At 35.2% G+C, this 120,467-nt stretch overlaps 14 protein-coding genes, 5 long non-coding RNA genes and 2 other non-coding genes across 30 annotated transcripts; 8 read left to right on the top strand and 13 right to left on the bottom strand.

Moving 5' to 3' along the window:
- Positions 1-1,079: 1,079 nt before the first annotated feature.
- On the bottom strand, positions 1,080-3,853 carry LOC106363875 (meiosis-specific protein ASY2-like). The gene is made up of 6 exons (XM_048753376.1): positions 2,893-3,853; positions 2,693-2,827; positions 1,987-2,612; positions 1,753-1,839; positions 1,614-1,673; positions 1,080-1,535 (listed from the first exon to the last, which is right to left on the bottom strand). Exons 1-6 carry the CDS (start codon positions 3,851-3,853, stop codon positions 1,080-1,082), a joined length of 2,325 nt encoding a protein of 774 aa, XP_048609333.1.
- Positions 3,854-24,163: 20,310 nt separating this feature from the next.
- Positions 24,164-30,047, top strand: LOC106414461. Its single transcript, XM_048744678.1, has 5 exons — positions 24,164-27,424; positions 27,510-27,570; positions 27,782-28,359; positions 28,457-28,643; positions 28,734-30,047. The coding sequence occupies exons 1-5, from the start codon at positions 27,419-27,421 to the stop codon at positions 28,751-28,753; spliced, it is 852 nt and encodes a 283-aa protein (XP_048600635.1). The 5' UTR covers positions 24,164-27,418; the 3' UTR covers positions 28,754-30,047.
- LOC106424756 lies at positions 29,731-30,047 on the top strand. Its single transcript, XM_013865503.3, has one exon. The coding sequence runs from the start codon at positions 29,731-29,733 to the stop codon at positions 29,938-29,940; it is 210 nt and encodes a 69-aa protein (XP_013720957.1). The 3' UTR covers positions 29,941-30,047.
- A 30-nt stretch (positions 30,048-30,077) lies between these two features.
- LOC125580334 lies at positions 30,078-34,290 on the bottom strand. Its single transcript, XM_048744683.1, has one exon. It carries the CDS (start codon positions 33,879-33,881, stop codon positions 33,672-33,674), a length of 210 nt encoding a protein of 69 aa, XP_048600640.1. The 5' UTR covers positions 33,882-34,290; the 3' UTR covers positions 30,078-33,671.
- Positions 34,291-35,741: 1,451 nt separating this feature from the next.
- Positions 35,742-36,970, top strand: LOC125580336. Its single transcript, XR_007318083.1, has 2 exons — positions 35,742-36,361; positions 36,621-36,970. It is a non-coding gene; the product is annotated as an uncharacterized LOC125580336 (long non-coding RNA).
- Positions 36,971-37,102: 132 nt separating this feature from the next.
- On the bottom strand, positions 37,103-37,183 carry TRNAL-AAG. Its single transcript has one exon. It is a non-coding gene; the product is annotated as a tRNA-Leu (tRNA).
- A 2,134-nt stretch (positions 37,184-39,317) lies between these two features.
- On the bottom strand, positions 39,318-39,398 carry TRNAL-AAG. The gene has a single exon. It is a non-coding gene; the product is annotated as a tRNA-Leu (tRNA).
- A 263-nt stretch (positions 39,399-39,661) lies between these two features.
- LOC106390064 (ribonucleoside-diphosphate reductase small chain C) lies at positions 39,662-41,174 on the bottom strand. The gene has a single exon (XM_013830452.3). It carries the CDS (start codon positions 40,757-40,759, stop codon positions 39,761-39,763), a length of 999 nt encoding a protein of 332 aa, XP_013685906.1. The 5' UTR covers positions 40,760-41,174; the 3' UTR covers positions 39,662-39,760.
- Positions 41,175-46,557: 5,383 nt separating this feature from the next.
- LOC106424745 (mitochondrial import receptor subunit TOM20-3) lies at positions 46,558-48,172 on the bottom strand. The gene is made up of 6 exons (XM_013865495.3): positions 47,921-48,172; positions 47,755-47,830; positions 47,461-47,630; positions 47,312-47,359; positions 46,917-47,006; positions 46,558-46,817 (listed from the first exon to the last, which is right to left on the bottom strand). Exons 1-6 carry the CDS (start codon positions 48,017-48,019, stop codon positions 46,701-46,703), a joined length of 600 nt encoding a protein of 199 aa, XP_013720949.1. The 5' UTR covers positions 48,020-48,172; the 3' UTR covers positions 46,558-46,700.
- A 3,692-nt stretch (positions 48,173-51,864) lies between these two features.
- LOC106414450 lies at positions 51,865-56,234 on the top strand. 8 transcript variants are annotated; one of them, XR_002659409.2, is made up of 7 exons: positions 51,865-54,017; positions 54,152-54,265; positions 54,360-54,512; positions 54,608-54,714; positions 54,787-55,109; positions 55,208-55,421; positions 55,630-56,234. It is a non-coding gene; the product is annotated as an uncharacterized LOC106414450 (long non-coding RNA). The 8 variants fall into 8 exon arrangements; XR_007318091.1 differs by having other exon boundaries at positions 53,198-54,017; positions 54,787-55,421; positions 55,630-55,754; positions 55,834-56,234; XR_002659404.2 differs by having other exon boundaries at positions 53,213-54,017; positions 54,787-54,915; positions 55,020-55,421.
- A 2,946-nt stretch (positions 56,235-59,180) lies between these two features.
- Positions 59,181-62,576, top strand: LOC125580346. 2 transcript variants are annotated; one of them, XM_048744700.1, is made up of 11 exons: positions 59,181-59,387; positions 59,574-60,039; positions 60,105-60,205; positions 60,284-60,367; positions 60,459-60,569; positions 60,709-60,835; positions 61,019-61,480; positions 61,548-61,648; positions 61,732-61,815; positions 61,907-62,017; positions 62,120-62,576. In XM_048744700.1, the coding sequence occupies exons 2-11, from the start codon at positions 59,586-59,588 to the stop codon at positions 62,162-62,164; spliced, it is 1,680 nt and encodes a 559-aa protein (XP_048600657.1). In that variant the 5' UTR covers positions 59,181-59,387; positions 59,574-59,585; the 3' UTR covers positions 62,165-62,576. The 2 variants fall into 2 exon arrangements, with proteins under 2 accessions (XP_048600657.1, XP_048600659.1); XM_048744702.1 differs by having other exon boundaries at positions 59,258-59,387; positions 59,536-60,039.
- LOC125580348 lies at positions 60,458-62,153 on the bottom strand. Its single transcript, XR_007318094.1, has 2 exons — positions 62,052-62,153; positions 60,458-60,603 (listed from the first exon to the last, which is right to left on the bottom strand). It is a non-coding gene; the product is annotated as an uncharacterized LOC125580348 (long non-coding RNA).
- On the bottom strand, positions 62,351-64,398 carry LOC111207165. Its single transcript, XR_002659400.2, has 4 exons — positions 64,239-64,398; positions 63,880-64,151; positions 63,068-63,205; positions 62,351-62,884 (listed from the first exon to the last, which is right to left on the bottom strand). It is a non-coding gene; the product is annotated as an uncharacterized LOC111207165 (long non-coding RNA).
- Positions 64,399-65,980: 1,582 nt separating this feature from the next.
- Positions 65,981-67,832, top strand: LOC125580349 (RNA polymerase II C-terminal domain phosphatase-like 5). Its single transcript, XM_048744713.1, has one exon. The coding sequence runs from the start codon at positions 67,037-67,039 to the stop codon at positions 67,781-67,783; it is 747 nt and encodes a 248-aa protein (XP_048600670.1). The 5' UTR covers positions 65,981-67,036; the 3' UTR covers positions 67,784-67,832.
- Positions 67,833-67,892: 60 nt separating this feature from the next.
- LOC106402100 (ATPase family AAA domain-containing protein FIGL1) lies at positions 67,893-72,192 on the bottom strand. Its single transcript, XM_013842754.3, has 14 exons — positions 71,825-72,192; positions 71,443-71,581; positions 70,989-71,273; positions 70,529-70,767; positions 70,123-70,250; positions 69,911-70,029; positions 69,736-69,828; positions 69,531-69,632; positions 69,269-69,371; positions 69,106-69,189; positions 68,922-69,017; positions 68,638-68,765; positions 68,380-68,492; positions 67,893-68,126 (listed from the first exon to the last, which is right to left on the bottom strand). Exons 1-13 carry the CDS (start codon positions 72,151-72,153, stop codon positions 68,391-68,393), a joined length of 1,947 nt encoding a protein of 648 aa, XP_013698208.1. The 5' UTR covers positions 72,154-72,192; the 3' UTR covers positions 67,893-68,126; positions 68,380-68,390.
- A 1,169-nt stretch (positions 72,193-73,361) lies between these two features.
- Positions 73,362-77,018, bottom strand: LOC106424736 (F-box/kelch-repeat protein At3g27150). Its single transcript, XM_013865485.3, has 2 exons — positions 76,316-77,018; positions 73,362-75,885 (listed from the first exon to the last, which is right to left on the bottom strand). The coding sequence occupies exon 2, from the start codon at positions 75,825-75,827 to the stop codon at positions 74,592-74,594; it is 1,236 nt and encodes a 411-aa protein (XP_013720939.1). The 5' UTR covers positions 75,828-75,885; positions 76,316-77,018; the 3' UTR covers positions 73,362-74,591.
- A 9,686-nt stretch (positions 77,019-86,704) lies between these two features.
- BNAA02G28660D (30S ribosomal protein S21, chloroplastic) lies at positions 86,705-87,740 on the top strand. Its single transcript, XM_048744720.1, has 2 exons — positions 86,705-87,231; positions 87,463-87,740. Exons 1-2 carry the CDS (start codon positions 86,804-86,806, stop codon positions 87,584-87,586), a joined length of 552 nt encoding a protein of 183 aa, XP_048600677.1. The 5' UTR covers positions 86,705-86,803; the 3' UTR covers positions 87,587-87,740.
- A 4,031-nt stretch (positions 87,741-91,771) lies between these two features.
- LOC125580363 lies at positions 91,772-94,464 on the bottom strand. Its single transcript, XR_007318111.1, has 2 exons — positions 94,326-94,464; positions 91,772-94,206 (listed from the first exon to the last, which is right to left on the bottom strand). It is a non-coding gene; the product is annotated as an uncharacterized LOC125580363 (long non-coding RNA).
- LOC106402038 (chloride channel protein CLC-b-like) lies at positions 94,073-97,454 on the top strand. Of its 2 annotated transcripts, none has more exons than XM_048744722.1 (6): positions 94,073-94,413; positions 94,490-94,690; positions 94,922-95,099; positions 95,174-95,706; positions 95,960-97,111; positions 97,192-97,454. In XM_048744722.1, the coding sequence occupies exons 1-6, from the start codon at positions 94,232-94,234 to the stop codon at positions 97,295-97,297; spliced, it is 2,352 nt and encodes a 783-aa protein (XP_048600679.1). In that variant the 5' UTR covers positions 94,073-94,231; the 3' UTR covers positions 97,298-97,454. The 2 variants fall into 2 exon arrangements, with proteins under 2 accessions (XP_048600679.1, XP_013698140.1); XM_013842686.3 differs by having other exon boundaries at positions 95,960-97,060; positions 97,193-97,454.
- A 1,197-nt stretch (positions 97,455-98,651) lies between these two features.
- LOC106402052 (uridine/cytidine kinase UKL1, chloroplastic) lies at positions 98,652-102,468 on the bottom strand. The gene is made up of 14 exons (XM_013842695.3): positions 102,114-102,468; positions 101,656-101,747; positions 101,500-101,569; positions 101,297-101,415; positions 101,018-101,114; positions 100,682-100,761; positions 100,220-100,414; positions 100,059-100,142; positions 99,916-99,976; positions 99,750-99,810; positions 99,441-99,534; positions 99,268-99,340; positions 99,106-99,188; positions 98,652-99,026 (listed from the first exon to the last, which is right to left on the bottom strand). Exons 1-14 carry the CDS (start codon positions 102,307-102,309, stop codon positions 98,880-98,882), a joined length of 1,452 nt encoding a protein of 483 aa, XP_013698149.1. The 5' UTR covers positions 102,310-102,468; the 3' UTR covers positions 98,652-98,879.
- Positions 102,469-105,841: 3,373 nt separating this feature from the next.
- On the bottom strand, positions 105,842-107,908 carry BNAA02G28700D (uncharacterized protein At3g27210). Its single transcript, XM_013842665.2, has 4 exons — positions 107,638-107,908; positions 107,349-107,441; positions 106,534-106,614; positions 105,842-106,435 (listed from the first exon to the last, which is right to left on the bottom strand). The coding sequence occupies exons 1-4, from the start codon at positions 107,792-107,794 to the stop codon at positions 106,038-106,040; spliced, it is 729 nt and encodes a 242-aa protein (XP_013698119.1). The 5' UTR covers positions 107,795-107,908; the 3' UTR covers positions 105,842-106,037.
- Positions 107,909-120,467: the final 12,559 nt, after the last annotated feature.

A 120,467-nucleotide genomic window follows, 5' to 3' on the forward strand; every position in this document is an offset into this window, starting at 1 on the left:
CCGTGCCTCCAGCAGAGGACACGCGGACACTCACGCTCCTTTGCTTACAGCTATGTCCTGATCAGACACTTGGCTCCAGTACCTTAATAGTCGCGATTCACCTATGCCTAAGCATTGAACCGACTAAACAGAGTGAATCTTTGCCTTTTCTCGACTAAAATGTAACGGCTTAGCTACCCGGTTACTTAATTGTCACTGAGGAAACGGACAGAAGAACCTTCCACTCTTATACTCAACTCTTTGTTATCAAAATTGGATAACTTGCTCGGGTAAAACTCCAAATCGAAACATGATGACAGCCGAGTAAAACCAATTACCGGTTCATCACTTGTCTATTTGCAAAAGATTAAGGATAAAAATCTGATATTTTCCAAACACAACAGATAACCGAAATCGCTTAAAAGAGTTGCAAATAAATAATGAGAAACACAAAGGAAAAAGAGTCTTAAAATACAACAACAAGGTCTAAAAAGACCACCGATGAAAGCATCCTAATATTACATGCAACAAGATCAAACGACAGTGTCTTGGTCGTCCCTGCTCGGGTCAAGCGGTTCGACCACTTCTTCTTCAACGGCTTGAGCGTCAAGGCCTTCGACCTGAGCAGGAGGGTCTGAAACTGACGGGATCGGGACCGTCTCTTCGATAAGTGCCGGCGACGACCTGTTCTCCTCCTCACCCACCTCGTCCTCTTCTCGCTCCTCAGACCAAGAAACCAGGACCGGATCTTCGGTGGCTACATCCCCCGTGTCTTCTTGAATCGCGTCCCCGGCCTCCTCGGGATCGTTTCCGTCGGGACGCTCCTCGATGGCAGTTCCTTCGGGAACGACAATATGCTCCGACAGAGCGGAAGTAATGTCTACCATCGGCTCATCGACTGGATCTTCGGTCGCCTCGCGGGAAGTGATCAACTGGGAAGCCGATTCGTGGCCAATCAAACCAACATTCGACCCGTACGGGTCGAGTACCCCCATGAGCTCTTCACTTACAAATCGAGAAGGGAGGTTGAGAGGAGAGAGAGCAAAGTCATCCTCGGAGAATGGCTCGAGGCGGAGTTTGGCGACTTCAGCCTCATGCACCTACTCCTGCTCCGAAAAGATGTCGATCATACTCTGCGGGATCTCGGTCCCGCTATCTCTTATCATCTCAAGGCACTTTTTCGTCCCTGAAGCCTGCCCGTATAGATTCTTGGCCTTCACTAGCGCGTTAAGGCGATCCAGATAGCCCTTCATCTTACCTACACAGCGAGTAGACTTGTCCGCCATAGCCGTTTGAACCTTGATCCTCTCGCGGGTGACCTCCTGAACTCTAGAGTCCCTCAGACGTTGCCTCTCTTTGACCAGCGTTCCAACGACAGCGTCCCTCTCTTCCTCGAGCTCGGCCTTCTCTTTCTCGAGGGAAGCGACCAACCGCTCTAAGCGAGTTTTCTCGCGTAAAGCGTCCTTCTTCGCGAGACGGTCAGACCTCAGCTTGTCTTCCAACTCCTCAAATTTGACTCGGAGGACCTCTTTCTCTTTGGCCGCTTTGTCGCCGGCCTTTTTGTTTTCAGCACGTAACCTCTCGATCACGCCCAACCTGGTTCATGCGAGCTTCTCCGAGGCGCCCAGCTGAACCATCGTCTGCTTCAAGGTGCTGTCGTACTTCTCAACGAGATAATTCATGCTCCCGTCACTCTGCATAAAGCAATAAAGACTTAGGAAATTTTTAAGAAAGAAAAAGGGAAATAAGGGAAATAAGGGAAAGCAAGTTTACCCGTTTGCTCGCCATAGCCGCGTCAATGTACTCCTTTTTGAAGTACAAGTCGTCGATCGGCGGCAACTCTTTGGTCCCACCACGGATCTGACGGGTCAGTTCAGCACACTGAAGTGGATTCAGAACCAACGGAGTCGCCTCGTCGTAAAGGAACTCTACGCGATCCGGAAAGCGAGTTCCTCCTCCCGCCTTCCGCGGAAGCGAACCTCAGCTTTCCACACCCGTCTTCCTCACAGAAGAAGAAGGGGCTCCCCTACTCAACGGAGATTCATCCCGTGAGCCATCTCCGGTTTCGGTAGCCGGTCCCCCGCAACTAGAAGGGATTCCGGGAGGAGAAGTCCCATCGTCTTCCGCGGTCGTTTTCTTCAATCTCTTCTTGGGATGTTCCTCAGGTGATCCCCGAGTAGAATCGGTTGGATCGTTTCTTTCCGCATCATCGTTCCCCGCGGCAGTTGAGGTCTCCAAAACCTCAACAGAAGCCTCCTCACGAGACCTTTTCTTGCTCTCCTTTTTCTTCTTCCTCTTCTTAGCCGCGACTTCAGAGACATCAGCAGAGGATGGTGCCTCCTCCAAAGGGACACTCTTTTTCTTGGCCTTATTGGCCTTCTTCTTTGGGGAACTCTGAGCTGGCGGTTCAGAGCTCACGCCTCCATCTGCGGGAACAGGCCTAACCTCTGAGGCACCGGCAGAAGACGACTTCGTTGAGAGCATTTGAAGCTTCCCTTTCAACAGGGCACTAAAGTCGGGAACTCCCTCCATCTTTCTAGCTTGGTTAAGGAGCTTTTGTTGTTCCCGAGTAAATAGGGAGAGACGTGACTTGCGGGGACCGAGTACACAAGGAAGTCTCGATTCCCAATCAACTGTAAAAGCAAAAGAAATCAGACACGAAGACTACGAAAAAGATTCAAGAGCATCTCCCTAAGGTGAACAGCAACTTTACCTCTAGCGATCCTAGCTTGCTGCCGACGTATCCACTCTCGACTAAGATCCGGCCACCTGAGATGACTATGCGTCGCGATCAGTTGGGCAGTTTCGAAGAATTTCTCGGGATAGGCAATCGTATTGGGATGACGAACTGCAAAAGAAATAGGGAGCATCAGAACCATCGACCGGAATACGAGTAAAAAGACAAATCTCTACCAAGTTGCTGATTCCATAAAACGCGATAGTCGTCCCCCGGCGGCTCCTCGAAGGCATGCTCGTCGGACTTAATGAAGAAGTATGCGCGTTGCCAATCCTGCGTCTTGTTGGGATGACCCGTCAAAACGTTGTAACTCGCTCGCATCTTTATTGAAAAGATCCCGTTTGGCTCCGCCTTCGTGAAAGTCAGCTCCTCGAACACCCTCACGCTCATCGAAACATCCATCTCCGCGGCCATAACCATCAACATGACGGCTATGCGCAGCGACTCGTTCAGCAGCTGAGAAATGGCAATGTCCCGACGAAACGCGTAAGACGTGATCAATCTGGGGATTGGGAACCAGAGCTTCGTCTGATCCTTGAAGTAGGATTCGTACACGCATTGGTAACCAACTGGTGGCGACCACGGCTGCTGATCGGTTGACGGAATAAGGAAGGTGACTCCAGCGCCACCATTCTCCCTTAGCAAATTCTTCACGGTCTCGTTGGAAGAACAGGAACTGAAAACGTTTCCCCACGATTGAACTCGTGGGTCGCGTAACGCTTCGGGAGGCAGCGAAGGTAATTCTTCGAAAATCCCACCGGGGTGGTATATCACAGGGCGGTAGTCTACTTCGTCGAACGGAACACTTCTCGGTGCGGGAAGACGGTCTGACTGGTCGATATGAGCCCTCCGATGAGCCCGTCTCCTGGGTCTTACGACAAGGCTAGGCGCTTCGGAACCACTCGCCTCTCTATCCTCGTCCTCAACGTTTCCTTCGATTTCTTCGCGAAACTGCCTATGGGCGTCAGCGACCAAAAGATGCTGGGAAAGGCTCATGTTCTCCGTATCCCGCAGAGCGTCACGATGGATTATGTCAAAATCCTCCAACGGACCCCCGTCCGCATCCCTAGCCGGGCTCGGCGAGGTAGCTATATCTTTTCCTTTTTCCTCACGCGATAACCGATTCCCTGAAGCCATATCCTTTCTACTCGGGGGGACGACTAAACCAGCTAGATCGCTAGCGGAAAACCCTATGCTACAGAAGGCTTATCTAGAGAGAGAAAATAAAAGTAGAGAGAAGGGAGAGAAAGTGGAATACCTGAGTCTGCAGAGAAGAATGACGAAAGCAAAGGAGAGACGCCTATTTATAGCAAAAACGAAGGCACACTCTCCGAAGTGTAATCATTAGGTCTACAAAGGCCTAAATGGGCTTCAAAGGCCGCCTAAATGCCCAAAATCTTACTCGCGACGGTTCAGTTTCTCGCTCAAACCGATTCCAATCGAGAAATTCAACCAGAACCAATACCCGGTTTCGATCTAAACCGGTTTGAGAGCTGAACCGGCTTGCCGAAGTTAACCGGTTTGTGTCGATCCCCGAACTCTTAGTTCGAGAAGTTCGCCTCCCGAGTAAAACACGACACATCGTGGGAGTCGCAGCTTGGAGCGACTAGACATACTGCGCGACTAAAACCACATACTGGCAAAGCGAGAGCTATCACTGGCACTAGGACCTGTTATATGAATGAACCTGACCCACAAATTAACTGAGACCGACAAGCCGCTCACAAGTGAACTGGGGGGAGACTTATTATAGGAGATGGATTACATCCCTCCACAAGGCCCATCAAATAACAGGCCCTAGCCCGGCAAGTTCGGCTGAGTTTAGTCGGCTTAGCGGCTAAAGACGTCGGCTCGACTCTAGAGTACTTTAAGCTGATCGGCTAAGCTGATCAATTATACTCGGCTTAGAGGGAACAGTACTAAGGCCCGCATACTCGGCCTTTGGCGACAAGGCCCAAAGGACAGTACGATTAGGGCATCATGGACAAGGGGACTATAAGAAGGAAGGAAGAGGCAACGAAGAGAGGACTTTTGGACAACTCACACACTAAGCGGCTAGATTTAGGGTTTCCTAATCATCTCTTTGATCTTGTCGTTTAAACCTCTGATCTTGTCTCCTTACCTTTCATCAGTCTTGTAACCCATTGTCTTGATTCTAACTAAAAAACGTCTTTAGTTACCCCATTTCCTAAGTTCATCATTTTAATCAACCGAATCCTGTACAAACATTGGCCTTAATGTCATATTGCTGATTGATAGATTGCTAAGGTTATTTATTATATTCTACACCAGGATTGTTAATCGTACTTGAATGTAGAGTAATTAACTAGAACCTAGAATCATATGATTGTTGTAAGACACCAGAGTGTAATCAATTACCTTAACCTAATCATGTTGGACTAATTATTTAGTTGCAACGGTGTTGGTATAAGAATTTAGTTAACATAATCGAATCTGATATAATGCTTGTCTGAGTCACTGATTCTGCAAGATAATTGGTTTTTAATAGAATTAGGCTCTAATATTTTTCTACAGAAGAGATCTGGGTGACTTACAATTGAATTTGAATTCTAGCATTGTTCTTAACAAATCATTGGAACCTATTGATTGCAGTTTTGAATCATTTGTCTGATTTCCCTAAATCTAGCGCCTTCTCATCTGTTACACAACTGTTTAGATTTACTGTTTTGTTTTATTGTTTTATACTTCTGGCTTATCTTGTCATGAAACTATAAATCTATTATGTGATCTCAAGTTCATGTAGATTTGATCCTTAAGTATTACAGAGATCCTTTTGTTTGAGAAAATAGCTTAAAGGTTAATCTGAGCGTATCACATATTCAACTACAGCCTTGAACTGAACAACTAAACAAAGAACCACATAATCACATTTCCGATAAACAAACTGAATACATAGATACCACTAAAAATATATGTCAGGCTAAGACATATTAAAGATCAAATACCTTTTTCATTAACAAACTTATGGTCTTTGAAAAATGCCTCGAACACAAACATCTTCTGCTACCTGAAACCAAAGTAGGCCCGTGAATAATGCTGATTTTTATAGCTGTGGGAGGGGAACAAAAGAAAGAAATACACACATCCCTTTAAGTGCAGATACCGCTAAAACCAACTATGTAGACGGAAAATGTCATCATCTACTGTTTTCGGAAGCCAGTTACTACCCGCTTTCTCATGAATAATGGAACCAAGCAAAACAAATGTCAAAAATATGAAATAAGTATTGTTTAATGTTTGTTATATGAAATCGGAATTGTTGAGAGTGATACTGAATGAGGAAAGAACACTTGAGATGATTAAAATTGACACAAAACTAATAGAAAATCCTTGAATGATGATGCGTAGACAGAGGTCAAGAACAGTAGATGATGTTGCCAAAAAGCTCAACTAAAGACCTCCTGAATCAAACGAAGAACAAATGGTTTTTAGAGATTATGGAGTTTATTGGTAAGTGATTTATTAGCCGCCTAAGCATTGTGATGTGGGTAGTGATGTGAAATCTATCAAAAAAAATTCTGAAGTTTTATATTTAGGCTATAGCTTTATTTTTATTTATTTTTGCTATAGAATACAGGCTGTAAGATTTCTGTTGTATCTATAAATTCTATTGCTATAGATTTATATCAATAACTTTCAAAACACTAAATATAACACTTTAGGAAAATGAATTTTCAAACCCAAGTGGGTGTCGAGGCTGTTTATCTTGTGAGCAAAGTGGGTGTACTGAAATTTTTCATTTTTGGGTATATCAGCCACATGCCACACCTGAAGTAAGCAATACAATACACAAAAGGGCCATAAGCAACACTAAAGAGCAAACAATGTTGGTTAAAATCATGTTACAATGTGGTAAAAGTGAAACGGAAACAAGTTTGCCTGGAAGGGGTTCTCTCTCATCATCACAAAGTTGGTAGCTGATTTTCTCATTCGAGGATTAAATATTGGAAGCAGGGAATATGAAGAGAGTATCAAAAACAATAAGATTAAGAAATGTGTTGTCATTTTATTAAGAACCAAACACGTGGCAGGAAATAAAGAACAACTTTGTCTCCAGGGTTAAATTTATTCTAACATGGCAAGAAATAATGATCGATCATAAATAAGAACATCTCATTCCCAACAGGGTAAACATCAACAGAGTTACCCAAAAAGCTTAGTTTTCACTATATATGGTGGTAGCAATGAAGTGGATACCAGCTGCCTACACCTGCTCATAAAGAAAAGTAGTCCCACCATGGTTGGTCATCTTAATTACATGTCTCTCCACAGAATAGGATTGAAAGGCTTCCAACTTCGTTGGTAGGCAAAGTATATATATAGCCCATGATGCTGAACGAATTATTAACATTCAGCGTGGGATTGATGTGTGGATTGTTATAGGGCTATGTTCCTCTTGTTGGATCCTTGTGGCAGTCTTAACATCTTGTTTCACCTTTGTTTCTTTCTTTCTATGAGTCTCTTTGATATACTTTCAGTATCATTACTATTAAACATAAAGTGTCTCATATCGGATGTTGGAAGGGATCCTTAGTAATATACAAGATAAATAGGCCACTCCACTTTGTTGGGTTCCTCCTAATGGGGAAACCCAATGGTGTGATTGTGGTGAAAATGAGCAATAATCTAAAGGATCAAAGTGACCACTTCAGGAAAGAGCAATGGATCAAAGTGTCCACTTCAGAAGTTGAGCAGTTGATCTAGGAGATGATATTTATCCATCACTTTGATGCTCTAGGTAACACAATCACATATTTGAGTTATGGGCCAATGATATTTATCCATGAGATGGTATTGAGCCTTGGGGGTTAGTGAGATACTATATAATTCTCTTGACCTAATTTTTGGAGAGATAGACTTACAAGAATCAAAAAGGCAAAAAAGAGAAAAGAGAGAAGAAGGCAGAATTCGTCTGGGTTTGTAAAGGCAGATTTGGAGGGTCAAACGGATTCTGATCGGGCTGATATTTGGTGGGAAGCTTCTTCAGTAAGTGAGTTAAAGGTTCACCGAAGGGGTTTGGATTTCAACGGTTGGATCTTTTGTTGTCTGGGTTTTAGTGAAGCTGGTCGTCACAGTTTCTTCAGAAGTGATGTCTTGAGAGTTTGGTAAATCCGACGGTGAGATCTTCTCTGATTAAGCTTAAATTCGGCAGAGGTGTTGTTGACTGGTTTATCTTGGATTTGTACGGTGGGATTAGTCTCTGGTTGCCGGAATCCTTGTGAGATGAGGTCGTTTGGTTGCTGCTGGTTTTGAAGCTTTGTGTTGCTCTCTTGTTGTTGTTGTTCTTGTGTTGGAGATAGCTCTTTATAGCTTGAGTCTCTGTTCTGTTCAGGTTGTTGAACAGGGAGGACGTAGTTGTACTCACATACATTTATATAGTAGATTGTTGAGTAGACTACGGTCCCGTGGTTTTTCCTTTTCACATCGAGGAGGTTTTCCACGTAAAAAGTGCTTGTCTCATTTAGTTTCTGCTTATACTATATCCTGCTATCGTCGAAGTATTTTCCTCACAGGTTCTCACAAGGTCGGGGCGAACACGATCGCTACATTCCGCTGCGCCTCGTGCCCGCTTTTTCCAACACACTTATCACCAATTGCTTTTAGGTTGGAAGTTCATCTAGCTTAACAATTACAACAAAAATAATTCCGGTTAGAGCATTTGACAAGGGAGAGATAGAGAGTGTTCCTTTGAAATTTTTCATCATACTTGCTTTAATTAATACCTCCCTCCCACCCTGGTTTTATATGACGCATGGTGGGTGTCCCATGATAGTTTAGCTTAGTTTGCTTTAAGTAAGGTTAGTTCTGTTTGTAATGATGTGTTCTATTTGTGATGTTTTATTATTACTCATGATTTTTTTCTTCCATATGGTTATTTTGTGGTGTTATTTCCATGGAAATTGGCGATGATTAATCCCAACTGTTTTTGTTCCATTTTTCGTGCGCGTGAATGTTTTATTTCAAAGAGAATTCGAGTAGAGATGTCTTTTGAAGAAAAAAATTATATACAAGTACAAGAAAAAAAGTAATGCGATATAATTTAGAAGATTGATACAATATTAGTTATATACATCAAGTAAACCCATACTTATTTTATTCTTTTGAAGATTGATACAATGTTTTATTATTTTTAGAATATTATAACCCCAAATTTAAACTTCAATAATTAGTATCCTTCCAAAGGAAAAAATTACATTATTTAGAAACTGTCCAAGGATAAAATTCTTTGGTCGGTTTTTTATTTTTCACTAAGGATAGACCTTTAGGATCAGCAATATATTCGCGTATCTGACCACATCGAGCGTTGTAGGCTCCTCTATATGCTCTCCATAACATAACAAAATTCCTATTCTTCTGATCAGTTATTCTACATTTCCATACTATTCTCCTTGATGATTCCACAACCGGGAAGCTGTATATACCATTGAATTTTACATAAGTGATACCTTTGCTTTCGTCTCTGTTGGACGTGCAACCGATAGAGATCGTATGATCAGGTGCAACTTGGTTTTTAAATTGTAAAGTGTTCGGAGCGCATCCAGAACTTTCTTTAAAACCAAAACACATAACAATAACTAACATAAAAATAATGAGATAATTCATTTTTGGATGTAAAGATTTTTTTTTTTTTTGGACAAGGATCTAAAGACTCAAAGGTCCCAACTGTAAAACTTATAATTTCTTTTGTGATAAATAAGGTAATATGCTAAATATAAACGCAAAATATTAACCAAGCATATGGTGGGAGGAGAATTCAGTGTCGAAAAGTAAGGTAATTCCATACAATCAGATCAAATAAATTAATACTGCAAATTAATGTTGACCAATATATCTTTTTTTTTGTCAACAACATTACAGACTCATATTGACCACGTAAACCCAACTGGGAGATGTTGATCCATGTGAACGACGAAAGACGGCTGTATCCTGACACTGCGTGCTAGTTTATCCGCCTTCGTATTTTGCGTTCTTGGCACATGAATAATCTCTGATCGTATGAAACTCTCTTTCAGATTCTTAATATCTTCCAAATAACTTGCAAAAGCTGGTCATTCTTCTGGTTCCGAAACCATCTTCACCAATTGAAAACAATCCGTTGCAAACGTAACCTGAAATTGTCGTAACTTTCTCATACATTCCATAGCCCATAGTAGCGCCTCCATCTCTGCATGCAAGGGAGTTAGAGTAGCCCGTACATTCCTTACTCCCAACAGTCCCTCAAATCCTTCTAAAGTACTGAACCAACCCTGACCAGAGAAAATATTCCCCTTTTTCCATGCTCCATCTGTAAAACACCATCAACCGGGAATTGACGGAAGAGACGTAACCTATACCTGTGTTCCCGTTTTCTGTTCATTCAAAAGTTGTGCCTCTGCTCAGAGTGTAGATTTCGTTTTTGCCAACTTAAGAATATCCTTAGGATCCATATCCAAATTACTAAAAACCTTATTATTTCTTTCTTTCCAAATATACCATAGTATATAAGCAAATTGATGATCCTCCATAGGTGTTGACCAATATATCTAAAGAAACAAAATTCTAAGATTGTAGAAAAAATATCACTACAAAAAGGTATTGATAGCATATTACGAAAGTGTTGTTTTCTGAAGTGCTATAAAAGATTGATTTTTATTTGGTTTATATTAAGGGTTAATTTGCCAAATAGCCAATCTTGGAAGCATAATTAAGAATATGACAATGATTTTGACATTATTAAGTCAATAACATTTAGCTCAAGTTTAGTCGGTTATACCCTCTTCTGCTACAAGTAACCGGTGAATAAGTCACGTAGATGACGTTGAAGAAAATAAGGTATGGTCAATATTTACTGCGCACTGTTGAAAATGAAGATACCACATCCATCCACGTCATTTACATAACTACTTCATATGTTTCTGTGCTCGGTAAATCTGTTCATGAAAATAAATTACTCTTACAATAAATAGTATATTCCATTTATTTCTCACAATTAAATCGGACTGTTATATTTCATATCATCCAAATAGTATAAAAAATTTAACTATATCATAATCCCTAAATAATAAATTTGATCTCAAATCCACAAACATCTAAATAATAAATCCTAAACAATAATCACTAAACCCTAAACCCTAATCAGTAAACCCTAAAACCAAATATAATCCATAAACTCATATATAAACTCTAAATCTAAATCTAAATTTTGAATACTAAAATTTAAACTGTTATCACTAAATCTAAAACTCAACCCCCACTTTCCAAATACTAAACCCTAAATCATAATCACTAAACCTTAAACCCAATTATAGATCAAAAACCCAAGTATATACCCCAAACCCAAATAGAATGTAACAAAATACATAGTATAGTATATATTGGTGAACAAAATAGAACACTTTTTTTAATCGTCAAATGAAACGATACATGATAGGGTCACTAAACCCAAACCTTAACCACCACCTTTCAAATACTAAATCCTACTCATTAAACCCTAAATCCAAGTAGATCCCAAACCTAAATAGAATGGAACAAAATATATAGTATAGTACATATCGAGAACGAAATAGTATATTATTTATTAATCGTCAAATGGATACATGATAGAGTCACTAAACCCAAACTTCAACCCCCACCTTCCAAATACTAAACCCTAAATCCAAGTATAAACCCTAAATCCAAGTATAAACCCTAAACCCAAATAGAATGGTTAGTACAGATTGGAGAACAAAATAATACATTCTTTATGAATGCTCAAATAAAAAGATACATGGTAAAAAAAAATAGTAACAGACTAATTCACATTATATAACATGAACATAACACTTATAATACATATTGGTTTATATTTCTATTCCTTATGCATATAAATAGAATAGAACATAATGTTAGAAAAAATGTTTATCTTCTCCGATCAACTAAAGCAGTATAACTACCAGCTCCAAAATCGAAATTTACAAGCGTTTAAGTATGGTCTTCACGAACTGTTGAATCTCGAAGTGAGAAATTACTCACAGAGACGTTACGATTGTCGCGACTTTCGAGTTCAGAAGCCGTGAATCCTTTGTCTCCCATCTCCAACAAAGGCGTCACAATCGGGCTGGTACTCCACAAACGTCGCCGGTAATATACTCGGTGATTTCAGTGGCGGACAAAATGGAGAAGAAAGCATTGAGCTTTCACAATTATTATCATTTACAATTTGTGTCAAAAGAAAAGACACGTTTACTTCTCTAGAATAAATAAAAAATAATTTATATTTATTTTTTTTCAGCAGGTTACACCGGTTGTATACAAGGGTAAAAATGCATTATTACATAATAGACATAAAGTATATTGGTATAATAGGACAATTGGTCACTGAGTTAATTATAATTTTTTTGGACGTCATACAGTGCAATTTTCCTTATATTAATAGCAGTTAATTAACGCTATTGAGCGGCAATAAAAAATCAATGTACCGCCAAAAAATTTCAGGACTTGAGGATAAAAATTAAACAAGCGCTAAATATATGAACATATAAAAGAAAGAAGTTAATCTTACTTAACCAAAACTTTTTATTGGTTGCTTTATCATTACACGGATCACACTTTTAAACCATTGATTAAATGAATTCAATGGCCCAGGTTTCTTGTTCAACATTCTTCTCCATTATTTCAGTCATATATGCATTTCTTCTCCATTAAAAAATATATAATTTAAAAATGCTATAATAGAAAAGAGACTTATTATTGTTTGGGCAGAGATAACGGTTTCAATAACACTAATACTAATATGTAATAGTTTTTTTCTTATGCTAAGAAAGACAATTTTTTCTGTAGTCGATGCAAGTGTAATACCAAGAGGATATCTTGGCATCACTTACTCTCTTCTCAGTAAATTTTGTTTTCGTTACTTAAACAATACCAAACTCTTTGCTTCAACTGTGGTATTAAAGGCTTAACATAATGTACTGCATATGTTGGTCTGCAGCTTGTACGGATTCTTGTCTATAGCTTGACACACTTCAGAAATAGCTGGCCAGACATTCTTCGTACTGAGCATCAAATGCTACTTTTCCGCTAACTTGGGATCCCTGAACAAATCTCTATTTTCTGTTAACTGTCGGAGGAAATACTTTAAAAGAGGTATGCCGATGAGCATTCGAGTGAGATATTCCCTGAACAAATCTGGTTTTTCTCTCCACTTCGCACTGCTCTCTGGTATTCCTTGGTTGATACTTGGTGAGTTTAATCAAGTGAAGTGCGCCGATTAGCATTCGACATCAGATAGGTTCTCTTCGACTCGGGGTATGCGTGACTTCAATAACTGCCTTGCCACAACATTTATCTCAGACCTTCCCTTCTGTGGTAACTCGTTTACTTGGACAAATAATCAAAGGTCTTCTATAATCTCTAAGAAGTTGGACAGGGGTCTTGTTAATTATGACTGGCTCAGTGCCTTTCCAATTTCGATAGGAGTGTTTGGCAATTCAGGAATATCTGACCATAGTCTGTGCTGTGTCTTCTTAGATAGTCATAAGCCTAAGCAGAAAAAAGCCTTTCAAGTTCTTTACCATGCTGAATGACAACCCCGAATTCTCAGTCTTGCTTAAGGAGTGCTGGAACGCTTTTCAATTCCATGGTTCATCGATGTTCAAAGTTTCCAGAAAGCTAAAAGAGTTGAAGAGTATTATTCGTACTTTCAGTAAAGATAACTACTCATGCATTGAAAATTTGGTCAGGGAATCTTTTGAGGAATTTCTTCAGCACAAAAATGTCTTGTTTAACTCTCCTACTACTCATGCTGCTGCTGAGGAATGGAAAGCTCATACTAAGTGGCTGCTACTAGCAAAAGCTGACGAGTCTTTTCTCTATCAACGCTCTCGCGTTAACTGGCTTGACAAAGGTGATTCGGACGATAATGATGTTATTTTGGAGACAAGAGAGGAGATCATGAACCACACTGTGGACTTTTATGAAAATCTTCTTGGTGGTACCAGTTATCAGTCTTCTCGGCCTCTGTGGAAGAAATAGCTTCTCTTGTCAGCTACCAATGCCCGACTTCAAGATTTGATATTCTAGCAGCTCCTTTCTCTAACGAAGAGATCCAAAAGGCTTTCTTTTCCCTCCCTACAGATAAATCTCCAGGTCCAGCTGGGTACCAAGCTGAGTTCTTCACGGCTAACTGGAAGATTGTGGGATCATATATGATTAGTGCAGTGGCTGAATTCTTCACCTCGGGTAAGCCTCTCCAGCAATAGAACTCAACTAGCCTAACTCTTATCCCTAAAAAGCAAAATGTAGTCAAGATTTCGGATTTCCGTCCAATCTCTTGCTGCAACACTGCTTATAAAGTTATTGCAAAGCTGCTACCTCTGAGGTTGAATCAGATCCTACCAGATTTTATTTCCAATACCCAATCAGCCTTCATACAGGGCATATTGCTTCTTAAGATTGTTTTAATGGACAGAGTTAGTTCAGGGGTATAACAGCAAGAGTATATCGAAGCGTTCAATGCTAAAAGTGGATCTTAAGAAGGCTTTTGATTCTTTAAATTGGAGTTTTATTATCTGCATACTTCAAGCTCTGCGTCTTCCTCCATCTTTTATCAACTTGATTTCTCAATGCATCACCACTACCAGATTCTCGGTGGCTGTGAATGGAGAGTTGGCGGTTATTTCAGGGAAGCTAAAACTCTAATATGACATCTAAAATTTCATATTACTTAGAAAATTCTATAAAAATAATAATGAAGATTGCAAACAAAAGAAAACATTGCAACAAATCATCAATTAAATATAGAAAATAGAACACATAGAGTCATAGTTTCGAATTTTTATATTTTCAGATCGGATATGAATCAGTTTTTACCATTCGGACCTATTTGAGTTGGTTCTTTTGGGATCCGGATCGTTCGGATCAATTCTTTTTTTGTGAAATTTTGAATCTAGTTAGACCATCTCCAGTGATACTCTATTTTCTCTTCTCTAATTTCCTCTAAAATAGAGTAGCTCTATTATAGAGTAATTTTTGCTCCAATGGTGTTACTTTATAATAGAGTTACTCTATTTTAAAGTAAAATATAGAGACACATAATTATTTTACTCCATATGTTAGCCCTCAAAATCAAATTTGTATACAGCTTTTATTAAGTTCTTTGAAATAAATTTACAGTAAAAAAAATGAAGGCCAAAGAAAAAAAACTCTCAGCCTATTTCTAAAGCAAAAAATCTAAAGATACAACACCAACCAATCAACCCCAACATCCCTATATATTCTATTCTATAATAGATTAATTTTATTATAGAGTAACACCATTGGAGAAAAAAATTATTCTATAACAAAGTTACTCTATTTTATAAGAAATTATAGAAGAGAACATAGAGCACCATTGTAGATGCTTTAGGTAGTTGTAAATTTTCAGTTCATTTCTGATCATTTATTTTTGGGTAGGTTCTGGTTTAGATTTTTGAGTCCATGTAAAAGTTTAATGTCTAATATTCAACATAGTGCAAAGAGGATCACGGTTAGATATAGATCTCATTGGACGGTTCATGATAATCTTTACAAAACATATAAAATGATCAGCTGTAAAATTATTTTTGCAATGTTTTTCATAATTTGAGACCAACTTAAAATCTTTTTATGTGAAAGAAAAAATAAATACAAACCATATAATGTATTTTGTTCTTTTCATTACTAGCATGGCACAATAATTTTTTTGTTTGTTTATAACTGTCGTTTTATACTAGTTTGTTTATTGGGCTTGTGTTTAATTTTGGACCGGGTCATGCTCTCAATATTCCAAGCTACAGTTTTGTTTTATTTGGTTATTTTTTTTTCTTATCCAAGGTATACTTCAAGTAATATGAATGAATATTGACTGATAACAAATGAAAGAATAGGACAGTAAGATGTTTATCTACTTCGATAAGATTTTATTTAAAAAAAAAAACTCGAAATATTGGTATGTGTATCAAGATGATTACTTTCTTAAATCATAATTTTGGATTGAATCTGTTTGGATTTGTTGGATATTCGTTGGAAGTTTGTAAAATGTAACCAAGAAAAATGTTCTTCAAGTTATTGTCTAGTTATTTATTAATAATATAGTGGTCCATGCTATTTTCAAAATACTATTTTTATATTTCTCATTTGTGATTTTTTAAATTTCAAACTAATCGTACTTATTTATCATGTCACATTAATACTATATATGTTGAAATCATATTTTCTGCTCGGAACCGATTGAAATCATATTTTCTGCATTCTCTGCACGGAACCGATTGAAACAAGAGACCATCTCTTTTTCCAATGCCCGTTTTTCAGATGGTATTTGGAGAGAACTAACTCAGAAACTATCAGGGAGTCGACATACTACAACTTGGATAGATATAGTAGCTATGATTTCGGATGCAAGCTGGGAAAAAAAAATTATGTTTCTCCTCAGGTATGCTTTCCAGTCTGCTGTCCATTCTATATGGCGTGAAAGAAACCGCAGGAGACATGGGGAGCCAGCTCAAACCATGACTCAACTGCTCCACTATATTGACAAAGGAGTCCTCAACCGCATCGACACTCTTAGAGGCTGTGGAAAAGGAAAATATTCTAAAGCTATGAGGGTATGGCTAAGCATGAGATGAAGGAAGAGGCAGATTCTTGATTCTTTGTTTTTCTTTTAAACTGATTTAAACAAGTCACATTCTTTGTAAAAAAATAAATTTAACATTCATTCAAAAAAAAATTATATTTTCATATTGAATAATATACCGACCCAAATACTGAATAAAATAGCATCTGAAGATATCATTTTATATATTATATCTAGTCCAGTGTAAATTCAAAATGTGATACAGACCGTTTAGTCTCCTATATGAAGAACTCCAATTACTCAAAACCCATAAGATCAAATTCTATGACAAGCGGATATTATACGTGGAACGTGTTGAGCGTTTCATAAAATATCAACGCGTTACTCAAAATATCTAACTCCACTCTTGTGTTATGATATATGAGCAATATGAATGAGTATAACCGATATGTTTTCACTCATCCAAACATATGTTTGTGTCGATTCTATACGTCTGGTTGTGGACGTACGTTAATTTATTTACGATCAAGCGAAGTGATTGAGAAGGTGTAGCACAATCCGCGATCAAAAGTCGTGGTGGTGCCCAATACTTGCAAAGTTGCAACTACAAGAAATGTAAAAAATAATAATAAAAGATAAAGATTGAACCAAGAAGAAATCTACGACGCACATTTCTGATCATATATGTCATTTGTCGGTTTTCGCATGTGCAACAGTGAGATGATAATTGAGTGTACGGAACAAAACAATCCCCATGCATGTGTATCGATCAGAAAGATATAAGAAGAAGAAAGATCTTAAAAGCCTGCATTGAAATAGCTCTTTCTTCTTTTGTTTACTTTGGGACACCACAAATACAACGTTGTATATTTGCTTCTTGTTTCTTTGTTCAATTATAAAGATACCTTGTAACATCATAATGGATATTTTTATCTATTTCCTTTAGAAACTGATGAATGAAAGCTGAACGGAGCCGTTTATCTTTTTGAGAAATATATCATGAGATTAGATTATCAGAGGTCTAAGCATTCCAGTGCAGTATGATTCAGCATGTTTTTTCATTGTTCAGTTTCAACATGTTTGGCCATGTTAAATGCCTAAGAGCAATCTCATTGGGGGTTCCTTGCTCCTAGGTTCTTAAAATACATGTATGTATATGTATATATTATATATGCGTATGTAATTGCAGGGTTCTAAGTTTTACAGAAAATCCAACCGAAAATTTTTTACTTAAGAAACTTTCAGTTGGATTTCTTGTAAAACTTAGAACCCCGCAATTACATACATATATATAATATATACATACACATACATGTATTTTAAGAACCTAGGAGCAAGAAATCCCAATAAAGTTGCTCGAGCAGCATTAACACTCGTATCTTAACACGAGTTTCTAGAAATTAAATAATTAAAATAAATAAAAATTAGGAAAAAGAAAATTGAGAGGCTCTTAATTAAGAGCATTAAAAACAGTGTTAGTCATGACACATACAGTGAAACCTCTATAAATTAATAATGTTAGAATTACACCAAAAATATAATTTTTTATTAATTTATAGAGATATTAATTTATACTAATTGAACTAAAAACTCAATTTGGGACTATAAAATTATATTATTTTATATATATTTTTAGTGTATATTAATTTATAAAGTATTAATTTGGATTTTCTGCAAAAGAACCCTCAATGTGGTTTTGTTTTGCAAATTAATCCGCAAACTCAAAAACCTACAGGTCAACCCTCCAAGTGCCGGTTAAACCGGCCGTATATATGTGTATTTGACTATGTATAATTTTAACATTTTTCAATACTATGTCGTTTTGGCACTACAATCTCACATGTTTTGAACAACAATCGGAATGGGATTCGCGTTTCCGCCTCATCTCCGCATTCTTCTTCGAGTGTTATCGTGGCCAGAGCAAAAAACAAAGACCCGGTCGCAAATGGGACTCTCTTGAGGAACTAGATACTTCTATTTCTTGCTTGAGATAGAAACACAACATCTCCTTTTGAAGATTTACATCACTTTCCGTTTGTGGGGAAAAAAGCATGCAAGAATGAACAGTGTTGTGTCAACTGTTCATGAACGATAACTCATTAGTTACAACTGTGTTGTGTCACTGTCATGTTATGTTTAGGTCCTACGGTCATAAACGTGGTGGTAAAGCGGACCTAGTATATTTTGTACCGGTCTTTATATTTAAAACCGTTTTTCCTACCAATTATCTAAAGCACAATCATATTGTCCTTTTTAACTTAACATGTCATTTTCTTTAATAACACTACATGTTTCATTAAAGGTAATCAAGTAATATTAATAACACATCTATATTGGGTCATTTTTTTGAATCCAGCCCACATCAGATATCTCTTGGGCCATTTGGACCGATTAAGAAATCAGATCCAATTCTCACATTTTTTTTTCCATTGGGCCATTGAGTCCAAGTTCAAATATTTTTTTTTCAACTATTCTTAATTATTATTTTTTTCTTTTCTTAATATAATATAAGCATTCATAAAAAAAATTGAATTTTTTCATTGAAAAGTATAAATCTTTATTAAAAGTATATAAACTTTTTATTAAAATATTAACCACATAATAAAAATAATTTATCAGAGTTATACCAACTTAATTCATTAAAGAAATAAATTTAAGTATGAAACAATTCTTTCAAGTATTAAGATTTTGAATTTTAAAATTAGGCACGGTTTTGATATTATGAATTTATGAGCGAAGTCCGAGACAAATCCACCTAGATTCGGTCAGTTAGTGGAAGCCTCCTTAGTCCAATGGTTTGACTAAGGATTCATTAATGCTTCTATATTAGCAGGTCCAGGTTTCAATTCCCAGAGAAAGCGATTTATTAAACAATTATACAGGCTACGGAGGACAGGCATACAAGGGATCTTCAACATGGTGCAAGTAAACTTGTTCAGGCGTGATCTTCGTAGGATGTCTCAGGTGATGCAGTTAGACGTAGATTTTTATAAGGCATGTAGTATTGTCGGTTGTCAGATCGTCTATGTAATCTTTTTCATAATTGTAATATCATAATAAATCAGCGTTAAAAAAAAGATTCAGTCAGTTCAGTTATGATATTTAGAAATCTAAAAAATATCCAAATAACCTATGTATTTAGAAATATTATTAAACAATTTATTAAAAGATAAACATATTACCCGCGCAGGCGCGTGAGTCAAGATCTAGTTTATATTTAAAACAGTGAAAAAAGAATAAAGGATGGGGCAGGGAGCTTTTTCTATAACATGAGCTTTTTATCATTAATTTTTTATATATATTTTGGTGCATTAAAATAAAAATATAACAGGGGCTACAAACTTACAATAAGGTGAACATAGCTTTTTGTCATTAGTTAGATAATATTATATTATTTTTCATATAATTGAAAATATACTTCCTCGTATATTTTTTCTCTTGCACCATTAAAAATAATTTTCATAAACTATTATAATAGAATAACCAAACATGAATGTTAGTTTTCAAGTAAATGCAAAAATTGAATGGGTGTAAACATATTACGTATACTAGTCTCATACACGTGTACATATACTGAGATTATATCAGCATATGTATCATGTACATACACGTGAATGGCTGGCAAAGGAAACGTTTCTAAATCCCTCTGGATTCTATCAGCATCAGCACATCATGTATGAGACTTCTGCCCGACTCCGGCACCTACAAGACTGGAGTTTCCATCATTGTGTGCAGGAGAGGAATATTGTGGCTCAAGAGGTAGCGCAGAGTGTTACTAACGAGCATCGTTATCACTCCTACATTGCAGCAGGTGGTCCCTCATGGCTGCAACATAGCATTGAGCGTGAAGCTCGGATGTGATCTGCAGGAACGAGTCACCTATCTCTGAATTTTTCTCAGGCTCGGGAATATCTACTGACATTTATCCTCTGTTGAGCTCAGTTTCTTTTGGTTGTTTCAATTTCTTCTTTTCTTTGGGTGATACACCATTGGCCTTTATGGTCTGTTTTTGTTGTTAGAACCTTATGGTCTCTTTGAAAGTTAATTTAATCAGTGTTAAAAAAAAATACTGAGATTATGTATACGGTTTTATATACTCGTATTCTTGTATATAAACAAAACACCTTGTACATAATTCATTAATTTATTGAGTACAATTTTAAGTTCTTGAACTCTACTTTCTCTTTCTTAATATGGTATCAAAGTAACAAATTTTTCCACCATCTTTTTTTTCAAGCTTCATTTCCTCATAATGAGTGCTTCGATTTGTTGTTCGATCTTCGATTCATTTGTTTCTTGGTTGATTAGAGTTCTTGATGTGATTGCAATTTTCTATTTCGTCTTCATTGTTCATTTCATTTCTCTATGAGCTGCGATTTCATTCTCTGAGCTTGAATTCATCACTTTATGTCATGTCCCCGATCCTAGATAGGATCGTCCGGATGGACCATGGTGCAAGGAGACGCTCCAGTCAGGTTGTAAGACCTTGAGACAAGCGTATCATGGTCTAAATTGATGGTTAAGGAAGTCAGGCAGCTGAAACTTAACCTGGATACGATGGAGACAAGTTAAAGAGAGCTGGACGAGTGATCCGGAAGTTGGACAAGGTCCGGGTCAAGCTCAATCAGCTAGGTGTAGCTTGCAGCTAGCTCACCTAAACTTAGTCAGCTCACTGGACATGATGGACTAGCTCACTCAGCTAAGGCAGCTGGTGGTCAGCTCATCTCAACTTGGCAGAGTGTTCCGGTCCGACTAGTGTGATCGGTCCGAGCGGTTACCGGACCGTGTCGGCGGCCCGTGTGGGATGATGGGTCCGTGTGCAACCACGATCAGACCAGGGAAACTGTCAAGAGAGCAGTTGGGTGGTTATGGGGCCGTTTATGGGAAGTTATAGGTGAAAGGGTGCAAGAGGACAAGTGGCACCCATTCGGTCAATCCCTTGCAACCGATCGACCAAGGCAGTTACCGGTTCCTCTCTCTATAAATATAAGGCTTTGGGGTCGATTTTGGGCATCATATTTCTTAGGGAAAGCTCTGAAGAAATCGTGAGAGAGAAAGCAAGAGAGAGAGACCGGCGGTGGAAGAAGAAACCGTGAGTGGTGGTGCTTGTTCTGTTCCGGCGAGGACTAGACCATGAGAGACAAGGCTTGTGGAGATGGATACCATACAGAAGGAGAAAGAGAAGGAGAAGGAGGCGGCGCAAGGAGACCGCTCGCCTAAGGTCAGTGGTGTGAACCGCGGACCATCGGCCTTAGCCGATAGATGATCCGATTGTGCCTTGGGGTCGATCGTGTACTGGTTGCATCCTTTCTACCCCTTTCTCTTCAAATCGCCTTCTCTCTGTATATTTTGTTGATTTATACTTGATCTGATATGGAGAGACTGAACCAAGGCCTTTGGCCGGTTCAGAATCAAAGTCCTTGGCCTTTGGCCGGACTTAGGCATGTCCGGATACACCAAGGGATTATCGGATGATCTAAATCGCCTTGTGTGTAATCAGCTTGAGGCCTTGCTTGGGCGCGCTTGATTCTCTTATGAATCTAAGTGTGGCCAGTTGATATATGTACTGATTGAATAGGCTTTGAGTAGAGAACTCTAGGAACCGAACCATGCAACGATAGATCCGTGTGTTAGGTTATCTGATCATATGCTTGTGTGTTGTGATGTGTTGGTTTCAGGTACGGGCTTGGCCCGTGGTAAAGGAAAGGAACTGTAAGGACTCCAGCCGTGGGAAGATGTATGGTGAATGGGTCATTCCTAGTAGATGTGAAGTATTGATATCCTATTGTGCAAACTGTGAACTTATGATAGACTAGTGTGCAACTTGTTTAGTATGAACGATTGAATGATGTATGAATCTCAGTTATTATTTATGAAATGTCGATTTGCCATACTTAATTCTGATTGTTTAAGTGTGATTAAATAAACCTCAAAACTCTGATAAATACTTAAAAAAATTTTACACTTGAAATTGGAAGTAAAAGAATCAACCTGGGTAGAAATGGTTAGGTAAGTTGCGGTCTGGTTGGAATGAGAATTCCAGGATCGGGTCTTACACTTTCGATCTCCGATTTCAACTTCATTCACCTCAGATTCAACTTTATTGACCTCAGATTCAACTTCATTCCTCCGATTCAACTCTGTTCTTCCTCGATTCAACTCCGTTCTTCCCCGATTCAACTCTGTTCTTCCTAGATTCAACTATTCTTGCTTGTTGTCATCATCAACATCGTTCGTTTCTTGCTCATGGTGACTTTGGCTTCTACGAATGTTCCTCTGGTTGCTCCTTCTGCGATGGTTGATCACTATGACAATTTGTACTTCCTCCAGAACTCTGATCACGCTGGATTGGTTCTTGTAACTGATCGATTGGCTCTGGTGCTGATTTTCATGTGTGGTGTCGTTCTGTTCGTATGGTGATCAACGTCAGAAATAAACTTGAATTCAATAACGGTACAATCTTGAAACCTCCTCCTCATTATAGAGATTCAAGTGCTTAGTCTAGGTACAATGATATGGTCTCGACTTGGTTAATGAACTCGGTGTCAAAGAAGATAGGACAGAGTTTACTTTTCATGTCAAGTGCTGAGAGTATATGGAAGAATCTCATGTCTAGGTTTAAACAATATGATGTGCCTCGAATCAATGAGATAGAGCAACGTCTTAGTACCATTCAACAGGGCTATCTTGACATTAGCACTTACTACACTGAAATTGTTACACTATGGGAATATCAGAACTATGTCGACCTCCCAGTTTGTACGTATGGTAAGTGTGAATGCAATGCCGTTTTTTCTTGGGAGAATCTTCAACAACGAAGTCATGTGATGAAGTTCTTGATGGGATTGAATGAAGCATATGAAGCAACTCGTCGTCACATCCTTATGTTGAAGCCTATTCCAGCGATTGAAGAAGTGTTTAATATGGTGACTCAAGATGAAAGACAGAAGAACATCAAACCTCCTACACGGGTTGAGAATGTTGTTTTCCAGAATTCTACATCATATTCAGAACAACATGAGTACTCTGGATCTTCTGAGCATACCGCTTATGATGTCAACAACAACAATTATCGTTCTAAACCTCGACCTATATGCACACATTGCGGCGTTGCTGGTCATATTGTGCAAAAAGTGCTTCAAGCTACATGGCTATCCGCTGGGTCATAGGTTTTATAACAATTCTCAAAGGAATAATAATCAAGTTGGTTCTTCTACTCATAGGAATTCTCAGGCTAAGCCGAATCAGTCTCTTTCCAAGCAGAACAATGTTGTCAATGTCACCGTTGTTGCTTCTACAAGTTCTTCTATGATTGCCTTGGATCTTAGTTCTTTTCATCATGAGCAAGTTTAAAAACTCATTCAACAACTTCAGTTTCATGTTCATATGCCAGACCCTGTTGCTTCACGTTCATTGCAGCATTCTTCTGTAACTGGTCAAGATTATCTGGCTGCTCAATTTTCCAGTGATACTTTTTCTTTTCTTTCTGTTAGCCTACGTTTTGATAATCATTATTTTACTTTTCAACATCAAACTCTTTCTTCTTTATCCACTAAACTCCATTTGGGCTCTTGGATCATTGAAAGTGGTGCAACTACCCATGTTTGTTCTAACTTGGCTTTGTTTATAGTAACGTATTTCTTGTTACAGGAGTCACAGTCTCACTTCCTAATGGAACTAAAGAACCTATTACTCATACTGGAACTGTTCATTTGACTGATACATTAGTGCTTTCTAATGTTTTACATGTTCTATCTTTTCGTTTTAATCTCATTAGTGTGAGTAGTTTACTACATCATGATCATCATTCAGCTCATTTCTATTCTGATCATTGTTATATTCAGGAGCTTACTCGGGGATTGATGATTGGTAGAGGTTCATTGCTTCACAATCTTTACATTCTTGATCAACCGTTTGCAACTCCATCATTGAACTTCTGTGGATCCTTTAAAGTCGATGGTTCTCTTTCGCATCAAAGCCTTGGGCATCCATATTCTGCCAAGTTACAACACTCTCTGATGCAATATCCTTAGATAAGTTTTCTTTACTAGATATTTCTCGTTGTCTTGTGTTTCCCTTAGCTAAGCTACGTAGACTTCCGTTTCCACAACTTAATAAAATGTCTACAAAACCATTTGATCTTGTTCATATGGATATATGGGGTCCTTTCTCTGTCGAGTCTGTTGAAGGTTATAAGTACTTTCTTACAATTGTAGATGATCTCACCGGTGTAACTTGGATTTATATGTTGAAATACAAAAGTGATGTTTCTGTTATTTTACCATCGTTTGTTAAACTTGTGCGCATTCAATATAATAAAAAACATAAAGATGATTCATAGAGATAATGCTCAGGAACTTGCTTTCTCAAACTTGATTAGAGAACATGGTATTATGCATAAATTTTTTTGTGCTTATACACCTCAACAAAATTCTGTTGTGGAACTTTAACATCAACATCTCTTAAATGTTACTAGGGCTTTAATGTTTTAATCTAGTGTTCCTTTATAATACTGGAGTGATTGTATCTTTACTGTTGTGTTTTCAATCAATCGAACAGCGTCCTTGTTTTTGAACAAAATGCCATGAGAAACATACAGATAAGAAACCTGATTATCATTTTTCAAAGCTTTTGGGTGTTTGTGTTATGTGTCAATATTGCCTAAAGATCGACACAAATTTACTCCGAGAGCTGAGTCATGCGTTTTCTTAGGCTGTCCATCTGGTATTAAAGGATATAAGGTTCTCAACATTGATACACAAGTTGTTTCTGTATCTCGCAATGTTATCTTTCATGGCCATGACTTTCCTTACAAACATGTTAATACAGATTCACAACTTGACAATCTTTTTTCTAAGTCTATATTACCTTTATCTAATCCTATTGAGATTGATTCTGTCATTCCTGTGCATTCTCATGCATCTACATCATCATCATCTCATGTTCTGAATGTTCCGGTGGTGAGTGAGACTCATGCATGTGAAGTTGCTTCTTGGTCTTGCTGCGATTAATGGCTGGTCGTTAGACCAAATGGATGTCACTTATGCTTTTCTGCATAGTGACCTTGACGAGGAGATCTATATGAGTCTTCCTTTGGGATATACTCCTCCTCTAGGCGTAATTCTTCCACCCAACCCAGTCTGTCGCTTGAATAAGTCCATTTATGTAGACTGGATCTTCCTTTATTGGTATAAATGCTGCTCGTCAGTTCTTATGTAGACTGGATCTTAAACAAGCTTCCAAAAAATGGTATAAATGCTGCTCGTCAGTTCTTATTGTGGATGGTTTCTCTTCTTCACTAGGTGGTCATTCTCTCTTTGTCAAGAAGACTGGATCTTCCTTTATTGCCTTGTTGGTTTATGTAGATGACATCCTTATTGCGAGCAATGATGTTGAGGTTGTTTGTTCTGTGAAGACACTTCTACATAAATCTTTCAAGATCAAGGATTTAGGGAATGCGAGATTCTTTTTGGGCTTGGAGATAGCTTGGAATGCTACTGGTATTGCTCTCTCACATAAAGTATGCTCTGGATTTATTGGTTGACACATGATTCTTGGCATCTAAGCCTTTTGCAGTTCCAATGGATCCCTCAATCCCACTGAGCAAAACCATTGGTGTTCCTCTTCCTGATGCTTCTTCGTATCGTGAATTAATTGGATGTCCTTTTTATCTGACCATCACGAGACCTAACATCATGTATGTGGTTCATCGGTTGAGTCAGTTTCTCTCTGCTCCTACAGACATACATTTTCAGTCAGCTCAATGTATTTTTCTCTACTTAAAATCGAATCCATGGCAAGGCTTGTTCTATTCAGCTGATTCAGATGCTTGTCTCAATGTGTATGTCGATGCTGATTGAGCTACATGACATGATATAAGACGCTTTGTCACAGGCTTCTGTGTGTATCTTGGAAAGTCTTTGATTAGCTGGAAATGCAAGAAGCAGCAGACGGTCAGTAGAAGTAGTACTGAAGCAGAGTACAAGAGTATGGCATTGGCTGCTTGTGAGCTTATTTGGTTGCAGCAAATCCTTACAAACTTTAAGATCACGGTAACTAATACTGCAAAGCTGTTATGTGATAATAAGTTAGCTATCCATATTGCCACCAACCTTGTGTTTCATGAATGCACGAAACACATCGAGATTGACTGTCGTACCATTCGAGATCAGGTGAAGAATGGTTTCATTTGTCGCATACAAGTGGTTAGTGCTAATAATCATGCTGACATTTTCACCAAACCGCTCCACATCCTTCTCCTTTTCATTTTATCCTTTCGCACATGTCAATTTCAAGCCTCTTCTCACCGTCATTACCTTCCACTTCAAAGGCTTGAGAGGGGCATATTACATATACTAATTTCATACACGTGTATAGATATTGAGACTATGTATACGAATCTTTATACTCGTATACTTGTATATAAACAAAACCCCTTGTACATAATTCATTAATCTATTGAGTACAGTTTTAAGTTCTTGAGCTGTACTCTCTCTCTCTCTATAAAACAACATATTAAAACGTGTCATTCATTGATTTTATTAATTATCATTACTATAAAGTTACAAAAATAAAAATTATCGGGTTCATGAGGGTCAGCTGACACCTACCTATCATATGTTTCCTCCCTTGCGTGGTGGTTTGTGAATTGTGAGAGAAATTTCACATACATGTCTGAACAAAAGAGAGAAGAAGTGGGAGACTCTCTGTAGTCTCTACCTGGCCAGAGACTTTCGTATTAACAATACCTTTTAGCTCGAAAGCAATCTTTCCTTTATTTCTGTAACGTCCCATCTTACGTGCTTTAGTAAAATACATTGCAGACGTTTCCCACGTAAAGAAATTCCTACGAATGCAAATCACACAATCATTGTTATGGTCCTTATCGATGCTCAAATCATATCGTACGCTTGGTTGGAGTTGTGTCGGTTAATATAAGATCCCCAACCCCCAACGCATTACGACATGAGAGTACGGACAATAACAACCTAACGCATACACTGTTCTAAGCTCCATCACAAACCTCGGATCCTTCTAGCTCAAAACTTGACCTACTAGTTATATCTACGCCTATAAATGGTAAACAAACCCTAACGAAAACTAAAAGAAAAACAAAAGGAAGCGAGGACAACATGAAGGTGAGTTCAAATTAAATTCTAAATCCATTCTTTTCTTTTTGATAATTAATGAGATTTTAATTTACCTAATATTATATCTTTGCAGCTGCTAGGTTGGATGCGAACTATAAACCTAAGTGGCTTTGATCCATCAAATGAGTTCAAAGGTTTAATAATTACTATAGTATATACATAACTTAGATTTTTTTTTTTTAAACTATGTCTCTCTCCCATGAAACCTTTCAAATAACCTAATTATTTTTTTTCTTTTTCAGATAACCTTTTTTTTTTCTTTTTCATATAACCTAATTCTTCATCTTCATAAAATGTTACACATATATGTTTTTGGTTTACTTATATAGTCAAGCTATCTTTCAGGTGGTTTCAGTTGTCTAAGAGCTCAGGTTTCCTCTGAAGTCCTAGACATCCGAACAAACTCCTTCTCCTTCTCCAGAGCATCTCATCATGACTCCAATCCACCGAAAACTGATGAGGAACTTTGGTTTGATGAAGGCGGGTTCGGCGGCTTTCTGGCGATCGGTACGCTTGGTAGAGATCCTGAAACACCAAAATTCACATCTTCCATTGCTGAAGATGATGTAACCGTGGCAAAGCTCGTTACTGAGAAACTAGACAAGTTTCTTGAGGAATATCCAGATAAGGATAGTAGCAGTAAGCAGGGAGAAATATCGAAGGCAGAATATGGTCTCTTTGGATCATCCACTGAGCTTACGAAGAGAGGCAATGAAGTAAAGAAGATGAAGGGTTTACTTAAAAACCTCTTCAAGAGAAGAAAGGCAGTAGAAGGAGAGTGTAACTCAATGGAGAAACAAGGAACCAGAGATTTGATTAAAAGGATATCTAAAAAGCTCCACGTCTCTCCTTCAAAGACGAGAAATGATGATGACTATGATGACTACGATTATTCCATGCACAAGAAGAAAGATATAAGAAAGGTTTGAGTCTTTTTAGCTTTAAGCATTTTCAGATCTTATCCAAAGAGATTGGTCGGAAGAATTCTGAAAGTTAATATGGTTTTGGTTTTGGTTATAGAGTGGTCAAATCTTCCAAAGTAAAGTCCATCCTGTTATGTGTACACCTCCAAGAGACGATAACAAGGTAGATGACAGAAGAAGCTGCAAACTCAAGATCCCGAGTCTTAATGGAGGGTTTCTCGTTCCAAGTTCCATCTCCAAAGTGAACAAGAAAAGAGAAAATTGGATCAGGACTGACACAGAGTGTAAGTCAAGATGTTATTCAGAACTTATCTATTCGATTTTATTTCTCTCTCTCTCTCAAGAGTTTTCATATCGTTTGCTTGCTTTTGCAGATCATGTTCTGGAACTGTGAAGATCAACACATTGCAACAAACCTCCATTGATCCAGCCAAAGTTCTCTCGTATCGAACACACATATATATACACATATCTACAAAATCATTGTCTAGTAATGTGTAGTGAGATTGTACGACTTTCAGGTCCAGAACTTCCTAGTTATTCAAAAAGAAAACATATATGTATAATTATACACACATATCTACAAAATCATTGTCTCAAATGTGTAGTCCGAAGGTTATGTATTCTACTTTAAGGTAATGAATAAGAAACTTCAATTTTATAAAAGTATAGTACCATAATTTAAACACATTCGCAGTAGTGATTTTAGCCACAATTATTGACCGCTCACAAAGAGTCACATCTCAGCTCCAAACGAGTAACAACTGCACACAAAATGTGTAACATATACGACCATCTTTGACTCTTGAGCTTGCATTCTTAACACCATTCGTGCAAGACTCATAAGATAAGAATATTAACTCCTCCGGAACTCCATGGGGCTAGTTATAAAAATAGAGAACAAACAGAGTTACTATTATGCTTCTTAGATTATATTTAATTAATTTACAGAAAATCAGGTCCAGCGTTACTGATCAAAGAGTGAAACAAACAAAAAGGAAACCCAAACCACTAAGAAAATTATCAAGTAGACACATATCTTGATATCCTCTTTCAGGAATAGTAATCTACTTTATATCAAGTTCTTTAACAAAAAGCAAACACTATCAAAGAGCACAGAAACAATTGATTGAACAATCACCAAAGCTCAAAAGAAAAGCTAAAGCGAATATAGAATACAGTGCCCTCCTTGTAATCTACCACTAAGCTTTAGTATCTTAACGTCTTATTCCTTCTACTTAGCCACCAAGAAAAGCCAAAAAGACTCGTCAATATCCTTCTACATAATACATCATTTGTCTCCATCTTCATCTGCAAAAGAACAAACACTCTATAGTCTATTCACACACACACACACTTGAGCCGTCTTCAATGAGCACGGACTGGGGAACGGTGATTGTAGCGGTGTCTCTGTTCATCCTACTATCACCAGGACTACTGTTTCAGATTCCAGCGAGAACGAGAGTGATGGAGTTCGGGAACATGAGCACGAGCGGTATAGCCATTTTGGTTCACGCAGTTATATACTTCTGTATTTTCACGATCTTGGTGGTAGCTATACAAGTTCACATCCATTTCTGATCTCTACTCTTCTTATATCATGTATAAATGTAACAAAATGAAGGGAGGTTTATTGCAAACTCTAATGTAATGTACAAATTTCTCTGATATTCCTCCTTTCCGACAAAGTTTATAGCAGGACCACAAAACTTAGCAACTTTTGTCTGAATTTGAGCTGATTTGATTAACAGAGTGAAAGAGTACAAAATATATTAAAAAGAGGCAAACTGAAGTAACAATACAAGTACAACATAACCCTTTTCACCAAATCTATTTGTTACAACGTCAGAAGAAAAACTATAGATTTAAGGTATATAAAGAACCCTTATTACAGAGTTTCTAGACCTGTTTTTAAAATGAGTTACACATTTATTCATTTAAGCAACAAAAAAGAGAGAGAGAGAGGCCTAGAACAGATCAACCGGCGTAGATGTGGAGATTAACGGCGAGGATCAAAATGGAGTAAATGGCGAAGAAGATGAGAGTGTGAACAGCTATGGCTTTTCCATTGGTTTTAAGGTTACCGAAGTCTACCCCTCGGTTGTTTCCGGGTATTGAGAAGAGAAGTCCCGGAGAGAGGATTACGAAAAGGACAACTCCAACGAGAACCGGAGCCCAATCCGCCATTGGTTGCCGTTAAAAGTGAAAAAGGTTACGCCTTTAGAAAAGGACCGGAGGAGACTGAAGAGAAGCTGGAGAGGAGATAAGAGAATGGGATGGTTTGTTTAATTGTTTTATTTAAATAATAATCTCGTGGTTATCAGTAATTTAAAGAACAAAGACTATGATTAATTTAGGTTCTTAGTGTAGGACTATTTTTTAATATTTAATTAAAAAAATGTTTTTTAAATAAAAGATAAGAGCCAGTTCTCAGCCGAAAAATATAAAACAAAAATCAAATCCATGAGTTAAGAACCAAATTAGGAGAGCACGAAAAATGCTTAGTTTAATCGTCTTTTTTTTTTCTTAAAGTAAAAGACTGAAAAAGGGGCGTTATTTTAAAAATATACTGTATAATACACCTTTTTAAATCGAATATATTTGGTCTCTGACTGGTAGATGTAGTGGACCGACTTCACACTCCTCCACGTAATGACTCTTTTCTAATTTATAAGTTACTTGGTAGTTAAGTTATTAATTATATAGTACCATCAAAGCAATAAAAATGTTATCATATTCTTATTCCAAATTTGTAAAGATGAATACCCTTATTTATTTAAATATGAACTTTTATATTTGATAACTAATGAGAATTAAATCGAATCAAGCAAGTATTTGCTTGGTCATAAGAACTACACGAATATGGATTATCATCTTCTGTTAGTATTCACCATAAATCTGATGTATTATTTCTCAACCTAATCTCCACTTTCTTTTTCTTAGAGCTATTTTCTACTAACTATGGTTTGTATGATTGATTAAATTAAACTGCAGACCAGTAATTCATAATTATCATCTTTGTAATCTGATTGGGTAAATAATAAATGCAGGGTGTTCAATCAATTTGCTGTCGGTTGGAAAATGTTGCTTTACTATACAAAATATCAAAATCCAAGTCGAATCATTTTTTTTTTTTTGAAAAAAATCCAAGTCGAATCATTTTCTTGAGATTTTAGTCTTTGCCTCCGTTTGATAAAAAAAATATAACCTCCTAACAGTGACCAATTTAGTTTGATATTTTTAAATCCTACTATATAAAAAAAGCTAAATCATTGCTTCCTAAACATATCCACATGTGCACAAATATTTAGGACCAATCAATATGTCAAGTCATCACGAAGTGGGCTTGCAATTAAAAAAAAATTCAACAATTCGGAGCCCATTAGACCCATCTCCTAGCCTACTCCCGAGCCACTCTCTCATAAGCATAATCTCGTGTTAAATTTTTTAAAACACTCATATCTTAGAAATAGTATAGAAAATATATTTATATAAATATTTTTTTCTTGAATAATATTTAATTATAATTTTTTGTATCTTTTTAACTTTTATCACGATTATGGAGGATAGCTCAACGTATAGATAAGATTATGGAGATTGATATGGGAGTTGAGGTAACGGACACAACTGTTCCTCCGTAAAGAAACGCTCCTGCTAGACATCCTGGATAAATGAAAGAGACATATCTGGACTTGGCTTTGTGTTAATGGATGGTGACTTTCCAATGCTGTTTGGAGCAAGGACCGATATACACACACCAAATCACCACTGCAAGCGGAAGCTGAAGGTTTACTATGGGCAATGCAAGTGATACTGAAGTTTGGACACATAGAGATGGTTTTTCAATCGACTGTGAACAACTGGTTATAATCATTCAAAAGGAGGAAGATTAGCCTGCGTTGGACTCGGAGCTCGACGAAATACAGGCTGTATCCAAAGAATTTTCTGAACTTTCTATTGCTTATATTCCTAGATCTTTAAAATTCCGTACAAATAGCCTAGCAAAAGGTGTCTGATCACGCGCATCTCGATATGCTTTTGTAAATCCTTTTGCACCAAGTTGGCTAGCCCCACAAGCTAGCATGAGGGTGCCAAAAAAGAGAATAAGGTTGAAAGTGAAACTAAATATCACAATGAACAAATTTATCAGAAGTCCATATTTATGTGGATGTCTATATGGGACAAAAAAAAAATTTTAGACAATTATAGAATATAGTCACGAAAATTAATCATAAAATATATAATTTAAAAAAAACTATTTAAACAAACTATCAAAAATTTTAATATTACACCAAATAAGAATATAAAGACCAATTATTTTCTTCGTGTATAATGTGTTGTGGTAAGATTAAAAAAAAAATAACTTACTTTACAGTAAGGAAAAATTAGATTTTTAATTCCAAATTTACAGTAAAAACATAACATTTTATAAAAATAAACAATTGACATAATAGTACAAAAATATGAAAAAAATCAATATACTATCTGCGCGTAGCGCGGACAAGGACCTAGTACTAGTAATCATAAATGCTTGAATGTTGGAAGAAGATAAAAGGGAGAGATATTAGAGAAGAAACGGAACTACAGTAGAAAAAAATAGTATGAAACTGTGATGACTATTTTGTGTGTTTTTTTTAACAAAAATCACTATAAAAAGATTTTCCACCCACTTAAAATAATTTTTAGGTTGATCAGTGAATAATTTCTTATGGGTGAGCCCCACATGCATAGCTAGATCAAATTGAATTATCCAGTAATTTTTGTTTAAATTTCTATCAATAATTCATACAAAAATGGAAACCGTAATGAAAATGAAGAATCAGATGGAACGATGTATACTCCCTCCGTTCCTATAAGATGTATGTTCTGGAAAAAAAAATTGTTTCAAAAAGATACATTTTTTATCTTTTTAATGTATGATTTTATGAAAAATTGTAAGTTTCAAAAAAATAATGGTGTTTATTGAATTTCTATTGGCTAAAAATTATGAAAAATTGTTATTCACAAAAAACAATGCATATTTAATGAATTTTCTTAATATATGTGAAAAGTTTAAAATATGTATGTTTTAAAAACAGAGGGAGTATCATATAACTTTAACATTTCTACATACATATGTCGATATGAATTACATACACTCCCATTTGAAAAAAAAATATTACACGCAAGTCAAGTAAAATAATACTCTAGTAGCTTTGAGACCACTTAGTTACTTGTACCAAACAAAACAGTTAACGCCACACAATTCAAATGAAATAATTCTAAAGTAACGCTAGAACAAAAATGGAGATGTTTTATTTTATTTTATTCGATTAGGCAATATACATGTGAACTTGGATAGCAATCAAGAGAATACAAACAAGAGTGAAGTAGACTAGGGTATGAACAATAACCGAAACACCACTTGTCTGAAATGTTCCAAATTCAACTACTCGGTTTCTCCCTGGAATTTGAATCAGCAGCCCCGGAGTTAGCAACACGAAAAGCGTCACCGCGACAAAAACTGGTCCCCAATCAGACATGTTCCCGATGTCCTCTTTCTCTCTTTTTTTCTCCTCTTTGTCTTGTTATGTATGTATATACAGATCTTAGAGAGATATATAGTTGATCGAAGAAAATGCGTAAGTGTGTGTATTTATATGAGGGGAAAATGTATAATGGGGTTGATAATGGGAGCTGAGAATAGAGTTGATCCATTGGTTAATGTCGGAAGAAAGAGTGCTTTAGGAGGTAAGGACAAAGTTTCGTGACTCGGAAGGATTAAAAGTGGTTTCAAGAAAAGAAGATGAGATTATGATCAAGTTGTGAAGTATTGAATGGATTCACATTTGTCTTTGGAATGTGATGTCACGTGGGGATTTTCTTTGGTTCAAAGGAAACAGATATACAAAGTGGTCGTTGGTACTTATTTTATAGTTTGCTTTACTATCAATTATTCAATTATTTAAGCCTTTATTTGAAATTTAAAAAAAAACTTTATTTCCTCTATCCGGGAGCATCTTTATAACACCAACTAGATTTTGACCCGCGCAGGCGCGCGAGTGTATATTTTGAAAAATATGTTGATATTTGTTTTTCATGTAATTATTAGGGTTTTACAAAATGAATCCAAGGAACAGAACCGATACCGATCCAAAAATATAGTACCAAACTCGAACATAAATTGATTAAATATTTGAATTATTCAAAATTTTGTTATTTAGAGAATCAAATCTGATCCGAACTGAAGTAATCGGGTACCCGAATTTATCTAAAAATAGATTTATATACTTATATATATTAATTATTTTTAGATTTAACGTATATAAAACATTAAGAATGATACTTTTAAATTGGTTTAAATACTTGAAAATATATATATATAGATAGTCAAAAGTAAATATCTGCAATAGTTAAAGTATATTCAAATCACCAAAAATACTTAAAATAATTATTGATTCCGTATCCAAAAGTTTAAATCAAGCCAATTGATATGTTAAGCTTAGGTATTCTGACATATGTTATTCAAATTTATAGGTAATATATTATTTTATTTATAGATTTTGAGAAATTTAAAATAGATAATGATTTAAAACTTAAAAAATAATTTAAATGGGTTATCCAAACGTGAACCAAACCCGCAAAGATCTGAATCAAACTCAAACCAAAATTTAGAAACATCCTAACATGGCTTAAATCTTTGATTCCGAAAACCCGAAACACAAACCGATCAGAACCAAACCCGTATGGGTGTCCGAAATCCCATCCCTATTCATTATTATATATTGTATACTGTCATCATATAATTAATCATATTTTATACGTACCATCATATAAGTAATCATATAATTAATAGTATTTTATACGTACCATCATATAAATAATTACATATATTATATTTTTACAACTTAATATGAAATATAAAAACCATAATTTGAGTTGGTATTTCAAATTGGGTTTTGTATTGTATTTTTATTATATATATTGACAACATTTGTTTATAATGGTTATTGAAAAATAGTTTAGTAAAAATCTATTTTTGAATATATGTATTATTTTTTAATCAATTTTTGATATAAATTAACTTTAAATTATTATTTTGATTTGAAATATGTGTATAAAATTTAAATTTTGTTTTATGGTTTGTTTAGAAAAGAAAAAGTTTTAGGCAATTAGATTGACCCGTTTTCGTATATTTTAAATCTGATCTAGATAGATAGTTTCTTATAATATGATGAACTTTTAATTTTTTCTTAATAACCAAGCCCATTACTTTTTTTCTTAATAATACTATCATTGTTTCCAAACAAAATTAATTTTTTTTAAAAGACTACAATTCATTTTTCCAAACACTCCAAATTTTTTTAATAGTCCTATTCAAGTCTCCAAACACTCCAATTTTGTACTTGAGTTTTAATAAGATAGATGAATTAGTGCGGATGCTAAGAATATTATTCTTTTTCAATTTTTTTGTATCAAAGTTTAAATATAAGAATTGCTAAGTGCAACCGTTTTAAAAGAATGCAACCATATTTTTTTAACCCTTTTGGTAAATGCAACCATTTTTTTCTTTTGGATTATCTTAAACACCTGTTTGTGTTACAATCCCATACGTGAACAAAGTTCTGTTTTGTATTCTCCTAGCCTATATGACCGAAACAATGTCTAGGAACTTTACAAGTGGTTATTAATATTTTCCTATATTGTTTTTGACATATTTTGATCACATTTGTAATAAAAGTATGGATGTAAAAATCCATTAGTTTGCAATTTCAAAAAAAGATCCCTAGATTTAAGTGAATTGGTTAGAGTGCTAACTTGTAACCTAATGGAACAAACAAGTTCCGACATTTAATTCTGCATCTTCAGATCATGCTCGATCCATCATCCATCTCCCAGGGTCGAGTAGATGTGCCTTCATTGGACATTCCCCACCTCCGCCGATGGATTTTCCTAGAGTTTTGATGTTATGCTGTTGTGCAATAAGATATTGATATATCACACAAGAATAATTCTGTTTCAGGTAATCGTTTATCAAATTGTTTGGTTGTGTCCTTTACCTTTGTACCATGTCTCTAGTCCATCCCAAATTTCCATTATAGATGCTTCTATTGGAAGTGTGTGTGAAAAAAAAAAAATTAATGATCCTTTGGTTACTTCATTGTGTTTTTTTACTTTTGTATTTTGAAATGAAATTTGTTTGCCTGACCTAGGTAGTCCTCTTTGGAAGTAATTCTTTGAATCTAATGCTGAAAGAGTTAGAAAGTTTGAAATATTTGCAGCTTATTGGAACTGACCAACAACATCCAGACAATACTGTAGGCGCTGAAAAACTCAGAAGTTGTGGAGATTAAGGTATATAATAAGATGAGCATCTTTCTCTCTGGTTCATGAATGCATATAAAATAAAATGAGATGTTGTAAGATGAAACATTAAGGAGGCAAGGAGATTGGTACATGTAATTGTACTGCCTCGTTGCAAGCGGCCAAGGTCCGTACCAGCATCGTCGGTCTACCACAATGCCACAGCTTGAGAGCATGACTCTTTTCATACGCAAAACAACTCTCATATCTACTCTCTATCTTTGTTTTTGTTGATAATCGTATAGTACCTACAGATCCTTCCAAGCAACTTCCAACTGCGCCAACTAGAAATTCTCCCAAAGAAAAAGGGGAAATCACAAATCGAACCTGAGAATCCTAAATTTATAAGCAGGGCCCATAGCGTCACATCATTACATGAACACAGGAAAAAAAGGCAAATTTTTGACAGTGGGATTTGAACCCACGCCCTTTCGGACAGGAACCTTAATCCTGCGCCTTAGACCAACTCGGCCATATCAACATTTCGTTGGCTGTGAATACTTTTTTCTTAATAATTTTATAAAATATACTCCACGTGCCACATGACTTCTGATGTAACTGGGAAAACATAAGAGGAGCTAGAGATTGTCGAAAGTAAAAGAACAGTGGTTGGAGCGTCCATTGTGTGTGGTCTCCGTGGAAATTGTCCATCTTCTCTATTAAAAAAAAAGTACCATTTTTATCTACTACAAAATAGTCATACTAAAAATCTAGGTCCAAATATTCAAATAATATTTTTATTGTTTACTTTAGTTTATTTAATGTATAACATTTCTAAATAATTATAAAGATATTAATAATAAATCCTTTTTAACTATACATTTAAATTTTAGTTTTAGGAATAACAAAATCTGTTGAGAAAAAAACTAACAAAATCTTTTTAAAATTTTAAATATTTTTTTAATTAATGCACTGCTTAATTTTGAAATTCGTAGTATAATGTTATTATAAATTAATTTTAATTATATTTTTATTATAAATAAAATAATGAAATTATTTTCTAATTTAATAAATTTTATAATGAAATTATTTGCTAATTTTATAATATAAGTATATTCTACATTATATTAAAATAGAAGTAATTAATGAATTGCATATTAAAATTATGTTTTTTGTGCAAACATATTAAAATTATGTTGAATTGATAAACCAATATATTTTGAAAAAAATCTTTCATTAAGATAAATAAATAAAATATCATTCACTGTTTTAAAGTGACTAAAATATCATTCACCTTTTAAAATAATTAATATTCATTAAATTTTAATATTTAAAACTACATATCATCTATTTAATTATTTTTAAAATGACAGCAATATATTATCATAAATTATTATATATAAAATAATATAAAATTTTATATTTATAAATGAAATGTTACCCGTATGGGTGTGCGGATTAAAATCTAGTGGCTATTAAGAGGTAAGACGTTTGCATAAGAAACCACACACTGATCACCTTGACCTGGTCGTAATACCATCCCATGGAATGGTCACAAATGATTGGTTGTCTCTCTAGGCCTAGCTTATCGACCATGTACGAGCTAGCAACATGAATGCATGATGCTTACATACTTTGCTCTTGATGGTGGTGCGCTTCGTCATTATCAATTTAAGTTAAAGCTTAACTCTAACAAGTATAAATGAATGGCATAACACCCTTAATCATGGATTTTAAGCAGGTATAAAGTAGAGAAAGTTTATACTATTCCATTAATTAAAAATACAATAATAGACGGAATATTACAAGGATCAAACCGTAACAACAATTAATTATATCAAATCTAAAAAGTCCTAGTTTTACGTGGATTTGTTAGAGTGCGTGCTAACTTTGAAACCTAATGGAGCAAACAAGTTCCTACATCTATTTCTGCATCTTACGATCATGTACAATAAGAAATTGACCCAAGAATAGTTTTGTTTCATGTAATCATTTATCAAATTGTTTGGCTGTGTTCCCTACCTTTCTACGATGTAGTCCATCACAATGTTCCATTAAACGCTTCCATTGGAAGTGTGTGTGGAAAAAAGAAACTTGATGATCCTTTGGTTACCTTCATTGTGCTTTTTTACTTTTGTATTTTGAAATGGAATGAGTATATCTTATTGGATGTATATATAGTATAGTTTGTTTCCCTAACCTAGTAGCTACTTCTCGTTGGAACTAATTCTTTGAATCAAATGCTGAAAGAGTTTTAAAAAGTTTGAAATATTTGCAGCTTCCGGAACTGACCAACAACATCCAGGTTTTATTGGAGGCGCTCTCAGAAGATGTAGAAATTAAGGTATGTAATAAAATGAGCACCTTCTCTCGCTGATTCATGAATGCAAAAAAAAAAAAAAAAAAAAGGTGAGAAGTAAAAGTGATAGTAGAAAGTCCAAACTAGAATTATGCAAATGGGATTTGTATTTGTTATAAGGTGAAACAAGAATGCCACATCTTGAGAGCATAACTCGAATCATAGGCAAAAGAACTCTCATAACTTCGTTTTTACTGATAATCGGATACGAAATGATTGATATACTCATTGGTATTGCTCATTTCATTAGTACCTCTCCCAAAGAAGGGAAAATCAAACGTCAGCGTATGAACACACAGGAAAAAAAAAAGTGATTTGTTGACAGTGGGATTTGAACCCACGCCCTTTCGGACAGGAACCTTAATCCTGCGCCTTAGACCAACTCGGCCATATCAACTTTGTTGTTTGCCGAAGTACACACTTGGTTTTAGTAACAGAATTAAATATACTCCACATGCCAAATGAAATATGAAATTGCTGTAGTTGGGAAAACTTAAGACGGTTAGAGATAACTTAAGCTTGTCGAAAGTAAAAAAATGCCCAAAGAGATAAATTTCTTGATTATCAATTTAATTTAAAGCTTAACTCTATAAATTATAAAATAGTGGTATGGAATAAAAGTATAACACCATTAATCATGGAGATTAAGCTGGGGAAAAGTAGAGATAAAGCTTATAGTATTCCATTAATTAAAAAATACGAACATACACGGAATATTACAAGGGATCAAACTGTAACAACAACTAAATTATATCAAATCTAAAAATCCTCGTCTAGCGAGAACACATGGTTATCAAACGCGCCGTTTCCGTTAACGCTAGACATGACGGAAGCCTTCTGGTAATCACCAACCCTCTTCTCGAAGAAATTCGTTTTACCCTGAAGCGAGATCAACTCCATCCAATCAAACGGATTCGCCACACCGTACACCTTCCCGTACCCAAGCGCACCCAAAAGCCTATCCGCCACAAACTCAATATACTGACTCATCAAGTCCCGGTTCATCCCCACCAACGCGCAGGGAAGCGCGTCGCACACAAACTCCCTCTCGATCTCCACCGCGTCGCACACGATCGACTTCACGCGCTCCTCCGATAGCTTCGTCCTCAACAAGGTATAGATCAGGCACGCGAAGTCGCAGTGAAGGCCTTCGTCCCGCGAGATCAGCTCGTTGGAGAAGGTGAGCCCCGGCATGAGCCCTCGCTTCTTGAGCCAGAAGATGGAGCAGAAGCTTCCGGAGAAGAAGATCCCTTCCACGCACGCGAAGGCCACGATCCTCTCGGCGAAAGTCTGAGATCCATCGATCCACTTCAAAGCCCATTGGGCCTTCTTCGCGACGCAAGGGATGGTCTCAATCGCGCGGAAGAGATGGTCCCTCTCCTTGTTGTCCTTGATGTACGTATCTAGCAAGAGGCTGTACATCTCCGAGTGGATATTCTCAATCGCGATCTGGAACCCGTAGAAGGCACGCGCCTCGGAGACCTGCACGTCGGACATGAACCGGGAGGCGAGATTCTCGAGGACGATTCCGTCGGAGGCGGCGAAGAAGGCGAGGACGTGTTTGATGAAGTGGCGCTCGCCGTCGTTGAGGTTGGTCTCCCAGTCGCGGGTGTCTTGGGAGAGGTCGACTTCCTCGGCGGTCCAGAAGGAGGCTTCGGCTTTCTTGTACATCTCCCAGATCTGCGGGTAGTGGATCGGGAACATGCAGAATCTGTCTGGGGTTGGGGTTAGGAGCGGCTCTTCTGCCATGGAAGGCATGTTTGTTGATGATGATTTCGAGGGGAAGAGGTTGATGATTGAAGATGTGGTTTGAGTTTGAGATCTAGGGATGAATATTTATGATGGAGGGGAAAGGGTTTGAAGAGGAGAGGGAAAGGGTGGAGGGAGGGAACCGTCGAAACGTTTTGAAAATTTCGAGAGGCTTGTTGGGGAAGATGAAGGGTATTATCGTCATTTGGACTTAAATTTTGGCGTGGGGGAAGCGAGGGAAGTAATAAAGTTGGCGCCTTGGCGGCAACGTTTTGATATATTCCGCCAGATAAGTCTATAAGGGTAATACCGACATTTTGTGGTTCGCGTGTCTTGTTGTGAATTGTTATGAGTTAACACGTGCCTTCACGTGATATTCGTTTTCAAGCCCAAGGTGATAAACGGGAATACAAGTTTGACTTGACCTAACTAAAGTGCTTCAATTTAAATGTTCGACGTAAGGCCCATTTTGTGAGCTCATTATGTAGGTAAATTTGGGTGTGGCATAAAAATAAGCTGTTGTTTGTCATATACTCAATCAGTAGGTGATAATCCGCGGAATAAAATTATTAATTTTAATATTTATAAGATAAAAAGATATTAGATCTGTTTAGTGTGGACATCGATTTGGTTTTAGGTTGGATTTTTTTAGATTTAACTCTTTTAAAATATAACAACCATTCGGAAGCTGTATTTATTTTGGTTTGTTCGATTAAACTGATTTTTGTTTTTCTTTCTTTCGGTGATAGATAAGCAGTTGGAATATATATATCGATTATTGCAAATTTTATGTAAAAAACTTGATATCTTACCTGATACAATCAGTTAGATTTAATGCGATCATTTTCATTTTTTAAATAAATATATAATAAATATCTTAAGTAATCATTAATTGAAAGATACATCATTCTTTTATAGAATTCGGTGTAGATAATCCTCCATCGAAAATTCATAGGCTTCAGTATATGAGTGTTTCAAATTTATTATATTATCAATAGCTAATAAATAAGGGCCACATACTATAAGTTATAAAAAATAGAAAATTCAAAGTTTTTATTAAGTGATCAGAAAAATTCACCAGCATCATCGTAAATATTGTCAAAATTTTAATATAATTTTGATTATTATTTAAGTCAACCTCAAAGTGGTATTGCCAGCTTTTGTATCTTTTAATGTGACCATATTGGCATTAACAACCATAATAAACGTTAGCATGTTCTTACTTCTTAAAGCTTATCCAAAAATCTTCTTTCTCATTATGTTAAAAGGACTTACCGGTCGATGGGTCAGTGGATCGACCGCGGGTGAATCTTGGATTAATAAATGAATTAATTTTATTATATAATAATATATTAACTATGAAAAAATTAATATAAAAACTATAGTTTAATATTTTCTAAATGTTTTTAAAACATAAAATAATAGTTTAGATATGTATATATTTTATGTTTAAAAGGTATTTATAAAATATTTAACTTTAGTTTTTATATTTTTATTTTCATTTTACATACAAAATATCAAAAAATAGTTTAGACTATTTAAAATTTTCTGTAACAAAGTAAAAGTTATGACATCTAAAAAAATTTAAGATATAAAATTTATAAATATTTATATTTCTATTTTGAATAATAAATTAAACTTCAAATTCAAAATAAACTCAAAGTGAAAGATCATTATAATAAATTGTCAATAACAAAAATAAACTAACACCAAATCACATCAACTAATTTTGGTTCTCTCTACCATCTTTCACTTCATTTTCTTCAGGTGACATAATGAAATCTTCATCAAAATCTAAAAATCACAAATATAAAACTTAAAAGGAAAAACCTAACTTTTTTTTTGTCAGCACCTAACTTCTTAATTGGAAACTTACAATATATTTCGGCCAGCACACTACGATAACAGAAAGTTATATTTCAGCCAGCACACTACGATATAAGTATATTGCCATAAACTGATTATGTTAGTTGATTATCATATATTTTTTGCCTTGGCCAGCAACCAACGAATTGGTTATATTCGCAGATTTCAATTGATTTTCCAACTCGGAACCAACCGGTTCGGTTCATTAATTCAATTAAAATCCCTATAGTTACAATATCTACGTTCTGTTAAACTCTCTCTTATACAGAGTTCTCACGTAACAAACTAATGAGACGTTAAATATAGTACAACAAATCCCTTATAAGAGAAAAGGAAAAGACGTCATCATCTTCTCCGTTCTGTCCTCTTGAGTAACAGATAAATGGATTTCTCTTCTTGGGACGTCGTCATCTTATCTTTCGATCACTCCTCTTGGGATTCTCTATACTCCTCTATAGTCTTTATATCGCAAGCATGCGTATAGATTGATACATTGAAGAACAAAGTTATGTGAGAAGAATAAGTCACGTTCAAGAACAATATTAGACAGAGTGATGATACTCTTTATAGTTCATTTAATCTCATAGTATGCGCATTCTTCTCGCGAGTGTAAGTATCACTATGACCAAGGTTTATGACCTTATATCATGATGCGTCATGTAATTGGTAGACAGAGTAATCGCCGTCGAGCACATTATAGCATTAATAACCCCGCGGCTATCATGATGCGTCATGTCTTCAATGTGTTATGCAGTGGGGAGCTTTGCAATGTGTCATGCAGTGGGGAGCTTCAATGTATTATGCAGTGGGGAGCCGTCGAACACATTATATCATGGTGCATCCTGTCTTCGCGCAGCCCTCCGAAGAACAACACACTGTAACCGTCCAGCGATTTCGCAGAACGTCTCAAATCAGACGTTGGAGAAGTTATCCATCTAAACCCCAGCGATGTGCACGGACGCGCCATGACCGACGATGGTCTTCAAAGTGTTACTCAAGAGGACAGAACGGAGTTCATGATGTCGTGTGTCGCTGGAACATGATACAGATTTTTCTCGTCTTCAAAGTGTTCCTGATGTGTTCTTCTTTCAGATGAATGGTCATGTCTCGTCTGAAGCTGAGACAGAGCGGCTCGTCTTCAACCACGGCATGTCTAAATGTTCCGAGCTTCGGGGTCACTTGGTCGTCGTTTCCTGAGTCGGTCTCCACGTAGAACTCCGAAAGTTTCTTTAAAAACATTACGTTCGAAGTAATAGGTGCTTAAGAATGAAGAAGAGAAAACTCCCCGCCTTGCGATTCCCGTGAGAAGTCCAAAACATTACTTGGTTACTTTTTTTTGTAGAGTAAGGAAATTCTTTAAAAATTCGCTTATAGAGGAAGCAAATAAGGAAACTTATTTGTGAGAGTGTATCTCCAATAGACACGTGTCCAACTTGGTGTGAAAGCATTAACTCCAATGCTCCTCTTTTAATATATAAGGGATACGTTAACCCCCTAGATGTTCATGTGCGGTTTCAAAATGGATGTCCATCACAAACCTCACATTACACCATTGTTTGAAAAAAATACTGTTTCAGTTCTCTAACCAAACCTAGCGAATGGAAGAAGAGAGAGAGGCTGACAAACTGGAGGAAAAATAGTATAAGAAAGCAAGAAACAAGTAACCAACAATTCTGTAGCAACCAAAACAGCAACATCCTGCTGGATTGTAATGCTTATTTGACTGTTAGATCTTAGGTGTTACTTCTTCTTCTCTTCCTCTGTTGTTGCTTAGTTCAATCTTAGCCGCAATCCATATCTCTAATGTGGGATAAAGATAATGTACCACAGCTAGCTTCTCATCTCTAGCCCAAAATAGAGCCACCAAAGCAGGTTTAAGTTTGAAAGGCAGAGGCACAGGCGGTCCGAACCTCTCTGTTGAAAAATCAAAACATACTAAACTATCTTTAAAGTTGGTCAATTCTGAAAAATAAGTATTTCCTTTCAAAGACAGGGCAGCATGATAAAATGGTTCATAATTGTCGAGATTGACATCAAGAACCCTCCATGAAACAGATCCAAAATCATAGACCTCAATGCCTTTGTAATCATAAAAAGTCTTCAAGATTTTGTGGCAGTGGTTGTTATTGTATCCGAGAACATACCATGCTTTTGTTCTCGTTTGAATCAATCTGGTTTGCCCCAGATACGGGTTCCACACCAAAATCTTCTTGTGGTCGTTGTAATTGAGTTTGAATAGCAATAATCCGTCGCAATGAAAGACTTCACATATTTTCACTTGATGATTAGGTATGTTTATTTTATTCGTAGATGGATCAGCCAAGAGACGTAGTCATCATTGTGGATTACTTGCAAGTCAAATCTCAGTGAACAAACACTTTGATTTACTACCACGAACTCCAGAAACTGATGATTATGTTACAAAGCCTTTTAATAACCGTTTGCTTAGATCGCGCGGATGATTTTTTTTTTCCATTTTAATATATTCAATTTATAATTAATCATATTTTTAACCGACTGTAAATTATAAATCTCCAGAAATGTTTTAATTTAAATATAAGTTATCTTTGTTCGGTATTTATTCACTTACATTTAATTTTGACAAAAATATAGATATGTATACGAAATATGTTAATTGTTTTTATTAATTTGAAGTGAAAAATTTCTTATATCTACAATTATATTATGGTCAATTCTCATAAATAAATAATTTTCAAGTTTTGGTCAAAAAAATAGATCACAAGGAGGAAAATGACCAAAATGTTTCATTTAATAGGTAAAAGGACACTAATACCGTAGATAAAAAATAATATTTTTTTTATATTTTTAGATTATATATTTTCAAATACGAACTTTTTATAATTTTTTGAATTTTTTTTGAAAATATTTTTTTTATTTTTTTCAAATTTTCTTTTTGTAATTATAAAATATTTTTTGAAACTATTTTTAAAATTTTTATATTTATTTTCTATTTTATAAAATTTTAAACCTCAAACACAAATCTCCACCCCTTAACTCTAAACCCTAAAGTTTGAATTAGTTAACCCTAGGAGTATAAGTGTATATTTACCTCTTTAATGAAACATTTTGGTCATTTTGATTTTTAGAGTCTATATTTGTGATAGAAACTTTTTTAGTGCTATCCTAGGGTATTTCCCTTATATCATTCTAAAATTTTCATATTAATAATAATATATATGATTTACATATATGATATATACCTATTGGTTATTATTTCAATTTAAGAATTTTAGCAAAAGATCAAAATTTCATCATTAAAATTGTACATGTCATAATAAAAAGATATCATATCATATTTTTCAGTAAGTCAAGTCATATTTCTTTGTGAGAATGACTCACATATAAGCAAAAAAAAAAATCAGTTCTATGTTTAGAGGTATATCACTAGTTACCTTGAGAGATAAACGTTTAATGGGAAAATATTAGAAAATGAATAACAATTAAGTGACAGTAATCCTGTTTTAAATTTACTTAATCAAAGAAACACACCAAGCTGCGAGGCAATGACATGTAGACAAAAGTGAGCATAAATAGAGAACACTCTTCAAGAAAAAAGATTATCAAAGAAGTACAAAAGAAATGGCAGCAGAAGTTGTGCTAGGTGTTCTGATTGGTGGAGCTGGAATATGGAAGTTGATGGGCACTTTTAGTGGCGGATCTTCGTCGGAAACAGATCTAGTGAATACTAATGATCAAACTAGTGGTATAGGCAAGGGATGGATTGTGCTAATATGCATAGTAATTATGGGGTGCATGATCTTGAGCATTAACGCTGAACAAATTAAACGTAAAGCCGAAGAACAAGTTCCTGCGTTTGTGATTGCAGGAACCATCTTATTTCTTGTTTACATCCTTTACCTTAAAGGTAGCTTTTAGTTTCAATATGTGTTTTTAGTTTGATTTTGTCGTGCCATAAGAAGTGTTACAATGGTAATCAAAATGTCATTCATAGTCATGTCTTTGGCCAAATCCAATAGAAAAATATCTAAATGAAAACCTCAAAACTGATAACTCCAGGTAAAAAAATAATCTTCTATTTGAGTGATTAAATTTAAAACACTACTTATCGAGGAGCAGAGATAGGTGCAGTAGCTTTGGCGTAACCAACCCAGGCAACAACGCCAACAGCTAGTATAACCCATCCCATCACATCATACTTCAACTCACTGCTTTTCACATCCTGTTTCGAGAAAACACATGATCATTAGATCATGAGATTCAAACCACAAATACTGAAATGAAATATGACGATGAGAATGAACAAAAAAAGAGAGAGAACCTTTGATCTTGACGCTCCTGATGGACCGGCGCCACTCAGTGGCTGTTGGCCAAAGCCTTGCCTGTGAACCTCTGCGTGCAGTAGTGGAGCCTGTCCTTAGCACAAAAGAAAATAAATCTGATTAAAAAACAAAACTCCGAGATCGGTTTTAGAAAGCAAAATGCAAGACATCTACTCTGTGAAAAACGACACATCTACTCTATAATACTTAGCACACAAGGGAATAAGTTCGATCACAGAACAACACTTTAGGATCGGGTTTAGATGTTCAATGCACAATCCAACTGCAAGATACCCTTCTTATGAACCGATCAACAAAACAAATCTTTACAGGTTAAGAGCCTCCCGCTTGAACCGGGCCAAAAACATGAACTAAGTTGGTTGATATACAGTACCTTGGCTGTCATTTCAAGTGATTTCTGGTAGGTTTCATTTTCCGGTTGCTGCAAAGACTCAAAAAAATATATTAAAAAACCACAACACCAAAAAAAGAAACAGTACTATTATTTTAACCATTAGTTATGAACAGAAAGCAAAAAAGTACCTCATCCACAGCAACTTGAAAGAAGTGAGCAGCTAAGTCAAAGTTGTACTTAGCTTCGGTCTCTTCAGGAGTCAAAAACGCAAGCGTAGTGTATGCGTTCCCGAGGCACCAAATCGCAGGATGCTTCTTTGGATCAATCAACAACGCCTCTTCAAGCTTACTGATTGCCTCTACACACACACACACACAATTAAAAAAACGTTATAACCAAAAAAAAAAAAACTGTTAATCATAATTAGATCCATGAGAGGATCATAAACTAATTTATATTAAGAATATAAAAAAATCTAAAACCTTGAACAGTTAGCTTAGGATCTTCGTTATGGAACTGAGCTAGCTCCAGCAAAGCTCCTGCCCATCTCGTCAGGTTCTGTAATGAAAAATTCATCCATTGAATCACAAAGCAGAGACCAAACAAGAGAATGCAAAAAACTATATTGAAGCGAAGAACAGAGCTAACGTCGGCATCTAGAGGGTTTTTCAGGTAGGTGGCCTCGGATACTTTGCGAATTTGTTCGAACATGATGATGGCATCGAACTCAGCGTCGTTGTTATCCATGGCTTCTCAGGGATTTGGTACAACACTTCTTCTCCCGTACGAACGAAGTGGCTCTACTCTCCTCCTCACGGTGTCTACGGAGAAAACAGAGGGAGAGGATTAGAAAGCGGAGTCCTTCTAAATGGGCTTATAATGGGCTTTTAGATTTATTGTTTTTGCTTGGGGAGCACATCGTCTCTACTGCTTGCCGTTTTAACTATGTGTTATTATTACACTGTTCGCTGGTTTTCGGCTAAAGAGAAACAAAACAATAATGGCCCTGTAAGTTTGTACATCTGGAAGATGCATCCAGATGGTTCATCTAGATGTCTTATCCAGATGTTCTATCTGGGTGTTATTCGTTTCTTCATTTCGTTTATGCATTCAGATGAATCATCTGAATGCAACTATGTTTGTTGTTTTCATTTTTTAACTTTCATCTCTATCCAGCTGGACTTGTTAATAAAATAACTAAAATATAGTTTTTTACGTTTCGACGGAAAATAGCATTTTTACGGTTTTTGCCGAAAATATTTTTGCTGTTTTTAAGGAAATATGTGTTTTTCGTGAAAAAAGTGCATTTTTATGGTTTTGGCGGAAATTACGTTTTTTGGATTTGGCAGAAAAATACGTTTTTGCAGTTTGGACGGAAAAAGTGTGTTTTGAAGTTATAGCGGAAAAAGTGTTTTTGACGGGAAAAGTTTTTTTTCACGATTTTGGCGGGAAAATTTTTTTTTTGTGGTTTTGGCGAGAAAATACATTTTTCCGGTTTTGGCGGGAAAATACATTTTTCCGGGTTTGGCGGGAAATTGCGTTCTTCCGGGTTTGGCGTGAAAATGCGTTTTCCGGTTTTGGCGGGAAAATGCGTTTTCCGGTTTTGGCGGGAAAATGCGTTTTCCGGTTTTGGCGGGAAAATGCGTTTTCCGGTTTTGGCGGGAAAATGCGTTTTCCGGTTTTGGCGGGAAAATGCGTTTTCCGGTTTTGGCGGAAAATGCGTTTTTCCGTTTTTGGCGGAAAAATGCGTTTTTCCGGTTTTGGCGGGAAAATATGTGTTTTCCGATTTTAGCGGTAATATTGTGTTTTTCAGTTTTGGCGAGAAAATGCGTTTTTCCGGTTTTGGCGGGAAAATCACATTTTCCGGTTTTTGCGGGAAAATACATTTTTCGGATTTGGCGAGAAAATACGTTTTTTCCGGTTTTGGTGGGAAAATTGCGTTTTCTGGTTTTGGCGGGAAAATTATGTTTTTCCGGTTTTGGCGAGAAAATGCTTTTTGCGGTTTTGGCTGAAATTTTTTTTTGGAGTTTTGGCAGGAATATTCGTTTTTTGGGTTTTGGCGGGAAATGCGTTTTTTTTGTTTTGACGGGAAAATGCGTTTTTTCGGCTTTGGTTGAAAAGTGCGGTTTTACTGGTTTAGCCAAAAAATGTGTTTTTATGAAAATGTGCGTTTTATGTTTTTTTTTTTGCGGAAAACGAATCTTGCGGTTTTGGCGGGAAAGTGTGTTTTTCAGTTTTTGCGAGAAAATGCATTTTTTGGTTATAGCGGAAAAATGTATATGTAAAAAAAATAGAATTTACGGTTTTAAAATAATATTTTGATTTTAAAAGGTCATTTTTGTCATTTATTATTTTGAACTGAACTAGATGTATCTGCACATCCAGATGCACCATCAAGACTCACCTTCATTTGGGTGAGAATTTGAGATGAGTTTTTAAAAATTCAGCTGGGTGATTCATCTGGATGTAGCATTATAATACACAAAACGAACATCAATTTGCATCTTCACCCAGATGGATCACCTGGGTGAGCAAACGAACATGGCCAATGATAAAAAATATTCCATCCGTTTCAAAATATTGCATATTTTAGATTTTTCACTCATTTTAATAAAATATATTATTTACATAATTTTTTGTGATTATTTTTTTTTATAATTTTAAACCAATAAAAATCCAATGAGTGAAAACCATATATTAATGAAACGGAAAGAGTATAATAAATAGTTTTTGTCTTTTACTCCCACACGAAGCCAATTGGCAAGATATTTATGAGATTGTATTCTAGAAATAATGATATAAAATTTAAGGAATAAGAACAAAAATATATTATGTGATGAATGTTAAGTCCAGCGACTATGTGAGCTTGCAACGTGACTTATCTTACCTGCCACATGTATAATCACATTCACTGAGAGGAGACCATAAGATGAAGAAAAGGGGTTTGCGAAAAGGTAGACCATCACATGAGACAAGATTACGATGTTCTCTTTTGCTGACAAAGAAAGATTTCCCCTGTTTTTAAAACATAAACGCAAGTACAAATAGATTATAAAAAGTTTGAAAACTCTATATATATATATATATATATACTGAAATCAGTAGTACTAGTTTTAGATATAGATAAGAAACAATTACACTCAAAGACAGTTTTAAGTTTTTTATCACACTATTAGACAGTTCTTACTACTAGAGCAGTTTTTTCTAACCAAACCTAATTTATATCTATACACTAACTAAAAGTCCTAACTAAATATTATTATTTTATTTTATTAGCCAAAAGAAAACTATTAGGAAACTATGGTCACAATCACTTTTTTATCTCTCTCTCTCTCTCATAGTTTTATTCTTGTTTTCTTTTGTCGTGAACCATTTGGTTTTAATTTCCACTAAAGAAATGCAAAGTGCTATTTCAAAGATAGATCTGGAGATTTTCACTCACTTTTAGTTTCTGGTGCTAACCGTTCTGAATCTACCGTCGAAGCTCTGTCGCCATCTTCTTCATCATCTTCACCTCTGCATCTCTTCCGCTTCAATCAAGCTCTTCTATAAATATCAGCCATCGTCTAAACTATCATAGGAGAGAGAAAGCTTAAGCAACAATGGTAAATCCCTTAAAAAAACAATGGTAAATCTCTCTGGCGTGAAGTGATTGTGTCACGATCTCGAACGCGAGTAACCTTAAGCACAGTAGCTTCTTTGCCTGAGCCGCTACACTCGTCTGTCGAGCTCCAATCACAGAGAGAAAGCTCAAGCAACAATGGTCAAATCTCACATATTTGCACATTTAGTCCTTGGGTATTTAGGTTTAATTTGATTTTGTCCCAAACTCTTTGATTTCAAATATATCCTATCTAATTGACCCCTATACTTCAAAATATGCATTCTAGCCCCTATTTTGATGGAGAACTTTGGGTTTTTCATTTCTAGTCCCTCATATTTTGCATCCTTTCATTTTTGACCCCAAAATTTCCAAATTTACATTTTTAATCCTCTAATGAACAAACAAATGATATATACACACCTATATTAAACCTAAAATTATCTAAATAGACTCCAAAAATATACTCACTAAAATCATCAGGTATCATAACTTGTGAAATGTATAAATGAGTTTGTGTACTTGTGTTTTTTTTTGTGATACATATGTACACGTGCACAATATAATATATGTGTACACATGAACTTCCAAATTTTAATTTTCATGTGATATGCATACTGAACATACAAATTCAACAGATGCATCCAATAATGAACTAAAACAAATTACTCAAATAATTTTTCTAGCAACTATACTAAAAAATATTTGAATTACCAAATATCATAAATTGAGCAATGTACAAAATGTACCAGTGTACATGTGATTTTTCATAAAACTTTGTACATGGGGACAGTGAAATATATGTGTACACGTGACAATATTTGACTTGGCTTATACTCTATATATTCTTTAACCAAAACCTAGAAAGAGAAAAAAATTCTATAAGTCAAAGAATAGAAACACAATCTTTGATGGAAAAATTACTTTTTAAAAAGAAAATATAATTTTTAGATTTTTCTTGTTCTATAAAGATAAAATTTCTAAATATTCATGGAATTCTTAATATGGATGAATATTCTAGAAAATTCTTCGTTCAGGAACAAATATAGCATTTTTTAGTTTTGCTTAAGATAATTTTTTTTACACACAAATTTTGATTTTAATGGTTAAGATGCAAAATTAGATTTATGGTTTTGGCCAAAAATACAATATATGGTTTTACAAGTTTATTTTTACAGTGTGTACATGTGAATTATTGCACAAGTTGAATTGTGTACATATGAATTGAAGTACACGTGGATAGTAAATTTGGTGTACATATCTATATACAAACACCATTACAATAATGTACACAAAAATAATTCATACTTCAATAATGTACATATGAATTGAAGTAACGTGGATAGTAAATTTTGTGTACAAAGTGTTGTGTACATATATCTACATACAAACATCATTACAATAATGTACACAAAAATGATTCATACTTCAATAATGTACATTTGAATTGAAGTACACGTAGATAGCAAATTTTGTGTACATAGTATTGTATACATATATCTACATACAAACATCATTACAATAATGTACGCAAAAATAATTCATACTTCAATAATGTACATATGAATTGAAGTACACGTGATAGTAAATTTTGTGTACATAGTGTCGTGTACATATGTCTACATACTTTAAGGGCGAAACGAGCAAAAAACAAAAACTTAACAATTGTTGCTCTCTAGTTTTCACTCTGCTACGAGATAAAAATGAACACTAGAAATTTGGAAATAAAATTAAAAGTCGTTTGGCAACTTCGAAAGTCTAAAAAATAAAGATTAAAACACGAAGGACCAAACATGAAAATATCAGAATCTTGGCCATTGTTGCTCTCGAGCTCAAACTCTACGACGGAGAGGATGAGCCACAAGGACTCCAGACGGAAATTAAGGTGGATCTAGGGGCTGTAGCGTTTTGCGGTGATTCTTCGACGATGAATGAGGCAAGAGTGATGCGTAAGTGATTTGCCGTTACGGTAGGAGCTAGCCGTTAAGGTAGAGCTGAGCATGGTGGAGTGATGCGGAGGCGATGCTTCAACGACGAGTCGGCGGTGAGCAGCAAGTTACATACCAAACAACACGTTGAGGGGTTAGAATTCACAATTTAAAAGTCTGGATCGCAACTAGAATTATGTGGCCACAAAAAAAAAGTAAGGACTTGAAAATACCAAAGAAAAAGAAATTATGAGGCACGTGGTCTTTTGCTCAGATAATTATCTAATTCAATTTACTTTCTGCCTCGGGTCCACCACACAATCCTTTTAAAACAAAATTCAAAATCCAACCACACATAAATATCTGTAACCGAAAAAGAAGCGCTTAGTTAAGTTTTTTAAGGGCAAGTTAAGTCTTTTACACCAAAAACTACCTCAGTATAACAAAGTGACTTATCTTGTAATAAAAAGACAGAAACTGCCTCTGGATGTAAATCACTCTATAGATAATGATTCATAACTACTTAATCTAGACATTTCATTATTTACTAGATTTCGTTTATGAATTTTGTCTAGTTACAAAGAAAGAAAGAAAGAAAAAAATTGTTGGTGAAAAAGTGATAGATACTAATATCAATACAATACTAAAAGGGGAATAAGGGCTCCCCTCATGCTGTCCACGTCATCAATTATAATCAGCCAATCATATCCTACAAATTGTCCACCTCAGATACAGATTATTGTGTTTGTGGGTTTCTATTTTTAATTCGGCCTGTTTAACATTTTGGCCTGTTGAACATAAACCCATCATTTAGGCCTCTTGACTCTGTCTACACTAATTTCGATTTGGAAATCGACTCTCCCCCTTTCGACTTTCTCATCTTCTATTCTCTTCTCTCCATATCGGTTTCGTAGATCAGACGAACCACTTCTCCACTATCTCCTCTAATCAAACCTTCGTGTAATCAAAGCTCATTCAATGATTCCCTTTCGTCTTCCCCTCTATCAATCTCTCTATAAAACTCTTTTTTAATATTTTTTTCCGATTAAAATCCATAATATCCTCTCAAGAGTCTACGGCTATGGAATCCACCGGCAAATCTCCAGTATCCAGCGATCCGAAGGCGAACCGGCGATTTCAGAGGCTATGAATAACACTTTGGAGACCCGTTTTGCAGTTCCCGAAGGAACCATCAGGAATTGATCTGAAATCAATGGTATGGTTTTGTCTAATTCTCAGAACATTTAACTTAGTAGAGTCACAAAAAATTCACAAAAACTTTGCTGTTATATATGATACACAACAATTCTTGGACTGTCTCGTGTAGAAGCTAACGAATTCTCCATACAGTACATCGATGGGAGTTTATTATTTTAAAACCAGAGCTTTGATGAACCTTTTGACACAACAGTATTCGAGTTCCAATGACGCTGCCATAAGAGATCACGATGTTCAAGTGAGATTGTAAAGAACAAACTCTTCTTCTTATTTGTTATCTGTTGAGGACAATATTCAAACACCTTAGAATTTTTTTGTGGTTATGGATACATATTCCCAGACTATTTGGAAGATAGTGGAACTATGAAGACATTCTCTGAAGATGATAGATACGATAATCTCACACGGATGTTTCTTGCGACTGCAAGAATGCAGCTTCCAACGCTCCATCTTTGGAGATTGGTCACGTCTATACTATGGAGTTGAGCTTCAGGTGGATCTTCAGATCTCTTCATTTTGATTAACAAAACAATCAGACTATTGTTCTGATCAAACAGAGTTTTGGTTTATGTTTTTTTTTTTTGACAGGATACGTTGATGTTAGGTACAGATTATTACCAAACTGAATCTGGGATTGTATCTCTATTAGCAGAAGGAAAGGTTCCAATTGGTATTGGTAGAGAGACAAAGATCAGGTAAGTTTTGAAAATACATAACTAGAAACCTCTTCAAACATCAATCCAATGATTTTCTGGTGATTTATACAGGAAATGCATAATAGACAAGAATGCTAAGATTGGTAAAAAGGCATAAGCTTTCCTTGAATATCTTCTCGAAGGATCATAATATTCGATTTGGAATTACTTTGGTAGTGGAAAAGGCTATAATTCAAGACGGTAATGTTATATAAAGGGAGCTTGAACTGTAGCTATCTTTGAGGTGCCAAAGCTACAAAGTAGAGTTGGAAGATGATTATCTGTTTTTTTTTTTTGGTTCACAGATGTTACTAGATATGCAAGCCATGAAGACAATTCTTCTAGAAATCCCTTCCCTTGCCAGACTGGTAGCTATCTTATCATTACCATTTTATGTATGTTGCCTCCGCTGGTGTCTCTGTATTTTACAATTTTTGTTATTGATGTTATCTGAGCATGAAACATTTGGAATCATAAAGCATTTCTGTTTCAGTATGATATTGTATATACCAATTTAGCCTTTTAAAGCTAAAGTTTGTGATATCAATGCGGACTTCAACTGCTGCCAGCTACTCTAAATTTGTGAGCCGTGAAATAAGAAGTACTTTAAGGTCATACTGTCCCCAATCGATTCGGTGGTAGACAGTTATAGTGACCTGTTTCCAGAAGGAACTCCCATGGAGTTTCAGCGCATCTTTGAACTCAAGGTGATAATAGGACTCAGATTCTCTAAAACCCAATTAGGTTGAACGCATAGTGATGTCCACAGTATCTGTTTGAAAGTCATGTTATATACTCACATTAATGGGTCTAGGTGAAAAGGATCATGGAACCATCTTTAACACATAGATATGTATATATAAATATTTGGACTGCTGGACACTATCTCTGGACCGTTTTGTGGTGTTGATGCAGGGTCTTAAGAAAGCTGATCAGCAGAGCATATGTGATGATTTCAACAAGCATGGCCCAAGGTTTACACAGCCCTCTGTTTCAGGGGAAATGCCACAAGTGGTTCCAACCCACCTGCACTGCCGCTGGTAATCACTAATCCGGGTACAACAGCTAGGTTTATACCAAACAACGAGGATGTGTTAACAAAGCAGAAGCTCTTTGCAGAGGAGCTGCAACAACTGGCTTTAATAATTTCATTGCACTGAAACTACCAAAGACCTCAAAGATGGAAGTTTACTTTGAACAGGACAAATAAGCTTTCTTCACGTGGCTTAAACAAGTGTCATCAGCGACTGCTGTAAGAGCCTGAAAGCTCCATCTCCTGAGTTTTCAGAGTACATCAAACAGAGAAGATATGATCTCCATGATGTTCAAGCATATGTGAAGTGAAGTTTGTTTCCTTTGTCAATGATGTGTTTCTGTGTGTGTCAAAAACCCTTTGTCAAACTCTTATCCCTATAACACAAATATTCGTTGTATATGCTAAAGATGCCGGTTTTAACAATGTGATATCACTGTAAGACCGTATTTTAATCAAGTTTGGCTAATTTTTTTTAATTACTATATGATATCACTCTAAGAACAAAGCGAGGCCTGATGGGACCGTTCGGCCAATCACTTTTTTTTTGTATTATGAACCTTTAGGTGATCCTATTTTTATCATTTAAAATTATTCTTTACTTTTCACATAAAATTCATGAAGTTTAAATTCACACAAGTGAATTTTTTTAATTTTTTAATACAGCCGCATCCACTCACATATCAAATACAACAGTTCAATCCCAAATTAAACTACAATTAAATTTTAACTCGAATTTTAAAAGGACTGGAAATAATTTTTTTTAAAAATTATTAATTTAACAAAAATATTATTTTTTGAATATATGATACTATTATATAATTTTATTGCTTTGTTTTTACAGAAAATATATAAGTTATATATCAGATATTATTTTATTTTATTTCGTAATGAAATGTTAATAAATTTATATTTTATTTAAAAATTATGATATAAAAAGTCAATTTATTGATTTTAACGTCTTTTTATATATAGTCTTTAATTTAAAATGAAAATTTGTTATGTTTAAATGAATGTGCTTCATATATATGAAAATACAAATAAATTAATCTATTAACTTAATTTATTTCATATTAAATAAAAAATAATATTAAAACCTGCAAAAATGGGTTTTATAAATCATTTGAATTTCTTTATGAATTTTTAATTTATGAAATAATATGGTCTGGTTCCCTAAATCTGCAGACCAACCTCATCAACCAAAATCATCACAAGGTGAGTGAAAGTTTCTTTCGTTTTTGTTATTGGTGTCTTCTCGGTGGCTCATTCGGACAAGATCGTAAGAGCATATAAGCTGGTTGGCAGGTACACTCAGTCAGCTTCAAGGGAATGTGAATATGATTTTGTTTCTCATGTTTGGTATAATAATTTCTGTTTGCTTTACTATAGGTGAACCTGGATCCATATGGTCACAATAAGTCAATAACACAAGACTCTTCACTTATTGGACTGTAAATTCTTGAAACCACCGTCTAATCAAATTCTTATGGTCAAGTGCTTCTGCTCCCTAGAAGCTAACTGTGTTTACCTGCCAACCACCGTCTAAGCACCTCTATTACTAGACGGTTCACAGGGGATTCAAGTCCTATTTCTCTACTTAAACAAAGATTTATTGTCGGATCCTACTTGCTCTCTGTTTCTCCACATGTGCAACTGCAAAGTGTTTCTTCATCCCCTCATTGAAGTATCTTTACATGTTATATACGAATTCATCTCTTATAATTTGTTTATGGATCCTCACCATAGAGATCCAAGTCTTCATGTATGTTTTTGATGTGCCCTTTGTAGTCCAGTGTGTTAAGTTATCCTAAAGTTGTTTTACTCTTCTTTGCCAATCCTAACCACATTTTAAAATGGTTAGAAGTTAGTTTAATTATAAATCATTATTGTAAATTTGTTAAGTAGATCACAATAATTATATATATAATTAAACCAATACAAAAGATTTATTACAAAAGGTAATTGAATAAATATAACATTCACAAAAGGTAATTGAATAAATATAACATTCACAAACAAAAAAATTTGTTTTAAAAGTTCTAATAATTTTGGATGATATGGTTTATTTGATAAATTGTAAAGTGAATATGTAAATCTTTAAATAATAATGTGCTATGTTATCAAGTTAACCAAAATTTATAGTGAAATTCACTTTTTACATTATTTAAATCAATAGAATTTTTAAGAAGTATAAAATAAGAGAAAAAATATTCATAACTTATATGTTGAATAATTCTAAATAACTTTATTCATCAGTATAGTAAAAACTAAACTTATATAAACATATGATTTATACAAAAATAACAAAAACAAATAGTGAATGTATGTAAATATTACTTTCAATTAGAATTAATTAAATATTATTGAACATATATAAAATATGAATGAAATTCTTTTTGAATCATTATTATTAAATTAGATATTTATTTATATTTATTAAAATTCTAAACCCTATATTCCAAAACCACACCCCCCAACTCTAAACCCCAAATCCCTAAATCTAGATTAGTTAACCATCGAGTTATAAACGTCCATTTCTCTTTTTCTTTAAAAACTAAAGCAATAATTTTTTTAGAAACAAAACAAAACTAAATTGTTGCAAAATCTGGACGAACACTGTATTACACAATAATTCTACAAAAGACACCTAAATCTTTTCTTAGAGAATAAAAATAAAGGTAATAATTTCAAAATTTGTGTAAGTGTTGCAATAGACAATAACCTTACAAAGAACATATAAAAACAGATATGATATGGAATAATAATCTCATTCAAAAAATCATCACAACTATGTTATATGTAAATAAGTCAACAATGGCGACTGTCGATCTTAGTACAGTAATATCATACATAAGAAAAATCACATGTAATAATGATTCAAAAAACAAATCCCTTAAGCTACAACAAATGATAGTCTAAGTACCAATTTCTGGTTTGCTAGCTGGACTCCAGCTGATTCCTTAATAAGTGTCTTTGATCGCAATGGTACCGAAAAACTTAGAATCAGAATAAATGTGTTGGTTGCTGACGCTTCCGGTAATGATGCTTACCTAATCCAAGATCTGTGGAAGAAGTCAAACTACATGCTTACTTAACAACTATGTCAAATATTCTACATTATAAGACTACAGTGAAACCATATCAATATTAGCAAAACCGGCGCGTAGCGTCCGCAAACACCTAGTAGTAATAATGATTCTCACATGTGATCCATGATTTTTAGCAATAATATATTTCTGTATAGAAAATAAAACACATACATAATTTTTTTTCTTGAACTAGGAAAACATATAAATAAATAAATTATAATTCGGTATGTAAATTTAATAACGTTACAACTGAATCGAACGGTGGACAAGGAGTCGGCAGCTTCCACAGAAACATGGATCCAAATAAAATTCAAACTTGAGAGCTACTCAAGCGACGACGCGTGGTTAATACGGCAGTGGCATAAAATCGTAATTAGTGGAGAGGAGAAAGGGCTATTTGGGGAAGAACTAAGTCTGAATAAATCTACAGATCCACCACTCAGGAGAGAGAGAGAGAGAGAGAGACTCAGTACCAATTTCTCTGACGCGCTTCCTTCTCCGGTGTCTCATCATCACGTCCGGCGGATTCCGAGAAAACGAAGAGCTAAAGGGTCTGTCTTCTCTCCCTCTCTAAACTTAGTTTCGTTGCTTGTTTCCGAAGATTGAGGCAATATTGCGTGTTGATTGGATAATTAGGGTTTAGGGATATTACCAAAGGTTCTTCCTTTTTAATTTTTGTTGTTAATTGTGTGCAATTAGGTAACAAAGTCTCTTCCTTTGTATTGCTTCTGTGCTAGATTTTTGAAATCATGGAGAGCTTCTGGCAACTGGGTGATGAGCTACGAGGTCAGACTCAGTCAAGAGCATCAGAGGATCACAAATGGTCCACTGTTGCAACCAAGCTCGCTGAGCAGACCCGGATGAAAGGTGAACGGTTCAACAACCTCGATCTCTCCAAAGCTGGTGGTTACTCCGACAAGTTTAGTTTCCAGGACAATAACAACAACATGCTGAACTTGGGTGGTAAATACGGCAAGGCTTCGATGCAGAGCAATGTTTACAACATGAAAGTTAACAAGTACAATGGTAATGTTGTTGCTAACAAAGAGCTGAGCAACAACAGCAATGATAATAATGCTGTTGACAAGAGGTTTAAGACTCTGCCTGCTTCGGAGACGCTTCCGAGGAATGAAGTTCTTGGAAGGTACATCTTTGTTTGCAACAACGATACCATGGAGGAGGATTTGAAACGCCACCTGTTTGGTAATTTCCAAACTCTGCAATGTTTCTTTGCACTCAGTGCTAAATGTTGTGTGTTCGTTTGTCAGGTTTGCCTCCAAGATACAGGGACTCTGTGAGGGCAATAACACCTGGGTTGCCTCTGTTTCTTTACAATTACACCACTCACCAGCTCCACGGTATCTTTGAGGTTTGTTCTTCTGATATATTATAACAATGTCTCTCTCTAAAGCTATCAATTAACTCAAGTTTGATTATCCTGCTTCAGGCAACAACTTTTGGAGGTACTAATATTGATGCCACGGCTTGGGAAGACAAAAAGTGCAAAGGAGAATCAAGGTTTCCGGCTCAGGTGAAACTTTACTATCACAGTTGTTGCATCCGTTACTCTTTCCTTTTTTGATGCTTTGTACCAATTCGACTTTTGTATCAAATGGTAACAGGTAAGGATCAGAGTGAGGAAAATCTGCAAAGCCTTGGAAGAGGATTCCTTCAGGCCTGTTCTTCACCACTACGATGGTCCTAAATTCCGCCTTGAGCTCTCTGTTCCTGAGGTAAGTATCTAGAGTTTTCATTTAAATAGAAAACCTTTGCATGTAGACGCGTGGTTAATACGGCAGTGGCATAAAATCGTAATTAGTGGAGAAAAGAAAGGGCTATTTGGAGAAGAACTAAGTCTGAATAAATCTACAGATCCACCACTCAGGAGAGAGAGAGAGAGAGAGAGAGAGAGACTCAGTACCAATTTCTCTGACGCGCTTCCTTCTCCGGTGTCTCATCATCACGTCCGGCGGATTCCGAGAAAACGAAGAGCTAAAGGGTCTGTCTTCTCTCCCTCTCTAAACTTAGTTTCGTTGCTTGTTTCCGAAGCTTGAGGCAATATTGCTTGTTGATTGGATAATTAGGGTTTAGGGATTACCAAAGGTTCTTCCTTTTTTAATTTTTGTTGTTAATTGTGTGCAATTAGGTAACAAAGTCTCTTCCTTTGTATTGCTTCTGCTAGATTTTTTAGCTATGGAGAGCTTCTGGCAACTGGGTGATGAGCTACGAGGTCAGACTCAGTCAAGAGCATCAGAGGATCACAAATGGTCCACTGTTGCAACCAAGCTCGCTGAGCAGACCCGGATGAAAGGTGAACGGTTCAACAACCTCGATCTCTCCAAAGCTGGTGGTTACTCCGACAAGTTTAGTTTCCAGGACAACAACAACATGCTGAACTTGGGTGGTAAATACGGCAAGGCTTCGATGCAGAGCAATGTTTACAACATGAAAGTTAACAAGTACAATGGTAATGTTGTTGCTAACAAAGAGCTGAGCAACAACAGCAATGATAATAATGCTGTTGACAAGAGGTTTAAGACTCTGCCTGCTTCGGAGACGCTTCCGAGGAATGAAGTTCTTGGAGGGTACATCTTTGTTTGCAACAACGATACCATGGAGGAGGATTTGAAACGTCACCTGTTTGGTAATTTCCAAACTCTGCATGTTTCTTTGCACTTTTTGATTTGAAATGTTGTGTGTTCGTTTGTCAGGTTTGCCTCCAAGATACAGGGACTCTGTGAGGGCAATAACACCTGGGTTGCCTCTGTTTCTTTACAATTACACCACTCACCAGCTCCACGGTATCTTTGAGGTTTGTTCTTCTGATATCTCATATTATAACAATGTCTCTCTCTAAAGCTACCAATTAACTCAAGTTTGATTATCCTGCTTCAGGCAACAACTTTTGGAGGTACTAATATTGATGCCATGGCTTGGGAAGACAAAAAGTGCAAAGGAGAATCAAGGTTTCCGGCTCAGGTGAAACTTTACTATCACAGTTGTTGCATCCGTTACTCTTTCCTTTTTTGATGCTTTGTACCAATTCGACTTTTGTATCAAATGGTAACAGGTAAGGATCAGAGTGAGGAAAATCTGCAAAGCCTTGGAAGAGGATTCCTTCAGGCCTGTTCTTCACCACTACGATGGTCCTAAATTCCGCCTTGAGCTCTCTGTTCCTGAGGTAAGTATCTAGAGTTTTCATTTAAATAGAAAACCTTTGCATGTAGATGGAGACTGATCTTTGAACTGATTATGCATTCACTATATGTGATGTTTGTTGCAGACATTGGACCTGCTAGATCTCTGCGAACAAGCTGGTTCTCCATAAGGCCGATCAACCTTGCAATACCACGTTGGGAAGGAGCATATTGGTGTTTTGTCTGAAATCTATATATATATATTACCGTAAGAGCGTAAGCTTGTGGGATTTAGTTAAGAGTCGAAAGGGAGGAGTGTGTGCAGTCTTCAAGGCAAGCAAAAGGGTGAAGAGACTCTGCCGAATAAGGGACTACTCTTGTTCTTGTTGCGTCTAATGTGTGAGTTTGTTTGTCTGTGTGTTGTGTTGTGAGAGATTTGATAGCTCTTTTGAGTTATAACAAAAGGTTTCTGTAGAAGAATATATATAGAGAGAAAGTGAGAGAGTAAACACAGAGCCAAACCAATGGTATGAGCTTCTGTTTGTGTTTGCTTGTGTAAGGGAGAACCTAAATGGGAAGTTATAACTTTTAAACTTCCGAGTCCATTTCATCTAAACACATGTTTTCACTGAAAGGAGTTTGAAATATGAAAAGCTAAATTATACAACAGCAAAGATAATAAATTTGGTAATATATGATTTCTATCTATGGTTAAGTGTTTGGCTACAAATAGAAACCGCCACATCATTAAAGCTGGAAATTTTAGTTTTTATCCGCGGGTTCCGCTCCATTTGACCGCTGCGGGACGGGTGTGGGTTGGTCATTTCGAAAAATTCAACATGTGGGTGCGGGTTGAGTCGATTCTACGCAGGGTGGGTACAGGTCGATCGATTTTGAATCGTGGATATCCGCTAACCCACAAAAAAATAAAAAAATAATATATATTTTCGTAAAAGATATATAAAATACTATAAATTCAGAAAATAATATATAGTTTAATTATTTTATTAGAAAAATAAGTATTATATAATTAAAATACAATTAGAATAATTATTTTATTAAAATTTATATTATCCGCGGGTCCTGCGGGTTACCTGCAAACTTGGGTAGGGCGGATGCGGGTATGTAAATCTTTTTTTTCGGATCATGCGGGTCGATGTTTTGAGTGAAAAAGATGAATCAATCTGCGGATTGGCGGGATGGGCGAGACAGGTTGACCCGTGAACCCAGCTCTATGCATCATAGAGAAGACAACGAAAGCTCAGGGAATGAAGTTTTGTTGTATCCGTTCTAATGAAATTAGCTGGTCGATGTCCAGCAATCGTTTATCAGCTAAATTAAATATTGATGCTTTTCTAGAACAAGCTTGTTCATATGTCAAATCTTCTTCAAGCCCCTTGGGCTGGTACATAAGTTTTGAGAGTTAAAAACTGCGAAAATAGCTTATTTCCCAATAAACTAGTTGTTTCCGGCTTTTTCATATATAGACTTTTAAGACATACCAAAAACTACATGAATAATGGAAAATGACTTATTCTCTTATGAATTAGTTGTTCCTGGTTATTTAACACACACTTTTAAATCATGCCAAAAACTACATAAAAACTCTATTTTTTTAATTACATGCACAAACTATCGATTTTAAACTAATTCTCTTAAACCGTAATGGTGTTATTTATACGTTAACTTGGTTTATGATAGGTGGAGAGACAATTTAATTTGGGATGATAAAAACAGAATACTAGGTCATTTTTTTCTTTTTCTTCTTCTTTTTTTCAACTTTTCTTCTTTTTCAGAAATTGTTTTACTCTTCATCATTAATTAGGGATACAATTTATTATCATGCAAAAGAATAAAACATTTTACATTATGCATAAAGAAAAAAGAACAGCAAATACTAACTTACCAATCTCCATGTATTGTCATAAGGAACTATAAAATTGGCGTAGTCTAGGACGCTTGATTGGTTCCGTAAGCGGATGTTACTCTCAGGTTCTGGTCCTGCAGAGATTTATATAAGTGGTGGCGGTGAAAATTTTGAGTGTTTGCAACTTTGTTTGTTTAGATACTTCCCCTGTCTACAGAAATGCTCAGACGAGTCAATTATCCCATCCATTAGCGGTTCTTCGTGCACGTGAGATCGGTGAATTGACCAGGATTTTTGAATACAGGAGTCTCCTGAAACGGGTAAATCGAATAAGCATGGTGCAGAATGTTTAAGGTTGTAAAATATTGAGATAAGGAACAAAAAAGCAAACATGTTACATATAAATGTTTGAAAATTTAAAGAACACTCCATGTGACTTCTAGTTTTAGCTTCTGTGGGTCGTTTAAGGTTTTCTCTTTAAAGGGGCAACTCTTGTAATGTACGGTGGTTCTTATAATTGTGATAGATAACGTAAATGTATATTCCAGAAAACAAAAGGATGAATGATAATATGTGACAAGATTGTATCTCACCAGTCTTAGTCTTAGAGGCTTAAACTACCAAACTGATTGTTCCAGTTGTCGTAGATTCCAAGCTCGTTCTGCGAAACCGAAGGCCTTACTTCTTGCAATGTGTCTTTAAAGTCCTGCATCATGACCAAATTGATGAAAAGAGAGACAGAACAAAAGTTTCTTTAAGCTACATGTGTATTCACGGAATTAACATAACATCCATTTAAATTTAAACCCAAAAAATTATCATATACCAAGATCTTCATTTTGTGTTTACCTGAAGAGTCACAATCCTCATGTCATCTTTCGTAAGGTTTGATATTTATATGCCTCGTTTGAGAGCTTCCCTCAATGGACACATAGTTGCATCTTTCACTAGGTTCTTCATAGTTGCATCTTTTTGTGACTTGTAGAATCTCTTCTCATAAACTTTTGCTTTTGTATATATTGTCGTTGCAGGGAAGAAGATCGTCTTTGATGATTAGTGAAAAAGCTTGGCTATTCTTTTATTCTAGTATCTTTCAGCCCTTTTTTTGCCTAGTTTATGAGAAAAACTCTAAAGCTTATATGATGATTTGGTTACTCTTGGATTTAGTTTTGTTTTTGTTTGCTTATAAAGGTTTGCTGGTGTGACATTTTTACTTTGTAGAAACTTTTAATGAATTCCTTAAACTCATGGCTCGTTTTATTGTTGGTCTAATGTTTTATTAAAAAGTTGATTATAGTCTTTATATTATATTATGAAACATTTTTGTTATGGTATTTTCAATACGGAAAGTTGGTATTTGAGAAAAATCGATGTTATGCTTAGACCATTTCTAATACCCAAACAATAGAGGCTTAAGGTTTGAGTCTCAACATTTGCTAGGACCGGGATTAAACAACCGGTTCTTGTTAATGGCACAAAAATTATGAATTCGATTTGTGATGGGTCTATTTCATGTGATAGGTGTTTTGTTAATTTTTCAAATGTTTGTAAATTTTGTTTGTGGACAATTCTCCTTAATAGAACATTTTCAAGTTTTGGTCACAAAAATAGACCAAAAAGAGAGAAATGACCAAAATGTTTCATTTAATAGGTAAAATAACACTAATATCCTATATAAAAAAAATTCTTTTTGTTTTTTATTTTTTTAATAGTTTTAGATCATATGTCAAATTCGAACTTTTTTATAAATTTTTTTTTTCGAATTTTTATTTTATTTTATTTTTCAAATTTTCTTTTTGTAATTCAAAAATACTTTTTGAAACTATTTCTAAAATTTATTTTTAAATTTTTAATTTTATAAAATTAACTTTTTTTTTAACTATTTTTGTAATAGAGTTAACTATTTTTTTATTTTATAAAATTTTAAACCTCAATCTCAAATCCTCACCCCTTAACTCTAAACCCTAAAATTTGAATTAGTTAACTCTATGGGTATATATATATATATATTTACCTCTTTAATAAAACATTTTAGTCATTTTCCTCCTTATGATCTATTTTTGTGTTCAAAACATTTTTACTGTTATCCTAGGAAATTTTCTTTGTTTATTGATCTTGCAATTACCCCAAAGATTTTTTCTTTTTTTGAGTCTTGCAATTACACGAATTTTTTTGTGTGCTTTAACTTCAGTTGCACTATATCAATATCGTAAATAATTTCTCCATGTCCACTGTTTCATTACTATATATCAAGCATGCTTAACTCTGAATATAACCAACAATTAAATAAATACACTTAAAAAATATATTGATAACCAAAACAATTTTGTTAAACCTTTTAGTATATATACCATAAATAGGAATCACAATTCACCTAATTCAATGGACGAACAAAATGATTGTAAGCAAATAATAAGAATGGATATAATTTCGTTGCTGACATGCTCTATAAGACGAGGTTCCAAGTTTCTCAACTTCTCGGGAAGCTCACCATCAGGACCGCAGAGCATCTCCAAACTAGAACAGGGCAAGTTCTTTTCAGACTTGCAAGCATATTACAAAAATTGGTGATAGAAATTGCTTATACACAAAATTTGAATTGATAGGTGTGTATATGCAACTAAACACTACACCTCAGTTGAATTTCAGCATGAACAAGAGACCAGGAATAGTTTTAACATATGTGATTCATCTTCTAGTCCTATTGTTAGGCATGTAATACTGTTGAATCACTATCAATGTGAAATAAAGAACAAAAACAAGGTTTTTTTAATATAGTAATTAACAATCATTTACCATGTTCTGGTTGAGTCATCGAGCGTATCATCGGTCTTTCCACAGTCGTATTTCAAACACTATTCCCGCTAGATTTAACTGGAGGAACAAAATTACCACGGTATCCAGGTCTTAAATTAGGTGTTAAAACTTAACACGCACGTACGTAGTGATTAGAGAAAAGGAAAATCACTTTGAAATTTTCCATTTTTTTTTCCTTACCCAACTCCAAGGCTCCATTATAAATACAAAGGAGGAGCATTAATCACTATCACCAATTATTCATTCATTCGCTCGTTGTGGCTTCCCATAAAAAAAACTAGGTTTATTGTTTTTCTATTTCAAAGTCTTTCGGTTGTGGTTGATTCAGACACTTACCGTAGTTGTGTTTCGTCTTCTCCTCACAACGCCAACAGAAGCTATGGGGTCGTTTATAAAGCAACTATTCTTTAGTTTATTGGAAAAAACCAAAGGAAGAAACAAACTCTCGAGTCTCAACAAGGAAGAAAAGAAGAAGAAGAAGAAGATGGAGAAGAAGAAGAAGATGAAACTACACCTAGTGCTTGACTTGGATCAGACGCTTCTCCACTATGTCCCTGTTTCAGAGCTTTCTGATAAAGAAAAATATATAATGCAAGAACTTGATTCAAGGGGTGATCTACTGAGTTCGTTTAACGGAGGAACTCCCAGGCATCTGATAAAGTTACGACCTTTCCTCCGCGAGTTTCTGAAAGAAGCCAACAAGCTTTTCCGCATGCACGTTTACACGATGGGCACGTACGGCTACGCGCGGTATATATTGAGTGAGATTGATCCTGGTAAAAGATATTTTGGAAATAGAGTCATAACCAGAGAGAAATCCCCTCATAACAAGACTCTTGATCGTATCTCTGCTGATCAACGAAGAGTGGTTATTGTTGATGATAATGCTAGTGCTTGGCCTCAACACAAGCCAAACTTGGTGCAGGTCAAACAGTACATTTATTTCAGATACCAGATGACGAATAATGATTCGGAAGAAGAATTTTACTCTCACGCAGAGAAGAAGAGCGACGAGAGTCGAAGCAATGGATCATTGTCTAAGGTTCTCAAAATCCTTCAGAAAGCTCACACAAGATTCCAACAAGAAGAGGATTCTTACGACTTGAGGCTTTTGATACGTGACTGATCCTCCTCCTTGCACACACACACACACACCACTGTTTGTTGATTTTGACTTTCACTTTTCACCTTCCTTTTTTTCGGAAAACTGCTATTTTTGTTTGCAATTTCTCAAATACACACAATAACAATTAATGCAAAACTTTCAATCAAAATCAGATGACAAACAAAACAAAACAAGCATTGTGTTAGTTACAAGCCATTAATTCAGAGACATCACTTCTTAGTCCTCAAGCATCTTCTCGATTGGTCAGGCCGCTCATCATCTTTGAACACTTTCTCTCTTGTTTGACTGTAACATAAAACGGGCAAATTGAACATTTTCTCTCTTGTTTGAGTACATGAGTCTCCTGAAACGGGCAAATTGAATATTCAGATAAGGAACCAAAAAAGCAAACATGTTGCATATAAATGTTTGAAAATTTAAAGAACACTTCTATATGAGTTCTAGTTTTAGCTTCTGTGGGTCGTTCAAGGTTTTCTCTTTAAAGGGGCAACTCTTGTAATGTACGGTGGTTCTTATAATTGTGATAGATAACGTAAATGTATATTCCAGAAAACAAAAGGATGAATGATAATATGTGACAAGACTGCAAAACTCACCAGTCTTAGTCTTAGAGGCTTAAACTCCCAAACTGATTGTTCCAGTTGTCGTAGATTCCAAGCTCGTTCTGAGAAACCGAAGGCCTAACTTCTTGCAATGCGTCTTTAAAGTCCTGCATCATGACCAAATTGATGAAAAGAGAGACAGAACAAAAGTTTTTTTAAGCTACATGTGTATTCACAGAATTAACATAACATCCATTTAAATTTAAACCCAAAAAAAATGATCATATACCAAGATCTTCATTTTGTGCTTACCTGAAGAGTCACAAGCCGCATGTCATCTTTCGTCAGGTTTGTTATTTCTATGCCTCGTTTGAGAGCTTCCCTCAATGGACCCATAGTTGCATCTTTCACTAGGTTCTTCATGTCTGAACCCGAGTACCCTGCAGTGAAAACATTCCCAAAAGAAGGTAATAGCTTGGTTATGCTGAAAATATGCATTTGGGTTTATTGAGTTGTGGTCTTGGGTCTTTTAAGATCACAACTCCACAAATTGCCTACAATTCTACAGTTTTTCTGAGTTCTTATGATAAGTTTACCTTCAGTTAGCTTGCAAATGATGTTCATATCATCTTCGGACAATGTAAACAACCCATCTTTCTGTAGGAGATTCTGTATAATCCATGCTCTTGCTTCTTCAATAACAAAAACAGAACCATGTAAGGGCAGTTTTTGCGAACAAAACCTGAGAAGACATGAAAACGTGTGTTTATCATTCTTCACCAGATGAAGGAAGAGGAATGTAGAGCCTCTTGGTAAGCCGTCTTCTTGCTGCTTCATCGAGCTCTTGGGGCCTATTTGTTGCTCCTGACCAAACAAAAACAATTAACATATAAGTACTCTCACAAACCCCACAAAATTGAAACATGCATGTTACAATTCTTACCTATTAGGAGAATTTGCTCACTGCCGCTATCGAAACCTTCCATTTCAATCAGAAATTGTGTCTTGAGTCTTCTACTCGATTCATGTTCACCATCTGACTTGCGCTGTGGCAAAGGGTGAAAGTTCGTTTCTTTCAGCAAAATATTACATTAGGGAATCCAAAAATGCGAAAACATGCCACAAATTGTCTAATAATAAACACCGCCTTTGTTTTTTAAGGCCATTTTATATACATTGATAAAGTTTAAGAGATCAGAACAAACCTGAGATAGTAGAGAATCTATTTCATCTACAAATATCACTGCAGGCTGGCGGCAACTTGCAACTCCAAAAAGGGCCCTCACTAGCTTTTCACCTTCGCCAATCTGTATGTACACACGTTTGAATGTTAAATCTGCAGTGAAAAAGATCACTGACCTACATTTTACGAATGTCCTTGTGAAACGCAAGCAAAGATGTGGAACTAACCCACTTGCTTGTCAATGAACTGGCTGAAATATAGAAGAAAGTTGCTTTTGCTTCTCCAGCTATAGCTTTTCCGATCATAGTTTTACCAGTTCCCTGGAATGAAGTTGATACAGAAGTAAGAAACATATACAACAACATAGCATCTTCAATGTCTAAAAGGATAAGGGGTACCTACTGGTGGACCAAAGAGAAGAAGTCCTTTCCCAGGCGAACGACAACCTTTAAATATGTCAGGACGTAACAATGGCCAAATGACCATCTCAGTAACACACTTTTTAGCATGCTCCAGACCAGCTGCACAGCAATAACTCATGATGAAAAAATCCAGATGCAAGTGGGTTAATAATATGCACTACATCGAAACGTGTTTTAATTATCTTCTTGTACCAATATCATCCCAGCGGACATTGGGGTCTCGGTCCATAATCTCGTTGCTGACATGCTCTATAAGACGAGGTTCCAAGTTTCTCAACTTCTCGGGAAGCTCACCATCAGGACCACAGAGCATCTCCAAACTAGAACAGGGCATGTTCTTTTCAGACTTACAAGCATATTACAAAAATTGGTGATAGAAATTGCTTATACACAAAATTTGAATCGATAAGTGTGTATATGCAACTAAACACTACACCTCAGTTGAATTTCAGCACGAACAAGAGACCAGGAATACTTTTAACATATGTGATTCATCTTCTAGTCCTATTGTTAGGCATGTAATACTGTTGAATCACTATCAATGTGAAATAAAGAACAAAACAAGGTTTTTTTAATATAGTAATTAACAATCATTTACCATGTTCTGGTTGAGTCATCGAGCGTATCATCGGTCTTTCCACCAATACGAGACGTCGTATTTCCAACATTATTCCCGCTAGATTTAACTGGAGGAACAAAATTACCACGGTATCCACGTCTTAAATAGCCACCCGATCTTGCACCGTATCCCCTAGCTGACGCATTGTTTTCACCCTGAGGTGAAAGAGATGAATTTGGTGCCCCGGTTGACCCTCGTTTCTGTCTAGCGTCCATTTCCTAAAGCAAGGGAAATAGTAATCAACATATGCAAATGGTAAGGGACAACCATACTTATACCCGAGAGAAACATTTATTCAAAATATGCAAAAGGTAACAAAGCACAGTTTGAAAGGTTAAGCTCGCCAAAGCTGAGATGTTGATTCACAGAAAACAGATTCTGGAATTTATTTAAAGTATCTGATCATAGAGCTAAATGTTCAAATGGTAGATTGCTTTACCAGTTTTGTTTTGGCAGATACAAAGCCATTAGCAGCACCATCTTCCTTTTCCCCATGATTTGTTAGGTTGCTGATTTCTGCATGAGCTCGCTTTGTTCCAAAACCAACTCCATGGCTTCTCTCGACAATGACACATTCCTCAGAGGTACTCTCTTGATTGCTCACGGAGGGTCTGCGCTGATTATCTGGTTTAACCATGCTATTTCCATACAATGAAGTCAGTCTAGCTTGCATCATTGGCTTAGATGCTTTGGGAATTAACTTACGCGCATCCAGTCGCTCTTCCTGAAACAAGTACACATAGATTCATCTCAGTTCCATGCATCAACAGTATTAGTAAGTAACCTCACTTAAAGACCGTAGCATTGCATATACAAAGCATAGTGTAAAAAGGAAGCAAGGACAGGAAACATAGCTGCATCACCAAATTCATCACTAATAACAATAGCATTACCATCTCTTTAATACCCTTTCGGTTAGAGTGACTATGATGAAAATGAAAGTGTTTGGACTGCTTGATCTTCTCGACATCAAACTCGCCTTTACTGCCAAAAATAGGACCTGGAGCTGTCTTTGCAAGTTCAAATGCTTGCCTATATCAACCAAGAAACAAACCATTAAAAGGTAAGGTACTCAGAAGAACTCTTAAGTGTAGCAAAACTGAGCTTGGAACTAGTTAAAGATTCAATTTGAGAAGAGTAGCATTCATTTATACATTTCAGCTTCAATTTGCCCTCTTAGATTACTCATACGAATCAACTACTCTCGCCAAGCAAAATTCAACCAATATATTTCGAATTTAAACATATGCTAAAAGGGGGAAAAGCTCTAACTACCGATCCGAATCTGAAACGAGGCCTTCCAAGGCTGAATCCACCTTAGAGGCAACTTCTCGTCTAATAGGAGCGATGAAAGCACGATCGGCTTCGGTGACAGAGCGAGAATCGAGGAAACCTAGAAGACGGAGCCCGAGGATCTGAGCGGAGGAGAAATCGGATTTCTCCAGGAACTGGTCGGCGCCGAAGAGCAGCGACTGGAGGCGCTTCAGGTTCTCGTCTACTTCCTTCCTCCAGAACTCCGTCTCTTCTTCCACTTTCGGAGTCGTTAGCGGCGGTGGCGGCTTCAGCAACGGAGACGAAAACGGCGACGCACGCTTTCCCGCCATTGTTGTCCCCTCTATCGTCTCCAAAATGGCTTAAAAGTTAAAACTCCTACGCCTTTACTTGGTTGGAGCCTAAACGACCTGCAGTGTAGGAGCGTATATAGGAAACGGCCAGTAGTTTCCTTCAAACATAAGAATGGGCCCATAAATATGAGGCCTGCTCATCAATATCAACGTAAGCGAAAAACAATATCAAGATATAACCCATTGTCAGGTAGGATTATTCTGATTCAACCAGCTTGTTATTTTACACACAAACGTTTGTTTTTTCTCCTTCATATTATCACTTCTTCTGACTAAATGATCAACAATCTTGGAATAAAAACAGATATTCAACCTCATAACCCCAATAAATGATTATATATTATATTTTTCACATAATCACTTTAACTATAGGTATGGGCTAGTTAGGATTCTAATTAGTTTTTTTTCTGGATTCAACCTCATAACTTCTTTCAGATTTTATATCTGTTCAGGTTGGGTTCAAATAGATTTTATAACCTTTTTAAGCTTAGATTTTATAACTTTGAAATTCATTATCGTATATCAGGCTTGGATTGTAATACATGGGTTAAGATATACTTTTTTGGGGGGGGTAAAAGATATACTTTGTTTGGATTAAAGTAAACACAAAACTGAGCAAATAAAGTACATATTTTAGAATACTCATTTTAGATATTATTTCAGATATTTGAGTCAAAATTTTCGACTTTTTTAAAAAAGATTTTCACTTTTACATACTTTTTAAATTTCTATTCGGATTTGAAGATAAATCTGATATACTATCCTGCAAAATTCATTTTGGACTTTTTGTAGCTCGGAAATATATGATTTCAGTTTTTTTTAGTTTGATTAGGTTCTCGGGTTCAGTTACAAATGTCAATGCAGCCTACTTGAAACATACAAATGCTGAAGTTTTATATCACAAAGCGAAGAAAAACCGGCGTTTACTAAAACGCACAAGACGCAAAACGCCGAACAAGAAAGACAATCCACAACAGCGATTAGAGCAACATTATAGGTGGGACTTGATTTTTTGGTCCTTAGAATATTTTAAGGTTATTTGTGAGTTAAGGTCATATTTAGGGATTTTCCCTTAGAAATTAGATTATTGGTGGGACTTATGAAAGTCCCTTAGTAAATTAATTTTTTTTTATTAATTGAAGACAAATTATTGAATAACTTATGACATTATAAAGAAAAGTTGAAAATTAAAATACGTAGAACATGAAAATTAAAATACAAAGGAGTGGAAAAAAATTACAAAATGCATAAATAAAATAAGAGAAACATTTTATTTAAATCATAGAAAGCAAAAACACATTATATGTAATTTGGAAGATGTCCAAATTTATCCCATATATGTTCAATCAAATCTTCTTTTAATTGTTGATGGATATGTGGATCCCGAACTTCTTTACGACGAGCAATTATATTGCCGGGTTTTTTAGCCTTTTTGACGGTAAAAGTAAAATCGTCATCTTGAAATTCTTCAAGAGTATCTGAATTCCGTTCATCTTGGACAATCATATTATGGAGTATGAGACATGCTCGCATAATATTCGATATTTTGTTTTTATCCCATAGATTAGAAGGATTTCTAACAACGGCGAACCTAGCTTGGAGGACCCCAAAGGCCCGCTCGACATCTTTTCGAACGGATTCTTGACGCGTAACAAATAAAGAATTTTTTGCACCCTGTGGCAGTCGTATAGACTGAATAAAAGTCGCCCATTTTGGATAGATACCATCTGTCAGATAATACGCCAAATTGTATTCCCTTCCGTTGACATAGTAGTTTACTTGGGGAGCTTTCCCGTTAATAATTTCATCAAAAACAGGTGATCTATCCAGAATATTAAGATCGTTCAAAGTACTTGGAGCGCCAAAGAAAGCGTGCCATATCCAGAGGTCATATGAAGCAACGGCCTCCAACACAATTGTTGGTTTTCCGGTTCCTCGTGAATACATTCCTTTCCAGGCAGTGGGGCAATTCTTCCACTCCCAATGCATACAGTCGATGCTTCCAATCATTCCGGGAAATCCCCGTTCTTCACCCTCATGGTGTAGTCTCCGAAGATCCTCCAACGTGGCAGCGGATTGAGGCGAATCAGATCGACAGCGGTGAATCGATTTCGCTTCAGTTTCGACAAAAGAGGAGAAACACACGGAATAGGTTTCATCGACTTCGTTTACATCTCCCTCTCCTGTGCTGCCACGTTGCTCACGGGACGCGTCAAAAAAGACCTTAATTAAGGCCCGGACCAAACAAAATCTTTTCTTTTTGATTTTCTTTTTAGCCCAAATAGTGTTCGGAACGGGCCAAGGGCCGCCCGATAATGTTGCTCTTAGAGTTTCAACGTTTAGGGACGCCACAACTTATCTTATTCAACACACACACACATAACCGAAAGTGACCCTAATTTCTCTAGAGAAGACCCTTAAGCAATCATAACACAACAATTTAGGATAAAATGGCTGAGCCGAACACCACAGCAGCGTTTAGACTCCTCCCAAATCAGCTTATCCTTAGGATCAGCGGACGGACTACATGTGTAAACCGACATCGTCTCGGTCCTGGACGGTCCCACCGATGCTCCAATCACAAGCAACTTGTCCCCGAGCGACTTAAACGCAACGCCCCATCCTCCATTAGACTTGGCCCTCACAGGCACATCTCCAAGCCTCTTCCAAACGTTTGCGTTTGTGTCATAAACGCGAAGCTCGTTCGCAGATGTTTCCAGAGAGTAAAGATCTTCATTCACCACCGCGATGAGCGGTGGAGATTGAACAGAAGAGAAAGACATGTCTTTGAGAATGTCCGGTATTAGCTCCCAAGTATCCGTTCCCTCATCGTAACGTTCTCCGCAAGTTAGGTTTTGATCTCTCTCATCTCTCCCACCGATGACGTAAAACTTGCCTCGCAAGTAACATCCAGAACAGAACTTCCTCCGCTTGTGCATTGCGTTGAGACGCGTCCACGTTTTAGTCTCAGAATCGTACTTCTCTGCTTTGCTCACGACTTCTAAAGACGCGTCCAACCCTCCAGCTACAAACACAACGGTCCCACAAGTAGCTGAGGCGAACAAGATCCTTGGCGTGATCATCGCAGGACCCTTGAACCACTTGCTCGTCTCAACCTCGTACCTCCACAAGGCAATGCTCTTCTCCTCTTTCCCAGTGACGATCAAATGCGTTCCGGCGCAAAGCGATTCTTTGTCTCCACGGAAGAAGCACATGTCGGAAGGAAGTTCCGGAACTTTCTGAAAGTTCTCGAAGTCTTTATCGAACATGGTCCACCTCGTGTCGCCGTTGGACAGCATAAAGACAGATGGTTCGACCACACCGCGGTCTCGCCGCACCTTGAATATCTCACCGCTTTTTAGCAAACGCGAGAAACGTTTGTTTAGAAGGTTTAGTTTCCAATACTCGAAACGCGGGACGCGTGAGAGTATCTCGACCTCTAGCTCGTAAGCAAGCTGAGGAACGTTTTGTACATAATCTGCATCCTGATGTTTACCAACTACTACTTCTCTTGTTTCTTCTTCATCACAATCCAAACAAGGATCTAGGTTCAGATCCGGTATCTTGTAGCCATGAATTCGAACCTTCCTTGGCCTAGAACTGCTTGAGTTTGCTCCAAACCTACCGGTGTGAACATCTCCTAACGTCATCATTTCTTGGTAAAATTAAAGTCTCTCTCTCTGCTACTAAGCCTTTGTTGACATTTCCTCTCTGTAAAGTTCCAACCAATAACTGAATCAAACACTGAGAATCAATCCAGTTATTTACCTAGAGAACTTAATTATAGACAACCATATATATATATATATACCCAAAAAAAACTATTCAATCTTGGACTAATCAGATCTACAGGTTATGATTTATGAACAACATCAGTTCCCCTGGAAGTTTGAAAAATAAGGTTTGATTTAGTTTTAGCTAATTTGAGTTCTAACAAGAGATTAAACAGAATTGATTTTATCAAGAAAGTGAACTGGGGATTGAAGTTGGTCAACTGTCTACAAGAGAAAACATAAGAATTTTTGGCTAGTTAATATACTGAAGAACATACATAAACATATACTAAGAGTGTATATGTATATAGTGCTACCTGATGAAATATATGGTCAAACGTCAAAGAGAAGAAATCAAGAAAACTTACATGGGAAGACAAACCCTAAAAATAGGATTTTAAAGCTCTCTCCTCTCTTCTCTTCTCATCTCTTCTCTTCTTTTTCTTCTTCCTCTTCTTCACCATCTGTAAATAAGAAACTATAAACGAAAAAACACAAAAAGAGATGACGAGGGACTGAATATAAAATACAGAAATTTAAAAATAATGTTTAATAATCACAAGTTTGAAAGGTATCAACCCTCAGTTGCAGGGGATATCCAAGTTTAATTTAGAACTCAGCGGAAGAAAAAACTTATATTTTATTTAAATTAAAACAGTAAAGGCAGCGATATATTGTTTTTTTCTCTTCAGTGCACGAGCAACGACAAAACCATGTTCAAGAAGTCGCCGGTAAAAAAAACTCGAAGAAGGCAAAAAGCTAGGTGTGTGATATTATATACCGTGAAGTGTGGTTGTTCAAAAAATATATATATATCGTGAAGTGGGTGTGTGTGTGTCTGACTGTGCGCGAGAGAGGGAGAATATGCGTAGAAAAAAAGGAAGGGAAATTAATTTTATAATCCAAGAAGAAGATGAGACAAACAAATATATAAAGTTGATCTTCAAATTAAATCTTTTTAAAACAGAAAATGGCAATATGTTTAATATCATGAGAACATATTAAATTCGACGGCATATCATTTGGAATATGCTACACTAGGAGTATACTTTCCTAGTTGCCTTCGTGGTGATCTATACGTATTTACGTACGTTGGCGTATATATATATATATATATATATATACTCATATTTCCATTTATCATTTATATTAATTTCAGTCATTTACGTTGATGATTTAGAAATCAATATACGCATATATTATTTAGAAAAGTTTCCATTTAAGCTTCTTACAAATATAGCGTGGACATTTAGCTAAATGATTTCTAATAATAGTAATACTACCATGTTCACCTATCACGGCTGTATTACCCATGACAGTTTATCATTTGGGCTCAAGCAAAGCTTACATGTTAGTATGTGTCACTTTTTTTTTAGTATATGTCACTTGTAGTCTTGTACAAAGAATAAGTCATTAATATTTGTTGTTCTTTATTCTTAACATTAAATATTTTACCTAATCAATAGATTAATCCAGGTGTCACGTCGTCCTATGTGTTACTTTTTTATACACCATGGTATCGAAAAAACAAACCATTAACCTTTCTTCCTTATACCTTTTGCTATGTTTCTACTTGGTCCAATAGCTTCATTCAACCCGAGATTGAAGGTTTAAACTATACAAATTGTAGCTAACGCAAACAAAAAACAGTATATGAAATCTTGTTGATCATACTCGTTATATATTATAGACCGAATATCCCAAAGAACAAAAGATTGGATTCTCATACATGATCGAAAATTTAAAGCAAAGAAGAAAGAAATATTAAAACAAGGTTTCTTGAAAAGCAACAACCAAAAAAAGTAATAAAATGACATACCATTTTGATACGCTTTGCAACATGATTTATTAGTTTTGGAAATATATATGATCCTTTTCTAAAATGAAGAAATATATATCTTATTATCCAAAATAAAATAATTTGGATTCTCAATCAATGGAGTGACTAAAAAAAAATTGTTTCGTTTTTCTAGTCCAATTTGAAACTGGGTTACACATTGGTCTAGTCAGACCCACATATATCGGTACAATCTGCAACGTCGACCCAAAATATAGATCGTAAATATATATGATAGAATAGCATAAGCAATATACGATTTAAATTTTGAATAGTTAGGTGATTAAAGTGGTTAAAACAGCAATTCTTAGTTCACCATTTTTTTTTCTAAGCCAGCGTATTTTTAAAGATTTGGACGACATAGAATTGTGGTCCTAATATCCCAAATCGACAACGATTATCGTGAGACCTATGTACTATTTTACATAAAACATGATTTTTGAATCATTACACATGCAAAATTTAATATGAAAATTTGGATGATGACAATAAGAAGTCGCCATCATTATATAATTAATTCTGAAAGTTAGTCCACTTGAGAAATTAAATGCTAAAATATAAGGCATCACCCAACCCAAAATGCCACAAGTCGTACTCGGTGCAGGTGCGGCAGTACATTGTGTTAATTCTTATAACATTTGATGTTGGTGAATGGTGAACACTAATTAATTTTGATAAGGTATTAGTCGGAACTTTGACGAATTATCTAAGGTTGAAACATGTCTATTAAGAGGAAAACTAGAGAAACAGCTACATCAAGAAATTGAGTTAATTAGTAAATCTTAATTAACAATAATAAGAATCAAATTAACGTTATATTAATACTGTATGGTTCAAGCATTCAACCCCAAAGTATTCCTTTGTAACTCGGATGGTGATACATGGAAGATTATCAACGGGAGACCGTATGAGGAGTTGAAATATAAATGTTGATGCATATGTGTGCTGTGCCAAGACCCTTTAGAGACCATTGATCACTTATTTTTTAAGTGGCCTTATTTAAAACTAAGTATGGGAAGCATTAATGAAAGGGGTAATACGAAGTCAGTTCACAGTGGAATGGGAAAGTCTTATTAGGCTCATTATTGAGAATGTGAATTGGAGCAGAGGAAAACTCTATTTCTCGATACATGTTGTAGTCTACAGTACATGCTATTTGGATTGAAAGTAGAAAGGAACCGAATAAGACATAATGAGCTCCCATCACCAAGTGAAGTTCTGATCAAGAGGCTAGAATAAGAATATGAGAAACAGATTTACCAAAATTAGGACACACTTGATGTAACAATGTCTTTTTCTTTGAATTAAATTTAATGTTCAATCAAAAAAAGTTAAAAAAAAAAGAAACGCTATTTTAAACGAGGCAACCAATTTCTGTAAAAGAGTTAGATGCTAAGCTGGACGATTTGGACTGATTAATATCGAATTAACGCATGACCGATGACTTGAGTGCTATGAATTTGGGGCTCGTTTTTTAATATCTGTCCTCGACATCCTTATACGTTTTAGAGTTCATTTAGGTGTCGTAGCGTATAATATCGGCAAAAATACAACGATTTTGGAGTAAAGAATTTATAGTGCCGGCATGGAGAGACAACGAATGGTTTTGACTGGTTTATTTAGTGTTCATGCAAACATGCATGTGTGTTTAGGCTAACAAAAATAAACTCGTTTAGTATTTTCTACGTTTCATAAAGTTTGAAGTTTAATGCTATGTACATATTATAGACATTAAAGTATATAACAAAAAGCCCCAAAATTTTCACTTCGACAGAAATACATATTAGGCATATTTAATTATCAGCTGTTACGTTTATTTAGCTCTACTTTATAAAGGAACAGAAAACACATAGAAAATAGTACAGATCATTCAATTTCATGAAATGGTTGTTTTTTCTCCAAACCACCTGTTAGTAAGAAACGAAAGACGTAATAATTAAAACGTATTAATCAATTAGCTTTTAGATTAATCTGATTATTAAACTTTGTTTAGTCTCGACACCAAATGTAATGGGGTTTTGACGTTCTAAAAGGAATTCTCTCTGTCATCTCTTTTCTTTGAAACACTCTTATCATTTTTATCAAATGAAAAAACCGAAGCGGTCAAAACCCCAGCCCTTGCCTGAAGACCCTCGTCAGCCTTTGCCTGAAGCGGTCAATGCCCAATTCCAATCTGGAGAAGTTAGAAGAATCAGAGTTTCCAGCCCTTGGATGCCACCTGTTTGCCAACATTGTAAGGAGATTGGGCATAGCATTAAACACTGCAGGGCGGCTCCTATCCTATGCTCCATCTGTAGTTCTCGAACTCACCAGCCTGAGAGCTGCCCGAAGGCTACACAAAAGGACCCAAAGAAATCAGAATCAAGAAGGTCAAGAGCTAGAAGTAGAGAAGGGGTTCCACCACCTCCAGTAGCAACCCTTGACTCTTATACGGCTACCATTATCAAATTCTCTGACTCAACCTTGACAAAGGAGAAGCTGATCGAAAAAGAGCAGTGCAGCGGCAGCAATGATAACCCGAGTAAAGCTGAGGAAGATAAGAGGGCTACATCTGACTCAGACATTAAATCGGTGGAGATAATCACGGACTCCTCTGATGTGGATACGGATGAAGCGGACCTTGAGAGGAGTCGCACTGAGAAGGCAGTAGCCTTCACAAAAGTCGAATCAAGGAAAAAGAAAAAGAAGAAGAAGAGCAAACGGGGCAAGGGCTCCAACTCTCCATAATTTTTATGTGTACAAACCTTTTTTGCTGGAATGTCCGAGGCTTCAATATATCAAGCCATCGGCGCGGATTTAAATATTGGTTAAGGAATAATAAAAACCTTTTTGGTGGGATCATAGAGACCCATGTGAAGCAGAATAAGTCCCAGAAGTTCATTAATCAGGTTCTTCCAGGATGGCTTTACGAGGATAATTATGAGTTCTCGGATTTAGGAAAGATTTGGGTGGTTTGGCACCCAAGCGTGAAAGTAAATATCATCAAGAAGTCACTTCAGTTGATTACTTGCGAAGTCCTGCTACCGGATGCCCCTAACTGGATACTCGTCTCGGTAGTTTATGCTTCAAATACGGTTGATCTTAGGAAAGACCTTTGGCAAGAGATAAGAGATACTTCCGACTTCTGCCCAACAGCTGATACTCCTTGGATGGTCATGGGTGACTTCAACCAGACCAGACATCCCAGGGAACATTCAAATCTGAGAACTGAGAATGTGGATAGGAAAACCCGGGAGTTCAGAGATTGCCTGCTTCATGCTGGTCTTGATGATCTGAATTATCGTGGCAGCCTCTTCACCTGGTGGAACAAGAACCCGCTAAGTCCGGTGGCAAAGAAGCTTGATCGGATATTGGTAAACTTACAGTGGGCCTCTTCCTTTCCTTCTTCATATGCAAAGTTCGGAGACAGAGACTTTTCTGACCATGCCTCATGTGGAGTGGTGCTCCAGTTAGATTCAGTTGCAAGGAAAGCCCCTTTCAAGTTCTATAATTTTCTCCTACAAAACGAGGATTTCCACTCAATGATCTGCTACAACTGGTTCTCAATGAATGTGGTAGGGTCTGCAATGTTTAGGGTAGCAAGGAAGCTGAAGCTGCTAAAAAAGGAAATCAGAGCCTTCAGTAGATCAAACTACTCGGGCATTGAACAGAGGGTCAAGGAAGCTCACCAGATCCTAGTTCATCATCAGTCGGAAATGCTCTCAAGCCCTACTATGGCTAATGCAGCCCTGGAACTTGAAGCTCAAAGGAAATGGATGGTGCTAGTAAGCGCAGAGGAAAAGTTCTTCTTACAGAGATCTCGTGTCCTATGCCTTGCTAGTGGAGATAGAAACACCGCTTATTTTCACCAGATGATGAGCATGCGCAAAGCCATAAATCACATTCACTATCTTGATGCGCCCAATGGTGAGAGATTTGATACGCAAGCAGGGGTGATGGAGCACTGTGTAGACTACTTCTCTACTCTGCTAGGAGGCACGGAAGAGCAACAAATGTTTACTCAGGCTGACATGAGCTTGCTTCTGCCCCTAAAATGCAGTGAAGACCGGAAAGCTGAGATGGTAAAGCCTTTCTCAAGAACAGAAATCAGGGACACTTTCTTCGCTCTTCCCCGAAATAAAACCTCAGGCCCAGATGGCTACTCTGCTGAGTTCTTTTGCGGTTGTTGGGACATAGTGGGACCGGAAGTGTGTGAAGCAATTGAAGAATTTTTCATCTCTGGTTCTATGCTTAAGCAATGGAATGCAACGACGCTTGTTCTTATTCCAAAAATCACCAATGCTTCATCAACCACTGACTTTCGCCCAATATCATGCCTCAACACGATTTACAAGGTGATATCCAAGCTCCTTGCTTCAAGGCTTCTCCCGGTTTTAATGCAGGTCATCTCTCCAGCCCAGTCAGCGTTCATGCCTGGTAGGCTATTGGGTGAAAATGTTCTACTTGCTACTGACCTTGTCCAAGGGTACAGTCGGAGCACAAGTGAACCTAAAGCTATGCTGAAGGTCGATATTCGCAAAGCTTTTGATTCAGTCAGATGGGATTTTATCATAGCGGCACTGCGAGCTTTGGACGTCCCGCAAAATTTCATATACTGGATCTCTGAGTGCATCTGCACGCCCTCATTCACGGTTGCAGTAAATGGCAGTACTAGCGGAAACTTCAGTAGCTCAAGGGGCTTGAGACAGGGTGACCCGCTGTCTCCTTACTTGTTTGTCCTATCCATGGAAATCTTTTCATCTCTACTACAGTCCAGATTTGAAGCAGGATACATTCACTACCACCCGAGGACTGCAGAACTTAAGGTTACGCATCTGATGTTTGCAGATGATGTCATGATTTTTTTCGATGGTGGTAGTTCGTCCCTTCACGGTGTCAGCGAAGCTCTTGATGACTTTGCTTCATGGTCAGGGTTAAAGATAAATACTGCGAAGACTCAACTGTTCTGTGCAGGTGTGGACCAAACTGAATCAAATGCTATGATAGGATACGGTTTCTCACCTGGTTCCTTGCCCATTCGGTACCTAGGCCTGCCCCTGATGTCTCGAAAGCTTAAGATCTCCGAGTATGAACCGCTGCTTGATAACATCAGAAAGAGGCTCAGGTCTTGGTCAGTTCGCTCTCTCTCTTACGCTGGAAGAGCCCAACTCTTGGCTTCGGTCATCGCAGGCATGATAAATTTCTGGATTTCGTCTTTCATCTTGCCAAAAGGTTGTATCAAGAAAATTGAGTCCCTCTGCGCACGGTTCCTGTGGTCTGGTAATATAGATAGACAGGGGTACGCTAAAGTGTCTTGGCCAGCGGTTTGTCTCCCAAAATCGGAGGGGGGATTGGGGCTAAGGAGGCTATCTAGTTGGAACACAACCCTCTGCCTTCGGTACATCTGGTTGCTTTTCTCAGGCACGCCTTCGCTTTGGGCAACTTGGCATAGGTTCCATCACCTACAACAGTCAAGCTTCTGGGAAATTCATGTAACCGATTCAGACTCTTGGGTATGGAAATCTCTTCTTAAACTGCGTCCTCTTGCTGAAAGATTTATCATAAGTGATGTAGGGAATGGATTACAAACCCATTTTTGGTATGATTGCTGGACTCCTCTCGGTCCCCTTATCAAGTTGATAGGTGATGCTGGCCCGAGAGCGCTGCGGTTACCTCTCGACGCCCTTGTTGCTGATGCTTGTTCAGAAGACTCATGGAACCTGCCTGCTCCACGGTCTGATAATGAGGTCCTCCTACATGCGCATCTCACCACTAGACCCCCACCGGTCTTGACGTCAGTCCCTGATGTGCGGTACTGGCTGATCAATGGAGTAAAACTGAAGCAGTATTCGGCGTCCCAAACTTGGGAGCAATGCAGACCGAGAGAAGACACGAAGGACTGGTCAGAACTTGTATGGTTTAAGGGATGTGTTCCTAAACATGCCTTTCACATGTGGACTGCCCAATTGGATCGCATGCCAACTAGATCACGCTTGAACAGATGGGGTATCGCCACCACCTCAAATTGTCCGGTCTGTTTATTTGGTATGGAGACCCGTGATCACATCCTTCTTAACTGTGGTCACAGTGCCGAAATCTGGAGACACGTCTTCACAAGGCTGAGATCCTCTATCAACTGCTTCACAAACTGGACAGAGCTTCTCTCTTGGATCAAAGAGCCAGCTGAACCCAGTCTCAAAACACTGAAGAAGATTGTGACTCAAGCGACGCTCTACCAGGTCTGGCACCAAAGGAACAATATTGTTCACAACCAGTCCTTTTATCCAGCTGCAACGGTCTTTCGAATAATAGATCGAGAAGTGAGGAACATAATTCTAGGAAGGAGACGCAGGAGGAATTTCACTTCTCTCTTGTCAATTTGGCTTGCCTAATCAAATCTATTTTCCGGAAATTACTATTATTAGCGCTTCTTTGTTTTTATTCTTTTTTGCCTTAGAAGCGTTGTCTATAGGAATACAACTTTTGTAACATCCTCTTTTCATTTTAATGATATTAACATTTTAGCAAAAAAAAAAAAAAAAAAAAAAAAAAAACCGAAACACGAAATATTAGGGAGGAGCTTATAATTACTCCTCCCCTGTCCTGCAACAATTCTACTCTGCCACGCATATCTTCACTTGGAACTAAATCCAGACATGTGAAGATAAAGGAAACAATATTCAAGTGATCTACATAACAACAGATTGTTTCTCTAGATAAATAAAAACAGAAGCAAACGTTTTGTTCGAACTTTAAAATGAACAGTTTTTAACTCTTATTTTCACGCTTTAATCAATTAAATAATTACAGAATCTATACAATTTGGAGAGAGCACAATCAAAGGAAGCATGGAGAATCACTTACTCTGGGTCAGTTTGTTTCTTCATCTGGATGAAGATCAGATGGATCATCCGCATGATTTTTAGAAATTTAGGCTTAATTTGAATGGAGATGGTTCATTCAAAATAGTATAATGTCTATTATGCCTCTAATATAATTCATAAATTACAAACCTAAACATAATATCATTTTTGTCACATACGAAAACTGACAAAACTACAAAACACGTTTTCCCGCGAACCTAAAAACTATTTTTTCACGCCAAAACCCCAAAAACGCATTTTCCCGCAAAAATTGGAAAAACGTGTTTTCCGTCAAAATTGCAAAAACCGAAAAACGTGTTTTCATGCAAAAATCACAAAAAACATGTTTACACGCCAAAATTGCAAAAGTGTGTTTTCCCGCCAAAACAAAAAAAAATGTGTTTTCCCGCTAAAACCAAAAATCTCGTTTTCCAGCCAAAACCGAAAAATCTCGTTTTTCCGCCAAAAACGAAAAATCTCGTTTTACCGCCAAAAACGCAAAAAACATGTTCTCCCGCCAAAAACGTGTTTCCCCGCCAAAACTGCAAAAAACATGTTTTCCCGCAAAATGTGTTTTTTTCCGCTAAAACCGCAAAAACGCGTTTTCCCGCCAAAACCGCAAAAACGCTTTTTCCGGCCAATAACGAAAGATCTCGTGTTCTTCCCAAAACCGAAAAATATAATTTTCCCGTAAAAATCGCAAAAACGTATTTTCCTCCAAAACCACAAAAAACGCATTTTCCTGCCAAAAACGTGTTTTTCCGCCAAAACTGCAAAAATGTGTTTTCTAGCCAAAACCGAAAAATTTGTATTTTCCCGCCAAAACCGAAAAATCTCGTTTTCCCGCCAGAACAGAAAATCTTGTTTTTCCGCCAAAACTGAAAAATGTGTTTTCTCGCTAAAACCGAAAAATATTTTTTTCCCGTCCAAACCGCAAAAAGAAAACTCGTTAATTTTGAAATAATTCTAATGTAAATATATTAAACTAAATAATTAAATGTAATATAGTTAAAATTAATATCAAACATATGATTAAATCACACAAGTGTATTTTGGTAATTTGTTTACTAAACTCATTTGAATGGAAATGAAAATAAAGAAACAAACATAAGATTCATTTAGATGATTCATCTAGATGAGCTATGTAGATGGACAAACAAATAATCACAAAAATCTGAATGGATCATCTTAATAGATCATACAAATGAATCATTTGGATGGAGATGACAAATGGTGAAACAAACGGCTCCTAGATCATACAAATGAATCATTTGGATGGAGATGACAAATGGTGAAACAAACAGTCCCTCTATCGGCCACATTGATCAAAGTGATTGATAAATAGGTTTGCAACCGTTTATCATCCTTCCGGGATACAAATGGCCATACTCACGACACAGGATTAGCTGAATGGTTCGCTTCAAGATAGAGGCAATGCCGGAAAGTTTACTATTTCAATTTTTTTTTAATTTAAACTTTCAATAGCAAGTAACATCCATTGTAAAAACAATTTTTTTTGTTGAATTAATTTAACATTCTTTCAAAAAATAAAATTACAGAATTGAACAATTTAAAGTATATTTATTTACGAACTTCCACATGTATATAGTCGCTAAGGAAAAATATAGATAGCTTTCTGTAAGATTCATAGGAGAGATCAACAACTGCCCAACCGGCCAATCTCAAGTCTTCGTTAGTTGCATCAAATCTTGATTTTCAAATCATGTAGACTTATTATATTAAGCAGCAACCAAAAGTAGCTTTAATGCACCTTAATAAATATATTTTGAAAAGTATACAGTGACTTTTGATTAAATAAAGAGGAAGTTCAACGTAGACAGTCACCACCATTATCGCTTCCCAGGGAAATATTTTAATCAAATCATAGCAGACATTGCAATATTGCAAAATTAAATAAACCTCTAAATAAACAAGTAATCAACTCAGCCAAAACTCAAAAACATACAGAAAAAAAAACAGGTAAACTTGAAAGAGAAAAAAACGAATAACAAAATAATCCAGTAATGGGCCCTAAGAAACGATTTGGCCCATCTATCGCATCCAGTTTTAAATACCCAAACCCACCGGGTTCAATATCTTGACCCGTAACTGATCCACAGAGTCACACTTTATCTACAATCCAATCTCTTTCAAACCTCATCTTCCTCATCGCAGCAATGGCGTCTTCCTTCTCACTCACGAGCTTCATCTCCTCCATCTCTCCCTTCAAACCTCAAACCAAACCTACTCCTCCTCCTCCGAGCCTCGCTCTCCCTACTCCAACAGTCTCACACAACAGGCGGAATAAGAACGATCTCGCCATCGAGAAACCTCCTTCTTCCACCGCTTCGCTTTCCTCGGAGCTCGCTTCCGTGATATGTCCGTCGCTTGCGTACGCGAACACGCTCTTCTTCAGCAGCTCGGGGTACAACGTGCAGGTGTTTGTGGAGGATAACGAGTCTGAGGAGAGGCTGGTGAATCGTTTCAGAAGGGAAGTGATGAGAACCGGAGTTATACAGGAATGTAAGAGAAGGAGATACTTCGAGAACAAACAGGATGAGAAGAAGCGTAGGACTCGTGATGCTGCTAAGCGTAACAAGAAAAGGTTTTGTCTTAACCCTCCTGTCTTATTATTATTTGTAATCAATTATTCCTGTAACTTTTAACCAATAAAATTTAATTAATGAAATTTTACAATTTACCATTAATTAATATAATAAAAAAGTAAACAATGTAATTTAAACAATTTTGTTTTATGAAACCTTGGAGAGAGTAGCTTTCAAGAATTGAAACGTGGAAGAGGGATTGAGTTTGTATTTGTGGTTTTGTTTGTCAGGCGTCCTTTTGCAAAGTTTACTCAAGAGACTAGAGAAGAAGCAGCAGCGGCAGCAACCAAGAGTAAGAAGAAGGATGAAGAAGAAGATAACTGGGAGATGCCTGATGGAGATGTACCTTCTTGAACACTCTTTCAGCATATAGATTTTCTTCCTTTTCGGTTATAAGTTGGTACATTGTAACTTCAGATGAGCATATAACTTGTTTTCGGTGATGAGTTCTTGTCAATGTTAAGACATCTATCTTTGTCTTCCAATGTTTCTATAATGACTTTGCAAATTGTTGATCTTAGCTTTAGGTGATGCATTTCATGATCAGGTATAGGTTACTTGCATTTTCAGCCCCTTCGATTACATATTTTTTTGTGCTTTGATGATTCTCCGCAGCTGTATGTTGTTGGTTTCTCTAGGAGAGGTAGATATGTTAGTTTTGCTTCTTAAGATGAACAGTTAGTGACATATACAATCACATATTTTATTTTCAGAAAGAAAAGGTCGCATTGATATTCGAAACGTTTTTGATCAAAAGGCACAACAATGATAATTTAAGTAGGGCTGGGTAAAATATCCAGACCCAAAGAATCGACCCAAAAATCATGGTTTCAAATCCGATCGGATTCATGATATATAACCGAATAGATCCTAAATTGCTATATCCATCGGTATCAGACTCAGTCCGAACCGAGAACCGAATGAATATCCAAAAGGTAATTATATATCTAAAAATATTTGTTATAATTATACTTATAATTATTTTAATAGTTTAAATTAAAATCATAAATTAATTAAATTAAATATATTCCTCAGCTCAGATATCATTCATGTACTACGAACGCAGAATTCTAAGGCGGATTATCTAGCACGCAGTGTAAGGATGCAACCGTCTTTCGTCGTTCATATGAATCCGGAGCTCCCGGTGTGGTTAACAGAGTTAGTATGAATCTGTTTAAGTTGATGACAAAAAAAATATTAGTTATTTTTCAATATTTTGTGTATTTTCAGATAAAATAAAATAGTTTTGGTAGAAATACTCGAACAAAACTGTATATAATATTAGGGATAAATGTCACATATCAGATAATGGAAGGGATCCTTAGCAATATATAAGATGGATGGGCCACTCCACTTAGAACCAATTGGTTTTAGGTTGGAAGTCCATCTAGCTTAACATGGTATCAGAACCCGATCCATGCAGTCCAATCCGATCCATTATCGATCCAACCCAAAGTCGGCCCATCAATCCTTGCCCGAACATTCTGAGATTGACGCTCAAAGAGCCATCATCTCGAGGGGGTGTATTAGGGATAAATGTCTCACATCGGATATTGGAAGGGATCCTTAGCAATATATAAGATGGATGGACCACTCCACTTATCACCAATTGGTTTTAGGTTGGAAACTCATCTAGCTTAACATATAATGAATATTTTTAGTTATTTCTTGGTACGTTTGGATAGTTTGGATACAAAATACCTGAACTAAATCGAGTAATATGATTATTTTGGGTATAAATATCCAAATCCGTTTCAGATATTTTATTCGTTTATTTTCAGGTTCCTAAATATCAGAGCCGAACCAATTTGGACTCGGAAGATCCGACTCGAATCCACCTTAAAATTTTGTAATACCCATATGGAGTCTGATTTTAAAACTCAAAAAACTAATATCCGAAAAAACTGATATGTATCCAAATGGATACCCGAATGCCATGCTTAAATTTGGAGTGTATAGTTCTGCCTCTCAATAGAAAAACTCTTTAAGAACAGATTACATATGGCATATAGTTTTCATCTCACAGAAGCATGCATGATGGTTCAGAGTTCAGACTCAGATATTAAGTATCATCTCAACAGGCCCAATAAGATTCCATGGGCTGTAGTAAAACTCCTCTCGAGCTGAGTTATATTTAGGCACACTTTATGTGAGCTCCCAGTGATGATGATGATTGCTATCAGACCTTTAAAATTATTTTCTAATAGCGTACCTAAAACTCCTTAAAATACTAGTAATATTTAACATAGTAATAGATAGTTTCCTCTTAAAAGCATGATTTGTTGTTAGATGAAAGCATACAGTTGTGAACAGGGAAATTAAATGAAAATCATACATTCACTAGTATAATTCAGTTTCTGACAATAAGACATAGGCACTAATGACTTTAAGCACTGACTTATATTTTATTCGTTAACAATCTCAAACGGTCGCGTGACAAATGTCACGACAACAAAAATATCTGAAAATTTGGAACTTTGATCAAGTTTCAAGGTTAAGCTTAAGGTACATTTGATTGAATCGTACAATAGATTTTTTTTTTTCGGTCAAAATCTTACAATAGATTATACTCTTATGTTTTCAGCTTTTTATCAACGAATCAAAAAAGGGACGTAAGCTAATGAATACGTGTTCTTTCAGCTAATATCGAATCTCCTATATAAAATTTCAACTTGTAGAGAAAGTAAGTGACTGATAGGAATCAATAGGCAGTGGGTGGAATTAACCAATAAAATGATATATTCTAATCAATGCACTATGATGTTTCACTAATTAATCTTTTGATTAGGTAAGAAGCAACCAATTAGATAAGAATTCACGCGTCAGCAACCTTTTAAATACATTCCATCATATGATTGTTTCAAGAGATATTGCTCAGACTGTCACAGAATTACATGGCTACAAACACAAATGCATTTTGTTGTTAGAACTTCATTTAATTTAATACATACAATTATATTAATATATATACGAACTGAACATATTATATATGTAATACTTTTATATAAGAGTAAGTTAATTATTGCAAATTAAAAAAGCGTATTTAATTGCGAACACAAATTCAAACTCGTGCAAAAACATAAAACGCAAAAGCAGTTCTTCTAACAAATCTTAGACGCTCGATACCAAAAGAGCAAAAAAACATATTCTAAGTATAGCTAACGTTGTTTTAATAGTTTTACATCATAGATAGTAACGTCGGTGTAGTTTATTTCAAGCATTTGTAAACTAGTTTTGGATGTTGGACCTTTGTGTTTCTTTACGCTCAAACTGGACCACCGTGTTAAATTGGACATGATTTTTTTTGGAATTTTTTCATACAACTAGATCAACAAGTTGTCAACTCTTTTAATCGAATTATTGAATGTTCTTTAAGTTTGATATGAATTATCGTTAGTGGTCCTGCTCTTAATAATCTATATGTGTTGGAAAAAATCTATAGGTTATAAATATATGTAAACCTATAGATTGTTTATCATCAAATCATTGAAACGGTTTTTTGTGTAATCATGTTAAATTTACCTACCTTCTTAAGAGTTTTACAATATTGCTACCAATTTATTTAAGCAACTTAAACACAAACAATCAAACACAAGAGAAAGCATGCAATGATGCAACTAAAGAAGTCTAAATCAGGATAAATAAAACACTAGAAGGAAAGGACGACTACTGGAGCTTCTTGTTGGAAACGGGAGCAGCATATGACGAATTAAACAATCCAAAGAAGACGGAATGCATGTGTTTGTTACAGGCATTTTTGAATATCTTTGGATAGTTTCCCAATATAATAATTTATTTGAAAACAATGATAATAATTTAAAATCGATTATTCAACGGATTGCTATCAAGAAAACGCTGTTGGTGGGAGAATCAATATATAGAAGTGAATGGAGAACGAGAAATAAACCAAGAAAAGTGATATATGAAAGTATAATATTCGTACATTGAAGATATATATTATATATGACATTATAAAAAGTGATTACCTGTTTATATATAAATATGTGGTGAAATACATATATGATCTATATAACAAGTAATTGTTTTCTACATATGTGGTGATATATATATATCAATATATTCATATAACAAGTAATCATATACAATATCATTTTTATTACTTGTGTGGTGAAATACATATATGCCAAGTTTCTTCACTATTGAGGTGGCCCTCGGATCCCAATAATACACGAAACCCATGTCTGTTTTTTCCATCACCCAAAATGAAATGGCATGTAAAATTAGTTTGTAATCCTAGAGAAACTCCTCTAATTAAGGTAATTTCCATTTGATAAAAAAGGTCATTTCCATAATCAACTGTAACGATAATTCATCGACATTTTTAAATAATTAGATCTCTTTAAAAATGTTTCAAGTGTTACGTGGAGTCAGGCCTTTTCTTTGTCCGTTTTCAAAACATTCTACAAAAAATATTAAAGAACGAACTGGCCACCAAAAAAAAAGAGTAAAATAGTTTGATGGCTTCTCTCAAATCCTTACCACAATCGTAGATCATAGGTGGTATAGCGCTAATATCAATACTAGTGTAAAAATAAATTGACAAATAGTGCGGTAATTTTTACGACTGCGAGGGAGACAAACATGCTAATAACCTAGCAGAAAAACACATATACGACTTTTGTTTAAATCTTTTATTTCTCATATAAAAATCACATGAACCACGACTGCCAACTGGTCTTGGATAAGACAAGTATTCTTAGTGGGCACAGACAGACAAGATCGCCGTTCGGTAACTCTCTTCTTGTGATAATCACATGCACAATGTTGCTTTAATCTCTTGCGCTGCGCGAACCAAAATCTTATGGTCTAGTTTAGTAGTTTGGATTGTTATTTATCTTTTTTTCTTTTTTCTTGTTTCTTTGTAGGTTTTATCACTGTTACTTGTTGGGTTCGATTTATTATGAAAATGGTTTTCAAATATGTTTCGACGAGAAATGGTAATTAGAAAAATGAAAAAGAAGGACTAAATGATACTATAAGATTAGTTAAAAAAATGAAATAGCATTATCATCGTTGGCATCTCAAAATTAAAATAAATAAGAAGTTAAAGTTAAGAGAAAGCTTTTAGAACAATTCCTTTTTAATAAACATTTAAAAATACATAAGAAACTCAAGTTATAGCTTTATTCAGGTAATGGTTTAACTGTCTTTAAAACAAGTACCAAAATAATAAACAAATAAAATATTGATATTTTCATTTGAGAGGTTCATACTTTTTTTTTTACCTGAGACTCTAAAATACCATTTCTAGTAGTGCTAACTGCTAACTGTTTCAACTTTTTATTAGTAATATATAAAAGATTAGAAGTGTCTCTTTGATCACCTCAAGAGGTCAAGGTTTCCAGAAGTTTGGCGCATTGGAACTGTTACACGTGGGTACATGTGATAGGCTTAAAGATGCTTCTGATCTGTATGGTGTAATGTCTTGGCTGAGTTGGAGAGGTTCAGAAATAGTCTTCAATCCATTTGTAAAACATTGTTAAATTTTCAAATAGAGATCTTAGTCTTAATTTATTGATATTTTATCATAGTTTCGTTATTTAGTTACATTTTAGTGTTTAAATCAATTTGGACCATTGAGACACAAACATGTTTTGAAAGGAGTTTTCATAGGTTTTATGTAGTTTTTTGTTGGGAAAATTGCTAAAAGAGAACAAAAAAATAAGGTTGCTGTCCCTTTGCTATAAAACCAACATAAAATTGTTTCGATAGTATAATTTTTCTCATAACCCCAAAACTAACCTTATATTTAATCTAATTAAATACAACTTAAAAGTTAATTTGAATTTTAAAAAAAAAAAGTTAATGGAGAAAAGGAAAAAAAAAAACAGTTGAAAGGCAATGAAAAAAAGAGGTATAGATATGCATCTTAGAGAACAAGAGTTTGTGAGAAGAATCAAAAGAAAAATTATGGAAAAACCATAGATTGATGAAGAAGAGAAGGGAGAATCATTTTTTTATTTAATTTTTTCAAGTAAAATCGACCATAACACGTTTTAGGAAGTTAGAATATTTCTAGGAGATTTTTAAAATATTTTCTTAACTGAAATTTCATTAATTTTTGCAAAAAATCAGGTATTCTTATCCGTAGAAGGTGACTTCTAAAAGTTTAGAAGAATGATAAAAATTCTGAATACACTTTCTACTTTGAGTAGACATAAGAGTACATTGTAGAAAATACATTCTCCAAAATTTAGAATACTTTATAAAAGTAGAAGATGCATTCGGAAGGAAAGTGGATACCTTTACGATTAGTAGAATTTGCATTCCTCTTTTTTAGAAATTTAGTAAATAGTAAAATGGACGTTATAAGAGAAGTAGATGAACGTGTTTATTTTAGAAATCGTTTTCTACTATACCATTTTTCGTAGAAGACGCATTCTACTTTTAGTAGACGTATTTTAAAAATCTTATTTACAAGTTTTTGAACAAAAGAAATTTACCAGCTTGTGTATATGGATGTTTTATTAATTGTTTATATTTTTAATAATTTTTTTGATTCACAAAATTATTTATTTCATTAGTTTTCAGAAATACAAAGGATAAAAATGAGAAAAAATGGACAAAATTGGTTTTATACCAAAGGGACAATAACCTGATTTTTTTGTTCTCTTTTGGCAATTTTCCCTTTTTTGTTTACAGATAAAAATAACAAATAGCATTGATTTGGTTGTTTGGTGTAGAAGAAAACAAGTATAGATTATTTGATCCAAAAAAAAAAACAAATAATATATGCATCTACACATACGTATGTATGTAGACATGTACTAGTATAAAACTTGGTAGAAAGCAAAATAAAGACAAAAGCCTAAAAATTAATTTGCATGGAAAGATAAATAATTAAAATAGAAAAACCCACCCATAAGTGCTTTCTTTAAAAGAGAAAGCTCTTCAAGAACCTTAAACACAGTTCTGTTGCAGAGTTTCCGACCAAAAGCCAGTTTCTTCTTTATCTGATAGAGAGAAAGAAAGAGAGGCATGGGAGAAGTTACAAACCATATTGGTACTAGTATTAATTACAATGGAGAAGAAAGAGAACAAGGAGACGCAGAGAGCAACACACTGAACCAACCTCTTGTTAAGGCTAATCGAAAACTTTCTTCCACACCACTTGCTTTGGTCGGCACCAAAGTTTCTCACATCGAGAGCTTGGATTATGAGTATGTCTTCTTCTTCTTTCTCTTCTTCTCTGCTTCAGGGTCTCAGTTTTAAATATTTTAATGATAATATTGACAGAATAAACGAGAACGATTTGTTTAAGCATGATTGGAGAAAAAGATCAAAAACACAAGTGCTTCAGTACATATTCTTGAAATGGACATTTGCTTGTCTTGTCGGTCTATTCACTGGTCTTATCGCCACTCTCATCAACTTAGCCGTTGAAAACATTGCTGGCTACAAGCTTTTAGCAGTTGGTCACTTCCTTGCACAAGAAAGGTAATAAAGTAATAAACCAAACCAAGAACCAAGATTCATCTAACTATTTCAAACATATACATATAGTGTTTGTTACATTCGGATATGGTTCCCAAATTATAGTGGTTAATGCGTTTCTTTTTTGCCCCAAAACGAAAAAAAGATATATGTTTAGTAATTGTTTTAAACCCCATAAATCTCAGGGTCGGCCTAAGATTGATGATGTATGATAAAGTCTTGTGGTGGAAACAGATATGTAACAGGTCTGATGATGTTTGCTGGAGCCAATTTGGGACTGACGTTGATTGCATCTGTGCTTTGTGTGTGCTTTGCTCCCACGGCGGCTGGTCCTGGCATCCCTGAGATAAAAGCTTATCTTAATGGCATTGATACTCCCAACATGTTTGGTGCTACCACTATGTTCGTTAAGGTTTGTTTCTGGATTTGTCATTTGAAAAAGATTATCAAGAAAGCACTTTAACAGTTATGTATGTAATGGATCAGATCATTGGAAGCATTGGAGCGGTTGCAGCTGGGCTTGATCTAGGCAAAGAAGGTCCTTTGGTTCACATTGGAACTTGCATAGCTTCTTTACTTGGGCAAGGGGGTACAGACAATCACAGGATCAAGTGGAGGTGGCTGCGTTACTTCAATAACGATAGAGACAGAAGGGATCTGATTACTTGTGGCTCAGCAGCTGGTGTCTGTGCAGCCTTCAGGTCACCTGTCGGAGGCGTTCTTTTCGCTCTTGAGGAAGTCGCCACTTGGTGGAGAAGCGCCTTGTTGTGGAGGACTTTCTTCAGCACAGCGGTTGTTGTGGTGGTTCTAAGAGGGTTCATAGAGATCTGCAAGTCAGGGAAGTGTGGGTTGTTTGGAAGTGGAGGGCTTATCATGTTTGATGTGAGTCATGTAACTTATACTTACCATGTAACTGATATAATCCCTGTCACCTTGATTGGTGTCATTGGTGGAGTTCTTGGCAGCCTCTACAATCACTTTCTCCATAAAGTTCTCAGACTTTACAATCTCATCAACGCGTAAGTTTAAATATAGGCCATGTTCGTTTTTGTATTTGATACATCATCTGAATACAATATCTGGATGTGCATCCAAACATTTAGTTAGTATACACATCCATATACATATCTAGGTGCTAAATTTTTTTTTGTTTTTTTATAATTTTATAATAGCATTTGAATTCTAATATTAAAAAAAAAAAGAAAAAAGACATGATTATAGTGAAACTAAACCTCTTTAGTCACTTACTTACCATGTTTGGTCATTTTGCAGGAAGGGTAAGATCCACAAGGTGCTTCTAAGTCTTTCTGTATCTCTCTTTACATCAGTTTGTCTCTATGGTCTTCCTTTCCTAGCTACATGCAAGCCTTGTGACCCCTCAATAAAGGAGAGATGTCCCACAAATGGAAGATCAGGCAACTTTAAACAGTTCCATTGTCCAAAAGGTCACTACAGTGATCTAGCTACTCTGCTTCTCACCACCAATGTTGATGCTGTAAGAAACATCTTCTCTTCCAACACTCCCAATGAGTTTAGCATGGGTTCCCTTTGGATATTCTTTGTACTCTACTGCATCTTGGGGCTATTCACGTTTGGTATTGCAACGCCGTCTGGTCTCTTCCTCCCAATCATCCTCATGGGTTCTGCATATGGTCGTATGCTTGGTGGAGTGATGGGATCATACACCAGCATTGACCAAGGGCTTTACGCGGTTCTCGGTGCAGCTTCACTCATGGCAGGGTCGATGAGAATGACTGTGTCACTCTGTGTTATATTCCTTGAACTTACCAACAACCTTCTTTTGCTTCCCATTACAATGATTGTGCTTCTCATTGCCAAAACTGTGGGAGACAGCTTCAACCCAAGTATCTATGACATCATATTGCATCTTAAAGGTTTACCTTTCTTAGAAGCTAATCCAGAGCCGTGGATGAGGAACCTCTCAGTTGGTGATCTTGGTGATGCTAAGCCACCTGTTGTAACCCTGCAAGGAGTAGAAAAGGTTGCTAGAATAGTTGATGTGCTAAAGAACACAACGCATAATGCCTTCCCTGTTCTAGATGAAGCACAAGTAGTACCTCAAGTGGGTCTAGCAAATGGAGCTATAGAACTCCACGGGTTGATACTGAGAGCGCACCTGGTTAAAGTTCTGAAGAAGAGATGGTTCTTGACGGAGAAGAGGAGAACAGAGGAGTGGGAGGTCAGGGAGAAGTTCCCATGGGATGAATTGGCTGAGAGAGAAGACAACTTTGACGATGTGGCTATCACAAGCTCTGAAATGCAAATGTATGTTGATCTTCATCCTCTTACAAACACAACTCCTTACACGGTTATGGAGAACATGTCTGTGGCCAAGGCTTTGGTGCTGTTCAGGCAAGTGGGTCTCAGGCATTTGCTTATTGTTCCCAAGATTCAAGTCTCAGGAATGAGTTTATTATACCTTTGATTCTAACTTTACTGTATAAACAAATCTAATGAATCTACCACTAACAAAATCGTTTGCAGATGTCTCCTGTGGTAGGGATCTTAACAAGGCAGGATCTAAGGGCATACAACATTCTACAAGCTTTTCCTCACTTGGAAAAATCCAAAGGTAGAAAAGCACACTGAATTGCTCACTTGTACTATTGTTTTACCTGTGGTTGTAAGAATGGCTTTGCAGCCATGTTGTTTCCTTCCCATTCTTGAAGATGTTTCTGTCCAGTTTTGCACTTTTTCTTCATACTCAACATAAGTTGATAAGTTATAAACAAAGCACACTTCTCTTTATGTACTTGTAATATCACAGTGAGAGCAAAATAGTTCTCTTCCACTAAATGGTCTCCTGTACTTTTGAAGTTCAATTGTTACAGAGAGTTAACTAACAAGAGTCCTTGTGATTCTACAACCTTTGAATACAGCCAGAACTTCAAAGCTGAAAACACCAATCGCAAAATAAGCATTGAATGAACTGATTACCTGTCAGTTCCGGGAAAGAAGCTGGCGCCATAGGCTTTTTTTCAGCTCCCAAGCTCTGCTAGATAAACAAGAACTTGCAGTCCTTAGCAAAATTTTAGAAGCTAGAAATAACCAAAAGAGGCAGAGTCTATTGTTGACTTTAATGGCCATATTAGTATAGATGTGATATCAAGAACAGCGGTACTCACTCCGTTTCTCTTCTTCAGAGGCTCCATGTCTATCATTGGATCCGTGGACATTAAACGCTTCGATAGAGCTCACTGGCCACAATTTAACCACAACCCTTTCACCACTGAGCACCACAATGACGGGTTACTTGCGCCACAAGAATCTTGTTCAGTTCCAGGGCTGGTGTAGAGAAGGAACAGAGACGGCTCTAGTTTTTGTGTACTTCCCCAACGGAAGCTTGAGTGAATTGCATCACATGAAGCTGATTCGTCAGAAGAATTTGTAGTCCTCTCCTGGAAGCAACGGGTAAGCATCATTCTCGGTGTGGCCTCGTTTACTTATTTATATCTACATGAAGAATGCGAGAGACGGATCATCCGTCGTGATGTCAAGACCAATCATCCACCGTGATGTCAAGACCTGTAACATAATGCTTGATGCCAAGTTCAACACCAAGTTAAGTGATTTTTGGGTTAGCTGAGGTTTATGAGCACAGTGCGATGTTAGCTGGACGCAAAGCTACTCTCCCACCTGAATACGTTTACACAGGTTATCCTTCCGATAAAATCGACGTTACAGCTTCCTTGTGATGGTTCTTGAGGTGTGTATGGTAGACCGGTTGGAGATGACGGGACGGTGCTTGTAGACCTGATCTGGAGTCTCTGGGAGAAAGGGGAGGTCCTAGATGGTGCTGCTGGAAAGACTTTTGATGGTTGGGATGGTATGTTCTTATCCTGATTGCCAGTTCTTTCGGCAATGAGGCCTTTGCTGAGGATACAGCCGGCTACTACGAAGGCGGAGAAGATGACTAAGACATTCATAAGTGTCTTTGCAGTAATAGAGTAAAACACGCCATTGAATAAGTGTGTTAACCGGAATAATGGGGTCTGTTGATCGAAATCAAACTATGTACAAAAAAGAGAATAAAAACAAACGTTAAAACCCTTCCCGTGGTGTTCAAGTTTTGATAACATGGTAGCAACATCATCATGCCCACACACACACAAAGACACAACAACCCATTGCGCAGGGACTTTTTTCCAAACAGAGATTAAGCAAAGTACTTTTAATCGTCAGTACCAAAGTAGCGATCACCAAACTCACCCAAGCCTGGTATAACCCGATACTCTTCGTTTATACACAGATCTATTTCCGATGTCACAATCTTCAACGATGGAAACCGTTTGCAGACGCAATGTATTCCTTCTGGAGCCTGCAGAACGTGGAATCGATTGTGAATTCGTGACTGGAAGACAGAGAGAGAGAAAGAGTTCTGTGATTTTAACACTAACCGAGATAAGATTGAGGAATATAATGTGGGATTCAGGAACTCCTTTCTGTATGAGTAGTTCTATCGCTTGACTTGCAGAGTTACCTTCCCAAAAACCCGTTGAAACATTGAGAGAATATAAACAGTCTCAAATCATGAAGAGGGAAACAATGACTAAAATTACCTGTGCCTAAAACGGGATCCATAAGCAGCACATGGCGCTCGGAGATATCACTTGGAAGCTTCTCATATATTAGCTGATTCATATGCGAGGACGGAATTTAAAAAAGTTAATTTGTTTTAGGAAAGAGACATGATGGTCTTTGTAAACTGTTGAAGGTGTAAAGAAAAACATACCTGCATTCCATTGTCACCTACACGATGAATGAGAATTTTCCCTATCTTAATCCCTTTGCAGCATGCACGTAAAGCGTTTTCCATGCTTTCACCACTAGTAAAGCGTAGAAACCAGAAAATTTTAGCCAAGAGAATAGAATTGAAAAAGCACTAACTCAACACATGAGCAAACAAGCAATGTGTGCTTCGAAAGTTACACACGTTTCTTGTATCCCTTATTTTGAAGGTGTAAACAAACTGGAAAACTAAGCAGCTCCACTCTCCATCTATCAAGAACTTTTAAAACATGTAATACCTTTCAACGCTCACCTTCTAATGACTGAGACCCCACAAAGTTTCTTGCAGAAATCAACACCGCTATACACAGCTCCTGGTTTGGGAAAGATTAGAGATTATAATCGTGGGGATGCAATCGAGCAGTAAATGTCTCATAAAGCATTAGGTCTTTGCTTTGATTTCGACAAGGCACAAATACCTGTTGGAGTAACTACTTGTTTCTCAGTGAATGGCAAATGGCCAAGACCATGCTCCACAACCTGAAATAAAGCCATCAACAATTGAGATAACAAAGTTTGAAAGCTGACACGTTGAAACGGAATATACGAATTAGAAGAGTACCAGACGAATGAGGCGATCTGAGTAAAACACAAAGTCATGTTTTGATATGTCCTTCTCTCGAATAAGTGTGTGCATGCCTCTTATCTGCAATTATGATCCTGGAGTGAGAAAATGGTTGTCGGAATCAAAACATCAAATATCTGGAGAAGGGCGAAAATTACCTGAAATGTTGACTCGATAACAAAAACATTTGGGTAGATTTTGCAGAGATCATGTTGCCCAAGTTTTGTGTGGATATGTTGCACAATCAAATCAACTGCAACGTGATTGTCACCTCCTCTGGGAATAATCACATCGGCATATTTCTTTGAAGGGAGTACAAAATCATCAAACGCGGGCTTCACAAACTTTGCATACTGCAAATAAACATAATACCCTCAAAACAAGAAAAGTTGAGAGATACAAGAAGCTCAGACGATAACACCGTTATATAGAAGAACAGTTCAAAGAATTAAATTAGACTCCAGAGTCACTTGAAAATCAGGAACATTGAGTTCTATAGTATTTGCAAAAAAACCATAAGTTGCTAGTTCCTGGTCTCGTGTTAACGCATTTAGAGAGCTAACTTAGATAGATGTACATGGCTGACAAATTTCATACCAAAATCTGAAACAAAGACTAACCTGTTCAAGCACAGAATCAACATCTCTACCCCTCTCAACCGTATCACGCCTGATTCTGCGAGCAAGCCTCACATCAGCATCTGGAACCAATTAACAGCTAAGATGAGGACTTTTAACTTCGATGAAGATTATAAACATTTCAAAGAGATTCAAAGTTAGCTTCAAAGTCACAAATGGCGGAAGTCAGTTAATCCGTCAAGGGCATGATCAGCTACGGAATAGGAAGTGGACAACTTCCATCACAGTATACAGTTGTCACTATATCATTTAGAATTCGCCTAGAAAAAATAAGGTCAAATACACTGCAGCTAGTTATCCTGGAGTTAAGGTGGTGACCTGTGTCGACGAAGATCTTCATATTCATCAGATCCCGAACTCGTGAGTCATGGAAAACTAGAATCCCTTCCAAAATTATGACATCACAAGCATTGACCTGAAAAAAGTCCCCCAATAAATGATTTAACAAACAATAATCCTCATAAGAGATGCAAATATGGGGTATCTTGAAACATAAACATTTCAAAAGTCTATATTATGAAGATCCAACCACATGAAGTTACAAGCTAAAACCATAAACCGCAGGGACAAAACATCTAAGGAGGTCAAAGTAGGCACCTGGCGAAAAGCATCAGCTTTACGTTGATGGGTCTTGAAGTCGTAAATTGGAACTTGATAGGGTTGTCCACTCTTGAGTGTATTAACGCAATGCAAAAGCTGCTCAGTGTCAAAGGCATCTGAAGAGAAAAAAAAGACGTCAGAAAATTTCATCAGTATGTCCTGAGCTCAAACAAGAACGAACGGTATTCAAGAAAATCTACCAGGATGATCGAAATTGTATTCTTGAACACGAGCCAGTTCTTCAGATGTCAAACCACGGTAAAAGGAATCCTAATAAAAAAAAAATACATCATATATCAAAGCTAGCGAGTGATAACATGAGAACAGAATACAGTGATAGCTTTTCAGAATCAAACCTGGTTAACTAGAACAATGCGATGATCATGAAGTTGCTGGATGATCATATCACATACCGTGGTCTTACCCGAAGCAGTACCACCAGTAACTCCTACAAGAATCAAAAGAAGCTTTCGATCAAATATCTGCAATACCAATGCTCTAAAGGTTGGTTTAGGCCGCCTAGCCGCATTCCAAATCAATCATATGCGAAATAAACTTTCTAAAAATCTGTTTAGGCTGTCTATCTATGAACTAATCACTCTATAGAACTCCTAATTAACGTCCTAATTAACCATTTATCATTTTCTTGGACATTCTTTAATCAAAGGGAAACATGATTAAGCCCTAGAAACTGATATCCATCAAGATATCACTAATCTTGGGAGATAAATGATACTCGATGAATCGGAATATGAGAGAGTTCGACTATTGACTAAGCAAGGACTAAAGCGCGGGAAGGAGAATCAAGAATCACCGATGACGAAGGGCTGATTAGGCGCGGCGGGGTCGGAGATCAGGGAAAACGGCGGAACGGCGGAGCGGAAGTGAGAAGGAGAAGAGATGGAGGATTTGGACGGAGAAGAGAGAAGGCCGTCGAGGCGGAGACCGGAGAAGTGAGGCCCCGATGCCTTCTCCATGACATAGTCAATCGACGAAGAGTCTTCCGGCATTAGGTTTACGGCGAACGAGAGCAATCGAGATTCCGATTAGGTCTCCGGAGAAAGAAAAGAGGAATGATGTGTAAGTGATCAGTGACGACGGATGATTCTGAACAAATAAGGCAACCCCTACTTGTCCTCTCTCGCTCCCTCCCGTCTTTTTAAAATATTTGTTGTGAGAAAAACTTGAAAGAAACTACTTAAATTAAAATATTCATCTATTTTAAAATAGGGTTTATTTTTTTTTTTAACTTTAAAATAGGGTTTATAGGAGACTTTGTAGTGTTATTAAATAATTAATGTTGTCATCACTAGTTTTTTTATAATTTGATTGGGTAAATTTGAAGAAATCCCTTGTTCGGAAACTCGCTACGCGTAACGCGTGCGGCTGACCCGGGCCTAGCGATTTATTGAAAAATCGGAAAAAAATCGGGGAGTACTCGGGACCTAGTTTTTAATAATTTAATATTAATAATATTTATATTTGTGATATATCAAATTAATATGGATCAAATTAATTAAAATAAATTTATGATCGGTTATATAAAATTGCAAATGTCAAGTAACAGAGAAAGTAATTTGGTCTAGTGGTTTAGATATCATGTTATCGTGCAGCATTACGTCCCCTCCCAGGTTCGAGGCTCCATTTTACCCAATATATCGACGTTTTTGTATTAGGTTTAATGAGTATCAAATTACGTTTCTGTCCTCATCTCCTTCCTCTTTCTTCTGCAAATCTAAGCAGCCGCCTCTGATTTTTTTTTTTCACCATTTTTGTCGATTTATCTTGTTTTCTTGTACATTACAGATAGATTTGATCGTTTTATAACCCAAAATCAAGTTTTAGAATCTTATAGTTATAAAAACTGGATAAACTGGAGATTTTCAATTTTTAAACCTCATAACCGCACAAAAACATACGCTATAACACGGCCGAGTTTCTTAAACCACGGTCCACGCGGTCAATACGCGGCTGACCGCATAATGTCATCGCACCGGTGCAATTCGCCACGGTGAGGGTCCGTGGAGCGTTTTTCCGGACGATTAAGCGGCAGTTCGCCCGCGTTTTTGAACAAGGAAGAAATCTATTAAAGTTCAATATTCATCAATTTTTAATTAGAGTTATCCAAGACTTTTTCATTGTTAGGTCAACTTTCTATCTCTTTTTTTTAATTCAGTTAAAGTGTAGTTATTTACTCGTGTAGAATTATACAGGGAGTGAGTGAGGCATGAGTTTCATGATTTTGACATGTTCATTTGAAAGATAAAGTGTATAATAAATAACTTACCGACGGTAAAATGTTTTAAAATCAAGCAAATTCTACAGACATTAAATACAAATATACCGTTTCTGTTATAGCTAATTCGGTGCTGCTGTTTATCTGAAGAAAAAAAACTGCATAAAATTGATAAGAAAAAAACATGTTGAATATTTTATAATTTTACAGTCTGCAGTAAGCTAAATTGAGTGTTACCTAAAAGATAAATAAAACCTTATCAAAAATATAATGAAATAGTCATAACATGAAAAATAAATGAAAATAGCTATAAAACTGTTGAAAATAAAATTTGAGCATATGAAATGGCATAAGAAAGAATATTCCAATTGAACCAATCAAGTGGACAATAGGGTGAGAAACCAAAGTAACTGAAATATAAGGAAATATATGAAAAAAATCAGAAATGCATAAATCTGAAATACATAATGATCCAAAATACAACAAATACGAATTAATAACTCGAAAATTTATTTGTTTTCTCCCCTCCTAAATCCTCAGAAAGACCAAACAAGGCCTATGATCAACGATCCAACAGCCAACATATATCCAATGGAAGCACGTTGTAACCCATAACCCGAACTACCCGAACTAGAATCCGAGTCAGAGCTTGAACCCGAACCCGCGAGAGGGAACGGCGGTGGAATCAGTGGCGGAGCCACATAGAGTAAGGTGGGGGCCATTGAACCCAACAAAATTAGAGAAAATTTAGTGTAAATTATTAGAACTAATCTATATGCCCTCATTCTAAATATTTTAGTTTGATGTCTTTGCCCCCATCAAAAATAATTTTTTGCCTCCGCCACTGGGTGGAATCAGAAGAGACAACGTTGACTTTGACCTTCATACCTTGTTCACAATGCCCTGGGGTCCCACATGCGAAATAACGAGTACCGGTTTTAGACAGCTTAACGACGTCGTTTCCAGAGCTTAAGGAATTTACGGGTGTTCCCAGGTCACAACTCTTGTATGCCGTTTAGCTTCCCAACTCTACAACGCTGTGTAGTCCGGAGTATTTAAAAACTACAAGGAAATCAAAACGGTTTGGTTAGTATCAACCGGTCGGTTTGAGTAAATAAAACTGAGTTTATTAGAGAAAAAAACGTACGTACCCAATTGGTCGCCGACTTTGAAAGATTGATCGGACGCCCAAGAATCGAAGTCAACGGATTTTCCCAGCCTTGGCTCCCGCCCATCACATGTTGTGCTGCTAACGTTGTCTTAACCGCCATTAAACCGGCAAAAACCAGGATAGCAATAACTGCTTGCATTTTCTTTGGTTTTAGTGAATTGAACCCGGTTTAGCAATACTTGACTTAAGCTTTTTGCTAGCCAGTTCATATATATAGAGGGCAATGCATGAACTTGGTTGCTTAAGAGATAAAACTTGGGAAGGAAAGAAACAAAACAAGCTTGGAGTTGAATCAAAGCTAAGATCTTTGGTAGTTGTCAAATCTTTAAATTAGTATTGTGCTTTGTTTTTTTATTTTAATTCCGGTATAATTTTATGTGTATCTATCTATACTATTATTTGCAAAGTAAATTTTCGGAAACTAGCTCTCCCGTTAAAAGTTGGTTAAAATTGTTTATACCCTTAATGTATAAAATGTATAAATAAATTAAAAAATAAAAACAAAATTTTAATTTATTTGATTATATAATTGATTAAAATTAATAATAGTAAGAATTATCCAAAATCTGAAAATATAATTTAGAAAAGAGATAATTTCTATATATATTGTATTGTTATCTGAAAAAGTCTTTTAGTGAAAAGGTAAAAACATAATTATATAACTAAATATTAATCAAATAAAATTCTTAATTATATAATTAAAAATAGAATATTGAATTATCTAAAATCTAAAAATATAATTAAAAATATAATTTTGATATATATATATATTATATTGTTATTTGAAAAAGTATTTAAGTAAAAATTTTAAAAAACATAAATTATATAGTTAAAAATAGAATACTGTGTTATTTTAAGATTTATTTTAGTATAATGAATATCGTGTACAAATAACTTTTCAAAAATTTATGAAAATGTTTAAGTCCGCATCGCGGACAAAACACCTAGTGTTCAAGTATAACGTTTGCATCAGAATTGCCAGATAAGTTAAGAAGCCAACAGCCTGCATACAAGCAAGATTTAAAACTACCCGGTTTAGAAATAGAACTTTCTATCAACTTTGTTGGAGAAAATCATCTTTTGTTTTTTTTATGTTTGTGATGTTACATTGTAAAGAAAGAATGCACCATTGAAAGATTCATGAAAGCTACCAAAGTAATAAATTATCAAAACACCATAACATTTCATATTGTTTTTTACTTCAACTCTCGGATTCATTTTCGTCTCATCACAGCAAGTGAAGTATTCTGTAAAAATCATCAGAGCTTTTACTCTGATATCTCTTTCTCATCTTTTCATATACAAAACGTTATATTATTATTCTCTACATCTCATTTCACAGTATCAACCGCAGTTTCAGAGCTCATCTTCTTCCTCCTCTCCATGAAACTTCCACCACATGAAGAGAAACTAGGAAGACATCGATGATGCTGCCTGTTGGACTTCTTCTGTTCCTTCACACCAGCGTCTTCAATGGCGGCCTTGCTGAACTCGCCTGAGTTTGCAACTGAGAGGTAAGGAGAGCTTAGAGCTGATGACGCTCCTGAGCTTTCCTCTGGTCGTTCTCTAATACTATCTCTGAAAAGCTCACCAAGCTTCTTCCTCCTCGGTCTTGGCGCTGGAGAAGAGCCACGAGAAGACTTCTTGTCTTGGAATCTAAGGCTTTGGATACGAGGAGGCCTGTCCGAGAAGCTGCACTTTGGAGTGTTTCCACGCGATGGAGTGAAATCTGAGTATACAAACCGACAAATATGAATCTCGAACAATACAAAACTAACGTTAAATTATCCAACAAGAAACTAAAAATAAAAAGATCCTAGTTCTTACCGCCATTAACGCTGTGGAAATCATCGTCGGAGTCAGATTGGAGCCATTGTTGCGTATCGAAGAAGGTTTCATCTTTACTTCCTGTGGAACAAAATTAACAGATACATTTCAAAACTTTAGAACAAGAATGTAATAAGTGTGATGCATATATAGGTAACTTTAGAACTTTGATCAAAAAAAGAGCGGTAACTTTAGAACAAGAACGTAAACTACAAAGTCTATTCCTTAAAAACAGACGAGATGTGAATATTAGTAAATAACAAAGCAATGCCTTAAAAAGATTTAATTTTTAAAAACTAAGATGAAACTACTAAAATAGGCAACCTTATAAATCTTTGACCACAAAAAAAAAGCAACTTTATAAATCATAATTCACCAACATAGCTCTCTGTCTTTTTCAAAATTACTGTTGTGATTAAAAAAAATCTATTATCACGGGAAAGTCATTGATTTTGACATAATTATCCTTTAATGACATTAAATCTATATATGAAAAAAATCAAATATCTTAGATATGATCTTATCAGATAAGAACGAATCATATGAATAACCTAAAAGTCTCTCTCTCTATGTTGACAAAATCATATTGATCTTGAAAACCATTAATTAAAAATATGAAATAATGGAAAAATAATTTCAGATGCTGTTAAACCACCACATGCCAATGAACATAAAACATCAATAATTTTGATCGGACAATAACAGAAATTTAACCATCAGACAAAGACCAATCATCGAGAAAGCTGAAACACTAATAAACAAAAAAAAATCAGGACATGAATTAATAAAAAAAGAGAGGTTTTTGAAATAAATACCGAAGCTTTTCTTAGAAGAAGAAAACGACCACCGTGATTTGACAGCCGGAGAAGTCACCGGAGGAATCGATGTTGTACTCTTTCTCGGCGATTCTGAAAAATTGAATTAAACGAATATATAATCAATATTTTTTTAATATAATATATAACATGAGAAACCCCACATCACAGTCAGATTCAGTATCATCATGAACCAATCATATTCGACTTTTTAACTCGGAAAAAAATATCTGAAGATTAAAATTAAATACAGAGACAATGATCTCTCTCTCGATTGTAAGAAAATTACCGAAGGTTTTCTTGGTAGAAGGAGACGAATTAGATACGATCGAGACGACCGCGTCGTTTTTCTCCACTGAACTAATATCCTTCGTGGGAGATTCTGGTGTTACCATATTGTCTGTTCTAAACGGAGACTTGTTAAGCGACGACGAAGACGAACCCATTCACCGGCGTCGACTTTTAGATAAATTTTTTTAAAAAACTTTATAGGAAGTGGAGAAACTTTCTCGAGGAATTATGTTTTAGTTTTGTTAAATAGTGGTAGAGAGACGGACTTTATGATATGATTCTATTTTCTTTTATTAGGAGAAGGCGAAGTGGGGGTCCCACACGTACACGGTGCCCACTCAGTAAAGAGCAAACGGTGTCGTTCGCGTGGGTGACTTTTGGGAATTGACGTGGCATTTTATGTAAATCGGTGATTGGTGATTACGTATTTTCTAGATTAGGAAACAATATAATTCTGAATTTATCACTTTATTATTTAATTTATTATGCAAACTGGCTTGTTGATAGATTCAGTTGGCATTAAGTGATCATCATGACCGAATCTAGGTGAATTTTCGTTTTCAAATTGTTTTAAATAGTATAAATAGACATACAATACCAATTTTGTTTTAAAATCATTTATATATCTATAGAGAAATGATTATTCGCATTTGAACTCACACGTTAGAAATTAGAATAGTTAATATCATTTATACTCTTAGTGAATAAAATATATGAATCAGCCACAAAATAAAAGTGAAATTAATATTTTATTAGATAAATGATTAAAAGTAATAACAATAAGAATTATCTAAAATCTTAGAATTTGAGAATTATCCAAAATCCAAAAAAATTATTTTAAAATAAAAAGATAACTACTATATATTGTGTTATTATCTACAAAATATCTTTTAATAAAAAGATAAAAAATTAATACATAAGAATTTTTAAATGAAAACATAAATATTAACTTATCTTATAGGTTTTAATTAATAATGCACGTATTAATAAGTAATTATAAAATATACATGCACGCATGCGCGGACGGAACACCCAGTTAACTAAGAATTAGAAACTTAATAAATTACGTCATGTATTATCATTAGAATGATTTTTATTAAATTAAGTAATAAATTAAGTAGTAATCTACGAAATAATATTATTTTTCTTTAAATAAAAACTACAAAATTTGATAACAATACGTGAATCTTTTGCCATTTTAAATTTTATTATACTAAAACACATCAATTTTGGATTTTTTCATCCCTGAAGTCTCAACGCTTCCGGTTTGGGCCAATTTTAAAAATATACATGATTGTTGCTTCTCAAGACTAGGAATAAGTCGTAGAATTCCAATTTTGTTTTAAAATCATTTATATAATTATACTAAAATTTTAAAGTGATTTTTGGCATTCGAGCTCTCACATTAAAAGTTAGACTGGTTAATATTGCTTGTACCCTTAATGAATCTAATATATAGATTAGCCAAAAAACAAAAACGAATTTAAATTTATTTGATTAGATATGTTATTAAAACTAATAACAATAAGAATTCATCTAAAAAATTTAGAATTATCTAGAATCTAAAAATATATATTAAAATATAAAAATAATTTATATATATATATATATTGTGTTGTTATCTGAAAACATCTTTTAATAAAAATATAAAAAAATATAATACATAAGAATTTTTAAATGAAAATACAAATAGTAACTTATCTTATTTTTAATTAATAATGCATATATTAATAAGTAACTATAAAATGCACATGGTCGTATGTGCGGGCGGAACACCTAGTTAGCTAAGAAACTTAATAAGCTATGTCATGTATTATCATTAGAATGATTTTCATTAAATTAAGTAATAAATTAATTAGTAATCTACGAAATAATATTATTTTTTCTTTTAATAAAAACTACAGAATTATTTAATGTGGTTAAATACATATAGCGATTAATAATTTTGAATAATAAATATTTGATAACAATTTGTGAATCTTTTACCATTTTAAATTTTATTATACTAAAACAAATTAAATATATAATAAATTTTGGATTTTTTATCCATGAAGTCTCAACACTTCCGGTTTGGGCCAATTTGAAAAATATACATGATTGTTGTTTCTCAAGACTAGGAATAAGTCATGTTGTCTCAGGACTTGGATAACCTATTCTTACACATAAATATCGACTTGATCCTATCAGTATGGGCAAAGCAAAGGTTTCAGTTGAGATGAAGCTTGATAAAGACTTCCCGGAACTTATTGCACTGGATGATAAACAAGGTAACATTTCATTGTTAATGTTGAATGCATATGGATTCCATCTATATGAGTGAGAGGTGTGGAAAACTCGGACACAAAACGAAGAGGTGTCTTCTACATTCTACGACTGCTCAGGTTCCAACCTCTTCATCATAACTATTCTGAGGTCCCGTAGTAAATATTGATATTGGCCTACAACAATAGGATAACACTAGCTCATCATCTCAGATTCCTACTAAAGAGATAGAAGGTTTCCAGTCCGCACTTGAAACCATTCATGCATCGCCACCTATTTCGGTTCCATCACATACTACTATGGACCACCTTGTTGCTGGAAGCCCACTGATTACAACGAGTTTCTTCTTCACCCACTCAACAAGAGAACCTTGCTGCAACACTTTGCCCAACTAACACTTTATCAATATTAGTAGATCCACAATCACTCCCATTACTACACCTTGAAGTTCGCGAAACTTTAGTTGTTGATCCCTTAACCACAACACCTGACACTTGTGCTTTTGAAATTCTCTCTCGTTTCACATTGTTAGGAGAGGTGAATGAAGCTGGGATCGAATCATCTAACTCGTGAAGTGGGAGGGAGACAAAGTCTCCAACCAAATACCAAAACATGGATTGGAAGACAGTTCGAAGAAGAGGAAAGTGTGATCGTCGCGGCCGTGATCATTGTATTGTTGGTTTCTCTAGTCTCTTTCTTTTTTGTTTTATAGGATGAAATTCAATCATTCATGTGGAAATTTTTATCCAACTATAAGACCATCGTGTTACCTTGATAGTTAGTTTATGTTTTAATTGAAAGTCTTAGTCAAAAAAAAATTGGATTTTTTCTTATAGTTAAAAAAAAAAGAGATCTAATGGATTGGAGGAATAAGAGTCAAATTCGAAAACCTAACTCAGTGCAGTAGTTTCGAAGATGGATCTATATTGAAGCCCTAACTTGCTTTCTCATGATATTCAATATTGGCTGCAGCTCAAAGTGAAATTTTATGATGACAAGAGACAAAAATTGACGTTGGGGATATCTCAAATTTCCTTATTTTAATAAGATTACTAATAAATATATTTAGTTTTAATAAAGTAAATTAGGAAATTAAATTATTATTCAGATTATTAATTGAGAATTTCTTTGGTAAGAACTGTATTTAAATCAAATTCTAAAAGGGTATTTTTGGGATTATTAAATTATTTAATTGATTAAGATTAATAAGTTATGTGAGTAATAACAAATTTGATAGATTGCTCTAGTTATTTCTTATAAATCATAGGTTAGTCTAGGTAATTTTCTCTATTTTGAATATTTAATGATAAACTAGGTTAAGACCCACGGCTTGCGAGGGAGTGATGAATATTATATTTAAAAATTATTTTACGTATTATATTTTTTTTACATATGATGAAATAATAAATACTAAGTGTTTTGCCCGCACATGCGGGCATAATCATCTTACGAATACTTATTATTTTATGTCTTATTAATCCAAAAATCGGCATAATAAAACTCTAATTGATGAACATGTTGAAGGAAAAAAATTATGATGAATTCTTTGTTCCTCAAAATTTATACCAGTTATGTTGAAATTTTAGTCAAATTATTCAAAGGTAAATCCCATTTTTTCTTCTAAATTATTTATGGAGGAATGAATTTATAAGAATAGATTTTCCTATGCAATTTTGATAAGGAACAAATAGAACAAAAATTCATTTTTTTTTTCAATTCCTCAAATGAAATTTTATTTTCTTATTTTGTTCATTTTTTTATTCTTCTAGTGGCCACCAACTGAAGCTATAGTGTTTTACGGATTAAACTTAAACTAGTCTAAGGTAAAAGCAAGAAAATTTGTTTTGAACTCAATCACAAGTTAAGTTATTATTTATGATTTTAAATATTTAAATCAAACATCAAATTATTTATATATGTAAAAAAACGTTTATCAAACTATGTACTTATTATTGTGTTAAAAGTTTTAAAACACTCAAATATTAGAAATAGATTAGAAAATATCTTTATATAATTATTTTTGTTTGACTAATATTTAATTATAAATTTTTTATATCTTAATTTTTTAACTTTATAATAAAAATATTGTTTTCAGATGGAGAAATTTTACTTATACAATTTTCTTGATACCACTTTTCACTTATACCACCACTCAAAGGACATTTCCATAAATACCACATTCATTAATGTGTAAAAGACTAAACTAACCTTACTTTATCTTCAATCTATCGTCTCCTTCTTTTCTACCGTCGTGATCCTTCTTCTCTCTCCGTTTGGATCCACCGTCTCTCTCCGTCGGATCCACCGTCCTTCTTTTCGAGATCCATCGTCTCTCTCCCCGTTGAGATCCTTCTTCTCTCTTCGTTGAGATCTGTCGTCATCTCCGTCGAGATCCGTCGTCGTCTCCGTTGAGTTCCATCGTCACTCTCTCTCACGTATCTGGTAATAAGCAATTACGAGAATCACGATTCAAAACCTCAAAGATGTTGGCTCCTCTCCACGATTCACACTGGTATGTTTCTAATTTTTGTATTTTTTTTTGTTCGATTCAAGTAATATTTTGGATTTGTTCTTTCTGTTATAAAAAAAAGTCAACGAAGGTTGGTTTACAACAGGTCGATCTAAGAGAAAGAGTTTCGATAGTGAACATTGAGTTTTCAAAAAATTATAAACCTTTATAAATCTGGGTTCAAGTAATTTTAGGATTTTCTTTCCTCTGTTATTCAAAAAACAAATAAGATTGATTTAGACTTGTCATTTGAATAGTTCTGGTTAGGAGAAATATTTTCGGATAGTGAACATTGTATTTTAAAGAATTAGAACCTCTTATAAATCTGGGTTTTAAGATATTGTTGATAGTACAACTCCATGCTTTACAAAGTTTTATAAAGAAGTTTGTAAACAAGAGTTGATCATATATGTCTATAAAAAACATATAAATGTGTGAATTTGAGAAGTCTTGTCTTTTATTATCCTATATTCTTTGTAAGACTGTTACCAAAATACATGAACATTATGCTTGGATAAAGTATCTTTAGACCATGATTAAAAGTTAACATCATCTTTTTATTTCGTCTTGCAGTTAGATAGCAATGAATTTTGCACATCTTTGAGATTGCGTCCGAGGATTGATGAAGCTTGAACAGAACCACTAGACAATCTAAAAGTGATTATCCAATCGGTGTCTTGGTCAATAATGTGAAGCATTTTATAAAAGATTATAAATGTAGTTTTATAAGGGTTTATAAATAAGAAGTTTGTAGAGACTTATAAAACGTTGTTTATTCTTTATTACTTCTTATGGTTAATACAATGCTTGGATTTCCTGATGAATACAAACATTTGGTGACCCCAACACATCCTGATCTTGATGACATAGATTTTAACAGTGTTGTACAATTAGTTCAACAAAGATATAAAATGAAGAAAATTTAATGGGAACAAGGATTTGTAGATATACTTTTTGCAACATATGATATAGGAAAATAACACATGAAAGAAGATAAAAATGAAGAAAAAAGAAAGCTGAAAAGCAAATAAGAGTTTGTAAATCATTTATAAAACGGTTTGTAAAGTTTATAAGCTATTTATAAAGGTTTATAAATTATTTGTAAGAGTATCTAAACCATTTATAAAGGTTTATAGAACAATTAATAAAGTCTATAAACCATTTATAACTGTTTATAAAAACATGATGAAATTTTATAAACAATTTATAAGGGGTATGTATACAATTTATATGGTTTATAGGTTTAGGAATCAATTAGAAAGTCTCTTAAATAATTTATAAGAGTCTCGAATAATTAATGAAGACTTATAAAAATCATTTATAAGAGTTTGTAAAATAATTTATAAGGGTTATAAGGATATATAAATACTTAATAAGAGTTTATAGATCATTTATAAAATTTTATTTAATTTTTTATGAATTTTATAAACCTATTATAAAGGCTGATAAAACAGTTTATAAAATATATAAACTATTTATAAATGTTTATTACAAAAATTATAAAAGTTTATAAATAATTCATAAGGGGAATGTATATAATTTATAAGGTTTATATTGGTATATACATGTTTATAAATCAATTGGAGGTCTTTAAATCAATTATAAGAGTCTATAACCATTTAGAAAGGCTTATAAAACAATTTATAAAGTATATAAACTATATATAAATGTTTATTACAAAAATTATAAATGTTTATAAATAATTTATAAGGGGTATGTATATAATTATAAGGTTTATATATGTATATACATGTTTAGAAATCAATTGGAAGTCTTTAAATCAATTATAAGAGTCTATAACCATTTAGAAAGACTTATTAAACAATCTATAAGAGTTAATAAAATAATTTTAAAGTGTATGTAAATTATTTTCAAGGTTTATATAGGTATATACATGTTAAGAAATCAACCAGAGGTCTTTAAATCAATTATAAGAGTCTATAACCATTTAGAAAGTCTTATTAAACAAGGTGTTATAAAAGAAGTTCTTAAACAATAGTTCATCGTATATATCTATAGAACAACATATAAACGTGTGAACATGAGAATTTTTGTGTTGTGTTGTCCTATATTTTTTGTAAGACTGTTACCAAAATACATGAACATTATGCTTGGATAAGGTATCTTTACACGATTAAAAGTTAACATTATCTTTTTATTTCGTCAGGCAGTTAGATAGCAATGAATTTTGCACATCTTCGTGATTCATCTGAGGATTTATGAAGCTGGAACAGATCCACTAGACAATCCAAAAGTGATTATCCAATCGGTGTCTTGGTCAATAATGTGAAGCATTTTATAAAAAATTATAAATGTAGTTTTATATGGGTTTATAAATTTGTAAATTAGAGATTTGGGAGACTTATAAAACTTGTTTATTATTGGTTACATCTTTTGGTTAATACAATGTTTGGATTCTCTAAGGAATACAAACATTTGGTGACCCCAACGCATTCAGATCTTAATGACATAGATTTTGACAGTGTTGTACAATTAGTTCAACAAGGATATAAAAAGAAGAAAAGTTAATGGGAACAAAATTTTGTGGATTTACTTTTTGCAGTATATGATATAAAGCAATAACACATGAAAGAAGATAAAAGTGAAGAGAAAAGAAATTTAAAGGGCAAATAAGAGTTTATAAATCATTTACAAAAGTTTATAAAACATTTTTGTAGGTTTATAAGCGATTTATAAATGTTTATAAATTATTTGTAAGAGTCTCTAAGATCTATGGTTCACTTTCTCAGATCAACCAATGGGGGTAGATCTATGATTATTGATGAATGTAAATAATTTATAAATTTAAAAACTATTTATAAAAGCAATTTATAAACTATTTATAAAAGTTTATAAAAATGTTATGAAAGCATATATTCAATTTATAAGGGGTATTATAAGAGTTGTATAGGTTTATAAATCAATTAAAAGAGTCTATAACCATTTAGAAAGCTTTATAAAACAACTTATAATGGTTTGTATAATAGTTTATAAGGGTTTATAAAGGTATATAAGTAATTTATAAGGGTTTATAAAAATAATTTATAAAATTGATACACCATTATAAAATAATTTATAAGGGTATGTAATATTATTTGTAGGAGTCTATAAACCATTTATAAAGACATATAAGATTTGTAAGTCCGACAAAGGAGGTTTCTTCGTTCGTGGAGCTGAAGCGGTGGGGTCTGAAGCGGTGGAGCATTGTTTGCTGTCCGCATGTGCCTCAGAATCTGCCACGTATCATCATCTCTTTATAAAACATGCACGTGTTCTTTATTTTTATGAATTTAATCTTGTGTATCAAAGTGTTGGGCTTTAAGACGAAAGACTTGTGCCCATAATTTCAGCCCATGAGGCTTAAATGAAAAGAAGGTTGACAAAAAAAAAAGATTTATAAGGGTTTATAAAAGATTTTAATGGGTTTTTAAGAGTTTGTATAGGGTTTAAAAAAATATAAAGGTTTTATAAGACTTTATCAAAAGATTTATAAATAGTTTAGACAGTCTTTTTAAGCTGTTAGAGAAATATCTATTCAGCCAAAAAACATATCAGAAGAATCAGGTTAGTGGTTTTTTGAAGTGTTACAACTTTTTATTTCATGAAATCAGGTGTAGAATGTATGACAAATGAAGATGACGAATCGAAGATGTCAATATACGGCGGCGGACTCATAAGAGGAGGCGTTTGATCACCAAAGGCTTAAGCTGCTCGACACGTTACGAGCTGCCGGAGCCATCAGATCTTCACCAGACAAGCATGACGATGCAGCCGATGAGAACAGCTATGGAGGTGGATATAACAATGGCGGATTGACGAATCTCGATGAGCATCAAGCTCAATTCGGCGGCGACGGACTCATAAGCGGAGGCGTTGGCCAGGTTGGAGACGATGATGGGTTCTCCATTTCTTTTGATTAGTTAGGGTACAATAGTCTTTTACCTATTAAAATTTTAATGGTAAAATTGAAAAGTGTAAAGTTGAAAAGTGGTATTAGGAAAGTGGTATTAGTGGCAATTCCCCTTTTCAGATAGCAACATAATATATATAATAATTCTCTTAATTTTTAAATATATTTTCACAATTTTATTATATTAGTTTATAATTAATTATTTAATATAACATATAAATTTAATATTAATAAAATAAAATTCGTGATTTATTATATATAAAATCATTACGGGTTTTGTAAAAATTAATAAATACTGAGTTAAAAACTAAAAATAAATCAATGACCGATATAAAAGCTTAAAACCTAATAAAATATGACAAATAGGAAAATAAGAATTTTAATATAAAATATTATTATTAAATATTATTAAAATATAGATTTAAATATTATTAAATCAAAATTCGTTTTTAATTATATAAAATTCATTGCGTATATTGTTTAAATGATATTAACATATATAGTATATATATATTAAATAATTAAAAAATGAGTAACCTTACATATATAATTAAATTAGTGCAAACATATAAACAAATTTTATTAACCAAACAATTTTTTTTTTCTATTTGATAGGATATATAATTAAATTTAAATGATATTAACATATATAGTATATTTTAATATTAGTGTCAATTAAATGATGCTTTCTATTTGTATGGTTTTTTTGATCAATTTATCTTTTACAGCAAAAACTTTAAATTATTGATAACAAAAATTTCATTATGGAGTAATAGTTTTAGTAATTTATAATTTAAAAAATAAGTTGTCAATGTTTGTTCAAAGTTTATATTCAAAATTTTTTGTTGAAACTAAATTTCGAGATTAAAATTTATGTATTTTATATGGTATATAGTTTAGTTTAAATGATATAAATATCTTTTAATCTTAATAATTATTAAATGAGACTTTCTACTTATATGATTTTGTAATCATTTGTATCTTGTCATAACAATTTTTTTAAACCAATCACAAAATTTGAGTTTGAGACTTTTAAATGTTTTAGTAATTTATTGTCGCTTTTAAAATTTTAAAATATAACATATACAGAAAAATCTAAAATTTTATTATATGGTTAATGTGGATGTTTAATTTATTTTAATATTTTAAAATTAAAAAAATATGATTGATGATGCATTGATTTTTATCAAATCTTAATTATTTAAAATCATTAATTGTCATATATATGTTAGCCATACTAGGCAATTCTGAAACTTTTATTTAAGAGAATAATAAAGAACATTAATAATGAATTTATGGTTAGTTTAATAAAAAAAATTATTATATATTTATATGGACCAACTCATTTCTCTAAGGATTTTAAGAATCACTAGATTTTGACCCGCGCTTTGAAAACGCGGAATATTTTATGTTATAAACATTGCAATGTTTTGGAAATCAAACCGGGCCAACCACTCGAAAACAGTCCTACCATGACTCGTCTAATAAGTTGAGTTCGATTCAGTTTAAAATTTGAGATTTGAAAAAAAAAACTGGAAAATCCAGTAAAACCGATGACTTGAAATTTTGTTGTAAGAAAAAATATATATGGTGATTTGAATGTTAGTCTTATGTATGTCAACAATTTAAGTTCACATAGAATTCATTTTTTTCCTTTAAACATGGTATATATACATATATAATATACAGTAAAATTTAAAAAAACCCGTTAAAATGGTCAGGCCAGTCAACCTGGATTTGGGAAAAACTGGAAAAATCCAGCAGAACCGATGATTTGGAACAATAAAAACTGTATTTGAAAAACCCCGGTCCGGATAAAAAAAACCACGGATTCTGCTAAACTAAAACATAGTTTATAGTCTTTTAATTGTTCTAAGAATTTTGTTATGAAGCTGTTAGTGATTAATTAGTTTTTGTCTTCTCAGTTTTCACATATTATTTCATACGAAAAATTATGTCTTATTCCCACTTGTCATCTAAATATTATATGTTTCAAATTTTTTTATTAATATAACATTTAAAATTTTGTCGTAAGAAAAAATATACATGGTGATTTGGATGTTAATCTTATGTATGTCAATAATTTAAGTTCATATAGAATTCCTTTTTCTTTCTTAAAGCATATGGTATATATACATATATAATTATAAAAAAATTTAAAAACTCGTTAAGCAGGTTAAACTGGTCAGACCAATCAACCAATATATATACTGAGTCGATCTTGGTTTGGTTTTCAAAATGTTTAGAGAGTAGCATGATAAATGTTTTGTTATAAATTAATAGTTTTATATTATTATTTTCTAATGTGTGTATAAATATTATCAATAATTAATATTTCATTAATATTTTATAGAAATATACAATTATAGTGGTCAACTACGCTAAGTTAATAATTTTGCTAAAAACTAAATGGTGAAGCATATTAACCGTGGTGGTCAGATATGATGGTCAGCTATGGTGGTCAATTAAATCTTAAATCATGAAGTTTGCATATATTGTGGTCAACTACATTAAGCTATTAATTTTTCAAAATAACAACATTCCTTTTAATATGGAAGTTAAGAGATATTGTTGATTAACCATACAATTTGGGTATCGTGATTTCTGCACATATCATGTATCCATTTCAATAACTAAATTATAGCAACTGAAGTTTGTTTGAACGTTTTATGAATGAACAAAAGGATTTTCTGCATTTAACTAAAATAAAATTCAAAAATACAGAATTTAATTAAAATCATAGATTAAAAATAATTCAGTGGCATAGAATGGTAAATACTTCAAAACTCCAAGGGTACCTCAAAAAAGACCCTTCAGTTTTAATAGTATTGATTCTAGTAATGACATATGTCTACAAAAAAATGTTATAATGTTTCTCAATTAATATATATATAGGATATAAATCATTGAAACTCTTACTAGATTCTTTACGGTCTCCAAAATTTTAGAACTGGCGCTATACATTTCTTTTTGAATGAATGTTAAATTTTATTCATAAAAAAAACTCTTTTTACATCAAGTGAGACTTTAAGCTAAATAGACTTATACTCCTATTTTTATTCCATTTCTTTACAGCAACCTATACTTCAAAACTCCTATCACCTAGCAAATTTCCAAAATCCTATTTACAACTTTGTGCCAAACCAGTATTGCAGCATACCTTCCAGCCCCCTTACTCCTTTGGATTGCACCAAACTGAGCTTGTTCCTGATAGCTTTATCTATCAGCTTTGCCAAGACCAGCATTGGGAGAGGTTGTTCACCATGACGCCTCTTGTTGCGTTATGTCCATAGCATGTACAAGGCAGTCTGAAATGCATAGCGAAGAGCAAATCGCTTCTTCTTCTCCATAGACTGGTTTGTGATTATCCTAGTAATGTCATCCCAACTAGTAGAGTACTTGTTGAGCAAGATCCCTTTTGTAAGAGTTTCCCAAATACGTGAGGAGAAGATGCACTAAAAAAAAGGTGCTTCTTTGTTTCAACAGCATTTTTGCAAAGCATGCAGGCCGTGTCCACGCCTTGATTCCAGTTCAAAACTCGATGCATGATGGAAAGCCTATCCCGCAGCGTTACCCAAGCCATGAAAGCAAATTAGGATTTGCTTGGGAGAATCAGATACCCCTGCTCTAAGTGCATTGAACCCCTAGCGCTCTTGTTAGCTGCCAGGTCACAAGTGGAGAATTTGTGCTTGAATCGCATGTTCCCTCTCCACATATCAACTGGCGCTATGCATTAGTCACGACTAACTATGCTAATTGAATTTTTTGAACGATGTCAAAAAACTAAATGAATCTTGATCTCCAAAAGGCCATATCGCCTCTTTATGATAGCCATAAAAGCGGGTCCATGTGATTTTATTCCATATGGTTGTACGGTCAAAGGCTATGGTTAATTAATTTCATAGATTTTGATACAAAGTTGTGAATGATACAAGATAAATAATTAACTATATGGTATGTAATATACAAAGTTTAAAATGGTGATAGAAAATAACGACGTGTAAATTAAATTGTTTTATCTTTGAAATTATTATAATATGAGTAATTGGGTTTACTAATCTAGGTTTTGGAACTGGTGATGGTCCAAGCCTGCATGATCACTGGATGCCAAATTTGTTTAAAAAGATTTCATTGATTAGCACATAGA

This window comes from Brassica napus, chromosome A2 (genome assembly GCF_020379485.1).
Source record: "Brassica napus cultivar Da-Ae chromosome A2, Da-Ae, whole genome shotgun sequence".
Classification (NCBI taxonomy): Eukaryota; Viridiplantae; Streptophyta; class Magnoliopsida; order Brassicales; family Brassicaceae; genus Brassica; species Brassica napus.

What these genes read in the sequence shown, in the direction of transcription:
- LOC106363875 (XM_048753376.1), bottom strand. Translation starts at nt 3,853, where the DNA reads ATGGCTTCAGGGAATCGGTTATCGCGTGAGGAAAAAGGAAAAGATATA. An exon ending in CGGCTATGGCGAGCAAACGG is followed by an intron (nt 1,674 to 1,752) that starts GTAAACTTGCTT and finishes TGCTTTATGCAG; the next exon opens with AGTGACGGGAGCATGAATTA. An exon ending in GCACCTTGAAGCAGACGATG is followed by an intron (nt 1,536 to 1,613) that starts GTTCAGCTGGGC and finishes GAAAACAAAAAG; the next exon opens with GCCGGCGACAAAGCGGCCAA.
- LOC106414461 (XM_048744678.1), top strand. An exon ending in AGAAGAAAGATATAAGAAAG is followed by an intron (nt 28,360 to 28,456) that starts GTTTGAGTCTTT and finishes TTTTGGTTATAG; the next exon opens with AGTGGTCAAATCTTCCAAAG. An exon ending in GATCAGGACTGACACAGAGT is followed by an intron (nt 28,644 to 28,733) that starts GTAAGTCAAGAT and finishes TTGCTTTTGCAG; the next exon opens with ATCATGTTCTGGAACTGTGA.
- LOC106424756 (XM_013865503.3), top strand. Translation starts at nt 29,731, where the DNA reads ATGAGCACGGACTGGGGAACGGTGATTGTAGCGGTGTCTCTGTTCATC.
- LOC125580334 (XM_048744683.1), bottom strand. Translation starts at nt 33,881, where the DNA reads ATGTCTGATTGGGGACCAGTTTTTGTCGCGGTGACGCTTTTCGTGTTG.
- LOC106390064 (XM_013830452.3), bottom strand. Translation starts at nt 40,759, where the DNA reads ATGCCTTCCATGGCAGAAGAGCCGCTCCTAACCCCAACCCCAGACAGA.
- LOC106424745 (XM_013865495.3), bottom strand. Translation starts at nt 48,019, where the DNA reads ATGGATAACAACGACGCTGAGTTCGATGCCATCATCATGTTCGAACAA. An exon ending in AAAACCCTCTAGATGCCGAC is followed by an intron (nt 47,831 to 47,920) that starts GTTAGCTCTGTT and finishes TTTTCATTACAG; the next exon opens with AACCTGACGAGATGGGCAGG. An exon ending in CACTTGAAATGACAGCCAAG is followed by an intron (nt 47,007 to 47,311) that starts GTACTGTATATC and finishes TGCTAAGGACAG; the next exon opens with GCTCCACTACTGCACGCAGA.
- LOC125580346 (XM_048744700.1), top strand. Translation starts at nt 59,586, where the DNA reads ATGGAGAGCTTCTGGCAACTGGGTGATGAGCTACGAGGTCAGACTCAG. An exon ending in TTGAGCTCTCTGTTCCTGAG is followed by an intron (nt 60,570 to 60,708) that starts GTAAGTATCTAG and finishes ATAAATCTACAG; the next exon opens with ATCCACCACTCAGGAGAGAG. An exon ending in AGAAAACGAAGAGCTAAAGG is followed by an intron (nt 60,836 to 61,018) that starts GTCTGTCTTCTC and finishes TGCTTCTGCTAG; the next exon opens with ATTTTTTAGCTATGGAGAGC.
- LOC125580349 (XM_048744713.1), top strand. Translation starts at nt 67,037, where the DNA reads ATGGGGTCGTTTATAAAGCAACTATTCTTTAGTTTATTGGAAAAAACC.
- LOC106402100 (XM_013842754.3), bottom strand. Translation starts at nt 72,153, where the DNA reads ATGGCGGGAAAGCGTGCGTCGCCGTTTTCGTCTCCGTTGCTGAAGCCG. An exon ending in GAAAGGGTATTAAAGAGATG is followed by an intron (nt 71,274 to 71,442) that starts GTAATGCTATTG and finishes TACTTGTTTCAG; the next exon opens with GAAGAGCGACTGGATGCGCG. An exon ending in TGTCCGCTGGGATGATATTG is followed by an intron (nt 70,030 to 70,122) that starts GTACAAGAAGAT and finishes ATTGCTGTGCAG; the next exon opens with CTGGTCTGGAGCATGCTAAA.
- LOC106424736 (XM_013865485.3), bottom strand. Translation starts at nt 75,827, where the DNA reads ATGATGACGTTAGGAGATGTTCACACCGGTAGGTTTGGAGCAAACTCA.
- BNAA02G28660D (XM_048744720.1), top strand. Translation starts at nt 86,804, where the DNA reads ATGGCGTCTTCCTTCTCACTCACGAGCTTCATCTCCTCCATCTCTCCC. An exon ending in GCTAAGCGTAACAAGAAAAG is followed by an intron (nt 87,232 to 87,462) that starts GTTTTGTCTTAA and finishes TTTGTTTGTCAG; the next exon opens with GCGTCCTTTTGCAAAGTTTA.
- LOC106402038 (XM_048744722.1), top strand. Translation starts at nt 94,232, where the DNA reads ATGGGAGAAGTTACAAACCATATTGGTACTAGTATTAATTACAATGGA. An exon ending in CACTTCCTTGCACAAGAAAG is followed by an intron (nt 94,691 to 94,921) that starts GTAATAAAGTAA and finishes TGGTGGAAACAG; the next exon opens with ATATGTAACAGGTCTGATGA. An exon ending in CTACCACTATGTTCGTTAAG is followed by an intron (nt 95,100 to 95,173) that starts GTTTGTTTCTGG and finishes GTAATGGATCAG; the next exon opens with ATCATTGGAAGCATTGGAGC.
- LOC106402052 (XM_013842695.3), bottom strand. Translation starts at nt 102,309, where the DNA reads ATGCCGGAAGACTCTTCGTCGATTGACTATGTCATGGAGAAGGCATCG. An exon ending in ATACAATTTCGATCATCCTG is followed by an intron (nt 101,416 to 101,499) that starts GTAGATTTTCTT and finishes TTTTCTCTTCAG; the next exon opens with ATGCCTTTGACACTGAGCAG. An exon ending in TAGGTGACAATGGAATGCAG is followed by an intron (nt 99,341 to 99,440) that starts GTATGTTTTTCT and finishes CATATGAATCAG; the next exon opens with CTAATATATGAGAAGCTTCC.
- BNAA02G28700D (XM_013842665.2), bottom strand. Translation starts at nt 107,794, where the DNA reads ATGGGTTCGTCTTCGTCGTCGCTTAACAAGTCTCCGTTTAGAACAGAC. An exon ending in TTCTACCAAGAAAACCTTCG is followed by an intron (nt 107,442 to 107,637) that starts GTAATTTTCTTA and finishes TCAATTTTTCAG; the next exon opens with AATCGCCGAGAAAGAGTACA. An exon ending in TTTCCACAGCGTTAATGGCG is followed by an intron (nt 106,436 to 106,533) that starts GTAAGAACTAGG and finishes TTGTATACTCAG; the next exon opens with ATTTCACTCCATCGCGTGGA.